The 144,179-nt window shown below is 47.6% G+C and overlaps 2 protein-coding genes and 4 pseudogenes across 11 annotated transcripts; 2 read left to right on the top strand and 4 right to left on the bottom strand.

Moving 5' to 3' along the window:
* Positions 1-26,502: 26,502 nt before the first annotated feature.
* LOC101387101 (cationic amino acid transporter 4-like) lies at positions 26,503-29,245 on the top strand. The gene is given in 5 exon segments (XM_014796709.2): positions 26,503-27,486; positions 27,956-28,322; positions 28,325-28,590; positions 28,850-28,958; positions 29,073-29,245. Coding segments are annotated over 5 exon segments (1,896 nt in total). The 5' UTR covers positions 26,503-26,505.
* A 2,627-nt stretch (positions 29,246-31,872) lies between these two features.
* On the bottom strand, positions 31,873-40,716 carry LOC147912389 (P2X purinoceptor 6-like; annotated as a pseudogene).
* Positions 40,717-51,626: 10,910 nt separating this feature from the next.
* LOC106800084 (tubulin alpha-3 chain-like) lies at positions 51,627-55,737 on the bottom strand (annotated as a pseudogene).
* Positions 55,738-63,912: 8,175 nt separating this feature from the next.
* LOC106803861 (Y-box-binding protein 1 pseudogene) lies at positions 63,913-106,372 on the top strand (annotated as a pseudogene).
* Positions 106,218-128,885, bottom strand: SMPD4 (sphingomyelin phosphodiesterase 4). Of its 9 annotated transcripts, none has more exons than XM_087423787.1 (20): positions 128,817-128,885; positions 126,717-126,821; positions 125,160-125,246; positions 124,128-124,270; positions 123,901-123,976; positions 123,210-123,318; positions 123,057-123,109; positions 122,329-122,480; positions 120,200-120,332; positions 117,839-117,910; positions 114,505-114,591; positions 111,525-111,670; positions 110,682-110,772; positions 110,292-110,392; positions 109,510-109,673; positions 108,815-109,020; positions 108,241-108,474; positions 107,835-107,966; positions 107,520-107,648; positions 106,218-107,391 (listed from the first exon to the last, which is right to left on the bottom strand). In XM_087423787.1, the coding sequence occupies exons 1-20, from the start codon at positions 128,868-128,870 to the stop codon at positions 107,062-107,064; spliced, it is 2,604 nt and encodes an 867-aa protein (XP_087279913.1). In that variant the 5' UTR covers positions 128,871-128,885; the 3' UTR covers positions 106,218-107,061. The 9 variants fall into 9 exon arrangements, with proteins under 9 accessions (XP_087279913.1, XP_087279907.1, XP_087279906.1 ...); XM_087423781.1 differs by having other exon boundaries at positions 126,717-126,800; positions 128,796-128,825; XM_087423780.1 differs by lacking the exon at positions 128,817-128,885 and adding an exon at positions 128,356-128,505 and having other exon boundaries at positions 126,717-126,800.
* A 3,467-nt stretch (positions 128,886-132,352) lies between these two features.
* LOC106803860 (tubulin alpha-3 chain-like) lies at positions 132,353-142,162 on the bottom strand (annotated as a pseudogene). The gene is made up of 6 exons (XR_015549845.1): positions 141,713-142,162; positions 141,495-141,606; positions 140,966-141,026; positions 138,934-139,209; positions 137,881-138,029; positions 132,353-137,566 (listed from the first exon to the last, which is right to left on the bottom strand). The product of XR_015549845.1 is annotated as a tubulin alpha-3 chain-like (transcript).
* Between the last annotated feature and the right edge of the window lie 2,017 nt (positions 142,163-144,179).

Below are 144,179 nucleotides of genomic sequence, written 5' to 3'. Positions count from 1 at the left end.
GCTGGCCAGGAGCATAACTCAGCCTCCCTGGGCGCCTATAGGGAGAGCTAACAGGCCACAATAGAAGGACACACGTAGCCCACATAGGGGCCACCCCTGGAACATTGAGAACTGAGGGAAGCACACTGGAAGCCTCCTAAGCCATCACTTACATAAGGTCACCTATCCAAGAGCAGGAGACGTAGCTGACCTACCTAATACGTGGACACAAGCACAGGGAAAGAGGCAAAATGAGGAGGCAAAAGAATACATTCCAAGTAAGGGAACAGGACAAAACCCCAGAAAAGGAACTAAGTGAAACAGAAATGAGCAACCTACCTGACAGAGAGTTCAAACTAAGAGTGTTAAGGATGCTCACTGATCTGGGGAGAAGAATAGATGAACTCAGTGAGAATGTCAACAAAGAAATGGAAGATATAAAAAGAACCAATCAGAAATGAAGAATACAATACTGGAAATGAAAAACTCATTAGAGGGACTCAAAAGCAGAGTAGAGGATACAGAAGAACGGATCAGTGAGCTGGAAGAAAGACTAGAAGAAATTACCCAAGGTGAACAGGTAAAAGAGAAAAGAATTAAAAAGAGTGAGGACAGTCTAAGGGACCTCTGGGACAACATCAAGCGCACTAACATCCGTGTTATAGGTGTCCCGGAAGGAGAAGAGCGAGACAAGGGGGCAGAGAATCTATTTCAAGAAATAATAGATGAAAACTTCCCTAACCTAAGGAAAGAAACAGACATCCAGGTACAGGAGGCACAGAGAGCCCCAAACAAGATAAACCCAAAGAGGCCCACACCAAGACACATCATAATCAAAATGTCCAGAATTAAAGATAAAGAGAGAATCCTAAAAGCCGCAAGAGAATGTCAAGTTACATACAAAGGAAACCCCATAAGGCTATCAGCTGACTTCTCAGCAGAAACCTTACAGGCTAGAAGAGAATGGCACGATATATTTAAAGTGCTAAAAGGAAAAAACTTACAGCCAAGAATACTCTACCCGGCAAGGTTATCGTTCAAAATGGAAGGAGAGATCAAAATTTTCCCAGATAAGCAAAAATTAAAGGAGTTTGTCACCAAGAAACCAGTGTTACAAGAAATGTTAAAGGGAATGATTTAAGGGGAAAAGAGAAGACCACAAATACGAAAAATTATCTATTTCCACGATTAGAACGTAATGGATACAAATGCACAAAAAAGAGGTTAGATATGATATCAAAAACATAAAAGGAGGGAGGAGGGGAGTTAAAGAGTACAGCTTTCAGACAGAGGTCAAACTAAAGTGACCATCAATTCTGTATAGAAGAAGTAAGGAACAGAGAAGGACTACTTAAACACTGAGGAAAAAAAAATAAAAGAGTTAAAAAATGGCAGTAAGTACATACTTATCAATAGCTACTTTAAACGTCAATGGACTAAATGCCCCAATTAAAAGGCATAGGGTGGCTGACTGGATAAAAAAACAAGACCCATATATATGCTGCATACAAGAGACACACTTCAGACCTAAAGACACTCACAAACTGAAAGTGAAGGGATGGAAAAAGATACTCCACGCAAATGGCAATGAAAAGAAAGCTGGGGTAGCAGTACTCATATCAGACAAAATAGACTTTAAAACAAAAACTGTAAAAAGAGACAAAGAAGGGCATTACATAATGATCAAGGAAACAATCCAACAAGAGGATATAACACTTGTAAATATCTACGCACCCAATGTAGGTGCACCTAAATATATAAAGCAATTATTAACAGACATAAAAACAGAAATAGACAGTAACACAATAATAGTAGGGGACTTTAACACTCCACTTACACCAACAGATAGATCATCCAAACAGAAGATCAATAAGGAAACATTGGCCTTAAACGACACCTTAGAACAGATGGACCTAGTAGATATATACAGAGCATTCCATCCAAAAACCGAAGAATACACGTTCTTTTCAAATACACATGGAACATTCTCCAAGATTGATCACATATTAGGCCACAAAACAAGTCTCCATAAATTTAAGAAGATTGAAATAATACCAAGCATCTTTTCTGACCACAACGGTATGAAACTAGAAATCAACTATAGGAAGAAAATCAGAAAAGCCACAAATACATGGAGATTAAACAAAATGCTACTGAACAACGACTGGGTTAACGAAGAAATCAAAGAAGAAATCAAAAAATACCTGGAGACAAATGAAAATGAAAATACGACATGCCAGAATTTATGGGATACAGCAAAAGCGGTTCTAAGAGGGAAGTTTATAGCGATACAGGCCTATCTCAACAAACAAGAAAAATCTCAAATAAACAATCTAAAAATGCACCTAAAGGAACTGGAAAAGAAGGACAAAAAAAACCCAAAATCAGTAGAAGAAGGGAAATAATAAAAATCAGAGCAGAAATAAATGAAATAGAGACCAAAAAAACAATAGAAAAATTAATAAAACCAAGAGCTGGTTCTTTGAAAAGATCAACAAAATAGACAAACCTTTAGCTAGACTCACCAAGAAAAAAAGAGAGAAGGCACAAATAAGTAAAATCAGAAATGAAAGAGGAGAGGTTACAACAGACACCTCAGAAATACAAAAGATTATAAGAGAATACTATGAAAAACTATATGCCAACCAATTCGACAATCTGGAAGAAATGGATAAATTCTTAGAATCATACAACCTTCCAAAACTGGATCAAGAAGAAGTGGAGAATTTGAATAGACCAATCACCAGTAAGGAGATCGAAACAGTAATCAAAAACCTCCCCAAAAATAAAAGTCCAGGACCAGACAGCTTCCCTGGTGAATTCTACCAAACATTCAAAGAAGACTTAATACCTATCCTTCTCAAACTCTTCCAAAAATTGAGGAGGGGGAAGCTCCTAACTCATTCTACAGAAGCTGACATTACCCTGATACCAAAACCAGACAAGGACAACACAAAAAAGAAAATTACAGGCCAATATCACTGATGAACATCGATGCAAAAATCCTCAACAAAATACTAGCAAATCGCATACAACAATCCGTTAAACAGATTATCCACCATGATCAAGTGGGATTTATTCCAGGGATGCAGGGATGGTTTAACATTCGCAAATCAATCAACGTAATACACCACATTAATAAAATGAAGAACAAAAATCACATGATCATCTCAATAGATGCAGAGAAAGCATTTGACAAGATCCAGCATCCATTTATGATAAAAACTCTGAATAAAATGGGTATAGAAGGAAAGTACCTCAACATAATAAAGACCATATATGAGAAACCCACAGCTAATATCATCCTCAATGGTGAAAAACTGAAAGCTATCCCTCTAAGAACAGGAACCAGACAAGGATGCCCACTGTCACCACTCCTATTTAACATAGTATTGGAAGTCCTAGCCAGAGCAATCAGGCAAGAGAAAGAAATAAAAGGGATCCAAATTGGAAAGGAAGAAGTGAAACTGTCACTATTTGCAGATGACATGATTTTATATATAGAAAACCCTAAAGAATCCACCAGAAAACTTTTAGCAGTGATAAACGAATATGGTAAAGTTGCAGGATACAAAATCAACATACAAAAATCAGTCGCATTTCTGTACACTAACAACGAAGTAGCAGAAAGAGAAATTAAGAATACCATCCCATTTACAATTGCAACAAAAAGAATAAAATACCTAGGAATCAATTTAACCAAAGAGGTGAAAGATCTGTACACCGAAAACTATAAAACATTTCTGAAAGAAATTGAAGAAGACACAAAGAAATGGAAAGATATTCCGTGCTCTTGGATTGGAAGAATTAACATAGTTAAGATGTCCATACTTCCTAAAACCATCTATAGATTCAATGCAATCCCTATCAAAGTTCCAACAACATTTTTCACAGAAATAGAACAAAGAATCCTAAAATTCATATGGAACAACAAAAGACCCCGAATAGCTAAAGGAATCCTGAGAAACAGAACAACCCTGGAGGTATCACACTCCCTGATATCAAAATATACTACAAAGCTATAGTAACCAAAACAGCATGGTACTGGCACAAAAACAGACACACAGATCAATGGAATAGAATCGAAAGCCCAGAAATAAACCCACACATCTATGGACAGCTAATCTTTGACAAAGGAGCCAAAAACATACAATGGGGAAAAGAAAGTCTCTTCAACAAATGGTGTTGGGAAAACTGGATAGCCATATGCAAAAAAAAATGAAAGTAGATCCTTACCTTACACCATACACAAAAATTAACTCCAAATGGATTAAAGACTTGAATGTAAGACCTGAAACTGTGAAAGTTCTAGAAGAAAACATAGGCAGTACGCTCTTCGACATCGGTCTTAGCAACATCTTTTCTAACACCACATCTGACCGGGCAAGAGAAACAATAGAAAAAATAAACAAATGGGACTACATCAAACTAAAAAGCTTCTGCACAGCAAAGGAAACCATCAACAAAACGAAAAGACAACCTAACAATTGGGAGAAGATATTTGCAAACCATACATCTGATAAGGGCTTAATCTCCAAAATATATAAAGAACTCATGCATCTCAACAACAAAAACTACCAACCCAATTAAAATGGGCAAAAGACCTGAACAGACATTTCTCCAAAGAAGATATACAGATGGCCAACAGACACATGAAAAGATGTTCAAAATCACTAACTATCAGGGAAATGCAAATCAAAACTACAATGAGATATCACCTCACGCCTGTCAGAATGGCTATAATTAACAAGACAGGAAACAACATGTGTTGGAGAGGATGTGGAGAGAAGGGAACTCTCATACACTGCTGGTGGGAGTGCAAACTGGTGCAGCCACTATGGAAAACAGTATGGAGATTCCTCAAAAATCAAGGATAGAACTACCATATGATCCAGCTATTCCACTGTTGGGTATTTATCCAAAGAACTTGAAAACACCAATTTGCAAAGGTACATGCACCCCTGTGTTCATTGCAGCCTTATTCACAATAGCCAAGACTTGGAAGCAACCTAAGTGCCCATCAAGGGACGAATGGATAAAGAAGCTGTGGTATATATACACAATGGAATACTACTCAGCCATAAGAAACGACGAAATCCAGCCATTTGTGACAACATGGATGGACATTGAGGGTATAATGCAAAGTGAAATAAGTCAGAGGGAGAAGGCCAAATACCGTATGATTTCCTTCATTAAGTAGTAGATAATAACAACAATAAACAAACACATAGGGACAGAGATTGGATTGGTGGTTACCAGAGGGGAAGGGGGGAGGGTGGAGGGTGAAAGGGATAATTCGGTACATGTGTGTGGTGATGGGTTGTAATTAGTATTTTGATGGTGAACATGATGTATTCCATGCAGAAATAGAAGTACAATGATGTACACCTGAAATTTTTTCAATGTTATAAACCAATGTTACTGCAATAAAAAAAAAAATAATAAAATAAAATAAAATAAAATAAAATAAAATAAAATAAAAAAAAAAAGAAATAATAGCTGAAAACTTCCCTAACCTAAGGAAGGAAACAGACATCCAAGTACAGGAATCACAGAGAGCACCAAACAAGATAAACCCAAAGAGGCTCACACCAAGACACTTCATAATTAAAATGTCCAGAATTAAGATAAAGAGAGAATCCTAAAAGCTGCAAGAGAAAGACAAGTTACATACAAAGGAAACACCATAAGGCTATCAGCTGACTTCTCAGCAGAAACCTTACAGGCTAGAAGAGAGTGGCATTATATATTTAAGTGCTAAAAGGAAAAAACCTACAGCCAAGAATACTCTACCCAGCAAGGTTATCATTCAAAATGGAAGGAGAGATAATAAGTTTCTCAGACAAGCAAAAATTAAAGGAGTTTGTCACCAATAAACCAGTTCTACAAGAAATGCTAGAGGGACTTATCTAAGGGGGAAAGAGAAGACCACAAATAGGAAAAGTTATCTACTTACATGATAAGAGGGTAACAGATACAAATGCACAAATAAGAGGTCAGATATGATATCCAAAAAATAAAATGTGGGTGGAGAGAAGTTAAAGAGTAGAGCTTTCAGATAAAGGTCTAACTAAAGAGACTATCAACTTAATATAGATTACTATATATGTAGTTACTGTATATCAACCCCATGGTAATCACAAACCATAAACATATAATAAATACACAAAAAACGAAGAGAAAGGAACCCAAACATAATACTAAAGAAAGCCATCAAACCACAAGGGAAGAGAGCACGTGAAGAAGAAAGGAACAGAGAAGAACTACTAAAACACCAAGGAAAAAAAGTTAAAAAATGGCAGTAAGTACATACTTATCAATAGCTACTTTAAACATCAATGGACTAAATGCTCCAATTTAAAAGCATGGGGTGGCTGATTGGACAAGAAACAAGACCCATATATATACTGCATACAAGAGACACACTTCAGACCTGAAGACACTCACAAGCTGAAAGTGAAGGGATGGAAAAAGATACTCTATGCAAATGGCAATGAAAAGAAAGCTGGGGTAGCAATACTCATATCAGACAAAATAGACTTTAAAACAAAAACTGTAACAAGAGACAAAGAAGGGCACTACATAATGATCAAGGGAACAATCCAACAAGAGGATATAACACTTGTAAATATCTATGCACCCAACTAGATATATAAAGCAATTATTAACAGACATAAAAGGAGAAATAGACAGTAACACAATAATAGTAGGGGACTTTAACACTTCACTTACACCAATGGATAGATCATCCAAATAGAAGATCAATAAGGAAACATTGGCCTTAAATGACACACTAGAACAGATGGACCTAGTAGATATATACAGAATATTCCATCCAAAAACTGCAGAATACACATTCTTTTCAAATGCACATGGAACATTCTCTAGGATTCATCACATATTAGGCCACAAAACATGGTACCCTAAATTTAAGAAGATTGAAATAATACCAAGCATCTTTTCTGACCACAACAGTGTGAACTAGAAATCAAATACAGGAAGAAAATTGGAAAAGCCACATATATGTGGAGATTAAACAAAATGCTACTGAACAACAATTGAGTAAACGAAGAAATCAAAGGAGAAATCAAAAAATACCTGGAGACAAATGAAAATGAAAATACTACATGCCAGAATTTGTGGGATACAGCAAAAGTGGTTCTAAGAGGGAAGTTTATAATAATCCAGGCCTATCTCAACAAATAAGAAAAATCTCAAATAAACAATCTAACAGCACCTAACTTAACTGGAAAAAGAAGAACAAACAAAGCCCCAAACCAGTAGAAGAAAGCAAATAATAAAAATTAGATCAGAAATAAATGAAATAGACACTGAAAAAACAATTGAAAAAATTAATAAAACAAAGAAACTGTTCTTTGAAAAGATAAACAAAATTGACAAACCTTTAGCTAGACTCACTAAGAAAAAAGAGAGAATGCTAAAATAAATAAAATCAGAAATGAAAGAGGAGAAATTACAATGGACACCTCAGAAATACAAACAATTATAAGAGAATACTATGAAAAGCTATATACCAACAAATTGGATAATCTAGAAGAAATGGACAAATTCTTAGAATAATAAAACTTTCCAAAACTGAATCAAGAAGAAATAGAGGATTTGAATAGACCAATCACCAGTAAGGAGATCAAAACAGTCATCAAAAATCTCCCCAAAAATAAATGTCAAGAACCAGACTACTTCCCTGGTGAATTCTACCAAACAATCAAAGAAGACTTAATACCTATCCTTCTCAAACTCTTCCAAAAATTTGAAGAGGAGGGGAAGATTCTTAACTCATTGTACAAAGCCAACATTACCCTGATACCAAAACCAAACAAGTACAACACAAAAAAAGAAAGTTACAGACCAATATCACTGATGAACATCGATGCAAAAATCCCCAACAAAATACTAGCAAACCGCATACAACAATACATTAAAAAGATTATACATCATGATCAGGTGGGATTTATTCCAGGGATGCAGGAATGGCTCAACATCCACAAATCAATCAATGTGATACACCACATTAATAAAATGAATAATAAAAATCACATGATCATCTCAATAGATGCAGAGAAATCATTTGACAAGATACAGCATCCATTTATGATAAAAACTCTGAATAAAATGGGTATAGAAGGAAAGTACCTCAACATAATAGAGGCCATATATGACAAACCCACAGCTAATATCATCCTAAATGGTGAAAACCTGAAAGCTATCCCTCTAAGAACAGGAACCAGACAAGGATGCCCACTTTCACCACTCCTATTTAACATAGTATTGGAAGTCCTAGCCAGAGCAATCAGGCAAGGAAAAGAAATAAAAGGGATCTAAATTCGAAAGGAAGAAGTGAAACTGTCACTATTTGCCGATGACATGATTTTATACATAGAAAACCCTAAAGAATCCACCAAAAAACTTTTAGAATTAATAAATGAATATGTTAAAGTTGCAGGATACAAAATCAACATACAAAAATCAGTTGCATTTCTATACACTAACAACGAAGCAGCAGAAAGAGAGAAATTAAGAATACAATCCCATTTACAATTGCAACCAAAAGAATAAAATACCTAGGAATAAACTTAACCAAAGAGGTGAAAGATCTGTACACTGAAATCTATAAAACATTGTTGAAAGAAATTGAAGAAGACACAAAGAAATGGAAAGATATTCCATGCTCTTGGGTTGGAAGAATTAACATAGTTAAGATGTCCATGCTTCCTAAAGCAATCTACAGATTCAATGCAATCCCTATCAAAGTTCCAACAACATTTTTCACAGAAATAGAACAAAGTATCCTAAAACTTATATGCAACAACAAAAGACCCCAATAGCCAAAGGAATCCTGAGACAAAACGAACAAAGCTGGAGGTATCACGTTCCCTGATTTCAAAATACACTACAAAGCTATAGTAAGCAAAACAGCATGGTACTGGCACAAAAACAGACACAGAGATCAATGGAACAGACTCAAGAGCCCAGAAATAAACCCACACATCTATGGGCAGCTAGTTTTTGACAAAGGAGCCAAGAATATACAATGGAGAAAAGAAAGTCTCTTCAACAAATGGTGTTAGGAAAACTGGACAGCCACATGCAAAAGAATGAGAGTAGACCATTATCTTACACTATACACAAAAATTAACTCAAAATGGGTTAAACACCTGAATGTAAGACCTGAAACCGTGAAACTTCTAGAAGAAAACATAGGAAGTACACTCTTTGACATCGGTGTCAGCAACATATTTTCAAGGACCATGTCAGACCAGGCAAGAGAAACAATAGAAAAAATAAACAAATGAGACTACATCAAACTGAAAAGCTTCTGCACAGAGAAGGAAACCATCAACAAAACGAAAAGACAACCTAAAAATCGGGAGAAGATATTTTCAAACCATATATCTGATATGGGGTTAATCTCCAAAATATATAAAGAACTCATACATCTCAACAACAAAAAAATTAACAACCCAATTAACAAATGGGCAAAAGATCTGAACAGATATTTCTCAAAGAAGATATACAGATGGCCAACAGGCACATGAAAAGATGTTCAGCATCATTAACTATCAGGGAAATGCAAATCAAAACTACAATGAGATATCACCTCACTCCTGTCAGAATGGCTATAATTAACAAGACAGGTAACAACAGGTGTTGGAGAGGATGTGGAGAGAAGGGAACTCTCATACACTGCTGGTGGGAGTGCATACTGGTGCAGCCACTATGGAAAACAGTATGGAGATTCCTCAAAAAATTAAGGATAGAACTCCCATACGATCCAGCTATTCCACTGCTGGGTATTTATCCAAAGAACATGAAAACACCAATGCATAAAGTTACATGTAACCCTGTGTTCATTGCAGCATTATTCACAATAGCCATGACTTGGAAGCAATGTAAGTGCCCATCAAGGGACGAATGGATAAAGAAGATGTGGTATATATACACATTGGAATACTATTCATCCATAAGAAATGATGAAATCCAGCCATTTGTGACAACATGGATGGACATTGAGGGTATTATGCTAAGTGAAATAAGTCAGAGGGAGAAGGTCAAACATCGTATGCTCTCACTCATTAAGTAGAAGATAAAAACAACAACAAACAAACACATAGAGACAGAGACTGGGTTGGTGGTTACCAGATGGGAGGAGGGGAGGGAGGAGGGCGAAAGGGATGACTAGGCACATGTGTGTGGTGATGGATTGTAATTAGTATTTGGGTGGTGAACATGATGTAATCAACGCAGAAATAAAAGTATAATGATGTATGCCTGAAATTTATACAATGCTACATACCAATGTTACTGCAATAAAAAAATTAATTAAAAATTTTGAAAAAAATGGACATGTCCTCAGAGTTATCAGCATTAGATATGATGCAGACAGACATGCAGCTTTTATTTACATTTATTGGTCAAATAAGCTGATGTTATCTCTATTACAAAACTGGTTAGCAAAAATAGTAAATTAAAATGACAGCTAATTTTGCCTAATGTCTCATGAAGTTTTGTAGGCAATCTAAATAGTTATTGGGAGTGAGTAAACTAAATAGATGTGAAAAAAATAAAAGTGTTGGGTGAACTTTTTAACAATAATTATGTGTTATGGCATGTATATATAAGATAACCCAAAATCTCTCTGGTAACTTGAAATTTTGAAGTTTTGCTAGATGAAATTAAATGATTAAAAACTCATTGGTTATCTGGGTCATTTTAAACAAGATAAAATACTGAAACATTATCACTAAATATGTCTAAGTTTATCACTTTTGGCTCCTTATTACAGAGAAACTAAAAGATGTTTGGGTCTATTAGTAAACATGTCTTGTATTTTATTAAAAATTATATTATGAAGTAGCATGTTTCTAGGAATTATGAAAAGTATTTACAATCTTGCCAAGACACAGAATGCTACTGTAAAAGACAGTTCATAATTGCTTGCTTTTTAGTTTTCACTACTAATTGGGTCTGTAAGGGTTAAAAATTTTAATTAACGTATGTAATTAAAGCCACTAAAAATTAATAAGGAAAACGTCTTTGTATTCAAAGAAAGTAAGGTGTATATTTTCAGTAAAGAAGGTATAAATGGAAATATTTTTGTATGTTTTGTTAAGAAAGATAAATTTGTCCTGAAGTACTAGAAGGAAAGAAAGAAGTGATGGGACAAATTCTGAATGTAAAAAAGAAAGTTATAGAAGGGTTGTGGAAGAGGAATGTTGAGGAAAGAATTTTGTGCAGTAACACTTAGGGAAGAAAGCCTATTTAAAAAATTCCTATCAGGCTCTGAATATCAGCTTTGAATTTGGCCAATTTTTGACCATAGAGCTACTTAAAAAAAAAAATCCTTCTAAATATCCTGTTAGTTTTCACACGAGACAAACAGTAAATATTTCTGACAGTATTAAATAACCCCATTCATTCTAATTTTAGTTTCCCCTGGGCTGCTTAAGGGAATAATGTAGCAGTTTACCAGGAAAACGCTCAGAGTCTCAGTCAAATCTGGAAGGGGCCCTCCTATGAGAGTAGATATGAGGGTGTCGGTAAGGCCACTAACTTGATGGACTTCTTTTTATAGTTGTGTGGTCTTTTCTTTTAGGTCCCTCTTATAGCTTTAATTTTTTATAACTTTTGGCAACAAAACTTTCAGTGAAGATATTTTAGAATTTTGAAGACTTTGCTTTTGTTTTTTTAAAGATTTTATTTATTTTTTTCCCCCAAAGCCCCAGTACATAGTTGTATGTCATAGCTGCACATCCTTCTAGTTGCTGTATGTGGAACGCAGCCTCAGCATGGCCAGAGAAGCGGTGTGTCGGTGCGCGCCCAGGATCCGAACCCAGGCCACCAGCAGCGGAGCGCGCGCACTTAACCCATAAACCACGGGGCCGGCCCTGAAGACTTTGCTTTTAAGTGCACCTTTTAAATGATCTTATCGCATTAGAATATTCCCTCTACTGGCCATTGTGATTTTAAATCATCCTTAGTACTTTTGGTTCCACTGACGTAGAAATTTACAAGAGAAGGGACCATAATTCTTAAACATTAAACCAGCTGGAGTCCCCAGGTGAGAAATTTCTGGGGAAACTTTAGAAAATGAAAGTCCCATGTGAAGGAAAAGTGCACAGACAGGAAAGAAAATAGAGAAATCTTTCAATTTAGTGAGAGTACGCACCAACCAAAGAAAAAATCCTGCTGAGGAAATTTCCAGCAGCAAAGGCCACCACATCGGATTCAGACAATCATCTGCTGAGCCTTCACCCTCAATTTCAAAAAAAGGCACTGGCCTCAACCAAATGGAGGGAGGTCAGAACCTGAGAGGACCCACAATTGGAAGAGTCTGTGATCAATGGAAACGGTGAGCCCCAGGTGGCTCATGCAGGTACCATAGCCAGTGTCAGGGGAGGCCAGTCCACATGGGTGAGATCACTTTAGGTCCTGCTTTCTGACACCATGTATGTTAACATAAAAATAAAGAACCAAATTAAGGGACAAAAAGGCATTTATTTGAGGATCAGAGAATTGCAATTCAGGGACCACAGATTCAGGTAGAAACCCAAGAAGTGTCCCACTAGGGAGTAAAAGTCAGGGACTTTTAAAGGCACAGAATGGAGGTTTGCATTACAAAGAGCCTTAATTGGGGTTGGTGGCAGAAAGCTAATCTTGGTTAAAAAGAATTGATAGCTAAACTAGCTGGAGGGAGGTAAAAGTCCATCACTGTGAGGGGCTGCAGGTTTCTTGCAGCGTTACTCAGTTCAAAAGTTCATGTTCTGCCCGATGAGAACGTGCATAAGACCCATTTCCTTCACGGCTTCCCAGCTCCATTTTAAGGCCCCTAGACATAAGTGACTGTTTTGTTTCACATTCACAACCTCAATCAGGTAATGCACAAGTGGCCAGCTTGGGGGAAACACTGGTCTCCTGACTTCTTACTCTGTCCCTCTGTTTACCAGGCTTCATCTTTCGCTGGCACTCAGCCCTTCCTGCCCCTGGAGTTCTTTCTTGGAAACAGTCTGATGCTTTATCTTTTATTTTGATAACAACTTTATTCACATACCATACCATAATACTCACCAGCTGAAAATGTACACTTCAGTGGGTTTAATATATCCACAGAATTGTGAAACCATTACCACTATCTAATTTCAGAATATTTCCATCACCCCAAAAAGAAACTCTGTACCCATTAGCAGTCACTTCCTCTCCCCCCATCCTCTGGCAACCACTAATCTACACTCTGTCTCTATGGATTTGCCTATTCTTGACATTTCATATCAATGAAATCAGACAATATGTGGTCTTTTGCAATTGCCTTCTTTCAATTAGCGTAATGTTCTCAAGATTCATCCATGTTATCTCACCACTTCGTTCCTTCTTATGGACAAATAATATTCCATTGTATGGATATTTCACATTTTATTTCTCCATCATGAGTTGACGAACATTTGGATTGCTTCTGCTTTTGGGCTACTATGAGTAATGCTGCTATGAAAATTCACATACAAGTTTTTGTGTGGGCACATGTTTTCATGTCTTGGTTATATATCTAGGGGCAGAATGGCTGGATCACACAGTGGCTTCACGGTTGACATTTTAAGGAACTTCCCAACAGTTTTCCAAAACAGCTGCACCATCTTACATTCCCACCAGCAGTGTATGAGGGTTCCAATGACTCCACATCATCTTCAACAATTGTTCTTATCTAAGTTTTTGACTGTAGCCATCCTGGGGGGTGCATCGCACTGTGGTTTTGATTTGCATTTACCTAATGACTATGATGTCAAGAATCTTCATTGTGCTTATTGGACATTTGTATATCTTTCTTGGGGAAATTTCTATTCAGATCCTTTGCCCATTTTTAAATTGGGCTATTTATCTTCTTATTGTTGAGAAAGTGTTCTTTATATATTCTGGATACAATCCCTTTATCAGATGTACAATTTGCAAATACTTTCTCCCATTCTTTGGATTATTCTCTTTTCAGTTTCTTGATGGTATCCTTTGAAGCACACAAGTTTTTGATTTTGATGAAGTCCAATTTATCTACATTTTTCTTAGGTTGCTTGAACTTTTGGTATCATATTTAAAGAAACAATAGGGGGAAGGCAAAATAGGTAAAAAGGGTCAAAAATATAGTCATGAATGGAAACTACATTTTCGTGGTATATACAGATATCAAATTATAATGCTGTACACCTGAAGCCTATACAATATTATAAACCAATGTTACCTTGATAAAAATAAAAAATAAAGGAAAGAAAGAAAGAAACCATTGTCTGATCTGAGGTCATGGAGATTTCCTCCTATGTTTTCTTCTAAGAGTTTCTTGGGAATTTTGCTAAACTACTCCATAACATCGCTGCCTCGGCATCCATTTTGTGTGACCAAGTGGCCTGCAGGGGGCTTGAAGTGACACTAGCTCCTCCCGAGAGTGCACTCCCTAGATAACCACCGGCAGAGTCACAAGTAAATGTAAGTTCCTGATATGACTCCAGCAACTGCCCTTGTGAGAAGCATTCTCCCGGCCTCCCAGGGCCTTCCCCGTGTCCACCCCTTAGATAAGATGCCTGCAAAGCTTACCACAACCTCTTTTTGGTGTGAATTGACCAAATAAGACTTAGCCTGGGAACCCCAAAGCACTCTGCTTGTGGACAGCAATAAAGGCATATGCCCCAGGTCCTGCCCTGCTCTCTGCCTGCCCTCTGCCTTAACCTCCTGGTGTGGCCCCTCAAGGTGTGCTGTGGACCTTCTCCAGGACCTGTGAGTAACAAACTTCTCTATTTCAAATCCTGTGTGGTCTGTTGCCCAACCAAGGCTCACCATCCAATACCCCCAGGGCTCAATTTAACAAATGTTAATTTGAAAAGTCACAATCCATATTATAGGCATACCTCATTTTATTGCATTTTGCGGATATTGTGTTTTTTACAAATTGAAGGTGTAGGGGAAGAGGGAAAATTCCCTTCCTCTTCTCTTTCTGGTTCTTATAGCTGGTCAAAGAAACAAAAAATGACATTAGGCAGGTTAACAGGAGAAACTCAATCAAACTTTAATACATGTAACAGGGAATTCACATAAGCATGAAGAATTCCAAAGACAGGTAAAATGAGGTTTATATGTCTTTCCGGACTAAGGAGAGGGAGATAGAGGTCTGAGATTTCAAAGGGGGAGAAGGCAATTTACAGGAAGATGAAAAGAGTTCATACTTGGTAAACAAATGTTTGCATTGTCCCATCTATAGACAATGGGACCCAAAGGAGATCTTTTGATAAAACGGCCCTTGCTAGATGTCTTCCTGCCTACCATACCTAGAATTATCTATGGTAAGAGCTCCTTCCTTGGACAGGCCCTTCTATCTTAAATACTTTTAGGCAATTTGGGGGAAGGTCAAATGTTCTTCCAGAGTCTTCTGAGCCTTGATTGTCTTCTGCTCAAAATAATCTGCATACCAGAGTGGCACATCTTGGGCCAGCCCGCCCTGAACTCCATCAAAGGGTTGTGTCAATCCCATGTCAAGAAAGTCTATAGGCACCATTTTTCCAACAACATTTTCTCACTTTGTGTCACGTTGTAATAATTCTCTCAATATCTCAAATTTTTTCATTATTAATTTGTCATGGTGATCTGTACTCAGTGATCTTTAATGATAATACTGTAATTCTTTGGGGTTGCCAAAAAATGCACCTATGTAAGACTGAAAACTTAATTGATAAATGTTGTGTGTGTTCTGACTGCTCCACTGGCCCACTGTTCCCCCATCTCCCTCCCTCCCCTCAGGCCTCCCTATTCCCTGAAACACAACAATACTGAAATTAGGGCAATTAATAACCCTACAAGGGCCTATAAGTGTTCAAGTGAAAGGAAGATTCACGTGTCTCTCATTTCAAATCAAAAGCTAGAAATGATTAAGCTTAGTGAGGAAGGTATGTCAAAAGCCTAGATAAGCAAAAAGCTAGGCCTCTTACACCAAACAGTTAGCCAAGCTGTGAATGCAAAAGAAAAATTCTGGAAGGAAATTAAAAGTGCCACTCCAGTGAACACACAAATGATAAGAAAGTGAAACAGCTTTATTGCTGTTATGGAGAAAGTTTTAGTAGTCTGGATAGAAGACTAAACCTGCCACAACATTCCCTTAAGCCAAAGCCTAATCCAGAGCAAGGCCCTAACTCTCTTCAATTCTATGAAGGTCTAAGAGAGGTGAGGAAGTTGAAGAAGAAAAGGTTGAAGCTAGCAGAGGGTGGTTCACGAGGTTTAAAGAAAGAAGTTGGCTTCATAACGTAAAAGTGCAAGGTGAAGCAGCAAGTGCTGATGTAGAAGCTGCAGCAAAGTATCCAGAAGATCTAGCTAAGATCATTAGTGAAAGTGGCTACTCTCAACAACAGATTTTTGATATAGATGAAACGGCCTTCTATTGGAAGAAGATGCCATCTAGAACTTTGCTAGCTAGAGAGGAGCAGTCAATGCCTGGCCTCAAAGCTTCAAAGGACAGGTTGACTCTCTTGTTAGGGGCTAATGCAGCTGGTGACTTTAAGTTGAAGCCAATGCTCATTTACCATTCTGAAAATCCTAGGGCCCTTAAGAATTGTGCTAAATCTACTCTGTCTGTGCTCCATATACGGAACAACAAAGCCTGGACGCCAGCACATTTGTTTACAACATGGTTCACTGAATATTTTGCACCCACTTTGAGATCTACTGCCCAGAAAGAAGATTCCTTTCACAATACTGCTGCTCACTGAAAATGTACCTCATCACCCAAGAACTCTGATGGAGATGTACAATGAGATTAATGTTGTTTTCATGCCTGCTAACACAAAATCCATTCTGCAGGATCTGGGCAGTCATTTTGATTATGTATCAAGGAGGAATTTTGAATTTCAAGTCTTATTCTTTAAGAAATTCATTCCAAAACGCTATAGCTGCCATAGATAGTGACTCCTCTGATGGACCTAGGTAAATTAAATTGAAAACCTTGTGGAAAGGATTCACCATTCTAGATGCCATTAAGAACATTCATGATTTATGGGAGGTCAAAATATCAACCTTGACAGGAGTTTGGAAGAAGTTTATTCCAACCCTCACAGATGATTTTGAGGGGTTCAAGACTTCAGTGGGGGAAGTAACTGCAGATGTGGTGGAAATAGCAAGACAACTAGAATTAGAAGTGGAACCTGATTATGTGATTGAATTCTGTAACAAGAGAGAAAGAAGGGCACTGCATAATGAAAAAAGGAACAATACAACAAGAGTATATAACACTTGTAAACATTTATGCACCCAACATAGGAGCACCTAAATATATAGAGCAATTATTAACAGACATAAATGGAGAAATAGACAGTAACACAAAAATAGTAGGGGACTTTAACACTCCACTTACACCAATGGAGATCATCCAAACAGAAGGTCAATAAGGAAATATTGGCCTTAAATGACACATTAGACCAGGTGGACATAGGAGATATATACGGAATATTCCATCCAAAAACTGCAGAATACACATTCTTTTCAAATGCACATGGAACGTTCTCCAGGATTCATCACATATTAGGCCACAAAACAAGCCTCCATAAATTTAAGAAGATTGAAATAATGCCAAGCATCTTTTCTGACCACAACAGTATGAAACTAGAAATCAACTACAGGAAAAAAATCAGAAAAGCCACAAATATGTGGAGATTAAACAAAATGGTACTGAACAACGATTGGGTCAATGAAGAAATCAAAGGAGAAATCAAAAAATACCTGGAGACAAATGAAAATGAAAATACAACATGCAAAAATTTATGGGATACAGCAAAAGCAGTTCTAAGATGGACGTTAATAGCAATACAGACCTACCTCCACAAACAAGAAAAATCTCAAATAAACAATCTAACAGTGCACCTAAAGGAACTGGAAAAAGATCAAACAAAGCCCAAAATCAGTAGAAGGAAGGAAATAATAAAAATTAGAGCAGAAATAAATGAAATAGAGACGAAAACAATAGAATAAAAACAATGAAACTAAGAGCTGGTTCTTTTAAAAGGTAAACAAAATTGACAAAACTTTAGCTAGACTCACTAAGAAAAAAGAGAGGAGGTTCAAATAAATAAAATCAGAAATGAAAGAGGAGAAATTACAATGGACACCTCAGAAATACAAAAGGTTATGAGAATACTATGAAAAGCTATATGCCAACAAAGTGGATAATCTGGAAGAAATAGATAGATTCTTAGAATCATACAACCTTCCAAAACTGAATCAAGAAGAAATAGAGAATTTGAAGAGACCAATCACCAGTAAGGAGATCGAAACCTCCCAAAAATAAAGTCCAGAACCAGACTACTTCCCTGGTGAATTCTACCAAGCATTCAAAGAAGACTTAATACCTATCCTTCTCAAACTCTTCCAAAAAATTGAAGAAGAGTGGAAGCTTCCTAACTCATTCTGCAAAGCCAACATTACCCTGATACCAAAATCAGACAAGTGCAACACAAAAAAAGAAAATAACAGGCCAATAACACTGATGAACATAGAAGCAAAAATCCTCAACAAAATACTAGCAAATCAAATACAACAATATATTAAAAAGATCATACACCATGATCAAATGGGATTTATTCCAGGGATGCAGGGATGGTTCAACATCTGCAAATCAATCAATGTGAAACACCACATTAACAAAATGAAGAATAAAAATCACATGATCATCACTATAGATGTGGAGAAAGCATTTGACAAGATACAACATCAATTTATGATAAAAACTCTGAATAAAATGGGTATAGAAGGAAAGTACCTCAACATAATAAAGGCCATACATAACAAACCCGCAGCTAATATCATTCTCAATGGAGAAAAACTGAAAGCTATCCCTCTAAGAACAGGAACCAGACAAAGATTCCCACTTTCACCACTCTCATTTAACACAGTATTGGAATCCTAGCAAAAGAAATCAGGCAAGAAAAAGAAATAAAAGGGATCCAAATTGGAAAGGAAGAAGTGAAACTGTCACTATTTGCAGATGACATGATTTTACATATAGAAAATCCTAAAGAATCCACCAAAAAACTTTTAGAAACAATAAATGAATACAGTAAAGTTGCAGGATACAAAATCAACATACAAAAATCGGTTGTGTTCCTATACACTAACAACAATCTAGAAGAAAGAGAACTCATGAATACAATCCCATTTACAATCGCAACAAAAAGAATAAAATACTTAAGAATAAACTTAACCAAAACGGTGAAAGATCTGTACACTGCAAACTATAAAACATTGTTGAAAGAAATTGAAGAAGACACAAAGAAATGGAAAGATATTCTGTGCTCTCAGATTGGAAGAATTAACATAGTTCAAATGTCCATACTTCCTAAAGAAATCTACAGATTCAATGCAATCCCTTTCAAATTTCCAACAATATTTTTCACAGAAATAGAACAAAGTATCCTAAAATTTATATGGAACAACAAAAGACTCCAATAGCCAAAGGAATCCTGAGAAAAAAAGAACAAAGCTGAAGGTATCACACTCCCTGATTTCAAAATATACTACAAAGCTATAGTAACCAAAACAGCATGGTACTGGCACAAAAACAGACACACAGATCAATGGAACAGAATTGAGAGCCCAGAAATAAACCCACACATCTATGGACAGCTAATTTTCAACAAGGGAGCCAAGAACATACAATGGAGAAAGGAAAGTCTCTTCAACAAATGGTGTTAGGAAAACTGGACAGCCACACACAAAAGAATGAGAGTAGACCATTATCTTACACTACACACAAAAATTAACTCAAAATGGATTAAAAACTTGAACTTAAGACCTGAAACCATGAAACTTCTAGAAGAAAACGTAGGCAGTACACCTTTCAACATCAGTCTTAGCCGCCTATTTTCAAGTACCAAGTCTGACCAGGCAAGGGAAACATGGAAAAAATAAGCAAATGAGACTACACCAAACTAAAAAGCTTCTGCACAGCAGAGGAAACCATCAACAAAATGAAAATACAACTGAACAATTGGGAGAAAATATTTGCAAACCATATATCTGATATGGGGTTAATCTCCAAAATATGTAAAGAACTCATACATCTCAACAACAAAAAAGCTAACAACCCAATTAAAAGATGGGCAGAAGACCTGAACAGACATTTGTCCAAAGAAAATATACAGATGGCCAACAGGCACATGAAAAGATGTTCAGAATAATTAACTATCAGGGAAATGCAAATCAAAACTACAATGAGATATTACCTCACTCCCGTCAGAATGGCTATAATTAACAAGACAGGAAATAACATGTGTTGGAGAGGATGTGGAGAGAAGGAAACTCGCATACACTGCTGGTGGGAGTGCATACTGGTGCAGCCACTATGGAAAACAGTATGGAGATTCCTTAAAAAATCAAGGACAGAACTACCATATGATCCAGCTATTCCACTGCTGGGTACTTATCCAAAGAACATGAAAACACCAATGCGTAAAGACACATGTACCCTTGTGTTCATTGAGGCATTATTCACAATAGCCAAGACTTGGAAGCAACCTAGGTGCCCACGAAGGGACGAATGGATAAAGAAGATGTGGTATATATGCACAATGGAATACTACACAGCCATAAAAAGCATGAAATCTGGCCATTTGTGACAACATGGATGGACCTTGAGGGTATTATGCTAAGCGAAATAAGTCAGAGGGAGAAAGTCAAATACTGTATGATCTCACTCATAAGTAGAAGATAAAGACAACAACAAACAATCACATAGAGACAGAGATTGGATTGGTGGTTACCAGAGGGGAAAGGGGGAGGGAGGAGGATGAAAGGGGTGAATAAGCACATGAGATGGTGATGGATTGTAATTAGTCTTTGGGTGGTGAGCATAATGCAAACTACACGGAAATTGAAATATAATGATGTACACCTGAAATTTGTATAATGTTATAAACCAATGTTACCACAATAATAGAAAAAGAAAAAGTGTACGGAGTCGCCTCAAAAATAAAAAACCTACAATGTGCTGCAGCAATCCCACTTCTGGTTGTATATTTAAAGGAAATGATATCAGTTATCTCAAAGAGATACTGGCACTCCCAAATTTATTGCAGAATTATTCACAATAGGCAAGATATGGAAAAAACCCTAAGTGTCAGTTGATGGATAAAGAAGATGTGATATATATGCAACAACATGGCTGGACTTTTGGGGCATTATGGTAACTGATAAGTCAGAGTAAGACAAAACTATATGATCTTTCTTATATGTGGTTAAAAAAGCCAACCTCATAGAAACAAAAAGTAAATAGATGATTCATTGCCCCGGGCTATGGTGACAGAAACATGAAGATGTCGGAGAAAGGGTACAAACTTCCAGTTATACGATGCACAAATTCTAGGAATCTAATGTACAGCATGGTGACTGTAGTTAAGAACACTGTATTATATAGATGAAAATTGCTAAGAAAGTTATTTTAAATGTTCTCACTATTAAAAAAAGGTAATTATATGAGGTTCTGGTTGTGTTAACCTTATTGTGGTAATAATTTTGCAATATATACATATATCAAATCATCATGTTGTACACCTTAAAATTATACAATGTTATATGTCAATTATATCTCAATAAAGGTGCAATTTTTTTTAAAGTCTCAAAAAAAAAGATATGACAGAATTGCTGCAATCTTATGATAAAATTTCAATGAATGAGGAGTTACTTCCTATGGATGAGCAAAGAAAGTGGTTTCTTGAGATGGAATCTACTTCTGAAGTAGATTCAGAAGTGAAGACTGTTGAAATGAGAACAAAGGATTTAGAATATTACATACACTTAGTTGATAAAGCAGTGACAGGGTTTGAGAGGACTGGACTGACTCCAATTTTGAAAGAAGTTCTGTAGGTAAAATGCTACCAAACAAGATTGCATGCTACAGAGAAATTGTTCATGAAAGAAAGAGTCAATTGATGCAGCAAACTTCATTGTTGTCTTATTTTAAGAACTTGACACAGCCACCTCAACCTTCAACAACCACCACCCTGATCAGTCAGCAGCCATCAACATCGAAGCAGGATCCTCCATCAGCAAAAAGATTACAATTTGCTGAAGGTTCAGGTGATGGTTAGCATTTTTTAGCAATAAAGTATTTTTTAAATAATTTATGTACACTGTTTTTTTAGATATAATGCTATTGCACACCTAATAGAGTACACTATAGTTTAAACATAACTTTTATATGCACTGGAAAGATATATGCATATCTCCAAGGTATGCCTGTATAGTTTCAGCTCTTAGATTTAGGTCTCTGATTCATTTAGAGTTAATTTTTGTATGTGGTATGAGGCAGGAGTCTGACTTCTTTCATTTGCTTGTGGATATCCAGTTGCTGCAGCACAGTGTGTTGAAAAGACTATTGTTTCCCCCATTGAATTGTTTTGGCACTGTTGTCAAAAATCAACTTGCTATCAAGAGAATGAGAAGACAAGGCACAGATTAGGAGAAAATATTTGTAAAAGACCTATCGGGTAAAGGATCATTGTCCAAAATATACGAAGAATTCTTAAAAATCAACAATAAGAAAACCAACAACCCATTTACAAATGGGCAAATTTCTGAACAGACACCTCACCAAAGAAGATATACCGTTGGCAAATAAGTCTATGAAAAGATGCTCCACGTCATATGCCATTATGGAATTGCAAATTAAAACAACAATGAGATGCCACTACACACCTCTGTGTGTGTAGAATGGCAAAAATCCAGTACACTGACAACACCAAGTGTTGTTCCTGATGCAGAGCAACAGGAACGCTTATTCATTGCTGGTGGGAATGCTATATGGCACAGCCATTTAGGGAGATACTTTGGCAGTTTCTTACCAAACTAAACATACTTTTACCATACGATTCAGCAACCACACTCCTTGGTATTTACCCAAATGAGTTGAAAATTTATGTGCACACAAAAACCTGCACATGGATATTTACAGCAGCTTCATTCATAATTGCCAAAACTTAGAAGCAAGCAAGAAGTCCTTTAGTAGGTGAATGGATAAATAAACTGTGGTCCATCCAGACAGGAAATATTACTCAGCACTAAAAATTAAGGAGCTATCAAGCCATAAGAAGACATAAGACAAACTTAAATGCATATTACTAAGTGAAAAAGGCCAGTTAGAAAAGGCTACATACTGTGTGATTCCAACTATATGACATTCTGAAAAGGAAAACCTGTGGAGACAGTGAAAAGGTCAGGGGTTAGTGGGGGAGGGATGAATAGGTGAAGCAGCGAGGAATTTTAGGGCATACTGTAACACTGTGCACATGTCCTTATACTTTGTCAAAACCCATAGGATGTACAACCCCAAGAGTGAGCCCTAATGTACCTATGGACTTTAGGTGATAATGACGTGTCAATGTAGGTTCATCAATTATAACAAATGTACCAATCTGGTGGGGGATGTTGATAGTGGGGGAGGCTGTGCATGTGGAGCAGCTGGGGGTATATAGGAACTCTTATTTTATTCTTAAAAATAAACAGAAAGTCTATTTTTAAAAAATCAATTGGCCATAAATTTAAAAAAATTAATTCCCCATACTGGTGGACACTCAATTCTATTCCATTGATCTATATGTCTGTCCTTATTTCAGCAATGAACTGTCTTGATTACTGTAGCTTTGTAGTCAGTTTAGAAATCATGTAAGTCCTCCAACATTGTTTCCTGTCAAAATTTTTTGGCTATTCTGGGTCCTCTGCATCTCCACATGAATTTTAGGATCAACTTGATAATTTCTGCAAAATAAGCATCTGGGATTCTGATAGGGATTGCACGCAATCTGAACACCAATTTGTGGGGTATTGCCATCTTTATAATATTAAGTTTTGCAGCCCATGAATGCAGATGTCTTTCCACTTATTTAGGTTTTCTTTTACTTTTTTCAATAATGTGTAGTAGTTTTCAGTGTACAAGTCTTGTATTTCTTTTGTTAAATTTATTCTAAGTAAGTTTATAAATAAATTTATTCTTTTTAATGCTATGAAATCAGAATTGTTTGCTTAATTTTAGTTCTGGATAGTTCATTGCTAGTGTATAGAAATACAACTGACTTTTATATGTTGATCTTATATCCTGCACCTTTGTTGAACTTGGTTATCAGTTCTAATATTTTTTGTGTGGATTCCTTAGGATTTTCTCTATATAAGATCATGTCATCTGAGGCTAGAGATAGTTTTGCTTCCTCCTTTCCAATATGGATTCCTCTTATTTCATGTTCTCATCTAATTGCCATGGCCAGAACCTCCAGTAAAATGTTGAGTACGAGTGGAGAGAGAGGACATCCTGCTGTTGTTCCTGATCAAAGCGAGAGCTTTCAGTCTCTCACCATTGAGTGTAGTAGCCGAGGGTTTGTCATGGATGGTCTTTATCAGTTTGAGGGTGGTCCCTTCTATTCCAGGTTTGTTGACTGTTTTTTTCTGCATCTGTTGAGATGATCATGTGGTTTTTGTCATTCATTCTATTAGTATGGCATATTACTTTGATTGATTTTCAGATGTTAAATCAATCTTTCATTCCTGGGATAAATCCAGCTTGCACCTTTTTACATGTCGCTGGAATCAATTTGCTAGTATTCAGTTAAGCAATTCTGTATCTATATTCATAAAAGATGTTGGCCTGTCGTTTTCTTTTTCTGTGATGTCTTTGTTGGGTTTGGTGTCAGGGTGATCCTGGCTTTGTAGGATGACGTGGGAAGAGTTCTCTCTTCTTCTTCTCATATTTTTTGGCACAGCCATTTTCCTAGAATTTTACAGTTTACTGCATCAACCATGCTTGGCCACGAATATCCATTGGATGTTGGCTCCCATGAAAGGGAGTGTGGTGAGAGCCCCTCTCCGGATAGATAAGAAGTCAGTGCTCTGAAACCCTGCACACCAGCTCTCAGGTAGTCATTGATAAGACCTTGGGGGAGCTCCTGTTACAAAACTGTCCAAGCCTCTTGGTTGGAAATGCATTTTTCTGAATTTCTGAACATTTCAGGACAAGGAATATCTGCTCACTTATGTTTAGGCCACACGAGAGTGAGGTAAGGGAGATGTCACCCCTGCAGGAAGCGGGAGCCCATCTGAGAAGTTCCTCAAGACAATATCAGCCAAATATCAGAAGGCAGCAAGGGGGCTGGCTAAGGCAAAGTGTTCTAAGTGGCACCATCTTGTCTGGGAATCCACCATCTTGTCCCCAGCCCACTGAGCCAGACAGCCTGCAGGTGCCCATAAAGTCCTATTCCACAAACCACATACAAACCCGAAAACATGGAGAAAGTTCTGGGGGAAGATGATGTCTGTTTTGGTTTTGCTCTGCTTGGATGGATTGTCATCATTTTGCTGTAAACAAGTTAACACCTGTCACACCAACCCTTCCACTTTCAAGAATTGGGAAGAGCAGGACAAAGACCCCTCAGCCCAGGAATAAATAAGCCTGAGTGGGGGTTGTGATGGTCATGTGATAAGACATGTGATGTGTCTCCCGTGATGCAGGGACTGGCATGGAGTAGATGCTCAGTCCATGACACCTTTCATGGATATCCACAAGTGGAGAGCCTCTGAAGTGTCCCCCAAGGTCTTTTAGGCTTGACAGGTGCTCCTGGGCTAGGAGGGGCTGTCATTGGTGTCTGAGGGGCCCTAGGGTGTCCCAAGCTGGAAGGCTATAGTCATCCCCAGGAGTCTGCTCACCTCCTTTCAGGACACTCTCTGTAGCTTTCAAGCTCAGAACAGCCAGCATGAGTTCTGCCAATTCACACTCCTCAAAGCCGAGCACTGCGCACTGAGGGGCAGTGATAGGAACAGCAGGGGAGTCACAGCAAGTCCTGGGGGGAGGGACTCAGGCCAGAGAGGAGGCCAAGACTAGGGTACCTGGGGATAAGGATGTGACAAAAGCAGCTCTAGCAGTGGCGAGGCAGTGGTGTGTCCGGGTGCAGGGGCAGGGCACAGGGCCTTGGCAACAGGTTCAGGGCCCAGGGCACCTCCTCTCCTGGTGCGGTAACTGATACATCAACCTGGTGAGACAGGGGATGAGGGAATGAACACCTCTGGCTGAGGCCAGTTGACTGCCTGGGCATAGCCCAAGGACACAGAGTCACTCCTGTTCCTCATCCTGGAGCCCCAGCTCAGCTCCAGGGAAGCCTCCGGTTTCCACCCTGCTCTGGGATCCCAGACCACTGGAGCAATTCCTAGCCGGGCTTCCTGGGGCTGTCCCCTCCCCATTCTCAGGGCCCCTCCCAAACACACCCTCTCTTCCCTGAGAAGCAGGCCGGAGGGCTCCCTGTGCTTCCCTGTGACCTCCTGCCCACCCTGCTGGTGGGCCCTGACCCCTGCCTCATCCCAGCCCTCCAGCTAGCCAGCGGTTCCAGGCTTCAGCCCCCAGGGCAGGGCCAGAACAAGGACTGAAGTCTGGTCAGGACCTGACTAGGCAGCCTGTCACTCCTCTCTGGCCCTCATAGGTGCCGGCAGCTGGCTTGGTGTTCCTTTCAGCTGCCCACCATGGCTCAGGGGCTGCCCAGCACCGCCAGCCTGGTGCGCTTCTGCCAGAAGCTAAACTGGCTGAAGACACTGGAGGAGTCCACCAGGGAGATGTCACTGTGGCACCACCTGACCATGCTGGACCTGACCCTGCTGGGTGTGGGTGGTATGGTGGGCTCGAGCCTCTATGTGCTCATGAGCACCGTGGCCAAGCACACTGCTGGCCCTGCTGTGCTCGTGTCCTCTGGCGTGGCCGGCGTGACCTCACTGCTGGCAGCCCTATGCTATGCAGAGTTCGAGGTGCATATGCCCTGCACTGGCTCTCCCTACCTGTTCACCTACATGTCCATGGGTGAGCTGTGGGCCTTCCTCGTTGGCTGGATGGTGCTCCTCCAGTGTCTCATTAGTGGTGCTGCCGTGGCCCATGCCTGTTGCTGCAACTTAGATGCTGTCTTCAACCACCACATCCACAGCTTCACCGAAGCCCACGTGGGCATCTGGCAGGTGCCCTTCCTGACCCAGTACCCAGACTTCTTGGCTGCCGGCATCATACTTTCGGCTTCCGCATTCATCTCCTGCAGAGTGCACACCTCTTCCTATCTCAACCGCACCTTCTCTGCCATCAGCCTGGTTGTCATCCTCTTCATCATCATCCTGGGGTGTGTCCTGGCCCGCCCACACAACTGGAGCGCTGAGGAGGGTGGCTTTGCGCCCTTCGGCCTCTCCGGCATCATGGCCGGTGCCGCCACCTGCTTCTATGCCTTCATGGTCTTTGGTGCTATTTCTGCGTCCAGCAAAGAGGCCCGGAACCCAAAGCGAGCTGTGCCTATGGCCATCATCATCTCTCTTGGCCTGGTGGCTGGCGCCTACATCCTCGTCTCCACTGTGCTCACCCTCATGGTGCCCTGGCACAGCCTGGAGCCTGACTGGGTGCTCAGTGATGCCTTCTACCAGCGGGGCTATGGCTGGGCAGGCTTCATAGTGGCAGCTGGCGCAATCTGTGATAAGGGGACCTTCCAGACAAGGCGGGAGGGAACAGGGAGGTGGGGCCCTGCCCTAAGCCTCCCAGGGAGCACATCTCCATCTGGGCCTGTGTTTCCAGTTGCATCATGGGCCCAGGAAGGTGCTAATCATTAAACCCTCCACCCAGGCTTGTTGGGAGAGACCTACTCACCGCCCCTCCCAATTGTACATAGAATGTCAGCCCTGGGCACGTGCTTCCAGGTCCTTTCCTGGCAGAGGGACTCAGCCCTCATCAGATTCTCCAGTGGGTCTGTCACCTAAACTGGGATGTCCCATTCCTGGGTGGTGAGGGAGAACAATCCAGCACCCCACATACACTCAGGCTCACTCTGAGAGCCCAGACAAACTCATGCCTGTGTTCCCAAGAAACCACCCATACCCTGGCCCCCAGCCACATCCCCTGATGGGCCTGTGCACCATGTTGACCAGTCTCCCAACCTCTGCCACAGCCATGAACACTCCTCTGCTTAACATCTTCCTCTTCCTGCCATGCATGGTCTGTGCCATGGCCACCGACGGGCTCTTCTTCCAGGTGTTTGCCCACATAAACCCCCGGACGCAGGTGTCCGTAGTGGGCATCCTGATGCTCGGGGTCCTCATGGCTTTCCTGGCACTGCTGCTGGACCTCGAGGCACTGGTCCAGTTCCTGTCCATCGAAACACTGCTGGAATGTACACTTGTGACCATCAGCATTATCATGCTTCGCTTCCCTAAGGTCCCTCCATCCAGTTCCCAGGGCCCAGCCAGCCCTGGTCCTGTGGCCAAGGAAAATGACGATACCTCAGGCCAAAGACAGCTGGTGGGCACAGAGCAGGCACAGAGCCCGGGCAGCTGCGACCAGCCCTGAGGCCCTACCTCGGCTTCCTGGGTGGGTGCCGGCCTGGAGCTGCCGTGGCTTGGGCACTTGGTGTCCTGGTGGCCTCGGCCATCACTCTGGACTGCGTGCTGGTCTTCAGGGACTCGGTCCTGCACCTCCCGCTCTGGGGCTACACCCTGCTGCTCCTGCTCAGCTCCGTCATGTTTCTGCTCAGTCTCCTCATCCTGGGGGCCCACCAGCAACAGTGCCGGCAGGATACCTTCCAGGTACTTCCTCCAGCCAACACCCCTCACTCTCAGCCCAGCCAGCTCCCCTCGCCCCTTCCTCCTCTGCCATGGCAGGGTGCACCAGGGCTCACAGGGCAGGGGAGGCCAGTCCCCCATCCCCCTCTTTCTACATGGCGAGTGGGCCCTTGTCTCCAGAATCTCCAGAGATGGAGAAAGGCTCTCAGGACTCCCAAGAAATCAGGCCCTGGGCCAGCAGAACTTCCCACAGCCCAGCCCAGCCCTGTCCTTGCCCCCTCAGGTTCCCATGGTGCCCCTGACTCCAGCCCTGAGCATCCTCCTCAACATCTTCCTCATGCTGCACCTGAGCCACCTGACCTGGCTGTGCTTCTCCATCTGATTGATGAGTGGTGATTGATGATTGGTGAGTGGGGGCCAGGCTGGGACCCGGGTGGGCTGCAGGAGGAGAGCAAGCAGGGAAGCAGGGCTGGGACCTGCCCCTCAGGCTTGTGCCCCTATTGCAGGACTCATGGTGTATTTTGTCTATGGCATCCGGCACAGCAAGGAGAACCAGCGGGAGCGGCTGGGGTTGACTGCCCCATGCGACAGCCTGGAGGAGACGGTGCAGGCCCTGCAGCCCCCCAGCCAGGCACTGGCCCAGGAGCCCGGACACACGGGGCAACCCGCCAGTCCATGAGGACCGCTGAAGCCTGCCCACCTTCCCCTACATCCTCAGGAGGCTGGAGGAGCTGGCAGTCACTTCTATCCGGGGCAGATTGGGTTTGCAGGACTGCCCATTCCGGGGGTCCTTAGGAACTCACCCCAGGTGCAAAGCTTTGAGTCCTTGAGTATGGGCTGTGGCTGGCACTGGTGTGGTAGATTCTTTGCCCAGCGCCTTCCAGTTTATGACCAACTCCAGCTACCTGGGTAGGTGGAGTAGGGCGGGGTGGGAAGAGGCCCAGAGCCCCAGGGATCCACAATAATAACTGCTCAGCCAGCCTTGTGGCCTGTCACTGTGTGCACTGTGACATTATTTGTGGCACTGAGTCCTCACCTGTCCTTGGGAACAAACAATTTTCCTCAATCCACAGCAAAAATGCTGAGTTTCTGTAAAGAGGTGGTACCAGGACTGGGACAGCTCTGAGTCAGAGACATGATCTTGCCTGGGTCCTGGGGTCTTGCCCTCAGGCAGTGCCCTCAGGCCAGTACAGAGAAGAGCTACACACCAGGCACAGAGGAGTCCCTGACAGGGTGGTGCCAGGCTTCCTCCCAGGCTCCCCACATGTCCCTTCGGGGGAGGATCCAGAGAGCAGAGCCTGGACCCCAAGGAGGCCACCTAGAAAGGGCAGTGGAGTTTCAGGGTTCCCTTGGTCTCCTGGGGCTCCCAGAGAGCAAGGCATGTGCCTGATGCCTGCCCCCGGATGTAGAGCCCAATTGCCTGGGTCCACGCATCTCTCAGGCACAGGCCCACACGGCTCCCCTGGGGGTGCACACCCACGTGCAGACTGAGGCACAGCTGGTTCCAAGCTCAGGGCTGCCCGCAGCTCCCCAGCTGCCTCTCCCCCTGCCCACCCCTCAGGGCTTTGTGATAAAGGCTCGTGACAGGACACATGCATGCAGGTAGGGGCACAAGCGCCAGGGCCTCTCCAGGTACCTTCCAGCCCACCTGGTGGCAGTGGGGCCCCAGTTCATGGGGGTCCCCAGGCCTACCCAGTACCCCCTCTGGTCTCCACAAGGCCATGCTACGTCTACCATAGACGCCTCCCCCTCCCCGTTCCTGCCTGGAAGGACCACACAGGAAGCTGCTGGCTCTGGCAGCTTTACTCCTCGGCTCTCTGCAGCCTTGACCTCAGCTTTCTCTGGGCCCCAAGGACAACCAGGTACCCGTGACCCCGCTCCAATGACCAGGCTCAGGGCCGTGTTCTCTCACCCTGGCCCTTCTGAACCCGCCTCCCACGGACACAGCTGTGGGGATTGAGAGGAGCAGGGAGCCCAAGGCTTTGCTGAAGATCCAGGTGCCAGATGATTCCAGATACTGCCCAGCCTGAGCGCCAGCCCTGGCCCTCCCCAGCCTGCCCCATGTCCCTCCACCAGCAAGCTGCCTGCATGCCCCTAGTCACCAGGGACCCATGAGAAGGCAGCCCCTTTTCTCCCTGGGGGGGTACCCACAAATCCCTACCCCTCCCTGGGACCAAGAGAGGGCTTGGCTCCTGCAGCCCCGTCCCTCCCCTCCTGACCGTGGGCCTGGGGACTCAGGGAAATTCTCCAGCAGGCAGGACTCAGACCCCCGGGAGGATTCCAGAGCCAGAACCAGGCCAGCCTGCTGGGGGCTTCCATGTCCTCTGTTAGGGACATTCTCTCCACCCCCTGGGCTCCACCTGGGGTCTTGGTCAGAGCATGGTCCTCATGCAGTTGCCTCAGGCTGGGGTGGGCAGCGGCCCAGACACGTTCTCAGGTGTGACCTTGGGCAGCGGTGACGTATGTGTCCAGATATACAGCCTTCCCACCCAGGGCTCCCAGGAAGCGCGGTGAGCAGGCTCCAGGACATTGGGCTGGGGGTCACCAAGGAGACAGAAAGAAGGTCCCAAAGGACCCCATGCCCACCAACTCAGCCCCTCTTCCCTCCCCCATCCCAGCCCCCCACAGCCCAAGGGCTGCGACCAGGAAGGGGCTGGTGCTCACGAGCTGAGCAGGTTTGGGTTCAAGAGGTGCCTGTGCCCTTGCCTGGGGTCCTAAGGCATCAAATCGTCTGCCCACCACACTCCTCACTCCATGGATGAGGCCCAGAGCTGGGAGGGGACCTGCCCTAGGAACCCAGCCCCAGAGCAGCTGAGACGACTCCTTTTGTCAGGCTTCTTTCTCCCTTGCCTTGGACTCTGGCTGCACAGACCCCCATGTAGGGCCACTGAGAGGGCAGAGGCTCTACTGTGAGGGGAGTGCTGGCAGGGGGAGGAGGGCTGGGACCCAGGCAGGGCCGGAGTTGACCACAGCCAGTGTGGGGAGAGCGGGTAAGCAGGGAGCTTCTGAGTGCACTGGAGACAGACTGGGAGAGCGTTCTCCAGACCAGACCCAGCAGGAGCCCCACTGGACCAGTGCCCTGTGTTGTGTTCCCCTGCAGGTCCCTATACAAAACTGGCTTCTGTGGTTCCTCCACCCTGCCAAGGCTGGAGTTGCAGGGGGACAGCCTGCCTGGGAGCTGAAGTATAGAATTCTCTCCCCACCCTGTGCCCTGGTCCTGCATGGGCTTCATCTATGACTCCCCCAGGTGGGGCCGCCACCCTTCCCGGTCCTGAACCCCCAACCAGCAGAGAAAGGCTCCAGGCCTCAGGAATGGGCCAGCGAGTGGCTGCCAGGGCCACCCTGGAGATGGTGTCCAGCTCCCAGCAACAGCGGTGGGGCAGGTGCTGGACCCCCTCTAAGGCACCTGGGCAGCTGGGTGTGGGGGTGGGGAAGCAGCTCTGTCTGCTCAGGGTTGGCAGTGCCCTTCGGGGCCTTTGCCTGCAGATGAGGATGGCAGGCCGGGGCTCCAGCCACCATCCTCCAAAGTGTGGCCCAGGGTCCAGGCAGGCCCTCAGCTCCCCTCCTCACACTTGGTCCTCCAGAAGAAATGGGCTTCCCCATCCACGTACAACAGCAGCACGTCAAAGGAGAAGGTGATCTGGGAGAGGCAGGGCAGACTCACGTCCTGGCCCCCAGCCTGCCATCCCGCCGCCTCCCCAGCCCTCACCCCGAGACTCATGTCAGCACAGGGGGCTCAGGTGTGCACTCGGGGGGCACGTGCTTGCCGACAGCCAGAGGGAGCCATGTTGGCCAGACTCACCACACCCAGCCAAGCCAGTCTGGTGCCCAGAGTGAGGGTTGTGGGGATGAGCCCGAACTTGACTGCCTGAGGGAGACCTGGGCTAAGCCTCTCTGGCTGTGGCTGTTGCTCCCTCCCACCGCTCACCCCTGCCTGCCCCCACCTACCCCAGCCTGTCCCCTACCTGCCCAGTGACAGGGATGTCGAAGGATCCCGTAGAGCTTGAGCAGGCTCCGGGCCTCCACTCCTGAGGCCTCCCACCAGTGAGTGGCTGTCCTGGGGCAGGAGAGAGTCTAGTGGCCTGCTCTGCCCACTCCTGGGCTGGGCTGTCCCTTACAGGCCTCAACTTACTCATCGGTTGACTCCATTCTCACCCAGCCGAGTCCTGGGTCTCAGCCCTGTGTCATTGCTGAGGATACAGGGGACAATCAGGCTGGGACCTGCCTCTCAGAAGCTCCCTGCCTGCTGAGCAGTTGTGGACAGAAGGGTCCCAAAACAGACACTGGCAGTGAGGGTGGAGGGGGGGGACAGGCCTGGGACTGTGGGGGTCCAGAGAGGGGCACTCACTCTCCCCTAGGAACCAGGGAAGTCTTCCTGCTGGGAGACCCTCAAGCTGGTTTCCCAGGGGTCGGGAAGGAGTTCTAGGCAAAGATGCAGGGTGGGCGAGAGCACAGGGTGAGGGGAGCAGGGCATGGGTGGGGTCCAGCCCCACATGGTTGCAAAGGGCTGGGGAGGTCAGTGAAGCCAGGCCACGCCCAGCGAGCAGCGTCAGGGGGCTTCACCTCCAGGCCTGATGGCTGTGTGCACGCATGTGTGAGGGTGACGAGGTGACATGAGGTGACAGAAGGATGGGGGGTCTGCTTAGGAGACTCAAAGACAGACAATACATGCACACAAGATCCCTGAGTGCATCCTGGGTCAGAAAATTAAAAGGTTTAGGACTATTATTGGCACATCTGGGGAAATTTAAACATTAGATTTATCTGCCAATGTTAGATTTCCTGAGTGTGACAAGAGGACAGTGGTCACATGGGGAAGGTCCTCATTCTCAGGACAGCATTGAGAGGGGTGAGTGTCCAGATATCTGCCACTTACTTTCCAGTGCTTTCCTGTGAAATCTACCTATATATATCTGGCTCACTCTAGAGAGGGAGGGAGAAAGCAAATGGGGAAAATGGAAAAAAAAAAAAAGAACCCTGGTGAACCCAGAACAAGGCTCTATGGATTTTCACGGGACAAATCTTTGAGGTTTTCTATAGATTCTTGTAATTTTTTAGATAAAACCTTAAGGGAAAAGTAAAAAAGAAAGCCCCCTGTGCGGTAGAGGGCGATGCTGGAGGAAGAGTGGAGTGGAGGAGGGTCTGGGGGTGAGGGCTCCCAGCTGCAGCAGGGGTGTGGGGACAGATGGGGTGGTGAACAAAAGGCTCAGTAGGGAGGCTGGACAGAGGCTGTGCTGGGGGACGTGGAACTGAGAGCACCCCCTCCTGGCCCTGGGGACCCCTCACACACACAGCAGAGCATCCAGAGGGACGGGCCAGGCTGGGGTCTGTCCCGGCCGCCACAGGAGGACAGGTGGAGGGGCACCTGGCTGAGGAGCAGCAGGCGGGCAGTGGGGCTGCACTTGAAGTTGTAGCTCCTCTTCCGCAGCTGGAAGGAGTCGTGGGGCCGCAGTCAGAACCCCTGGCGTCCAGGTCACAATCCCAGCAGATGTGGATGCCCACGGCCCCGCCCTGCACACAGCGCATCACTGCTCCACCAGCACACAGGCAGGGACCCTCTCCCCAGCCCTCCCAGAACTCTGCCCTCAGGGGCCCACCAGCAACACCAGGTCCTCAAAGACCCCTCCAGCCACGGCCACGAGGTCCCTGATCTGAACACAGGGCAGCGGGGCTGAAGCCTGGGTCACAGCAGCAGTGCCTGAAATATGTGGCGTCTCAGGTCTCCAAGGCATTGGACCTGGGAGGGGGTGGGGTGGGGGTGGTCAGGCAGGGGACAAGGAGGATCAGGGGCACCCAGGACCCACCATGCTGACCTGGAGAAGTTGAACTTGCTGAAGGTGACAGTGTTTTGATGAACAGCGTGAGGTTCTCAGCCTGGAGCAGCAGGGGCTTCCTGCAGGTGGGGGAGGTCAGGGCCAGGCTCTGCTGGTCCTGGGACCTGCCCTGGGTGTCGGGGACACTTACACGGGCACAGTGTCGCTCTCCACGGGGCACCAGCCCCGGATCTCACAGGTTCTGTGGGTCCCGTTGAACTCCACACACTGGCCCGTTTTTATGCCTTGAAAACACAAGACAAACTCCAGGCCCTAAAATCTGCACAGGGCCTGGGGAGGGAGTGGGCAGGGGGCTGTTGGCAGAAAGAAGACACAAAGAGGCACCACCGGGCCTGCACGAGGGAGCCACCCAGGGTCCCAGCACAGCCCCCTGAACCCCCTCCCAGTGGAGGCGCTGGAAGACACGCCCACAGTTACCGTGGCTGTGCGTCCCCGTCTCCCCTTCAGGACAGTCCTCGTCAGCCCAGCGGTTCACAGTGGGATGGAGGGTGCTGAGGTGGTGAGAGAGCAGAGTTGTCCAGGCCCAGGAGGTGTCTCCCCTCTGTGACACAGCCCCCCAGTCTGCAGGGACATGCCCCTACCCTGCTTAGCCCCCAGGGTTCCCTGAGTTTGGGGACACATGGGAAAGCTGGAGGGTGCAAATAAAAGGAGGTGGTCAGAGGGGGGAGGGAGAGCAGGCCTGGCCAGATCTGGGTGCAGTGCTGTATCCCAAGAAAGAGCGAGACTCCTTCCCTCCTGAGAGTTCTGTCCCCGGGGTGGGGGCAGAAGTGACTCCTTGAGGCCCAGCTCCTCTGGTCCAATTCGGATTAGGGAAGGACAGATTAGGGAAGGTGAAGGGACTCTAGGAGGGTAAGTTCATGCCAGGGTGGGGGTGCTGGGCGTGGCAGACAAAGGTCAGGACCCTTGTCAGAGGGGCCTGTAGGGAAGTGGGACCCCACACACTGGCCAAGAAACCACAGCTACTCCCTTCCATGCTTGTTCTGCTGTGAAACAGGGACATTAGTGCCTGCACATGGTCACAGAGTTCTGGGCATCAGCCAGGAGGGGATGGTGGTGAGCTTTCTGGGAGTCCCAGACCCAGAGAGGAAGCACTCTCAAGCGTCAGGCACTCACACAGACATGGTTCTGCCAGGCGGAGGGTGGACGCCGCTGTCCAGGGCTGCCTCGTCTCCACCCTGGCTGGGCCACCACCTCCTCGGAACAGACCCCATAGTGAGCACCACAGGGCCCCACCTCTGCCCTCATCCACCTCCCTCCAGCAGCCCGAGGGGCCCATCCCAGTGACAGACGATCGAGCGCCCCTCCCCTGAGCCCATCTGTGGCTCCTGATGCTGCTGGCTCCAGTTCAGCTCCTTAGAGGGGCTCACAGGCCCCTGTGGTCTGGGGCTACCCCCTTCCTGCCCCAGTCCAAATCTAGGCTCCACCCCACTCAGCAGCAGGGAACCCTGGAGGTGCCTCCTCTCACACAGTTGAGGTCTTTGCCCACGCAGCCCCTCTGCCTGGACATCCTCTAGATCCCACTCAGCCTCCCATCCTGCAGGAAACCCTTCCTGAGGCCCCGGGTTGGCTGACGTGCCTCCCTGGGTCTCCCAGCTGCAGCTTCTGCCCCATCGCAGGCCCTGCCCCCCTGGCCAGGCTGTCTGTGCAGGAGCTCCGGGAGGTGGGGAGAGTGGAGTTCTGTAAGCCTGGTCTGGGGGAGGGTCTGCAGGTGTTTGCTGGAGGCTGTGACACTACAAGGAGCACAGAGCATGTGCTGGCAGGGACCAGATGACCAGACCCTGAGAGGAGCTGGCAGGAACTCTGCTATTCTCAGGAAGCTGGGGTGTCAGGTCTGATGAATTACCCAGCCCCAGCAGCTTCGAGGGAAGGGCTGGAAGACCAGACTCGGGCAAAGAGGAATCACGTGGACTCCAGAGACCACAGAACCGTGGCCCCAGCACAATTTCAGGACAGTCTACAAACCGAACATCAACTAGACGTCTCCGAGCACTCAGAAAGGGAGGACATGGCGTGTGTTTCCGAACGTTAGCACATCCTTTGTGCACCTGCCTCACCTCGTTTGTGGACGGGGCCAACCAGGGACATGTGCCCCCCAGCAACTGGGGTGGGACCAACGACCAGGACTCAGGGGACAGGGGGCCACACAGTGACCCTGCAACCCTGCCAGTGATTCCATGTTGGACTCAATTAAAGAGACGTCACCATGGAGGGAGGCTTCCGGGGCTATGTCCTGGGTCCCAACTGTTCAGACAAAATCCAGAATCGGGGAAGTGTACACGTGAAAGTGGTTAAGATGATAAATTTTATGTTACATATATTTTATGGCAATAAAAATATTGGAAACAAATTCACAGCTGAGGAGACAGCAAGTGTGCTCTGGGACAGACGCTGGATCCCTGGGACGTCCCCAGGTGAGAGGAAAAGCTGAGATTTTGGGGAGAGTCTGCATTTCTGCATGAATGGGCAAGAAGAGGCCAGGGCACTCTGGCTTGACCACAGTTGTAGTGAAAAATACCCAGAGAACATGAGTGACCCTGAGCTCAGCATAAGAAGGAGTGTGCTGTGTTTGCCCACAAAAACAGAAGCTGCCCCGCGACACATTAACAGAGGCTGGGCATAGAGAAGGGGAGGTGATCATCCAGCTTGGCTCTTGCTATTAGAGCCCACCTAAGCATTACACGCAGATCTGGGGGTTACACTCATCACCTGGAGAGTGCCCAGAGGAGGGACCAGGATGGGGAGGGGCTTGGACACCTCACAGAGAATAATAGTGGAAGGCTCTGGAAGCAGACTGTTCAGAGGTGCGGAGCCTCACCCACAGGCTGGAGGCCTTGGGTCAGTGACTCAACCTGGCTGGGCCTCAGTCCTCTCATCTTAAATGGGGACTGCAGTACTTCCTGCCAGGCGGGATGTTTGTGAGACTGAATGAAATGATTCACGAAAAGGTTTTAGCTCAGTGCCTGGGACACAGCAGCACATACTGAGCCCTCAGTCACCTGGGAAGGAGAAGGGGGGACACGGCTGTTGACCCAGGGCTGGTGGAGGAACAGGGACTCACTGGGAGGCTCCCAGGCAGCCTTACCTCTGGGCATCTGCCCTGAACTTGTTCTGGTGTCACAAGGAAATTGGTCACCAAGAAGAACATGTTCTCTCCCTGGAAGGCAAGGATCAGGGTGGGCCCCTGCTTGGCTCCCTCAGTGGGAGAGGCCAGAAGCTGGCAGCCGGGTCTGTGAGGAAAGGGGTCCCGGCCCATCGAGTTATCAACCCTGTGCCCTAGGAAAATGCCTCCAGTGAGGCAAGTTGAGGCAGAGGTGGGAGGCTGGCTGGGTTTCTGGCCATTTCTGAGACCCTGTCTGCCTCTTTGAGGCAAGTTTTCTTTTCATATTCACGCTCATTCACTCAACCAGAATTTTCCAAGAGCCTCCTGTTTCTAAACACTGAAGATCCAAAACATTATTGGGCCGGGCTCCCACCTAAGCTTGTGGGGAGTGGACCCCTCATTGCACACATGGCCGAGGATGAGGGGAGCAGGTGGTGAGCTCTGCCTGCGACAAAGGCAGGGTGGCTGTGCGGAAGGGTGGCTGGCACCTTCTCTGCTGCCGGTGAAAGCTCTGCACATTTCAGGGGAGGCACACCCAGGAAGGGGAGGGGAGGGCTGGGCAGAGGGCAGCTGGGGGTGGCAGTGGCCAGGATCTGCAGGGACTTGGTGGCCACCATCATGGAAAGGGAGCCTTCCCAGGGTGGAAAGCAAGGGCTGGCAGGCTCTGATGGTGTCACCTGTGACGGCTCAGCCTGGTTGCTGCATGGAGTGCACCTGGGGGCCCACAAGCAGACCACAGGCACAGCGGGGGCAGCAGGGAAACCCGTCAAGAGAAGGAATGGACAGGAGGAGGGGCAGGGAGGTTGGGAGCCAGGTCCAGCTTTGGCCCTGGTAGACGGCATGGCCCTCAGTGGATGGAAAGAGGCCACACTGGGAGAGGGAGAGGGGTTCTCCTTGGACGTGGTGGTTGCGCATCAGGAGGCAGCTTTGGTCGGGCAGGTGGTCACCGGGGCTACAACTGGGGTGTCAGCAGAGCAAGGTGGAAACTGGGGCTATAGAGGATCTAGGTGGAGGGAGAAGGGGCCAGAAATGCAGGATGGGAAGGGCAGAGCAGCAGCCAGACCACAGTGCCTAGGTCAGGGAGGAGAGCACTCAGGAGCTCCAGGCCCTGGTCCCGAGGCCCCTCCACCCCGCCCTCTAGATCAAGCCTTGAGTTCCCAGACCCCCCACTCTTCCGGATGCAGCCTTTGTGAATGCAATACCTCTGGCCTGGCTTCCTGACCCCTTGTCCACCTGGAAACCTCTTACACATCCCCAAGAGCCCTTTCCAGGGCCACTCCTCTGTCAGGCCCTTCCTGAGCCCAGCCCTGAGACAGCGCCAGCATCCCCTCTGGCATCACAGGCCCCTCTTGCACTCACTCACTGCAAGTGTAGAGTCAGAGGAGTCAGCGCCTGGCAGCAGCACCAAGGCATCCACCTGTGGTAGCTTCACGAAGTCAGCCACGTCCCACAGCCGGTTCCCCAGCTCTCTGATGTGGGTCACAGAAACCCCTTTGAATTTGGTGATGACGGAAAACTGGGGTCCGGGTCCTGCTCCTGGTAGCGTTTTTTCTCGAGGAGGGCCCACTGTGGTAGGAGGTGATGGGCAGTGTGGTGTGTCCCTGGCACTCGGTGAGCAGTGGCAGAGCTGGGCCCCACCCACTCAGCCCCTACACCCTGTAGGCTCCCAGCACAGCGTTCAGGGTTCCTGCCTCTTCTCCAGCCTCATTTCCACCCCAAACACCCTGCACAGCCCAGAAGTTCCGGCCACGCATCGGAGAGACAATGCTCTCAGACCCAGATGCCCAAAACCACCTCCTTCCCCAGCCTTCACCCTCCCCTGCCCCGGCCAGACTCAGCTCCCCCCTTAAAGGCTTCCCTGACCCAGCCACAACTGTGGTCTTTCTCAGGGGCCCCAGGGCTCCAGCTCTCACAGGTGTCAGGGACTACCTCCTGCCCCTCCCGGGGCCTCCTGGGCAGAGTGAGACCCATCCTGCTCTGGGCCCAGAGCCCAACACAGGGCTGGGGACAAGGTCCAGGAAAGGAGGCAGGTGGGCACACAGGAGGACACGAGCACGCGGCTTGCTCTTGTACCTGCTGCCTCTAGACAGACGGAGATCCTTCCTTCTGCCCCCACCCTGTTCCAACCTGCCCCCTCCACTACCACCAGCCCAGCCCCTGAGGAGTCACACCCCCACCCTCAGCCCAGCAGGAACAGTCACGGTCCCTCCAGCCAATCTGCCCAGGAGCCACTCTCTTACCCCCTCACCGAGACGATGACCCAGAGCTGCAGCAGCCTCTGCGGGGCGCCCACCCCCTAGTTCCTGGTCACCACCTACTTCTCAGTTTTAATCCAGAAGCCCCCAGCCTGTCACAGCCCCTGGGGAGCCCACGCCCTCAGCTCCTGCTGGCTGCCGGGGAGCAGGGTCAGCAGAGCAGCTGCAGCCCCAGCTGCACAGGAGGAAAAGCAGGGGCCCAGGCCAGGCCAGGCCAGCAGCTGGTAAAGGGACACTCCCACTGGGGGCAGGACCCAGCCCCACCCCCGCCCTGGGCTCAGTGCCTACCCCCAGCTGCCCTGGGCCTCCCTTCCTCTCCAGACTCCCTCTGCCTGGCCCTGGGGCTCAGAGAGGAGCAGCCCCTCTCCCCTGCCCTCTGGCCCCATTTCCTTGGGGAGTGAGGGGATGACGGGTGTTATAGGTACTTTGAGAGGGGGTCATAGGGGCAGCAGTGGCCCAGAGGAGGGGCCAAGGAAAGCTTCAGGAAGAAGGGACCTCTGAGCTGACACCTGCAGATTCTGAAGTTCAGCAAGCACAGCTGGGGAGGAATGTTCCTGGAGGAAGAAGCTGCATATGCGACACTGGAGCCTGAGAGAGAATTGGGACCCACAGAGTGGGAGCGGGACTCTGGCTTCGGAGAAGAGGGTGGCTGGCTCTGCAAGGTTCCCAGTCCCTCCTGTGCGATGCCCGGCAGAGCTCCCCCACCCCCCGAGCACAGGGACTAAGGCCCAGCTCTGGAGTCAGGCACTGTCCCCAGTCTACCCAAGAGGGTGATGCTGGACCCACACCAGATGGCAGGGGAATAAACACCAGCGAGGCGCCCAGCCCTGCGCCTGGCCCGTGGCACGTGCCCTTCTGCGCCCTGACCAGGAGCAGGCTCCAGGTCAACGCAGGCCAGTGGTGGTTTCCGCAGCACCGACTGCACGGGGTTGCCAGGGCGACTGCCGCTGGAGGAGCACATCTCTACTGGCTGCTGGGGGCGCCTGTTCACTGTACGCCACATTCGATTGTTCCATGCAGCCAGCGGGCCACCCACAATCTCAGGCAGCGCTCTAGGTGTCCACTGGCTCAGTCCCAGCCTCAGTGCCTGTGACTGTGAAATGGGTATGACCATGAGGGGTCCCTGGGAGAGGTCTGGGGAGAATGAAGAGCGGGAGGAGGAGACGGTGGCCACTAGAGGGGTCCCGGAGGCCGAGGAGGGTTCGGATACGGATTCAGATGCAGTCCTGAAGACAGAAGGTGCCCCGGGCAGGGTGGGTTCAGGCCTGTCTCCTCACCTTGGGAGCTTCTAGGCAGGGATGGAGGGGGCAGGCTGCAGCCGAGGGGACAAGAGACCCCTGTCCCACAGAGAGCACATCCCTCCGTGGGACACCTTCAGGGCAGCCAGCGGCATCAGTTGTTCCACCATTAACAATACGCTTCCAGAATGATGTTAAAATGCACAAACCTAGCCAAACTGTCTAAGAAGGGGTGTCCCACCCTTTCCTGAAATGGCATCAGGGCTGGGTTTTCGCAACCAACAGGAGAAACTAAGCTAATGGATATAGAACTTAGAATTATTGCAGTGTTTTCCCCTATAAAATGGTTATAAAACATATGTGTTCTGTGATCCCACAGAAAAGACACAGCACACACTTCGCTGTCAGACAGGCAGGGTCCTAAGCCTGGCTCTGCCGGGATCAGCTACTACTCGCTGTGTGACTTTGGGGAAAGGATTTGCTTTCTCCGAGCCTCATTGTCCCACCTGTATATGGGGCAGGAGTCCCTACTAGCGCAAGAACACATGACTCTAGAGGGAAACAGGCTGGGTAGTGACAGGGCAGGGGAGGAGGCAGGTGGCTCTGCCTGGGAAGGGGGCCACATGGACCCCTGTCTCTATCAGGCACCCATGGGCTTGGAGAACTGGTCAAGGACACCGTCCACCTGAGGTCTTGCCGGGCCCACAGCCTCATGCCTGCCTCCTGCTTCCTGCACCAGGAAAGCACCCCAGAGCTGAGCCTGTGGCGTCGTGGCCTGCAGCCCCAGGTACCCCTGGAGGGACCCAAGGCCAGGTGTGGAGGGGGGCTCTGGGAGGCAGCAGCCATGGGAGTGGCCCTCCCTGAGCCTACCCCACACATTCCCCAGTCTTGCTCTGTGCCAGGTATGTCCCATACCCCACATCTGGGTGACAGATGGGATCCAGGCTCTGATGGAGATCAGTGTAAGGGCTGGGGAGCCTTCAGGGGGCCCCTAACGCACTGGGGGGTCAGGGAAGGCCCCAGGAGGTCTGGTGGAGCCTAGAAGAAGAAGCCAGTGTCCCCTGGGCCTGTGGGAAGGAGGGTCCTTCCAGTTGGAGGGCATCGAGTGGGCTGAGCCCTGGGAACAGGAGCCAGGGCAGAGACCAGCTATGTATGGGGCCTTCAGCCCTGGGAAGGACCAGGCCTCTCAGGCCCCTCTCTGTCCCAGGGGCCCAGGCTCTGGCTTCTGCATTGACCCTCAATCCCTATGTCAAGTGGTTGGACCTTCAGAACTGGGATCTGTGGGGCTGGAGCAGAGGCCCTGGCAGTTGCCCTGAGCAAAAGCAGCAGCATCTGTGGGAGTTGCCAAGCCTGGGACAGGTGGGCAGACTGGAGTCTTCCCTTTCCTGAGGGCTGTGGGGCCCCCACAGCCAGGCCTTCTCCCCCTGGACCTGCTGGTGTTGCTAGGGGACCCAAAGCTGGACACCACTCCCTTCCTGACCTGCCCCACCCCATACCGCCTCCTCTGCCGGGCCGCACCCCCTGCAGATGGTGGCCTCTCAATGCCTGAATGCGAGGGGGAGAGTCCTTTGACACAGAGAGACAAGGGCTGGCAGTGGGAGAGGAGGGAAGGCAGGGGGGAGTTTGGTGGGGCTGGATCCAAATGCCACCTCTGCCACAGAAGATCAGGGTGACCCTGGGCAAGCAGCTCAACCTCGCTGAGCTTCAGTTTCCAATCTATGAAACAGACCCAACAATACCACTTAGCCCTCAGGGTTGTGATGAGCATTAGATGCTCAGCAGAGAGTCTGGACCATGTAAGTGCTCCGTGCATGGCCTCTTGGGCTGTCATTACCAGTCCCCAGAGATGTGGCCGTGAGGGCTTCTGTGGGGGTTATATTGCTGCCAGGCACGAGTCATCAACGGGGTGGCTACAGCTCCATCACAGCATCCTCTACAGCACCACAAAGGAGGTGATTTTACTCTTTGATAAAGAAGCCCGTAGACCCATGGGGTAGGGGTGGTGTATCCAGCCGATGGGTTGCAGAGTCGCCATGCAACCCCAGGACAGTCCGCCTGCACAGCACCTTCCACTGCCTCAGGCCTGGGGGATGGAGGAGAATGGAGGAGGGTGGTGCCTTACTTTGGAGCCCACTGACTGGGTAGTGGTGCTGGCCCCCAGATGTGCAGCTGTTGGAAAACCAGCTGGGGGCGGTGGGCACCCAGGTTGTGTGTGCCGTCCTCACAGTGAACCCAGCCACGCAGAAGGTACAGCTAGCAGGGAACGGCCTGGAGGACGAGGCGGCCCAGTACCTTGCTGAACTCCTGCTGGCCCACACGTGCCTGAAATTCCTAGACCTGAGTTATAACCAACTGAGTGAACAAGCAGGGGTCATCCAGCCTGGGCCACCACGGGGCCTATCTTCCTGGGTCAGGGGTGGGTGAAGGTTGGCAGGACCACTCTGAGCATCCATGCTCTGGTGTCTGCTCCCCATATCACACTTCAGGTTCCCCTTTACCACTCCTTCCACACAGAACTCTTACTCCATTCCCTGGATATTTAGTTGCCCGCTGCTGCCTGTGCTGAGCACTGACTTAGCCACTAGGGACCCAGGGTGAACAAAACAGCGGCCCTGGCCTCAGGGAACACATATTAACAAGGTCATTTTCCATAATTATTGGTGCAACAAAAGAAACAAATAGAACGTGTCTCTAGAGAAGAATGGGAATCCCTGCTTAGATGGTGGCCAGGGTGGCCTCTGTGAGGAGGTGACATTGAAGCTGAAATGTGCAGGGTGGGGAGGGATCAGCCATGGCAAGACCAGAGGGAGTACATTTCAAGCAGAGGAACAGAGAGACTGCTGGGAAGATGGCAGTGTAGGAAGACTCTAAACTCCCCGCCTCCTATAGACACAATAAACCTACAACTATCTTTGGAACAATTACCCCTGAGAGAAAACTGCAAACTGGATAAATGAACCCCCGCAACAAGGGACAGTGCTGACTGAGGTGGAAGAGGCAGAAATTCCTTCCTGGAGAGGATAAAGCTACCTTCCAGCCATGCCGCTTCATGACTTGGAGCAATGTTAAGGTACAAAGCATTGCCTGAAGGAGTGGGGGATCTGAGTGGGGAAGCTTTGCCACTATAAGCAGCTTTTGGACTCAGCACAACCAAGACAAGTGTCATAGTATCTCGCTTTGCTGGCTATTAACAACACATAATACCCCCAGAAAAGCCATCGAAGATAAGGGAAAGAAAAGCCTGCTTTTAAAGGGCCCATGCACAATTCCACCTGTTTTGGAAAGCAACCTAAAATCACCAGAAAGGTACACAGTCCTTTGGTGAAAAGAGACTCACTTGATAGGCTCTAGGTGAATCTCAGTGAGATGCAAGACCTCCTCAGGCTGGGACCACTGCCCCAGGGACTGAGAAATTGGTGGCAGCCATTATTGTGACCTAGTACAGTTGTGCTGACACAGATACTGGCAGATGCCATTGGAGTTCTCCCCCTGGCCTATTAGTCCAGGGGTCTGCCCCACCCACTAGAGCACTGATTTAATCCAGCTCAGCTAGGGCAGGCAGCCCATCCCTAGGGACTGGCCCCACCCAACAGCAAGCCCTCAGGCAACTTGTGGGTCCACATAGCCGGGGTGTATGGGGCCTCTACACTGGGGCGAGTGGGTCCACTTCAGTGGGTCAGGGCATGCAGACAGGACAGGATTGCATTCACGGGGTGTGTGGGCCTGTGGGCAGTGGGGCTTGTCAGCTGTAGCAGACTTATGCTTCTCAGACAGCCACATACGGGATCGACCCCACCTTCCAACACCTGAAACAATTGTCTGCTGCCATGCCTGGGGCCAGCCCCACTCAGCTGCACTACTGAGAGCTGACATCCTTGCAGGCTGCATGCCTACAGCAATTGTGAGCCCCTGAGCCTAGCAACCAGCCACACTGAGGGCCTACTCACTTGACACAAAAACTTCAGCAGGAATGTGCTATTAGACCTTGCAGCCAACTGTGCTGGGGGTCCCCACACCCAATAAAGTGACTGAAGGAACCATAGCTGCTGCACACAGCTGAGCATTACAACCAGCCAGCCATGGCGACAGCCTAGCCTCCCCATGCACCTGCAGCAAGAGCAACCCTACCACAACAGAAGGACACATGTAGCCCACACAGGGGACACTCTTGGAACTGGTGATGAAAGAGACGCACACTGCTGGTCCTCATACAGCATCTCTTAAGGCCACCTCTCCAAGATAGGGAGACATAACTGATCTACATAATACATAGATATAAGCACAGAGAAAAGGGCAAAACAAGGAATATGTTCCAAATAAGAGAACAGGACAAATCCTCAGGAAAAGAACTAAATGAAACAGAGATAAACAACCTACTTGAAAAAGAGTTCAAACTAATAGTCACATGGATGCACACTGATCTTGGGAGAAAAATGGATGAATTCAGTGAGAACTTCAACAAAGAATTGGAAAATATAAAAAAGAACCAATTGGAAATGAAGAATACAATACTGGAAATGAAAAATTCACTAGAGGAACTCAATAGCAAAGTAGATGACAAAGAAGAATGGATCAGCAAGCTAGATGAAAGACAAGAGGAAATCACCAAAGCTGAATAGATAAGAGAAAAAGTAATTTAAAAGAATGAGGACAGTCTAAGGGACCTCTAGGACAACATAAAGTGCATTAACATCCGTGTCACTGGTGTCTCAGAAGGGGAAGTGAGACAAAGGGACAGAGAATCTACTCAAAGGAATAGTAGCTGAAAAATTACCTAACCTAAGGAAGGAAACAGACATCAAGATACAGGAAGCACAGAGAGCACCAAACAAGATAAACCCAAAGAGGCCCACACCAAGACACATCATAATTAAAATGTCAAGAATTAAAGATAAAAAGAGAATCCTAAAAGCTGCAAAAGAAAGGCAACAAGATACATACAAAAGAAACCCCATAAGGCTATCAGCTGACTTCTCAAGCAGAAAACTTACTGGCTAGAAGGGAGTGGCATGATACACTTAAAGTTCTGAAAGGAGAAAACCTACAGCCGCGAATACTCTACCCCGCAAGGTTATCGTTCAGAATGGAAGGAGAGATAAAGAGTTTTCCAGACAAGCAAAAACTAAAGGGGTTTATCACCAATAAACCACCCGTACAAGAAATGCTAAAAGGAGTTATTTAAGTGGAAAAGAAAAGACCACAAATAGGAATTTAAAAATTACCAAAAATAAATAAATAAATAAAATCAGTAGTAAAGGCAAAGATACAGTAAAAGTAGCAGATCAACCACCTATGAAGCTAATATGAAGGTCAAAAGACAAAAGTACTAAAATTATCTATTTCTCTGATAAGAGGGTAACAGATACACATGCATAAAAAAGAGATTAAATATGATATCAAAAACATAAAATGTGGGAGGAGGGAAGTAAAAGAGCAGAGCTTTTAGCAAGAGGTCAAACTTAAGAGACCATCAACTTACTATATATTGCTATATATGTAGGTTATTATATATGAACCTCATGGTAATCACAAACCAGAAACCTATAATAAATACACAAAAAATTAAGAGAAAGGAACTCAAACATAATACTAAAGAAAGCCATCAAATCACAAGGTAAGAGAGCAAGAAAAGATGAAAGGAACAGAAAAGAACTACTAAAATACCCAGAAAAAAAAGTAACAAAATGGCAATAAGTACATACTTATCAACAGCTACTTTAAATGTCAATGGACTAAATGCTCTAATCAAAAGACATAGGGTGGCTGATTCGATAAAAAAACAAGACCCATATACATGCTGCATACAAAAGACACACTTCAGACCTAAAGACACTCACAAACAGAAAGTGAAGGTATGGAAAAAGATATTCCATGCAAATGGCAATGAAAAGAAAGCTGGGGTAGCAATACTTATATCAGACAAAATAGACTTTAAAACCAAACTGTAACATGCAACAAAGAAGGGCACTAGATAATGATAAAGGGAACAATCCAACAAGAGGATATAACACTTGTAAATATCTGTGCACCCAACATAGGAACAGCTAAATGTATAAAGCAATTATTAACAGACATAGAAGGAGAAATAGACAGTAACACAATAATAGTAGGGGACTCTAACACCTCACTTACACCAATGGATAGATCATCCAAACAGCAGATCAACAAGGAAATATTGGCCTTAAATGATACATTAGACCAGATGGACTTAGGAGATATATACAGAACATTCCATCCAAACACTGCAGAATACACATTCTTTTCAAATGCACATGAAACATTCTCCAGAATAGATCATGTATTAGGCCACAAAACAAGCCTCAATAAATTTAAGAAGATTGAGATAATACCAAGCATCTTTTCTGACCACAATGGTATGAAACTAGAAATCAACTATAGGAAGAAAATTGGAAAAGCCACAAATATGTGAAGATTAAACAAAATGCTACTGAACAATGATTGGGTCAATGAAGAAATCAAAGGAAAAATAAAAAAAAATCTGGAGACAAATGAAAATGAAAATACCACATGCCAAAATTTATGGGATACAGCAAAAGCGGTTCTAAGAGGGAAGATTATAGCAAGACAGGCCTGCCTCAACACACAAGAAAAATCCCAAATAAACAATCTAACAATCCACCCAAAGGAACCATAAAAAGAACAAACAAAGCCCAAAATCAGTACAAGGAAGGAAATAATAAAAACTAGAGCAGAAATAAATGAAATACAGACTAAAAAAAAAAAAAAAAAAGAAAAAAATCAATGAAACTAAGAGCTGGTTCTCTGAAAAGATAAACAAATTTACAAATCTTTAACTAGATTTACCAAGAAAAAAGAGAGAAGACTCAAATTAAAAATATCAGAAATGATGGGCCGGCCCCGTGGCTTGGTGGTTAAGCGAGCGCGCTCCACTGCTGGCGACCCGGGTTCGGATCCCGGGCTCACACTGACGCGCTGCTTCTCCGGCCATGCTGAGGCCGCGTCCCACATACAGCAACTAGAAGGATGTGCAGCTATGACACACAACTATCTACTGGGGCTTTGGGGGGAAAAAATAAATAAATAAAAATCTTTAAAAAAAAAATGGTTTAAAAAAAAAATATCAGAAATGAAAGAGGAGAAATTACAATGGACACCTCAGAAATACAAAAGATTATAAGAGAATACTAAGAAAAGCTATACACCAACAAATTGGACAATTGAGAAGAAATAGAAAAATTCTTAGAGTCATACAACCTTCCAAAACTAAATCAAGAAGAAATAGAGAATTTGAATAGACCAATCACCAGTAAGGAGATCAAAACAGTAATCAGAAACCTCCCCCAAAATAAAAGTCCAGTACCAGACTACTTCCTTGGTAAGTTCTACCAAACATTCAAAGAATTATTCTCAAATGCTTCCAAAAAACTGAGAGGAGGGGAAGCTTCCTAATTCATTCTACGAGGCCAACATTAAACTGATACCAAAACCAGACAAGGACAACATAGAAAAAGACAATTACAAGCCAATATCACTGATGAATTTTGATGCAAAAATCCTTAAGCAGACAAACAGTGAACATGCAGGCCTATTTTGCAGACTGACAGACACCAGTGTGACCGGGCTATTGGGCCAGGGGAGAATGGCCAGGCTGTGGGGTGGAGAGGCAACAGGGGGCTCCTGTCTCACAAAGTGGCAGATGGCAGGCTGTCTTCCCAGCACATCCATAAGCTCCAACATTCTCACCATCACAGCCCTACACTGGAACCCACTGGGCCCCTGGGCTGCTCTGTGCCTTGGGGTCACCACCCTTGAGAGGCCCCCAAGTGGGCATGGGGCCTTATCACTGTTTCTCTGGGGCATGCCATATGGCAGCCCCCCAGGCTCTGAGGGTCATTCACATCCACACCCTCTCTCCACTGTGCTTCCAGGGGTTCGGCTCCACTGCTCACCACCATCCAAGACACAAGACTCTAACCTGGTCTCTGCTCCTCCACACTGTGTCCATGCTCTTTCCACCTTGAGCATTTGTACCAAAGGAAATGGGGGCTGACGGTTCTCTCTGCGTCTGTCTTTTGTGAGTCACTGGTAGGCTGCGTTGGCCCACCTTCACCCCACCACACGCTCCTGTCTGCTCCCCCTTGGCTCTGGGTAACCTCTTATTACATCTTTGTCACAACAGGTGTATGCAAGCCCTTGAGTGTGAAGCCCAGGGAGGTGAGGCTGGGAAAACGGAGCGCTCAGAGTTCAAGTGTGGCACCACCGTAACCCTCCCCACGCACGAGCAGCAAAGACCCCCCCAGTGCTCTGAGGAAGAACTTTCAAGAAATTCTCCTAAGAAGGGCCGTCCCATCCCTGCAGGAATCCCGGGGAGAATTCAGTTGTCAGTATTAGCATGAACGTGAGTCTGATGTCTTTCTGGAGGAGCCAGGGTCTGCAGAGTCTCTAATGCAGATGGCTCTGTTCGCTCAAGGTGACAAATGGTGACACAGAAGTGACCTAACAGGCCCCTAAGAAACTTCTTTGTGTCTTTTCTCCAAGAATTCGCAATTTCCTGTGGGAGGCTATTTGACCAAGAACCAGGATGGAGTCTGGGGGTCAAGCAGGGCACACCTGCCCTGGTCAGAGCCTGCAGGGTGGACCCTGCTAGGGCGGAGCAGAGGAGAACCCTGGCTGGGGCAGGCCCAATGGGGAGGGGCTGTGACCCAGTGGGCGAGCCTGTTCCCGGGGATGGTTTGTCCCCGTGGGGTCCTCTTGGTCTCGCTGATGCTGTCACCCCCCTGAGCCCAGGGTAGCTACTCCTTTAATCGAGCTCTGGCCCAGGTGTGGCTGCAGAGCTTCCTGGCTGTCTTCACAAAGAGAATAAAGAAAGCAAAGGACACATCAAGGAGTAGCTGAACCTGTAGGCTCCATATGTGGAGTCTCCGTCTGTGTGTGACTCCCGTGGTCAGGGCGAGGCTCGAGCAGACAAGCCTCAGCAGAGCCCAGTCACGGGCCCGGGAGTGACCCTGGGAGCAGGAGGCTTGACCACGGAATGTGTGCAGGATCCTGAGGGAGGGCGGGAAACGTGTGAGAAAGAGCGTTCCAGATCCACATTCAAAAGCCTGACTTCCGTACTTGATGACTGACGTGCTTCCTGATTGGTTCAGATGTGGGCGATCCGGAGAGGAGGAGAGGGGGAGAGGGCCTGGGGGCTGAGACCAGCGGCCCTGCAGGGAGCCATCCTGTCTGCTGGTGGTCAGGGCCGACCGCGTATGCTCTCCAGGGCGGGAGTCACCAGGGTGAGCTCCCCTTCCCCTAAATTGACCACGAGAACGTCCCCCATTGCTCCTGGCATTGCCTCTGTCCTGGGAGGGCCTCCTACACTCTGCCGAGGGCTCCTCTTGGATGTGCTGTCTCCAGGCGGTGCTCAGCCTCAGGACTCAGGGTTGCCACAGGGTCCCCGGCTGAAAGGACCGTGACAGAAATGTCCTCGACGTAAATATTGCTCAGAGCACACAAACACAGTAGGTGCGCGGCGACTGTGGGGCTTGCCCAGGTTCCTGACGGCGGTGTTCTGTCTGCTCAGGGAGAAACAAAGGCAGCAGTGCTCGAGGTGGAGGCCCGGCACTGGCAGAACGCGGCGGCCGGGAAGGACCCAGCCAGAGGATGCCCCGCCAGCCCAGTGCCACCAGGCTGCCCAAGGGGGGTGGACCGGGGAAGAGCCCCCTGGGCGCAGCACCTGAGACGGGCGGAGACTTCTCACGCCACCCAGCTGTGGGCTCCCCAGCCCCCAGCAGAGGCTCTGTGTGGCTTCTCCAGTTGCTGATAAACCTTTTTGAAAAACTGAGGGTCATTCAAGACGTTTTCTATCACATATTGAATATATCAAGGCACAAAGATTTAGAACTACTTCTGTGTGCTGATCCTGTTTATGCTACAGCTGAACTAACCAAGTGACTTAAACCAGTGACTTCACCCTCCTGGACCTCAGGTTCGGCTCTGAGAGAAAATATCCGTATTACTAGGTCTTTAATAAACAGACATCAACACGTTGCGCTTCAAGTGAAAGGTACGTCACTTTTACTGAGACCACAGACAGTGGGGACAAAGATGAATTGTGTCGTGACCTAGAGCTTCTAACCTTCTGTGGGTCACAAATGCTGTGGAGAATCCAAAAAACTCTTTCCCCCAAAAACTGTCCTGACCTGACACATCTGACCCACAGTTTCAGGGATTTTGTGGACCCCCCCCTTCCATGGACCTCAGATTTTGAAACTCCAGTTCTAAGCTTTTATACTTTAGTCCACATGTCCCATCAATGGAGAAGCGTGAAAAATGGCAAATTCCATTGAGAAAGCTAACAGTTTTCCTAGAATTTAGTAAATCTTCATGCTTTGAAACCTTGGGTGGGAAATACTGACCGTCTCGCCCCGGGTCACGTCACGTGAGCAGTGGCTCCTCACTGATGTAGCTGGTGCTCCACCCGCTCCAGCAGCGCAGCACTGTGCGGCCCGGACCAGCCCCCCACGCGGCCCGTCAGGTTGGGGGTCCCCCCACTACTGGGGGTGGATGAGTGTGTCCCCACTGAGCACCACGACAGACAGAGGTTTAACACAGAAACTTTAATAGGTGAGCACACCTGTGACGTTATAGTGGGGAGGATACCCAGGGCTGGCCGCCAGCCACACGCGCCCACTCAGTACTCTTCCCCTTCTTCGGCCTCTGCTTCCACGGAATCCACGCCCACCTCCTCGTAATCCTTCTCCAGAGCCGCCAGGTCCTCGCGGGCCTCAGAGAACTCTCCCTCCTCCATGCCTTCCCCCACGTACCAGTGCACAAAGGCTCGCTTTGCGTACATGAGGTCGAACTTATGGTCCAGGCGGGCCCAGGGCTCGGCGATGGCGGTGGTGTTGCTCAGTATGCACATGGTCCACTGCACCATGGCCAGGTCTCCCCCGGTGACGACGGTGGGGGCTGGTAGTTGATGCCTACCTGCCAGAGAAGGGGAAGAAAGCACTCTGTGAAGCTTCCAGCAAACCCGGAAATGGTGGCTGCTTTCATGGAAACAGAAGACACACAGGTCCCCTCTGGAGACCCAGGAGAAGGCTCAGAGCCTTCTGAGCCCTTCTTGGTGCCAGGCAGGGAGCCAGGAGAGCAGGGTGCTGGTTTCCAGACAAGGAAAATAGGGAAAGAGGAGCCTCAGAATTGGCCACCCTGGCTAGGTCCTGAGCTGCCTCAAGGTCTGTGTCCCAGCAACTGTGACATGTGATAGGTGCCCAGGTGACAGGACAGTCTTCCTTCTGAAAAGAGACACTGCTTTGGATTCTTTGTACGTTATTTTCTGCACAGGCTTCAACAAGATGGGGATTAATTTCTGTGGCTGAAACCTTTTCCACCCAGACAGATTCAGAGTACACAACTGTGGTTGTATCACGAGCGATGGTCATACCCCGTTTTCCCACCAAACAAGCCAGCCTGTGCAGAGCAGGGTGACAGGCACACCGTCAGAGGTCCTGGGACTGCTGCCACCACTGCACCAGGAGGTGGTCTGTGTGTGTGCTAAGTAGGAGGAAAGGGGTGACGTTCTAGAGCTGGGACCAAAGAGGAGGCATTCCAAGTTTCAGATCCAAGGGACAATGTGACCAGAGGTTTTGGCAGCAGCACGCAGGGTCAGCAAACGTTGTCTGTAAAGGGCGAGACACTACACATTCTAGGCTGGGTGGGCCACGTGGTCTGTTACAGCTCCTCAGTTCTGTCTTTGCAGCAAAAGCAGCCACAACAATACGCCAATGAGCAGGTGCGGCTGTGTTCACACACAACTTATTTACAGAACCAGGCGGCTGGTCCACCCACCATGCTGACCCCTGAGCTGGAGGAGGAGGACCAGAGGAGGAAGGCCTAGGTCAGAACCACCGCAGCAGGCCCAGCAGAAGCAGTGAGGGTCTGAGCTAGCAGAGGAGGTCTGAAAAGGCTCAGGGAAGCACAGTCCTGAGGGAAAGAATCCACAGGGTTCGGTGACCGATGATTGGACAAAGCTGGAGAGTGACAGCAAGGTTTCATCTTGTATCCAGTAGAAGGTGGGGACAAACTGTGGTCCGAGGCAAACTCAGGCCAGAATTTCTGGGCTTACCAAGAGAAAATAAAGATGTTGCCATTTTCTTCACAAAAAGATTCATGGTAGTTTTTCTTTAAATCAAACACCACACAGGACATTTAAATTGGATGTAGTTTCTACATACTTATGGAATGAAGTTAAGATTTAGTGACAGCAATCAGTTTACAGTAATTCCTCAATTTCAAATGTCCATAGGAATTACCAAAATGCCCTGAAAATGTCTACATTTCTCAGTCCAACCTACATTTCCCACACTAATTCTAACACCCAAAAAAGGGAACAAAAATTCTTCAAAAAATTTTCTATTCTGTTATAAAAAAAATTACACTAACCACAGATCTATAGTGTGATGACTCAGGAAGAAAGTTCAAAAGATGCCACTGAATAAATGATCACTCTGGTTCCCTAATTTATGACCAAGAGCCAAGCTGCCAGGGAACAGGGGAATTCTCTGCAAAGGGCAGCATTCTATTGCAGGGTCTGCTGCTTGCTAACAGGTAGACCCTCTCCACATCACCCAGACCTACCTCAAATCCAGTCGGGCACCAATTCACAAACTGGATGGTGCGCTTGGTCTTAATGGTGGCCATGGCCATGTTGACGTCTTTCAGGACCACATCCCCCCTGTACAACATGCAGGAGGCCATGTACTTGCCATGGCAAGGGTCACACTTAACCATCTGGTTGGCTGGCTTGAAACACACATCGGTGATCTCGGCCACAGACAGCTGCTCGTGGTAGGCTTTCCCAACTGAGATAACTGGGACATAGATGGCCAAGGGGAAGAGGATGCAGGTTATGGGACCAGGTTAGTCTGGAATTCCATCAAGGTCACATTCAGTGCCCCATCGAATCACAGTGAGGCCATGATGGAGGCCATGATCTGCCCCATCAGATGACTGAGGTTGGTGTACATGGGCTGCTCGAGATCCAGGTTGCACTGACATATGTCATAGATGGCTTCGTTGTCCACCATGAAGGCACAGTCAGAATGTCCCAGGGTCGTGTGAGTGGTCAGGATGGAGTCGTAGGGCCCACCACGGCCGTGGAAACCTAGCGGGCTGGATAAAGGCAAATTTGAGCTTGGACTTCTTGCCATAGTCCACCGAGAGGCACTCCATGAGCAGATATGGAAACCCACAGCCAGTGTCACCCCTGAGGCTATGGAAGATGAGGAAGCCCTGCAGACCCGTGCACAGATCTGTCTGAGACAAAGCACAGAATGCGAGCCAACACCTGCAGAAGCCACACCGCCCACCTCCAACCAGCCACGGTCACTTCTCTTCCTCTGCAAGATCATACAACTCACATCCTCCCCAGTGAACATGCATTACACTTAGAGGCAGAGGAGAGAAGACATTAAAGACGTATGGATGCACTGCAGCCACACTGGAGAGTCATCAGACTGTGCACTCATGGGCCTCGGTTTTGCCAAAATGTCCTCCTGGTCACAATCCAAGGCCTACCCTCCCGTCTAGGACAATGTCCACAGGAAGCCTTCTCAGCGCTCTTCTTACCAGTTTGCGGATCCGGTCCAGGACCAGGTCAACGATCTCCTTGCCGATGGTGTAGTGGCCTCTGGCGTAATTATTGGCTGCATCTTCCTTCCCGGTGATCAGCTGCTCCGGGTGGAAGAGCTGCCTGTAGGTCCCTGTGCGCACTTCATCTACAGAGGACACAGGGGCTGCGAGTCTTTATGGCCTATTGTTAACTCACCCGGGTGGACAGATTCGGGACTGTTCCATTCTCCCAAGTACATGCTGTTCCTTGTAGGTCAACAGCATCAGTGTCTCCTAGGAAAGTCTCCGTGTAATACACAGACCACAGCTGCAACCTATGCCTCTAGGAGAGTAAAGTCAACTCATGTACAAATGCCAGTGTGACTGGTTTCCAAAGAAGGGAACAGAGTTCTCTCATCTGCACGCAGGCAATTCTACATGTGCATGTTTCTTTCATACCTGTAGCTACAGCCAAGGGTATAATTAAAACTCCCTTACATACTAGACAGTTCACAGCATGACTTTTGCTGGGCATCAGGGTACTCTATGTGGCCTGGGTCTCATAGACTTTAGGGTGACATTCTGTCATCCCCTGGGTGGCCACTGAAAGGTGCTCTCTTTGCAGCTCTCCTTGGAAACTACCTCAGACTCCTAATCTGGAGGAACCCAACGAATATTCTATACTTACCTTTCTATGTATAAGATGCAGGTCAGGACTCGTGCACCAGCCTGAGAGAGTGCACAGCATTAAGGAGGGACCCGGGCACCCTGCAGACAGGGTCTACACAACCACCTGACTGGGGCTGAGGTGGCCACGAGTGAATCTATCCCCAGCCCATCTTCCTGCTGGCCAACCTTACAGTAGATTTTTTTTAAATTAAGAGCCTGAGTCCCACAGACATTTCAAGCACTAACCTTCTAGTTTCTCACCTAATATGGCCACGGGTATACACGTATACATCCATCCTTTATGCAGAGGGATCAAAGGAGCTTTAGCCAAGCTCTCCCACCATCCCAGGACAGGTGCCCTGAGTGCCCAAGTACCTACCGACCATGGTGGGCTCCAGGTCCAAAAACACTTCTCCGGGCACTTGCTTGCGAGCCCCAGTCTCGCTGAAGAACGTGTTGAATGAGTCATCCCTACCACGGATGGTTTTGTCACTTGGCATCTGACCTTCGGGCTGAATTCCATGTTCAAGGCAGTACAACTGCCGATCTGGACCGCCGCCTGCCCCTCGTGTATAGAGATGTACTCATGCTGGGACCCAGAACATAAGAGACCCCTCATCTTTAAGGCAATTGTCACTCTATGACATGCTAATGAGACCTGATATCATAAATTAATATTTGTAAAATATTTTGGTGTCTGAAGGTTTTCTCAGACATTCCATCCCATGACCTGCCAATGATCATTTCATATCTGAACACCTGCCCATCCAACACAGATAGAGACATGTTGAACTATGAATAGGAGTACAGCCATTATAAACTCGTCTTCCAAGCAATCAGTAAGTAATGTTAAAAATTAACATAAAACAAGCAGTCAAGAAATTTTCCTTCCACCTAATGATCGATTTACCACCCTGCTTTAAGCAATTCCTTAGAAAATCAGACAAAATATATGAAATAACAGTTTTTGGTCACTGAAAAACAGGCAGCAAAGACAGCAATTTCTCAGAGCAGAGAAACAAAGTCAGCCATATTCCTGCCCCAGAAGACTGCTGGGGGGTTCCAGGCTGCAGCAGAGGGAGGAGGAACCCAAAGCCCAGGATTTCCCCAAGTGGAGAAGAGAGAATTTGGGGTTTAGGGAGGCCACGGCAGCTAGAAACCACAGTGCTGATACCAGAGGGGAGAGAGCTGCATGGAAAGAGCTCTGTGGAGACCAGCGGGGAGTCCCATGGAGCCCACAGCTGAGTGCTGCTCCTGAGCTCATTGTGTGTGAGGGGCTCCTGAGCTCACAGCCACCATGGTAGAAATATCTCTCCCTCACAAAGCACTGAATGGAGTCCTCAGAAGTGGGGCCAAATGAGGCCTACACTAAAGGCTGTTCTGAACCCACCTAACTAAGTCAAAAAGCAAGCCTCAAAGGATCCAGCTGTTTCCAGGTATATTAATAGCATCCCAGAAAAAAGCTTACAAATAGTTAAAGGGCTACCAATAAAATCTAGCACCCAATAATGTAAAATTCATAATGTCTGGTATCCAACCTAAACTTACCAGGTATACAAAAAAAAATTTCCAGAAAGTATGACATGTGAAGAGAAAAAGCAGACACAGGGCGCAGTGATGTCAGCATAACGGCAGAGTGAGCTCTTCCCTTAGACTCTCTCTGCTAAGATACAACAAAAAGGAAATTCATAAACCTACAGAGGACATTCACACAGCACAAAAGATGTCTGAGAGACCCATGTAGCCATACATCTGAAGGTGGAGGTGCTGGAACCCCTGGGAGGAAGTGGAAGGATGTAAGGGGATCTCCTCTCCTTCCTTGGCAGCGACCCTCAGTGCAGGACTGCATGCGCCTCTGAGAAAAGAGGGGGAAAGGGCAGCTCTCCATGGGAACGCCTTTGCTCTTCATGTTCCCTCAAAGCCCATGGGAAAGTTCCACACAGAGGAGGCTAAGCTATTGCAGAGGTGTCTTCATCAAGCCAGTACCCAAGGAGAGCAGAGAGTGAGGATACAACAAGAAGACCCCTGGATCGTGCATGTGAAAGAGAGCACCCCTCCCCCCACCTGGCACTCCAGCTCAGCTAGTTGGTCAGAGATCCTGTGCATATGTTAAAAAAGCAGCAGCTGCAAGCAAGCGAGCAAGCAATCACAGATGAGCCCTGTCAGTGTAGAGTCCAAAGGACAGGCACAGATACCAGGGATTGTGGTGGGCTCAGAATCCACAGCTCCTGACCGCACCCCTAGTGGCAGGAGGTGGAATCTGTGACCAAATACTATCACTATGTGAAGGCACAAATCCACACCAAAAAATAGTATGAAGAAATATATTAATACTCCAGACAAGAAGGAATATGACAAGCACCCAGAAATCAATCCTGAATGCACAAAAATTTACGATCTAAATGACAGAAAATTCAAAATAGCTATCGTAAAAAATCTCAGCAAGTTACAAGAAAATACAGACAGACAGTTCAATGAAATCAGGAACAAAATTAATGAACAGAAGGAATTCTTCACAAAAGAGATTGAAACTATAAAGGAAAAACAATCAGAAATGGAGATGAAAAACACAATGGATGAGATAAAGAAAAATATGGAGTCCCTGAATAACAGAGCTGGTATTATTGAGGACAGAATTAGCAATCTGGAGGACAGAAATATAGAAATGCTTCAGATGGCGGAGGAAAGAGAACTAAGATTAAAAAGAAATGAAGAAATTCTCTGAGAAATATCTGACTTAATTAGCAAATGCAACATACGAATTATACGTATTCCAGAGGAAGAATTGAGCAGAAAGCTTGTTCAAAGAAATAATAGCTGAGAACTTCTCAAACCTGAGGCAGGAGCTGGAAATACAAGTAAAAGAACAGAACTCCTAATCATATCAATGTAAAAAGACCTTCTCCAAGGCATATAGTAGTAAAACTGGCAAAAGTCAATGACAAAGAAAAAATATTAAGGGCAGTAAGGCAGAAGAAAATAACTTACAAAGGAACCCGTATCAGGCTTTCAGCAGATTTCTCAGCAGAAACGTTACGGGCTAGGAGAGAGCGGAATGATATATTCAAACTCCTGAAAGACAAAAACTTTCAACCAAGAACACTCTATCCAGTGAAAATATCCTTCAGATATGATGGAGAAATAAAAACTCTCCCAGATAAACCACCTGAGGGAGTTCATTGCCACAAGACCCCCCTACAAGAAATGATCAAGAAGGCCCTCATACCTGAAAAAACAAAAAAGGGTTTACAAAATCTTAATCAAGGAGATAAATGGGCAGACAAAATCAGAAAATTGCAGCTCTCTATTGGAACAGGTTACCAAATACTTAATTATAACATTAAAGGTAAAGGGAAGGAAAACATCAAAAATAAATATAATATCATTTTAACTACAAACTCACAACACAAGATGGTATAAGTTGTGACAACAATAACTTACAAGGGGAGGAGGAAAGGAATGGAATCAGCTTAGACTAAGGAAATAAGAGGGTATCAGAAAATGCACTATCTCATCTACGAGATTTTTTATACAAACCTCACGGTAACCACTAAACAAATAATCAGACCAGAGACACAAAAGATAAAGAGAAAACTGAGAAAACCATCATAGAGAATTACCAACCTCAATTGGTAGTTCTAAATACATGGGACAAGAAACAAGTGAAATACAGAACAACCAGAAAACGAGTGATAAAATGGCAGCATTAAGCCCTCATATATCAATAACCACTTTAAATGTAAATAGATTGAATTCTCCAATCAAAAGACACAGAGTGGCAGGGTGGAAAAAAAAGACCCAACAATATGTTGCCTCCAGGAAACACATCTCAGCCCTAAAGACAAACACAGCCTCAGAGGGAAAGGATGGAAGAAATACCCCAAGCTAATGGCAAACAAAAGAAAGCAAGTGTTGCCATACTTATATCAGACAAAGTAGACTTCAAGATAAAACAGGCAATGAGAGTCAAAGGGGGCAGTATTTAATGAAAAAAGGGACACTCAACCAAGAAGACATAACACACAAATATATATGCACCAAACATAGGAGCACCAAGGTACATAAAGCAACTATTAACAAACCTAAAAGGAGATATTAACAACAACACAAAAATAGTAGGAGACCTTAACACCACACTTACATCAATGGATAGCTTATCCAGACAGAAAGTCAACAAGGAAATAGTGGAATTAAATGAAAAACTAGACCAGATGAACTAATAGATATACACAGAACACCCATCCAAAAACAGCAGATTACACATTCTTCTCAAGTGCACATGAAACATTCTCAAGGATAGACCATATGTTGGGAAACAAGGCAAGCCTCAATAAATTTATTAAGATTTAAATCATATCAAGCATCTTTGCCAACCATAATGCTATGAAACTAGAAATCAACTACAAGTAAAAAGCTGAGAAAGTGACAAATATGTGAAGACTAAACAAAATGCTACTGAAAAACCAAAGGATCATTGAAGAAATTAAAAGAGAAATCAAAAAATATCTAGAGACAGATGAAAATGAAAATATACCATACCAACTCACATCGGATGCAGCAAAAGGAGTCCTAAGAGAGAAATTCATAGCAATACAGGCACACCTTAACAAACAAGAAAAATCTCAAATAAGCAATCTTAAACTACATCTAACAGAAAAAGAAGAACAAACAAATACCAAAGTCAGCAGAAGGAGGAAAATAATAAAAATTAGAGCAGAAATAAATGAAATGGAAACCAAAAAAAAACAGTATAAAGGATCAATGAAACAAAGAGCCCTTTCTTTGAGAAGACAAACAAAATTGACAAACCTTTAGCCAGACTCACTAAGAAAAAAAGAAAGAAGGCTCAAATAAATAAAATTAGAAATGAAAGAGGAGAAATTACAATGGATACCACAGAAATACAGATGATTATAAGAGAACACTATGAAAAACTATATGCCAACAAATTGGACAATCTAGAAGAAATCGATAAATTCTTAGACTCATACAACCTCCCAAAACTCAATCAGGAAGAAATAGAGAATCTGAATAGACCAATCGTAAGGAAAGATTTTGAAACAGTAATCAAAAACCTCCCAAAAAATAAAAGTCCAGGACCAGATGGCTTCTCTGGAGAATTCAACCAAACATTCAAAAAAGACTTAATATCTATCCTTCTCAAATTATTCCAAAAAGTTTAAGAAGATGGAATACTTCCTAACACATTTTATAAGGCCAACATCACCCTGATCCCAAAGCCAGAAAAGGACAACATAAAGAAGGAAAATTACAGGCCAATATTGCTGATGAACACAGATGCAAAAATCCTCGACAAAATATTGGCAAACCGAATACAGCAACACATTAAAAGGATTATTCACCATGATCAAGTGGGATTTACACCAGGGATGCAGGTATGGTTCAACATCCACAAATGTGATACACCACATTAACAAAATGAGGAATAAAAACCACAGGATCATCTCAATAGATGCAGAGAAAGCATTTGACAAGATCCAGCATTCATTTATGATAAAAACTCTCAATAAAAAGGGTATAGAAGGAAAGTACCTCAACATAATAAAGGCCATATATGACAAACCCACAGCCAACATCATACTCAACAGGGAAAAACTGAAAGCCATCCCTCTGAGGACAGGAACAAGACAAGGGTGTCCACTCTCACCACTCTTATTCAACATAGTACTGGAAGTTTTGGCCCAAGCAATTAGGCAAGAAAAAGAAATAAAAGGAATCCAAATAGGCAACAAAGAAGTGAAACTCTCACTGTTTGCAGACAACATGATTTTATATATAGAAAACCCTAAAGAATCCATCAGAAAACTATTAGAAATAATCAACAACCACAGCAAAGTTGCCCGGTACAAAATCAACTTACAAAAATCAGTTGCATTTCTATACTCTAATAATGAACTAACAGAAAGAGAACTCAAGAATACAATCCCATTTATAGTCACAATAAAAAGAATAAAATATCTAGGAATAAATTGAACCAAGGAGGTGAAAGACTTATCCAATGAAAACTATAAGACATTATTGAAAGAAATTGATGATGACATTAAGAAATGGAAAGATATTCCATGCACACGCATTGGAAGAATAAATATAGTTAAAATGTCCATACTACCTAAGGCAATCTACACATTCAATGCAATCCCAATCAGAATTCCAATGACATTCTTCATGGAAATATAACAAAGAATCATAACATTCATATGGGGCAACAAAAGACCCTGAATAGCTAAAGCAACCATGAGAAAAAAGAACAAAGCTGGAGGCATCACAATACCTGACTTCAAAATATACTACAAAGCTATAGTAATCAAAACAGCATGGTACTGGCACAAAAACAGAAACACACATCAATGCAACAGAAGTAAAAGCCCAGAAATAAAACCACACATTTACGGACAGCTAATCTTTGACAAAGGAGCTAAGAACAAACAATGGAGAAAGGAAAGTCTCTTCAATAAATGGTGCTGGGAAAACTGGACAGCCACACGCAAAAGAATGAAAGTAGACCATTATCTTTTCCTATAGACAAAATTAACTCAAAATGAATCAAAGACTTGAAGGTAAGAGCTGAAACTATAAAACTCCTATAGGAAAATGTAGGCAGTACACTTTTGACATCGGTCTTAGAAGGATCTTTTCAAATACTATATCTACCCAGGCAAGGGAAACAAAAGAAAAAATAAACAAGTGGGACTTCATCAGACTAAAGAGCTTCTGCAAGACAAAGGAAACCAGGAATAAAATGAAAAGACAGCCCACCAACTGGTAGAAAATATTTGCAAATCACATATCCGAAAAGGGGTTAATCTCCAAAATATATAAAGAACTCACACAACGCAACAACAACAAAAAACCTGATCAAAAAATAGGCAGAGGATATGAACAGACATTTTTCCAAAGAAGGCGTACAGATGGCCAAGAGGCACATGAAAAGATTTTCAACATCACTAATCATCAGGGAAATACAAATCAAAACGACACTAAGATATCACCTTACACCCATTAGAATGGCTATAGTCACTAAGACAAAAAAATAACAAACATTGGAGAGGATGTGGAGAAAAGGGAACCCTCATACACTGCTGGTGGGAATGCAAACTGGTGCAGCCACTACGGAAAATAGCATGGTGATTTCTCAAAAAATTAAAAATAGAAATACCATATGACCCAGCTATCCCACTACTGGGTATTTATCCAAAGAACTTGAAATCAACAATTCAAAACGACTTATGCACCCCTATGTTCATTGCAGCATTATTCACAATAGCCAAGAAGTGGAAGCAATCCAAGCGTCCATGGACTGATGATTGGAATACTACTCAGCCATAAAAAAGAGAAAATCGTCACCTTCGCAACAACATGGATGGACTCTGAGGGTATTATGTTAAGCAAAATAAGGCAGACAAAGATAAACACCATATGATTTCACTCATATGTGGAAGATTAACACAAGGACAAAGAGAACAGATTACTGGTTACCAGAGCAGAAGGTAGTTGGGGGGTGGGCACAAAGGGTAAAGGGGTACTGACAAATATATGGTGACTAACAAATAATAATGTAAAACTGAAATTTCACAATGTTATAAACTATTATAACCTCAATAAAAATTTTTTTAAAAAAGACCCAGAGATGGCATAGATGGTAGAATTAGTAGACAAGGACATTAAAATAACTATTATATATCCATATACCCAGGAAGGTAGAGTAAAAATTAGCATGATAAGGGGAGACATATTTGATATTAAAAAGACCTAAATCAAACTGCTAATGACAAAAAAAGATAATGTCTGAAATGAAAAACACTAACTAGATGGCATTAATGGCAGATTCTATACTACAGAAGAACAGATTTGAGGATGATAAAAAAAATTATGGAAATAGATAGTGATGCTGATTATACAACATGTGAATGTACTTAATGCTACTGAATTATATACTTAAAAATGGTTAAAATGGTAAAGTTTGTGTCGTGTGTATTTTACCATAAAAGAAGGTGATACTCAGCAATAAAAGGAACCACGTTGACACATGCAACATGGATGAATCTCAAAATAATCATAGTGAGAGAAAGAACCCAAACCACAACAAACAATGAACCTAGTTATCCCATTTATAGAAAATTCTAGAAAATACAGGAAAGTAGATTGGTCAGGAGGGGAGAAGGGGTGCAGCAGGGAGGGCTCACAAAGGGGCATGAAGGAACTTTGGGGGTGATGGATATGCTCATTATCTTGATTGGGATGATGACTTCATGGGTTATCAATACATTAATAAATGTTAAACCTTGTCTAATTATACACTTTAAATGAGTACTTTATTTTTAAATCAATTTTTTATGTCAATTATTTTTATGTGAATTATGCCTCAATAAAAATGTTTTTAAAAAAGGCAAAATAAAGATTTTTTCAGACATTCAAAAGCTGAGAGAATCAATCATTGGCAGGTCACTACTACAAGAGATGTGAAAGGAATCCCTCAAGGCAGCAGGAGAACAGCACTAGACGGACAACTGGGACCACACACAGGAATGACGATCACCTCAGCTGCTCAACGTGGGCAAACAGCAAACACTTGCACCACATTTAAAAATATAATTGAATGTTAAAGCAAAAAGAATGATTTATTGTGGGGTTCATAACTCAGATGAAAGTAAAATATGACCAACAACATCACCAAGGCCAAGAAGGGGAAACGGAAGGGGACCATTGTGAGGCGGCACAGCGTCACTGAAGGTGGACTGGCACGAACAGAAGATGTAGGCGGTCATCCTCACAGCAACCACGAAAAACAAAGTGAAGTGGAAGAGCCAAGAAGCTAATACAGGGATCGAGTGGAATCATACCAATAATTAGCCCAAAAGAAGATATAAAAAAGGGGGAAACAGGAACAAACAAATGGGATAAATAGAAAATGAACAGCAACCTGGTGGATTTAAACCCAACCACGCCAATAGTCACATTAACATGCTTACAAATTAAATGTAATTACCTAATAAAAGGCAGACTGTCAGATGGAACAAAAACCAAGACATCACTCTAGGCTAACTACAAGAAGCCCAGAGACAGGATAAAAAGTAAAGATGGAGGAATATACAGCATGCTAAGGCTACACCAAAGGAAAGCAAGAGTGGTTATAGGAACAGTGCGGTTTTCATTTTCTGGTATTTGTTTTCTGCTGACAGCAGCACTTTATGAGTCCGGACAGTGGCCTTGGTCTGGGAGACTGGCTGGGATGGCTGGGATGGCTGGGATGGATGGACCGGCCCCATCAGGCATCCTCCAAGAAGGTTTAGAGGAAACTCCACTCTGGATGAGGCCAGGCAGCAGGGGTGGGACGGGCGCCAGGGCACACGGAGGGGGGCAGCGACCACTTTGCTACAGCACTTGGGGACCAGGTGGTGAGCCTGGGGCCTCCCACTCCACCACTCATCTCTTGCTTCTCCAAGAGTGCCACAGTGGGTTTGAGCCCATGGCTGGGGGGTGGACTAGCAGGAACTCAGTTCTGGCGTTCTCTGCCGCCCAGCAGGGTGCTGGTCAGGGGTGGAGAGAAGGCCCCACCAGACAGCACCTCCCCACAGGGAGCAGAGCACTTGTGTGGGGTCCAGGCAGGGGAGAGCACAGGCCAGGACCAACAGTGTTGCTTTCAAAGCAAAGAATTTTACCAGGGAAAGAGGGTCATTTCATAATAATAAAGGGGGTAATTCATCAGGAAGGCAGAACAGTCCTTAATGGTTATGTATCATTAGAGCCATAGCTTCTAGACACAGAGCTTCAAAATATACAAAGAAAAACTGGCAGAACTGAAAGGAGAAATAGGTGATCCACAATCAAAGTTTCTACACTCTTGATAACTGAGTGACAGAAATCAGTAAGGACACAGAGGACCTGGCCAGCACTGTCAACCACACTGACCTGAGTGACACCATAGAACACTCCCCCAATGCAGCAGAATACACGTTCTTCTCACGTGCACAGGGGACATCTGCCAAAAGAGACCACATTCTCCACCAACCTAAGACAAGTCTCAACAAATCTCACATAAGCCAAATAAGAGTTTGATCAGTGGTGGGAGGGAAGAGCGGGCCCCCGAGAGCCCTGAGAACCTTGCTGTCACCTCCAGCTCCAGGCTCCGTCACTGCACCCTTGAGTGGTGAGCCGGCCCAGTCACCATCACCACACCCTGAGCCAGGACCTTCAGCTGTCCCCGCCCCCAGTGCCGCTGACACAAAGCCCAGCACCATGGACAGGGCGCAGGCACAAGAGGGTAAGCATAACAAGTTTGGGGAACAGTAAAATGGTTCCATGTAAGAAATAGATATGGTTTCATCAACAGAAAGGACAGCAAGGAAGATGTACACAGACCACCACAAAGAGGAAGAACCGCAGCGAGGACCTTTGCAGTGCAGGAGAGAGGAGACTGTGCAGTCTGACACTGTGGAAGGAGAAAGGGTGCAGAGGGAGCAAGTGTGACAGGCCCTGGGGGAGCTGCAGTATATGCAGCAGAACGGGACCCTCATAGACGCTGTCCACGTCACAGGGGGTCCTTCATACAACCACCGGCAGAATTAGCAGAATAGTGACAGTGGGGAAGAATGAGGGATCAAGAGTGCTCCCGAAGGCTAGGCCCCACAGTGCCGGCCCGAACACACACAGGCCACAGTCCCCACCTTATTACATGCGGAGACCCTATGGGTGACAACCACAGTGTTCCAATCCTCCTGTGCAGGGAGCAGTGATGGAGGGGACTGACAACCAGCGTGCAGGAGAACAAGGGAGACCAGTGAGACAGAAGCTGTATCAGGGTGTAGACCACAATTCCACAGGGGTCCTCCTCGCCAAAGACAGCATAGAGAGGACAGCCATGAAGATCAGGAAAGTCAAGGAGATGAGACTTAACATAAGCAGCCACCTCAACATCAGCACCACCATACCTTCAACGACCAACACAGATGCCAAGAAAACCCTAAACCGTACAATGGCAAAGAGACAAGAGCAGCTGATCCACCAGCTGAGAACTCCTCCCCTCCCGAGGTTGAGCCGGGTGGGATGAGGAGACGCAGGCTCACCATCCCTCCATCATCTGCTTTAGTCATCCAACAAGAAGAAACGCACATGAAATTCCAGCAAGGACAAATGAATAGAAGATCGGAACTGAAGACCCTAAGTGCTTGCTTTTTTCCTCTTGACCAGATAATGAACTATCTGCATTATCTATGCAGCATGGGACTTTTATCATTTTATCTAAAGATGTCTCTTGTTGGTAATGACAAACATGTTTTGTTTTGTTTTGTTAAGCCCAGTTTTTCTCAATACACCTTTAAAGGTTTTTAAATTGTTTCATATCTGGTCAAGTTAAGTTTTTAAGAATCTCAGTTCTAATTTGTGATAAAAGTTTACAACTTGATATTTTTTAAAAAACTCAACAAACTGCAAGCACCTGTTAATAAAGGTCTTTAAAAAATTCAAACAGTACAAATATGTTTTCAGAATGTTGGAACTAAATTAGAAACCAGTAACACACAGATATCTGAAAAATCCCCAAATATCTGAAACTAATAACAAGGGAGATTAGAAAATACTTTGACTGGAAAGAAAATGAAAACATGACATACCAAAATTTGTGAGATGCAGCTTAAACAGTGCCTAGAGGTAAACATACAAAACAGTCATATCAGAAAAAGTTACAAAGGTCTAAAATCAATGATCTACAAAGCTCTTTCAGAAAATGGAAGAGAAATGAATGCTTCCCAACTCACTCTATGAGGCCGGCATCACCCTGGTACCAAAACCAATGACAATATAAGGAACCTACAGACCACTATCCCTCATGCACACAGACAGAGAAAATCACTCAAAAGTTTCTACATCAATGACCTAAGCTTTCACCTTAAGAAGCTAGAAAAAGAGTCAATATCGAAATTATGCAGGAGAAGGGAAATAATAAAGAGCAGAAATAAACTAAACAGAAAACAGAAAGAGATTAAAAAAGAGAGAGAAAAATCAGTGAAACCAAAACCTGGTTCTTTGAGCTGAACATTCACATTGATAAACCCCTAGCCTAATTGATTCAGAGAAAGAAAAGACACGCATTACCGACATCACGAATGAAAAACTGGATGTCACTACTGATACTAAGATACTGAAAGGGTAAAAGAATATTATGAATGACTCTGCACCAATAAATTCCACAACACAGATGAAACAGACAAATTCCTTCACCTACTACTGGAGCTCACTCAAGGAGAGAGAACCAGAATAAAAATGAACTAGGCAGTCAAAATGGCCACATCAGGACCCAGATAATTTTAAGGATGGGTGTTATTTTCCCATCATATAATTAAGATCACATTACAGTTCAGAAATCGCAAACTACTTCAAGTGGTTTCCAATTTCCTAGCCCAGCATTGCAATCTCCTAGCTCATGAGAGTGATGATCTGGAAGCCTAGAAATTCTGCTTCTGGCCTCGTCCTTAATAAGTGAAAGACAGCAGGCTAATTCACAGATGATAGGCTAATTCAGATTCCAACCAAACTCCAATACTGAGCCAGAAAAAAAATTACCCCTGGACAGGGACAAATTCTCCAGAAGGTACTCAACTTTGTGATAAGGCTCTGGGATGCATGAAGTAGGACTTTAATCAAAATTTCTGCAGCTGGAAAGGATTAAATTCCTTTTGAGAAACAAACCCTTCTAACACAAGGGGAAAATATCTGGAATGGCCAAAATTGTCTCAGAGAAGATCAGTGTAAGTTTTTTTAGGTTAAATTCACATCAACTCCTCACCACCTCCCCCTCACCTGAAGTTTCTCAATTTAGTTGGTTCAACTAAGTACCATGAACTCTTAAAATCATATTTAGGGAGTGACGTCAGCATCATGGCAGAGTGAGCTTCCCCCACTGAACTCTCCCCTTCTAAGAGACAACAAAAAGGACATTCATATTCCAACAGAAGCTATTCATACAATGCAGGGGATGTCTAAGGCACCCAGGCAGCTGTACACCGAAGGACTGAGGTGCTGGAATCTCCAGAGGAAGTGGAAGGAGGTAAGAGGAGCTCCCTTCCTTCCACAAGGACTGCCACCGAGAGACTGAGACCATTCGGCTTTCAGAGGAGGGGGAGGGGCAGCTCACTGTATGAAAAACGGCGCTCTCCAAGACCCCTCACAGCCAGAGAGGATCCCGCTATGGAGGGAGCACAATTGTTGCAAGGGTAGTTTCAACAAGCTAGCCCCTCGAGCAGAGAGCAAGAGCAAGGGAAGAATGGAAAAGAATCCCCTTGTGCTCCAGGCAGAAGGAAGGGGAAAGTAGCCATTTTGAAATATGCCCACAGAATTCTGTTCTTCTTTACAAGGCCTGCTCTCAGTAGAAACTAAGAGCCAAAAGAGCTAAACTGATTGGGATTTCACCAGAGCCTAACTGACCTGGAGGAAGAGAAGTATCCAATTTCAGCCCCATTTAGCCCCTCCCTCTCTCCACACCACACCCCCATATCAGTAAGGCTCCTGTATAAAAGCAGGGGATACAAGTGAAAGAACTGCTCATGTCAGACCTTATTTAAGAAGTCTCTAGGAAAACCCAAAGACAACAGAGAAGACAAAACTGAGGGCTCCAGAGGACATCTTTGCCTCTGACACCTATGACTATAGCAAACAATAAACATGGACTAAACCCTAGCTAGATAAGCATAAAACTTCACACTGAAGGCCTTTTGCCTCATTTTCTTCTATCCAGTGCATCATGTCCAACTTTCAACAAAGAATTACAAGGCATACTAAAAGACAAAATCATAATTTGAAGAAACAGAGCAAGCATCAGAGCCAGACTCAGATATGGCAGAGATATTGGAATTTAAAATGACTATGATTAATAAGTTAGGGGCTCTAATGGAAAAAGTGGACAACATGCAAGAACAGAAGGGTAAGGTAAGCAGAGACATGGAAACTAAGAATGAAAAGAAAATGTGAGAAATAAAAAACACTGTAATAGGAGTGAAAAATGCCTTTGATGGGCTCATCAGTAGATTGGACATGGCCAAGGAAAGATTTAGTGAGCTTGAAGATATGTCAATAGAAAGTTCCAAAACTGAAATGCGAAGAGAAAAATGAATGAAAAAGACAGGACAGAATATCCAAGAATGCTGACTGTTACAAAAGGTATAACATGTGCATAATGGGAATACCAGAAGGAGAAGAAAGAGAAAGGAATAGAAAAAACATTAAAGCAATAATGACTGATAATTTCATAAAATTAAAAAAAGACAACAAATCACCAATCCAGGAAGCTCAGGGAACACAAGGCAGGATAAACACCAAAAAAAAAAAAAAAAAAAAAATCTACTCCTAAGCATATCATATTCAAACTTCAGAAAATTAGAGACAAAGAGAAAATCTTGAAAGAAACCAGAAGGGAAAAAAACCCCTTACCTATAGAGGAACAAAGATAGAATTACATTGGACATCTCCTCAGAAACCATGCATGCAATGAGAGTGGAGAAAAATATTTAGTGTTGAAAGAAAAAAGCCACCAACCTAGAGTATTGTATCCAGCTAAGTTTTCCTTCAAAAGTGAGGGAGAAATAATAAAGACTTTCTTAAACAAACAAAAACTGAGGGACTCTGTCACCAGTAGACCTGCAAGAAATGTTAAAATAAATTCTTCAGAAAGAAGAAAAATGGTATAGGTCAGAAATTAAGCTCTACATAAAGAAAGGAAGAGTGTTAGAGAAGGAATAAATGAAGATAAAATAAAATCTTTTCTTTTTCTTAATTTAAAAAATAACAGTTTGTTCAAAATAATAATAGCAACAATGCATTTGGTAATTATAGCTTATTGATAAGTGAAATGAATGACAGCTATTATAAGGGAGGGGGAATTGGGAATATTCTGTTATAAGGCACTTGCACTACCATGAAGTGGTATCATCTTATTTGAAAGAGGATTTGGATTCATTGTAAATATATATGGCAAACTCAAGGGCAACCACTAAAAATAAAAAGGAAAAAAAGGTATAATTGATGTGCTAAGAAAGGAGATAAATGCTTGCTTAAAACCAGAGAAGGAGGGAAAACAGTGGAAGACAAAAAAGAAACAAAGGACCATGAATAGAAAACAGTCACAAATATGGTAGATATTAATACAACTATACAACAATCACATTAAATGTCAATGCCCTAAATTACTTTCAATGATATGTTTTTGCTATTTCTTGATTTATCAAAATGAACCACTTTCACTGGCTTTCTGTTCTGATAGATGAGGATTTAACTCACTCCTATCACCAACCTCACCTTCTAATACACTCCTATTATTATTATTCTTATCTCCTCTATTATTTATTTTTGTAATCTTACACCTTCATTTTTGGTTTCATCGACTATTGACTCCTTACTTTGTAGAGTGAAGATTTAAAGTAATGATATTAGTTCCTCTGTCTTTCCTTTTCAACTCTTCTCCATCCTAAGTCACAACTTCTAACATTTGTTTTTTTCTTTTCATCATTAAGGTTGATAATTTTATACTATTCTGTGACAAAAACGAAATATGTTGTACTTTCTCTCTCTCTTTTTTTAAATAATTTTATTTATTTATTTTTTTCCCTCAAAGCCCCAGTAGATAGTTGTATGTCATAGCTGCACATCCTTCTAGTTGCTGTATGTGGGACACGGCCTCAGCATGGCCGGAGAAGCGGTGCGTCAGTGTGCGCCCAGGATACAAACCCGGGCCGCCAGCAGTGGAGTGCGTGCACTTAACTGCTAAGCCACGGGGCCGGCCTTGTTGTACTTTCTCTACATGTTGATTCTGAAAGTTTAAAGTCAGTAAACATTTCATATTTTTGTTTTCTTCGAGTTTCCAGTTGCCTTGTCAGGACTTGTATTATCTGTTCTCATCGCCTGAAGTGACTTCTCAAGGGTAATGTCAGAACTCTCAAATCTCCATTTTCCTGGCCATCTCCCTCTTACAGCTCTCTGCATTGCTACTCCAATGTGGACTGACTGCTCTCCAGATACAGTAGCCATTTGGGGTCTTCTTTCCTTGCTTTCCTGGATAGAAATCTACTCTTTTCTGGATCCCTTATGTTTTTCCTTTCTTGTACTACACTGTGATGTTTCTGGAGCACATCCTCAATTAAATTCTCAAGAAAGCGTGTGTGAGCAAGTCAATATTCTGAGCTCTTGTGTGTCTAAAAATGTGTAGTCTGCTCTCAATCTCCTCTGGTTTTTGGAAGTCTGGATTGAAAATACTTTCCTCAGAATTATCTGTCTGTCTATCTATCTATCTATCTATTTAAATTGTGAAATTTTGTTGTACATTATTGTTTATCAGTCACCATATAAGTGCATCCCTCCACCCCTTGTGCCCACTCCCCACCCCCCTAGCCCCTGGTAACCACCAAACAGTTCTATCTGTGCGTGTGTTGGTTTATCTTTCACATATGAGTGAAATCATGCACTGTTTGTCTTTCTCTTTCTGGCTTATTTCACTTAACATAATACCCTCTACTTCCATCCATGTTGTTGTAAATGGGATGATTTTGTCTTTCTTTATGGCTGAGTAGTATTCCATGGTATATATATACCACCTCTTCTTTATCTATTCATCAGTCGAGGGACACTTGGGTTGCTTCCATGTCTTTGCTATAGTGAATAATGCTGCGATGAGCATGGGGGTGCATAAGCCTCTTTGGATTGTTCATTTCAGGTTCGTTGGGTAGATACCCAGTAGTGGGATAGCTGGATCATAAGGTATTTCTGTTTTTAATTTTTTGACGAATCTCCATACTGTTTTCCATAGAGATTGCACCAATTTGCATTCCCACCAGCAGTGGATTGGGGTTCCCATTTCTCCACAGCCTCTCCAGCATTTGTTGCTTTTTGTCTTGGTGATTATAGCCATTCTAATGGGTGTAAGGTGATATCTTAGTGTGGTTTTGATTTGCATTTCCCTGATGACTAGTGATGCTGAGCATCTTTTCATGTGCCTATTGGCCATCTATATATCTCCTTTGGAGAAGTGTCTGTTCATTTCCTCTGCCCATTTTTTGATTGGGTTGTTTGTTTTTTTGTTATTCAGTTGTGTGAGTTCTTTATATATTATGGAGATTAATCCCTTGTCAGATATACGGTTTGCAAATATTTTTTCCCAGCTCGTGGTTTCCCTATTCGTTTTGATCCTGGTTTCATTTGCCTTGTAGAAGCTCTTTAATCTGATGAAGTCCCACTTGTTTATTTTTTCTTTTGTTTCTTTTGTCTGAGTAGACATGGAATTCAAGAAGATCCCTTTATGGCTGATGATGAATAGTGTACTACCTATATTTTCCTCCAGGAGTTTTATAGTTTCAGGTCTCACCTTCCGGTCTTTGATCCATTTTGAGTTAATTTTTGTGTATGGTGAACGAAGATGGTCTACTTTCATTCTTTTGCAAGTGGCTGTCCAGTTTTCCCAGCACCATTTATTGATTAGACTTTCCTTTCTCCACTGTATGTCCTTAGCCCCTTTGTCAAAGTTTAGCTGCCCATGGATATGAGGTTTTATTTCTAGACTTTTAATTCTGTTCCATTGATCTGTGTGTCTGTTTTTGTACCAGTACCATGCTGTTTTAATTACTATCGCTTTGTAGTATGTTTTATTTATTCATTTATTTATTTATTTATTTACTTACTTACTTATTTATTTATTTATTTATTTATTTATTTTTTCCCCCAAAGCCCCAGTAGATAGTTGTATGTCATAGTTGCACATCCTTCTAGTTTCTGTATGTGGGACTCAGCCTCAGCATGGCCGGAGAAGCGGTGTGTCGGTGCAATCCCAGGATCCGAACCCGGGTCGCCAGCAGCGGAGCGCACGCACCTAACCGCTAAGCCACGGTGCCGGCCCTGTAGTATGTTTTGAAGTCAGGGATTGTGATGCCTCCAGCCTTGTTCCTCTTTTTCAGGATTGCTTTAGCTATACGGGGTCTTTTGTAGCCCCATATGGATGATAGTATTCTTTGTTCTATTTCTGTGAAGAATGTCCTTGGGATTCTGATTGGGATTGCATTGAATCTGTAGATTGCTTTAGGTAGTATGGACATTTTAACTATGTTTATTCTTCCAATCCAAGTGCATGGAATATTTTTCCATTTCTTTATGTCATCATTGATTTAGCTCAATAATGTCCTATAGTTTTCATTGTATAGGTCTTTCACTTCCTTGGTTAAATTTACTCCTAGATATTTTATTCTTTTTGTTGCCATTGTAAGTGGGATTGTCTTCTTGAATTCTCTTTCTGTTAGTTCGTCGTTGGTATATAGAAATGCAACTGATTTCTGTAAGTTGATTTTGTATCCTGCCACTTGGCTGTAGTTGCTGATTATTTCTAATAGTTTTCCAATGGTTTCTTTAGCGTTTTCTATATATAAGATCATGTCATCCACAAACAGCAAGAGTTTCACTTCTTCGTTGCCTACTTAGATTCCTTTTATTCCTTTTTCTTGCCTAATTGCTCGGGCCAGAACCCCCAGTACTGTGTTGAATAAGAGTGACAAGAGTGGGCACCCTTGTCTTGTCCCTGTTTTCAGAGGGATGGCTTTCAGTTTTTCCCCATTGAGTATGATGCTGGCTGTGGGTTTGTCATATATGGCCTTTATTATGTTAAGGTACTTCCCTTCTTTACCCATTTTGTTGAGAGTTTTTATCATAAATGGATGTTGGATCTTGTCAAAAGCCTTCTCTGCATCTATTGAGATGATCATATGATTTTCATTCCTCGTTTTGTTAATGTGGTGTATCACACTGATTGATTTGCAGATGTTGAACCATCCCTGTGTCACTGGTATAAATCCCACTTTATCATGGGGTATGATCTTTCTAATGTGTTGCTGTATTCAGTTTGCCAATATTTTGTTGAGGATTTTTGCATCTATGTTCATCAGGGATATTGGCCTGTAGTTTTCCTTCTTAGTGTTGTCTTTTCCTGGCTTTGGTATCAGGGTGATGTTGGCCTCATAGAATGTGTTGGGAAGTGTTCCATCTTCCTCTATTTTTTGAAATAGTTTGAGAAGGATAGGTATTAAGTCTTCTTTGAATGTTTGGTAAAATTCTCCAGAGAAGCCATCTGGTCCTGGACTTTTATTTTTGGGGAGGTTTTTGATTACTCTTTCAATCTCTTTACTTGTGATTGGTCTATTCAGGTTCTCTATTTCTTCTTGATTCAGTTTTGGGAGGTTGTATGAGTCTAGGAATTTATCCATTTCTTCTAGATTGTCTAATTTGTTGGCATATAGTTTTTCATAGTATTCTCTTATAATCTGTTGTATTTCTGTGGTATCTGTTGTAATTTCTCCTTTTTCATTTCTAATTTTAATTATTTGAGCCTTCTTTCTTTTTCTCTTGGTGAGTCTGGCTAAGGGTTTGTCAATTTTGTTTATCTTCTCAAAGAACCAGCTCTTTGTTTCGTTGATCCTTTCTACCGTTTTTTTAATTTCAATTTCATTTATTTCTGCTCTGATTTTTATTATTTCCCTCCTTATGCTGACTTTATGCTCTGTTTGTTCTTCTTTTTCTAATTCTGTTAGGCGTAGTTTGAAGTTGCTTATTTGGGCTTTTTCTTGTTGGATAAGGTGGGCCTATATTGCTATGAGTTTCCCTCTCAGGACTGCTTTTGCTGCATCCCATATGAGTTGGTACAGTGTATTTTCATTTTCATTTGTCTCCAGATATGCTTTGATTTCTCCTTTAATTTCATCAATGATCCATTGGTGGTTTAGTAGCATATTGTTGAGTCTCCACAGCTTTGTCACTTTCCTGGTATTTTTCCTTGTAGCTGATTTCTAACTTCATGGCATTATGGTCTGAAAAGATGCTTGTTATGATTTAAATCTTCTTTAATTTATATAAACATGCCTTCTTTCCCAACATATGGTCTATTCTTGAGAATGTTCCATGTGCACTTGAGAAGAATGTGTAATCTCCTGTGTTTGGATGGAGTGCTCTGTATATGTCTGTTAAGTGCATCTCATCTAGTTTTTCATTTAGGTCCATTATTTCTTTATTTATTTTCTGTCTGGATGATCTGTCCATTGATGAGAGTGGGGTGTTAAGATCCCCTACTATTATTGTGTTGTTGTTAATATCTCCTTTTAGGTTTGTTAATAGTTGCTTTATGTACCTTGGTGCTCCTGTATTGGGTGCATATATATTTAAAAGTGATTTATCTTCTTGATGGAGTGTCCTTTTTATCATTATATAATGCCTCTTTTTGTCTCTCATTACCTGTTTTATCTTGAAGTCAACTTTGTCTGATATAAGTATGGCAAAACCTGCTTTCTATTGTTTGCCATTAGCTTGGAGTATTGTCTTCCATCCTTTCTCTCTGAGCCTGTGTTTGTCTTTAGAGCTGAGATGTGTTTCCTGGAGGCAGCATATTGTTGGGTCTTGTTTTTTAATCCATCCCACCACTCTGTGTCTTTTGATTGGAGGGTTCATTCCATTTACATTTAGGATAATTATTGATATAAGGGGGCTTGTTGTTGTTATTTTATTGCTCTTTTTCCGGTTCTTTTGTGTTTCTTTTCTTTCTCGTCCCATGTGTTTTGGACTACAAATTTAGTTTGGTAGTTCTGCATGGGGGTTCTCTTAGTTGTCTCTTTCTTTATCGTGTGTGATTCTGTTCTGATTATTTGGTTAGTGGTTACCATGTTGTTTGTATAAAAAATCTCATGGATGTGATAGTCCATTTTTTGATGGCCTCTTATTCCCTTAGACTAAGTCGATTCAATCCCTTTCCTCTTCCCCTTCTATGTTATTGTTGACACATCTTATTCCTTCTTGTGTTGTGAGTTCGTGTCTAACACAATGAGGTTACATTTATGCTTGGTGCTTACCTTCCCTTGATCTTTGGTTTTATAATTAAGTGTTTGCTAATCTATTTTGATAGAGGACTGCAATTTTTCTGGTTTTGTCAACCTATTTTCCTCCTTGTTCAAAACTTTGAATCCCCTTTCTCTTTTTTTCCTCAGGGATGAGGGCTTTCTTGAGCACTTCTTGTAGTGGGGTCTTGTGACAATGAACTCCCCTATCTTTTGTTTCTCTGGGATAGTTATTATTTCTCCGTCATATCTGAAGGATATTTTTGCTGGATAGAGTATTCTTGGCTGAATGTTTTTGTCCTTTAGAATTTTGAACATATCGTTTCACTCTCTCCTAGTCTGTAAAGTTTCTGTGAAGAAATTGGCTGTAAACCTGATAGGAAATCCTTTGTATGTTATTTTTTTTTTTTTGTCTAGCTGCCCTTAATATTTTTTCTTTGTCATTGACTTTTGCCAGCTTTACTACTGTATGCCTTGGAGAGGGTCTTTTTGTGTTGATATATTTACGAGATCTATTTATTTCATTCACTGGTATTTCCAGCTGCTTGCCCAGGTTTGGGAAGTTCTCAGATTTTATTTCTTTGAACAAGTTCTCTGTTCCTTATGTGTGTGGTGATGGGTTGTAATTAGTATTTTGGTGGTGAACATGATGTAATCTACGCAGAAATAGAAGTACAATGATGTACACCTGAAATTTTTACAATGTTATAAACCAAAGTTACTGCAATAAACAAAAAATTTAAAAAAAAATTTAAATGTATATCAACCTTCAAAACTAAAACTTACTTATAAAATAGAATAGATTGATTTTTTGACTTTCAAATCTTAGTGTAACAACCACTGAATTGTATAAAAACAAAGTTTCTCTATTGAGACACAATAAAACTTTAAATTGTAAAAAAAAAAAAAAAGTTCTCTGTTCCTTTTTCCCTCTCTTCTCCCTCTGGAATACCTATAATCCTTATGTTGGATTTCCTAATTGAGTCGAATATTTCTTGGAGAGTTTCTTCATTTCTTTTTAGTCTTAGTTTTCTTTCCTCCTCCATCTGTAGCGCTTCTCCATTGCTGTCCTCAATATTGCTAATTCTAGGGCTGGCCCCATGGCTTAGTGGTTAAGTGCACACGCTCCGCTGCTGGCTTCCCGGGTTTGGATCCCGGGCGTGTACCGACTCACTGCTTCTCTGGCTATGCTGAGGCCACGTCCCACATACAGCAACTAGAAGGACGTGCAGCTATGACATACAACTATCTACTGGGGCTTTGGGGGAAAAAATAAATAAATAAATAAAATTATTAAAAAAAAATTGCTAATTCTTTCCTCCGTATTTTCAGCTCTGGTGCGTAAGGCTTCCAGATTTGTCTTTGTCTCCTCTATTGTGTTTTTCATCTCTAAGATTTCTGATTGTCTTTTTTTTTATAGTTTCAATCTCTTTTGTGAAGAATCTCCTGATTTCATTGAATTGTCTGTCTGTGTTTTCTTGTATTTTATTAAGCTTTTTTATGATGGTTATTTTGAATTCTCTGTCGTTAAGGTTATACATTTCTGTGCTTTCCTGGTTGACTTCTGGGTGCTTGTCATTTTCCTTTTCATCTGGAGATTTAATATATTTCTGCATGGTGCCTGTCAGTGTTGGTTTACCTTTCCTCATAGTGAATACATATGGTTGCAGTTTCCTCTTGCTGCCGCTGAGTGGGGGTCAAGGGATGTGTATTCTGGCCCACCTCAATCTGTGGACACTCTTGTCGGCACCTGGCTGAATTGCAGGGTCGTTGAGTGGAGGCTGCTGGGGGCGAAGCATGAAAACAGCTTGAGCTGGAGCACAGCTAGGCCAAAGCAGGTGGGGCTCGGGTGTGGGTGGGTTGAAGCAGCTGCAGCTGCAGTGCTGCTGGGCCAGAGAAGCTGGAACTGGAGTGCGCTGGGCCAGAGAAGCTGGAACTGGAGTGCGCTGGGCCAGAGAAGCTGGAACTGGAGTGCGCTGGGCCAGAGAAGCTGGAACTGGAGTGCGCTGGGCCAGAGAAGCTGGAACTGGAGTGCGCTGGGCCAGAGAAGCTGGAACTGGAGTGCGCTGGGCCAGAGAAGCTGGAACTGGAGTGCAGCTGGGCCAAAGTTGCTGGCGCCAAGTCAGCTGGAGCCTGAGCACAGGCAAAGCTGAAGCAGCTGGAGCCGGGGAGCCAGGGGGCGGTGAAGCTGAAGGAGCTGGGGTGGGGCACGTTCCAGCTGAAAGAGCTGGGGCTGTAGCCAGGTGGAGCCAGGGAAGCTGGGGCCGTGGCTTGGTCCAGCTGGAGCAGCTGGGGCTGTGGCGTGGTGGGGACTAACCTGCCACTGCCTCTGGTGTAGGGGTGTAGGCTTGCCCCACTGCTGGTTGGGCTGGGCGCCTGGGGGCTGCTGCCTCTGGGGACCAGCCTGTGCTGAAACGCTGCTGAGCTGAAGCACTAGCCAGGCGGGCCGGGTTGGGGAGGGGCACTTACTTTCGCCTCCCTGATCTCAGAGGTTTCTCACCTTGCTGTGGCTCTCTGCTCTCCTGAGGGGCTAGCTTGTTGAAACTACCCTCACAGCAGTTCTGTTCCCTCCATAGGGGGATCCCCTCGGGTTGTGAGGGGTCTTGGAGAGAGCCATTTTTCATGCAGTGAGCCGCCCCTCCCCCTCCTCTGAGAGCCGCATGGTCTCAGTCTCTGGGTCACAGTCCTTGGGGAAGGAAAGCAGCTCCTCTTACCTCCTTCCACTTACTTTGGAGATTCCGGCACCTCAGTTCTCAGGTGTACAGCTGCCTGGATGCCTCAGACGTCCCCTGTGTTGTGTGAATAGCGTCTGTTGGAATACGAATGTCCTTTTTGTTGTGTCTTAGAGGGGGAGAGTTCAGTGGGGGAAGCTCACTCTGCCATGATGCTGACGTCACTCCTCTCCTCAGAATTTGAAGACTGTTCAGTATGTTTTAGCAGCCACTGGTGTGCTCCAGCCTGATGCCAGTCAGATGCTTGTTGCTTTGTAAGTGAGTTGGTGTTTCTTCTCTGGAAGGTAGATCTGAGTGTGTCCTTGGGTTCTGAGGTTTCAAAGTGACGTGCTGACCTTCATGTCTTTTTTGTTCATTGTGCTAGCACTCCTTGGGATCATTCAATCTGGAGATTTAAGTATTTCAGCTCTGGGAAATCATTTCCCATCATCTCTGAAAATTTCTTCCATTCTAATAGGAATCCCTGTCAGTCAAACATTGTGCCTCCTGGACTGAGCACGATATCTCTTCTTCTGTTTACATTTTTCATCTCTTTGTACTTTTTTTTTCTTTCTGGGATATTTACTCAACTTTTTCTTCCAACTTTCCTACTTAAAATCATATTTTCTTAACTTTCAAAATCTCGTTTTTGGCTTCTGACTGCACTCTTACTCAGCACCACATTGACAGTTTGTTATGATCTGTAAGCTTCACCAATCTTGTTGGTGATATTAGAGATTGATGTTTTCAGCATTAGCCAGATTCCCTCTAGGGTCAATTTCTTTGCTTGTTTACCACAATGTCTCTTTCTCATGTTGAAGACATTCCTCAGATGCCTGGTGATTCCTGGGTGTTTGTTCACTTGTAAGGATAAGTTAATGAGTAGGTGGCTGGGAGCCAAAGCTAGGCTACTCAAAACTTATTGTACTTACTCACACTTATCTGGAAATGGTGCCTGCTCTGAAAAACCTGAAGCTGTGGCAAGGAAACCGGCTGTCTTTCAGTAGAATCTTCCGTGTCTTGACAGAAACATGGGCATGATCCCAAGTGCTAACCCTGACATCACCATGACAGCTGCCCCCACCAGCCCTCAGCACCAAGCCCCAGGGGGCTCTGTGGCATGAGTTCTTTTCCCAGACTTCACAAAATCCCCCATGCTCTTTCTCCCACTTCCATGGAGACCACATCGGACCTCGACATTAGTGAGAAATAAACCTTTATTGTGCTAAGCCACTGAAATTGGGGGTTGTTTGTTACCACAACATGGGCTAATTTCTCCTGACTGGTAAACTGCCCAATTCCTCTACAGCAAAGCTTACTCATTGAAAAGCTCCTCCAATAAACTTTGTAGTGCCTCACTTTTAAGTCAGAATGCATAACCAAGATTCTTTAGCTATTTGAGCAACGTGTTCATATGAAAAAAAGAGTCTGAAATAACAAACAGAAACACAGAGGATACAAGGAATAGATGAAAACATTTGTTTTACAACTGTAATTAAATGTAATTAATATCTTCAAAGATAAGAGAAGATATTATACCCATAAAATGTAAAGAAGGTTCTATAGAAAAGTAACAATGAAAGAATAAGAAAGAGCTTTTGGAAATTACTAATATAGCAGAAACTAAGACAAATGAATAAATACAGAAATGTTCATAGTAGCTTTTTTTGTAACAGCCCCAAACCAGAAACTACCAAAATGTCCTTTTGAGTGAATGGTTAAACCCACTGTAGTATTTCTATGCCGAGGAACACTACTCAGCAGTAAAAAAGAATGGATGGACTATTAATCCACACAACAGCTTGACAGTCCTCGAGGAGATTATGCTGAGTGGAAAAAAGACAATCTTAGGAGGATGCATACTGAATGATTACATTTATATAACATTCATGAAATAATTATAGAAATGGACAACAGATTGGTGGTTTCCAGGGGTTAAGGATAGGGAAGGAGGGACAGTTGTGTCTATGAAGTGGAAACATGAGGGACTTTTGAGTGGTGGTAGTTGTGTATCTTGATTGTGGAGGTTATGCAAGGCAACCCAAGTGATAAAATTGAACAGAGCTACACACACACACACACACACACACACACACATGAGTGCATGTATAACTGGTGAGATCTGAATAAGCACTATGGATTGTACCAATGTTGATTCTTGGTTGTGCTATTGTATAGTTGTGTGGGATGTTAATAGCAGGGAAGGCTGGGGGAAGGGTGCATGAGACCTCTCAGTACACTTCTTTGCAACCTTCTGTGAATCTATAATTATGTCACAATGAAAAGATTTTTAAAAGACAAAATAAGTAAATAGATAAATAGAAGTGTTGGATAATAAAGCCAAGGAAATATCCCAGAAGGAACAAAAAAGATGGGGGCAGGGGTAGGAAGAGATGGGGAGGGAAGAGATCAGAAAATTTGAGGATCAAACCTGGAGGTCCATGACACTCTTAGGAGTGCCAGAGAGAACAGGGTAAACAAAGAAGAAATTTTTAAAAACAGCAACAAAAAATTTAATTCCACAAGAATTTGAGGACATGTATTTTTGTAAATGAAAGGGCTCCCTGAGTACCCTTTACAATGAATGCCAAAAGTCCTGACCGAAGCACAGCAGAATGACCTTTCAGCACCCTGGGGGGCTAAGAGAAGATTTGTGCTGGATTGCCTATTGTCAACTTGGTATGATCCCCACTTCTTCGTGAGAGTGGGAACCTTGTTTTCCAAAATACCCTTTGCGTGGCGGTGGGGATGGAGGTTGTGCATAGGCTCAGTAACATGGGCTTCTGCTCACTGAATACGATCTGGTGGTGGCCCCTGCAGGTTGCTCAACCTGCTGACAGCAGAGGCCAACATTGAACCCACGATGTGGCACTGTTGTTTAGGGGAACCAACTGGCCACTTGGTGGCAGTTTGAATACACTAGACCATTTCCATCTTGTCAAGAGAAATGGATTGTTCTCCCTGGATATGGATTTCCCATCCCTGCCTATAATGTTTCTGCCAAAATGATCATCCCTGGACTTATAGAATGCCTTTTTTATGAACAAGGTATTCTTCCTAGCATTGCTTCTGACAAGGACCTCATTTTACAGCAAATGAAGCATCGGCCATGGGCTCGTGAAAGCATGATGTTGTCGATACCTCTATTTGGAATTCACTGGTCTATGTTCCCCATCATCCCAAAGCTTGGCCTGATAGAATGGTGGAATGGGCTTTGGAAGATTCGGTTATCGTGCCAGCCGGGTGAAATTGCTTTGTGGAGCTGCTGTAATGTCCTGTGAGACACAGGATGTGCTCTGAACCAGTGACTAATTTAGAGTGAAGTTTCTCCATGGCAAAGATATGCAAAGATTTCAGGAATCAAGGGGTAGAAATGGGAGTAGCTTCTCTCACTGTTACATCTAATAATCTACTAGCAAAGTCTCGGCTTCCCATCCGAGTTCTGTTCTGTTTGGGTTCTGTTGTTTTGGAGGTCTTGGTTCCCAGAGCTGGGAAAGGACACAATGGTTCCAGTGAACAGGAAGCTGAGACTGCCACGTGGTGGCTTTGTCAGACAAATAAGAGCATTACTGTACTGGATGGGGCAACTGGTCTTGATTATCAAGTACCCCATTTTCTGTGGTAAAATTTACAGGAAACTATAGCAACCCAGAACAGGCAGGACTGTTTATGGCACAGAAACTTCAAGAAAAAAGATTTAGGTCACCCTACCAGATTCCCCTACAACCACTCCCCTACCCCCACACAAAAAAAAATATGACTGGTTGAGGTGCTTGCTGGGGACAATAGAACCGCTGGTAGAAGGGAATTATAAATACCATTTATGGCCTTGTGACCAGTCACAGAAACAAGCACTGTAGCGGTTAAAGATATTTTCTCTCTTGCTTTGAGATGGACATCTGTATATATTAACTAATATTTTTATTTTTCTCTCTCCCATTCCCATGCCACCTAATAGTATTAATGTATAAATCGTGGTTATTTTTATATTTCAGTATTTGGTTATAGGATAGCAAGAGGGGATTGTGAATCAGAAGATAAAGGGGCATTTATTTGGAGATGGATAAAGTGGAACTTTGGGTTTCTTCTTTTGGGTTTGGTTGTATGAAGGAGCATTGAATCATATAATGTGGGTGCACAGTGTTTGAACACCTTTACTTGGAAGTTCAATGTTGAAAAGGAGGCATTTGGATGCTGAGCTGGGTTGTCTGTTGTTAACCCAGCACCATCACCTCATTTAAGCTGAGAACTATGTTTTCCAGAATTCCCTTTCCTGTATGGTTTTGGGTTAGAGAATGCCCATGAGAGGAAGTTGGATGAGATTTGGTGGATGGAAGTTAATCAGTCACAAGTGTGTGGGTAAACAAGAGATTCACAGTGGCTTCCTGGAGCGCTACCCTCTTCATCACTGAATTCTGAGATGAGTGCTGGAAGCTTCTCAGAGATTCTTGAGAATCTCAGTAAGCTTTTGAGACCTACCCACCTCGGTGCTTCAGGTTGAGATCTTTAGCATGAACTCTGATTTTTGGAGACAGCTCCCATCACCTCTTCTCCTTCAGGTCTTCCAAACACTCATGGAAGTCCCTAATTCTCTATTAAATTCCTTTTATACACAGAATATATAAATTTACTTCTTTTGTCCTGGCAATACCCTGACTAATGCAAGATTCTAAAAGCTTCCAGAGAGAAAAGAACAGCTTGCACACAGAGAATGAGAAAACAGCATGGCGTTGAACATATCAACAGCCACACTGGAAGCTAGAAGAAAATGGAGCACAGCCTTCCTGATTCTGAGGGAAATTGCTCTCCAGATCAAAATTCTCTATCTAGCTAAATGATTAACCAATAGTGTGGGTAAAATAAAGACATTTTCAGACATGCCAAGTTTCAAAATTTTACTTTTTGTCCACTTTTCTCAGGATGCTACTGAAGGATATGCAACATTAAAATTAGGAAATGAGGGCAAAAAACAAGAAACAGATATAGAATCTGGGAAACAAGGAAGCTGATGAGAGACGACGAGAATTAATAGGATGGTGGTGGACGGAAATCCCAGCGCGGCAGCCATGCAACAGGCCTGAAGACCAGGTAGGCTGATTGGGAGGGAGGATCGAAAGGGGGAAAGAAATGGAACCAGTAGACGACCCAGTGAGAGGAGCCTTCAGCCCTGTCGGAGAGCTTGGGAAGAATCGGTAACAGGACATAGAAAATGAAGCAAATGAGCAGGTGGGCCAATTACTCACTCCTGGAAGAACAAAATGTTGTACCAGAAGGGAAACATAATTGTGCTACACTGTATAGCCCATGAGTGAACAGTGTTTCCAAAGTCATAATAAGATCAACATTAAATATCAACGTAATCAGAAATCGTTCCCAACTGCACTAGGAGAAGGGAGAAGGGTTCGTGTGTGGGGCGAGGCGGGTGGGTGTTTTGTATGAGGGCTGATTTCTTATGTTCGGTCAAAAGAAGTCATATGTAATATTTAAAATAATCAGCGAAGAAGTAGAAATTAAAGAATATTGTTTAGAAATATGGAGATAAATATCAGAAGAAACAGATAAAAGAATTGAAAGGATCACCTCTAGGAAGCCAGAGGGAGTTGAGAGAGTAAGAATAGGGCAGGACACTGCTAGTTTCCCCACAATCCTGAGAGCACTATTTGACTTTTTAAATTAGATATATTTATTGTTCTGATAAAAAATAAAAAAAATCAGAGAAAAGTGTAAGAAAAATCAACATCCTAATAGAAAAACATATGCAAGAACATTCATAGACAATTCACAGAACACAAAGGACAAATTGACATGAAAAAAATGCTTACTTGCACTTAAAAATCAGAGAAATGAAAATACACACCACAATAATATTTTCCCATTGGAGTATTAAAAAAGCCCCTACTTCTCTACACATTGTTTTCCCTGTTCAGTAAATTGGAAATGTAATAACACTTGCCTTGATGAGTTCCTGTCAGGGATGCAATGAGATAATACACAAGAACTCTAAACTCTTCTACGATACAAAGGAATGACAGATGAGAAAACTGCCTCCATGTTGCAACCCTGAGATATGGCTAAAAAGATGGTGACAGATTTCCCATTTGACATTCTTTTATGTAAATAAGTAGATAATTCCAATTATAAAATATCCCCTCATGAGATTCAGTATGATTGTAACTGGAAGGACATTTTCACGTTTCCTGCTCTGGCCCTTTACAGAAACATTTGCTCTTCCTTCATCTCCCAATCACACTGGTGGAAAGGCGATTGGGAGGAATGAATGTGTAACACACACGGCAGACTCTTCATCAGATGTTGAAAGGCACTGGGTCTTGTTCAGGGCGACCATCCATCCCAGTTTCTCTGAAACGGTCCCCGTTTATGCTTGGTTTCTAGGAGTCATGATGAATAGCACCTTCTTTTATTCTCAGAGTGTTCTCATTTGGATGATAAATTATCTGGTTACCCGAATCATAGTCTCCTAGGATGCAGACATTGATTTATGCTAAAAATACAAGACAAAATGCTTTAGGTACCATGTGGGAAGAGGGTAAATTTGTTCTATTAATACATATGTATTTTAAGAGATTGAATTATATTCTTGATGACACAAAAGACTAACGTGTGTGTGGCTAATGCAGGTAGAAAGAGGCTTTTTTGTCTGTCTCAAAAGATGATTTGGATCTGCTCAAGCAGCTACACACGGTCTCCATTGTGAGCCTGTGTTCTCGGCGTATTGACATAGAGTCAACAGTTTTATCCTGGAAAATAGTAAAGTCAAATGTTGCAAAGAAACCCTGTCCGTACAAAAGCATCAGCATAGCTCCTGTGGAATTTGTTATTTTTAGCAGAACTTTTTCTATTTGGTGCCATCCGATTTCCTGCAGAGCATGCCACTTTCCATAATTGGTCTTCAGAGTGGTGATCTGGAAGATCCACAGCATTGTAAACATTTTCTACATCATTAAGGGAAACTTAAACTATGTTTATTATGGCATCTGCCTCTCCCATCAATCAACGTCTCTTGGAATGGCTGAAGAAAAGAGAGTGAACTTTCCTAAACTGTCAGTGCACTGGAAAGTGAGAGAGTGCCGTCAGGACGCTAGAAACTGTGAGAAAGTCCTGAAAGCGGGAAAGCAGACAGGGCCGCCTTTACAGAGAAATGAGTCTGGAGGGAACCTTATCCAAGGTGGGTGCAGGAGAGAACTCCTGTAAAAGTGGAGGGTGCATCCCGGGGGATAAAGGAGCCAGGAGAGGCTCAGGGGCCATCACTGGGTGACTCGTCAGGACATGCTCATCTAGTGGCTTGGCCAGTTTCTGACTGGGCCGAGCAGCAGACGACAGTGACATCTGCTCTCAGGATGAAACAGACACCGGGCTCTGGGGCTGGAGAGGCCGGAAGTGCCCTGGTAGCTGGTGAACCCCTGCTGTAAACTACCAACACAACCTTTCTAACATTGTTAGAACCTGCCCTCTCCCCCATAGTCTCTGTCAGCAAACCGCATCCACCAATGAATGAGGGGCTTCAGGCACACAGAGACAGAGAGTCAGCTTGCATTTGAGGAAACTCACCATGAAAGCAGAAATGCAGTAAAAAGCACTAACACCTGAAGAAACAGAGTTAATAGAGCAATCAGAAAGAGACGCAAGAATAAATATAGTAATATCCTCAAAAGTATTCAAAAGGCTGTTTGTGTTCATGAGAAAGACATAAAAATTTCTGGAAATTAGAAGCAGGTGTCCCCCCTCCACCACGGCCGCCTCCTGCTGCTGCTGCTCTGGCTGCCTGGGTGCTCCTTGGGGCACATCGTCTGCTGCTTGTAATGGAGCAGCTGAGATGCTGGTGCCCACGCAGGTCACAGAAGGCCCCAGGAAGGAGTGGACGGGCAGAGTGGCCTCCTCAAAGTGACGTCAGATCACATTTACCCCCTCGTATAAAACTGTTAAGGACTTGCTGACACTCTGAGGACGGACACCAAACTGTCACCATGGGCTTTAAGGGTCTGCGTGAGCCAGCTCCTCTCTGCCCCTCGCCTCGCTCCAGGCTCCTCTCACCCTCTCCACCCCATCCTCTCCCCGCACTCCCTCCTGGGCCTCCTTGTGCTGCATCTTCTACCTGAAACACATTCCCCCGTCTCTCAGAGAAGTGAGCCTTGCTCTGCCTTCAGACCTCAGAGCAGTCAGTCTTCTGGAAAAACAGGCTCCCTGACCTCCGTGGTGGGGTCAGGTCTTCCTATTATTGCTCCAGTGGACCTATTTTGGGAGCGTTTATCAAAGTTTCACGTTCACGTTGATCTTTCTGAATCTAAACTCCTGGCGGTCAGACGTCGGGTCTGTTTTTGTTCCTCTTTATATCCCAGAACTCACTGGGGGACCCAGGCATTTGGTGAATGAAGTAAGAATAACCCTCCCAGATTCCTGTCCAAGGAAGTTCTCAGAATATGTCCTCAGAGGTAAAACAGCCCAGGATTTGACACATTTCATAATTTAAAAAAATAGCTTTAGTGAAATAGAATTCACATACCACAAAATTCATCCATTTAAAGTGAATTCAGGGGCCAGCCCGGTGGCGCAAGTGGTTAAGTGCGCACGCTCCTCTGCGGCGGCCCAGGGTTTGCCGGTTCGGATCCCGGGCGTGCACTGATGCACCGCTTGTCAAGCCATGCTGTGGCGGTGTCCCATATAAAGTGGAGGAAGATGGGCACAGATGTTAGCCCAGGGCCAGTCTTCCTCAGCAAAAAGAGGAGGATTGGCAAATGTTAGCTCAGGGCCGATCTTCCTCACAAAAATAAATAAATAAATAAAGAATTCTAGGCATCTACTTACACAGGGAAAAAAAAGAATTAATTAAAAAAAATTTTTTAAAAAAAGTGAATTCAGTGTTAAATTTTTAGTATATTCACAGAGTTGTGCAAACATCATGACAATCTAATATTAGAACATTTTTGTCCCCTCCAAAAGAAACCCTGTACCCATTAACAGCCACTCCCTATTCGCTCTCCTTGCCCCAGTCTTAAGCAACCACTAATCTTCCTGTGTCCATAGATTTGCCTATTCTGGACATGTCATATAAATAGAATCTCAAAATATGTGGTCTTTTGTGCCCCACCCTCACAGGCAGTGGCCCCCAGGTGCCCAGGCCCGACCAGCAGCAGGGCGAGCCTGTGCCCCCACACCAGAGGCAGCAGCAGCTAATGCCCGACCTCGCCACAGCCCCAGCTGCTCCAGCTAGACCAAGCCACGGCCCCAGCTTCCCTGGCTCCACCGTGCCATGGCCCCAGCTCCTTCAGCTGGACCGTGCCCCACCTCCAACTCCTTTGGGTTGACCCCCCCCCGGGTCCAGCAGCTTTGGCTTGGCCTGTGCGCAGGCTCCAGCTGACTTGGTGCCAGCAACTTTGGCCCAGTGCCTCCAGTTCCAGCTTCTTTGGCCCAGCAGCACTTCAGCTACAGCTGCTTCAACCCACCTGCACCCGAGCCCCAGCTGCTTCGGCCTAGCTGTGCTCCAGCTCCAGCTGTGCCCAAGCTTCCCCCCCAGCAGCCTCCACTCAGCCATGCCTCAGATCAGCCAGGGGCTGGCGAGAGTGCCTGTGGATTGAGGAGGGCCAGAATACACAGCACTTGACCCCCACCCAGCAGCAGCAAGAGGAACCTGCGAACAGATATTTTCACTATGAGGAAAAGTAAGTCAACACCGACAGGCAATATGCAAAAATATATTAAATCTCCAGACCAAAAGGAAAATGACAAGCACCCAGAAGTCAACCTGGAAAGCACAGAAATCTATAACCTTACTGACAGGGAATTCAAAACATCCATCATAAAAAAGCTTAATGAAATACAAGAAAACACAGACAGACAATTCAATGAAATCAGGAGTTTCTTCACAAAAGACATTGAAACTATAAAAAAAAAAAACCAATCAGAAATCTTAGAAATGAAAAACACAATAGAGGAGATAAAGACAAATCTGGAAACCTTAAGCATCAGAGCTGACAATATGGAGGAAAGAATTAGCAATATTGAGGACAGCAATGCAGAAATACTTCAGATGGAGGAAGAAAGAGAACTAAGACTAAAAAGAAATAAAGAAACTCTCTGAGAAATATCTGACTCAATTAGGAAATCCAAATTAAGGATTATAGGTATTCCAGAGGGAGAAGAGAAGGAAAAGGGAGCAGAAAACTTGTTCAAAGAAATAATATCTGGGGCCGGCCTGGTTGTGCAAGCAGTTAAGTGCGTGTGCTCCGCTGTGGCAGCCCGGGGTTCACTGGTTCAGATCCTGGGCACAAACCAATGCGCTGCTTGGTAAGCCATGCTGTGGCGGCATCCCATATAAAGTGGAGGAAGATGGGCACGGATGTTAGCTCAGGGCCAGTCTTCCTCAGCCAAAAATAAAAAATAAAAAAAGAGGAGGATTGGCAGATGTTAGCACAGGACTGATCTCCTCACAAAAAAAAAAAAAAAAAGAAAGAATATCTGAGAACTTCCCAAACCTGGGCAAGGAGCTGGAAATACCAGTGAATGAAATAACTAGATATCCTAAATATATCAACACGAAAAGACCCTCTCCAAGGCATATAGTAGTAAAGCTGGCAAAAGTCAACGACATAGAAAAGATATTAAGGGCAGTTAGTTAGACAACAAAAACAAAAACAAACAAAAACATACAAAGGATTTCCTATCAGGCTTTCAGCTGCTTTCTCGACAGAAACTTTACAGGCTAGGAGAGAGTGGAACGATATATTCAAAATTCTGAAGGACAAAAACTTTCAGCCAAGAATACTCTATCCAGCAAAAATATCCTTCAGATGTGATGGAGAAATAATAACTATCTCAGATAAACAAAAGCTAAGGGAGTTCATTGCCACAAGACCCCACCACAAGAAGTGCTCAAGAAAACCCTCATGCCTGAGGAAAAAAGAGAAAGGGGATTCAAGCTTTTGAACAAGGAGGAAAATAGGTTGACAAAACCAGAAAAATTGCAGTCCTCTATCAAAACAGATTAGCAAACACTTAAATATAATACCAAAGATCAAGGGAAGGTAAGCACCAAGCATAAATATAACCTCATCATGTTAAACACAAACTCACAACACAAGAAGGAATAAGATGTGACAGCAATAACATAGAAGGGGAAGAGGAAAGAGATTGAATCGACTTAGTCTAAGGGAATAAGAGGCCATCAAAAAATGGACTCTCACATCCATGAGATTTTTTATACAAACCTCATGGTAACTACTAACCAAATAATCAGAACAGAATCACACACGATAAAGAAAGAGAAAACTAAGAGAAACCCCATACAGAACTACCAAACTAAATTGGCAGTCCAAAACATACGGGACGAGAAACAAAAGACATGCAAAAGAACCATAAAAAGAGTGATAAAATAACAACAACAAGCCCCCTTATATCAATAATTACCCTAAATGTAAATGGAATGAATTTTCCAAACAAAAGACACAGAGTGGTGGGATGGATTAAAAAACAAGACCCAACAATATGTTGCCTCCAGGAAACACATCTCAGCTCTAAAGACAACACAGGCTCAGAGTGAAATGATAGAAGACAATACTCCAAGCTAATGACAAACAAAAGAAAGCAGATGTTGCCATACTTATATCACACAAAGTTGACTTCAAGATAAGACGGGTAATGAGAGACAAACAGGGGCGATATAGAATGACAAAAGGGATACTACACCAAGAAGACATATCACTTTAAAATATATATAAGCACCCAATACAGGAGCACCAAGGTACGTAAAGCAACTATTAACAAACCTAAAAGGAGCTATTAACAACAACACAATAATAGTAGGGGATCTTAACAGCCCACTCTCATCAATGGACAGATCATCCAGACAGAAAATAAATAAAGAAATAATGGACCTAAATGAAAAACTAGATGAGATGCACTTAACAGACATATACAGAGTACTCCACCCAAACACAGCGATTACACATTCTTCTCAAGTGCGCATGGAACATTCTCAAGAATAGACCATATGTTGGGAAAGAAGGCATGTTTATATAAATTAAAGAAGATTGAAATCTTAACAAGCACCTTTTCAGACCATAATGCCATGAAGTTAGAAATCAACTACAAGGAAAAAACTGGGAAAGTGACAAAGCTGTGGAGACTCAACAACGTGCTACTTAACAACCAATGGATCATTGATGAAATTAAAGGAGAAATCAAAGACTATCCGGAGACAAATGAAAATGAAAATACACCGTACCAACTCATATGGGATGCAGCAAAAGCAGTCCTGAGAGGGAAACTCATAGCAATATAGGCCCACCTTATCCAACAAGAAAAAGCCCAAATAAGCAACTTCAAACTACGCCTAACAGAATTAGAAAAAGAAGAACAAAGTGTAAAGTCAGCAGAAGGAGAGAAACAATAAAAATCAGAGCAGAAATAAATGAAATTGAAATTAAAAACACGGTAGAAAGGATCAATGAAACAAAGAGCTGGTTCTTTGAGAAGACAAACAAAATTGACAAACCCTTAGCCAGACTCCCCGAGAAAAAAAGAGAGAAGGCTCAAATAAATAAAATTAGAAAAGAAAAAGGAGAGATTACAACAGATACCACAGAAATACAACTGATTATAAGAGAATACTATGAAAACTATATGCCAACAAATTAGACAATCTAGAAGAAATGGATAAATTCCTAGACTCATACAACCTCCCAAAACTGAATCAAGAAGAAATAGAGACCCTGAATAGACCAATCACAAGTAAAGAGATTGAAACAGCAGTCAAAAACCTCCCCGGGCCGGCTCCGTGGCTTAGCGGTTAAGTGCACACGCTCTGCTGCTGGCGGCCCGGGGTTCCGATCCTGGGTGCGCACCGACGCACCGCTTCTCCGACCATGCTGAGGCCACATCCCACATACAGCAACTAGAAGGACGTGCAACTATGACATACAAATATCTACTGGGGCTTTGGGGGGAAAAAAATAAATAAATAAAAATCTTAAAAAAAAACAAAAACAAAACTTCCCCCAAAATAAAAGTCCAGGACCAGATGGCTTCTCTGGAGAATTTTACCAAACATTCAAAGAAGACTTAATACCTAATCTTCTCAACTATTTTAAAAAATAGAGGAAGATGGAATACTTCCCAACACATTCTATGTTGCCAACATCACTCTGATACCAAAGCCAGGCAAAGACAATACTAAGAAGGAAAACTACAGGCCAATATCCCTGATGAACATAGATGCAAAAATCCTCAACAAAATATTGGCAAACTGAATACAGCAACACATTAGAAAGATCATACCCCATGATAAAGTAGGATTTATACCAGGGACACAGGGATGGTTCAACATCTGCAAGTCAATCAATGTAATACACCACATTAACAAAACAAGGAATAAAGACCATATGATCATCTCAATAGATGCAGAGAAGGCTTTTGACAAGATCCAACATCCATTTATGATAAAAACTCTCAACAAAATGGGTATAGAAGGGAAGTACCTTAACATAATTAAGGCCATATATAACAAACCCACAGCCAGCATCATACTCAATGGGGAAAAACTGAAAGCCATCCCTCTGAAAACAGGGACAAGACAAGGGTGCCCACTCTTGTCACTCTTATTCAACACAGTACTGGGGGTTCTGGCCCGAGCAATTAGGCAAGAAAAAGGAATAAAAGGAATCCAAATAGGCAACGAAGAAGTGAAACTCTCGTTGTTTGCAGATGATATATGATCTTATATATAGAAAATGCTAGAGAATCCATTGGAAAACTATTAGAAATAATCAACAACTACAGCCAAGTGGCAGGGTACAAAATCAACTTACAGAAGTCAGTTGCACTTCTAATACCAACAACGAACTAACAGAAAGAGAACTCAAGAAGACAATCCCACTTACAATGGCAACAAAAAGAATAAAATATCTAGGAGTAAATTTAACCAAGGAAGTGAAAGACCTATACAATGAAAACTATAAGACATTATTGAGCAAAATCAATGATGACAAAAAGAAATGGAAAAATATTCCATGCACTTGGATTGGAAGAATAAACATAGTTAAAATGTCCATACTGGGCCGGCCCTGTGGCTTAGCGGTTAAGTGCATGCGCTCCACTACTGGCTGCCCGGGTTCCGATCCCAGGCGTGCACCAAGGCACCGCTTCTCCGGCCATGCTGAGGCCGTGTCCCACATACAGCAACTAGAAGGATGTGCAACTATGATGTACAACTATCTACTGGGGCTTTGGTGGGGGGAAAAGGAGGAGGATCGGCAATAGATGTTAGCTCAGAGCCGGTCTTCCTCTGCAAAAAGAGGAGGATTAGCATGGATGTTAGCTCAGGGCTGATCTTCCTCACACACAAAAAAAATGTCCATACTACCTAAACAATCTACAGATTCAATGCAATCCCAATCAGAATCCCAAGGACATTCTTCACAGAAATAGAAGAAAGAATACTAACATTCATATGGGGCAACAAAAGACCCCGTATAGCTAAAGCAATCCTGAAAAAGAAGAACAAGGCTGGAGGCATAACAATCCCTGACTTCAAAACATACTACAAAGCAATAGTAATTAGAACAGCATGGTATTGGTACAAAAACAGACACACAGATCAATGGAACAGAATTGAAAGTCCAGAAATAAAACCTCATATCTATGGGAAGGTAATCTTTGACAAAGGGGCTAAGGACATACAGTGGAGAAAGGAAAGTCTCTTCAATAAATGGTGCTTGGAAAACTGGACAGCCACATGCAAAAGAATGAAAGTAGACCACCTTTTTTCACCATACACAAAAATTAACTCAAAATGGATCAAAGACCTGAAGGTGAGACCTGAAACTATAAAACTCCTGGAGGAAAATATAGGTAGTACACTACTTGCCATCAGCCATAAAGGGATCTTTTTGAATTCCATGTCTACGCAGACAAGGGAAACAAAAGAAAAAATAAACAAGTGGGACTTCATCAGATTAAAGAGCTTCTACAAGGCAAATGAAGCCAGGATCAAAATGAATAGGGAACCCACCAGCTGGGAAAAAATATTTGCAAACCATATATCTGACAAGGGATTAATCTCTATAATATATAAAGAACTCACACAACTGAATAACAAAAAAACAAACAACCCAATCAAAAAATGGGCAGAGGAAATGAACAGACACTTCTCCAAAGAAGATATACAGATGTGGGCCTGCCCCGTGGTGTAGCGGTTAAGTGCACACGCTCCACTGCTGGCGGCCCGGGTTTGGATCCCGGGCACGCACAGAGGCACCGCTTGTCAGGCCATGCTGTGGTGGCGTCCCATATAAAGTGGAGGAAGGTAGGCACAGATGTTAGCCCAGGGCCACTCTTCCTCAGCAAAAAAAGGAGGAATGGCATGGATGTTAGCTCAGGGCTTCTCTTCCTCACACACACACACAAAAAGTGAATTTCAAAACAATCTGAGTAAAGGGAAAAGAAAAAAGAATTAACATATTAAAAAAATAAAAATAAAAAAATATAAAAGAAGATATACAGATGGCCAATAGGCACATGAAAAGATGCTCAACATCACTAATCATCAGGGAAATGCAAATCAAAACCACACTAAGATATCACCTTACACCCATTAGAATGGCTATAATCACCAAGACAAAAAGCAACAAATGCTGGAGAGGCTGTGGAGAAATGGGAACCCCAATCCACCGCTGGTGGGAATGCAAACTGGTGCAGCCTCTATGGAAAACAGTATGGAGATTCCTCAAGAAATTAAAAATAAAAATACCTTATGATCCAGCTATCCCACTACTGGGTATCTACCCAACGAACCTGAAATCAACAATCCAAAGAGGCTTATGCACCCCTATGTGCATCGCAGCATTATTCACTATAGCCAAGACATAGAAGCAACCCAAGTGTCCCTTGATTGATGAATGGATAAAGAAGATGTGGTATATATACCACGGAATACTACTCAGCCATAAAAAAAGACAAAATCATCCCATTTGCAACAACATGGATGGACCTGGAGAGTATTATGTTAAGTGAAATAAGCCAGAAAGAGAAAGACAAACAGTGCATGATTTCACTCATATGTGGAAGATAAACCAACACAGGGACAGATAGAACTGTTTGGTGGTTACCAGGGGCTGGGGGGTGGGGGGTGGGCACAAGGGGTGGAGGGATGCACTTTTATGGTGACTGATAAGCAATAATGTACAAGAAAAATTTCACAATAAAAGAAATGTAAAAAAATGTGGTCTTTTGTGAAAGACTTCTTTCACTTAGCATAATGTCTTCAAGTTTACCCATGTTGTAGCATGTATCAGTACTTCATTCCTTTTTATGGCCAAATAATATTCCATTGTAGGGATATACCACTTTTTATTTATCCATTGATCAGCTGGTGGACATTTGAGTTAATTCCACTGTGGGACTATTACGAATAATGCTGCTATGAACAGTGTGTGCAAGTTTTCGTGTGGACATATGTTTTCAGTTCTCTGGGGTATATACCTAGGAGGAGAATTGCTGGGTCACAACATGTTTAGCTTTTTGAGGAATTGCCAAAAACTGTCACATCATTTCATTTTTTCTTTCTTATTTTTTTATTTTATTGAGGTCATATTGGTTTTTAACATTGTGTAATTTCAGGTGTAAATTATTTTTTATCAGTTTCTATATAGACTGCATTGTGCTCACCACCAATAGTCTAGTTTTTATCCATCACCATACATATGTGCCCCTTTATGTCTTTTGTCCACCGCCCACCCCCTTCTCCTCTGGTAACCACTAATCTGTTCTCTTTATCCATGTGTTAGTTTTTCTTCCACATATGAGTGAAATCATATTTGTCTTTCTCTGTCTGGCTTATTTTGCTTAACAAAATACCCTCAAGGTCCATCCATGTTGTTGCAAATGGGACAATTTTGTCTTTTTTTATGGCTGAGTAGTATTCCATTGTATATATATATACACCACATCTTCTTCATCTATTCATCAGTTGATGGGCACGTGGGTTGCTTCACTTCTTGGCTATTATGAATAATTCTGCAATGAACATAGGTCTCTTTGAATTGTTGATTTCAAGTTCTTTGGATAAATACCCAGTAGTGGGATAGCTGGATCATATGGTATTTCTATTTTTAATTTTTTGAGAAATCTCCATACTGTTTTCCATAGAGGCTGCACCAGTTTGCATTCCCATCAGCAGTATATAAAGGTTCCCTTTTCTCTACATCCTCTCCAACACTTGTCATTTGTTTCTTTCTTTCTTTTTTTTTTTTTTGTGAGGAAGATCAGCCCTGAGCTAACATCCAATGCCAATCCTCCTCTTTTTTGCTGAGGACGATTGGCCCTGGGCTAACATGTGTGCCCATCTTCCTCTACTTTATATGGGACGCCACCACACCATAGCTTTACAAGTGGTGCGTTGGTGCACGCCCAGGATCCAAACCCTCGAACCCCGGGCCACTGAAGTGGAACACACGCACTTAACCACTGTGCCACTGGGCTGGCCCCCACTTGTTATTTCTTATCCTGTTAATTATAGTCATTCTGACGGGTGTGAGGTGATATCTCATTGTAGTTTTTATTTGCATTTCCCTAATAGCTAGTGACATTGAACAGCTTTTCATGTGTCCATCTCTATATCTTCTTTGGAAAAACATCTGTTCATATCCTCTGCCCATTTTTTTTTTGTGAGGAAGATTAGCCCTGAGCTAACATCCGTTGCCAATCCTCCTCTTTTTGCTGAGGAAGATTGGCCCTGGGCTAACATCTGTGCCCATCGTCCTCTACCTTATATGTGGGATGCCTGGGCTTGATAAGCAGTACATAGGTCTGTGCTCAGGATCTGAACCTGTGAAACCCGGGCCGCTGAAGTGGAGCATGCGAACCCCACCACTACTCCACCAGGATAACCCCCCTCTGCCCATTTTTTGATTGGGTTGTTGGTCTTTTTGTTGTTGGGTTGTGTGAGTTCTTTATATATTTTGAAGACTAACCCCTTGTTGGATATATGATTTGTAAATATTTTCTCCCAGTTAGTGGGTTGTCTTTTCATTTTGTTCATGATTTCCTTTACCTTGCAGAGGTTTTTTGTCTGATGTAGTCCCATTTGTTTATTTTTTCTTTTGTTTCCCTTGCCTGAGTAGACATGGTATTCGAAAAGATGCTGCTGAGACCGAGGTCAAAGAGTGTACTGCCTATGTTTTCTTCTAGGAGTTTTATGGTTTCAGGTCTTGACTTCAAGTCTTTAATCCATTTTGAGCTAATTTTTGTGTATGGCAAAAGATAATGGTCTACTTTCATTTTTTTGCATGTGGCTGTCCAGTTTTCCCAGCACCATTTATCGAAGAGACGTTCCTTTCTCCATTGTATGTTCTTGGCTCCTTCGTCAAACATCAGCTGTCGATAGATGTGTGGTTTTATTTCTGGGCTTTTAATTCTGTTTCATTGATCTCTGTGTCTGTTTTTGTGCCAGTAACATGCCGTTTTGATTACTATAGCTTTGTAGTATATTTTGAAGTCAGGGATTGTGATGCCTCCAGCTTTGTTCTTTTTTCTCAAGATTGCTTTAGCTATTCGAGGTCTTTCATTGTTCCATATAAATTTTAGGATTCTTTGTTTTATTTCCATGAAGAATGTCATTGGGATTCTGATTAGGATTGCATTGGATCTGTAGATTGCTTTACGCAGTATGGACATTTTAAATAAGTTTATTCTTCCAATCCATGAGCATGGAATATCTTTCCATTTCGTTATGTCTTCTTTGATTTCTTTCAATAATGTCTTATAGTTTTCAGTGTATAGGTCTTTCACCTCCTTGGTTAAATTTATTCCTAGATATTTTATTATTTTGTGGCAGTTATAAATGGGATTGCACTATTAACTTCTCTTTTTGCTAGTTCATTGTAAGTGTATAGAAACTCAACTGATTTTTATAAGTTGATTTTGTACCCTGCAACTTTGCTGTAGTTGTTGATTATTTCTAATAGCTTTCTGGTGGATTTTTTAGGGTTTCCCCTATATAGAATCATGTTGTCTGAAAACGGTGAGAGTTTTACTTCTTCCTTTCCAATGTGGATACCTTTTACTTCTTTTTCTCACCTAATTTCTCTGGCCAAAACCTCCAGTACTATGTTGAATAGGAGTGGCAAGAATAGGCACCCTTGTCTTGTTCCTGTTCTCAGACGGATGGCTTTCAGTTTTTCATGGTTAAGTATGATGTTGACTGTGGGTTTGTCATATATGGCCTTTATTATGTTGAGGCACTTGCCTTCTATACCCATTTTATTGAGAGTTATCATAAATGAATGTTGGATCTTGTCAAATGCTTTCCCCCATCTATTGAGATGCTTGTGTGATTTTTATTCCTCATTTTGTTAATGTAGTGTACCACATTGATTGATTTGCAGATGGTGAACCATCCCTGCATCTCAGGTATAAATCCCACTTGATTATGGTGTATGATCCTTTTAATGTATTGCCGTATTCGGTTTGCCAATATTTTGTTGAGGATTTTTGCATCTATGTTCATTAGCAATATTGGCCTGTAATTTTCCTTCTTTGTGTTGTCCTTGTCTAGTTTTGGTATCAAGGTCATGTTGGCCTCATAGAATGTGTTAGGAAGTGTTCCATCTTTTTCAATTTTTTGGAATAGTTTGAGAAGGATAGGTATTAAATCTTCTTTGAATATTTGGTAGAATTCTCCAGAGAAGCCATCTGGTCCTGGACATTTTTTTGGGGGAGGGGAGTTTTTGATTACTGTTTCAATCTCTTTAATTGTGATTGGTCTATTCAGATTCTCTATTTCTTCTTGATTCAGTTTTGGGAGGTTGTATAAGTCTAAGGATTTATCCAGTTCTCCTAGAGTGTCCAATTTGTCGGCATATAGTTTTTCATAGTATTCTCTTATAATCTTTTGTACTTGTAATTTCTCCTCTTTCATCTCTAATTTTATTTATTTGAGCCTTCTCTCTTTTTTAGTTAGTGAGTCTGGCTAAGGGTTTGTCAATTTTGTTTGTCTTCTCAAAGAACCAGCTCTTAGTTTCATTGATCTTTTCTATTGTTTTTTGTTTTTTTTTGCTGTCTATTTCACTTATTTCTTGTCAAATTTTTATTATTTCCCTTCTTCTACTGACTTTGCGCTTTGTTTGTTCTTCTTTTTCTAGTTCTGTTATGTGTAGTTTAAGATTACTTATTTGAGATTTTTCTTCTTTGCTGAGGTAGGCCTGTATTGCTATAAATTTCCCTCTTAGGACCACTTTTGTTGCATCTTATAAGAGTTGATATGTTGTGTTTTCATTTTCATTTGTCTCCACGTATTTTCTGACTTCTCCTTTGATTTCTTCAGTGATCCATTGGTTGTTCATTAACATGTTGTTTAGTCTCCACATCTTTGTGACTTTCCTAGCCTTTTTCTTGTAGTTGATTTCTAGTTTCATAGCATTGTATTTGGAAAAGATGCCTGATATGATTTCAATCTTCTTAAATTTATTGAGGCTTGCCTTGTTTCCCAACATATGGTCTATCTTTGAGAATGTTCCACGTGCACTTGAGAAGAATGTGTATTCTGTTGTTTTTGGATGGAGTGTTGTATATACATCTACTACATCTATCTGGTCTGGTATACCGTTTAAGGCCACTGTTTCCTTGTTGACTTTCTGTCTGGATGATCTATTCATTGGTGTAAGTGGGGTGTTGAGGTCACCTACTATTATTGCGTTGCTGTCAATTTCTTCCTTTCAGGTCTGTTAATAGCTGCTTTATATACTTTGGTGTTCCTGTGTTAGGTACATATATATTCACAAGTGTTATGTCCTCTTGGTGGAATGTCCCTTTTATCATTATATACTGCCCCTCTCCATCTCTCAGTGCCTTTTTTATCTTGAAGTCTGCTTTGTCTGATATAAGTATGGCACCACCTGCTTTCTTTTGCTTGCTATTTGCTTGGAGTATCATCTTCCATTCCTTCACTCTCAGCCTATGTTTGTCTTTAGAGCTGTGTTTCCTGGAGGCAGCATATTGTTGGGTCTTGGTTTTTAATCCATCCAGCCACTCTGTGCCTTTTGATTGGAGAATTCAATCCATTTACATTTAGAGTGATTATTGATATATGAGGGCTTAGTAGTGCCATTTTATCACTTGTCTTCTGGTTGTTCTATATTTCAATCATTTATTTTCCCTTGTACTTCTGACTGCCATTTCAGATTGGTGGTTTTCTGTGATGGGTTTGTCAGTTATTTTATTTTATTTATTTATTTATTTATTTATTTATTTATTTATTTAGGAAGATCAACCCTGCGCTAACATCCATGCTAATCCTCCTCTTTTTGCTGAGGAAGACTGGCTCTGAGCTAACTTCTATTGCCAATCCTCCTCCTTTTTGTTTTCTCCCCAAAGCCCCAGTAGATAGTTGTATGTCATAGTTGCACATCCTTCTAGTTGCTGTATGTGGGATGCGGCCTCAGCATGGCCGGAGAAGTGGTGCGTCGGTGCGTGCCCGGGATCTGAACCTGGGCCGCCAGCAGCAGAGTGCGCGCACTTAACCGCTAAGCCACGGGGCCGGCTCCAGTTTTTTATTTATGATTTGTGCCTCTGCTCTGAGTTTTTGTTTAGTGGTTACCATGAGGTTTGTATAAAAGATCTCATAGATGAGATAGTCCATTTTCTGAAAGCCTCTTTTCTCCATTAGCCTAAGCAGCTTCCATCCCTTTCTGAGTTACTGTTGTCACAAAATGTTCATTTCTCTGTTGTGAGATTGTGACTAAATTGAAGTGTTTATAGTTATTTTTGATGCTTTCACTCCCTTTGTCTTTTAGGCTATAATTGTTTACTGACCTATTATGATATAGAGCTACAATTTTCTGACTTTATTTATCTCCTTGCTCAAGGTTTTATAAACCTCTGCTTTTTAGTTTCAGAAGGGAGGGCTCCTTTCAACGTTTCTTGTAGGGCAGGCCTAGTGGCAATGAACTCCCTCAGCTTTTGTTTATCTGGGAAAGCTTTTATTTCTCCATCATATCTGAAGGATAGTTTCACTGGATACAGAGTATTTCTGGCTGAAAGTTTTTGTCTTTCAGCATTTTGAATATATCGTTCCACTCTCTCCTAGCCTATAAGGTTTCTGCTGAGAAATCTGCTCAAAGCCTGATAGGGTTCCTTTGTAGGTTATTTTCTTCTGCCTTGCTGCCTTTAATGTTTTTTGTCATTGACTTTTGCCAGTTTTAATAGTATATGCCTTGGAGAAGGTCATTTTGCATTGATGTAATTAGGAGTTCTATTGGCTTCAAGTACTTGTAAGTCCAGTTCCTTCCCCAGGTTTGGGAAATTCTTAGCTATTATTCCTTTGAACAAGCTCTCTGCTCCTTTCTCCCTCTCTTCTCCTTCTGGAATACCTATAATCCTTATTTTGCTCTTCCTAATTGAGTCAGGTATTTCTCAAAGAATTTCCTTTTTAAAAAATCTTAGTTCTCTCTCCTCCACTTGAAGCATTTCTATATTTCTATCCTCTAAATCACAAATTCTGTCCTCCATAACTTCAGCTCTATTTTTTTAATGGATTCTAGATTATTTTTTATCGCACTGTGTTCTTCATATTTAGAATCTATCTGGCTTTTTTTAAAGAGTTTCAATCTCTTTGGTGAAGTATTCCTGCTCTTTATTAATTTTATTCCTGGGCTCATTGAACTGTCTTTCTGAGTTTTCCTGTAACTTGTTGAGTTTGCTTATGATAATGACTTTGAATTCTCTTTCATTTAGATTGTAAATTTCTATGAGTTCAGGATTGGTTTCTGCAGATTTATCCTTTTCCTTCTGCTTTGAAGTGTTAATGTAGTTTTCACAGTGTTTGATGACGTGATCCTTTGCCAGCACATTTGTGGAAGTATCAGGCTGCAGATTCCACCTGCCTCCGCTGGGGTGCAGGCAAGAGCTGTGTTTTCTTATCCTGCCCTGTCTGCTGGAAGTTGTGTGAGTAGGGCTACTCTGCATTCACCTGGGCTGGCTGTAGCTGCTCTGCAGGTTGTGCTTACATGCATTGGGCCTCTGTGCTGGGTGGGCGGGTTGGGCACTGTGGGAGGGCCTCTGCATTTGGCAGGGGACCAGCTGAGCTGCTGTGCGTTAGGTGGGAGGGGCGCCTATGTGGGGGCTGAGCCACCACTTGGTGGGTCCCGTGGGCTGCTGTGCTTCATGGGTGGGGGCGCCTTCTGAGCTGGCGGGGCGCCTTCTTGCCTGTGCTGTGCTAAGTCTAGGGGACACCCATGTGGGGGCTGAACTGTCACTCTGATCCCTTGGGCTGCTGTACTCCACAGGTGGGGGTGACTTCTTTTTTTTTTTTTTTGTGAGGAAGATCAGCCCTGAGCTAACATCTGATGCCAATCCTCCTTTTTTTCTTTTTTTTTCTTTTTCCAGCCCCGGGCTAACATCCATGCCCATCTTCCTCCACTTTATATGTGATGCCGCCACAGTATGGCTTGACAAGTGGTACGTCGGTGCACGCCTGGGATTCGAATCTGTGAACCCTGGGCCGCTGAAGTGGAGCGTGCGCACTTAACTGTTGTGCCACTGCGCCGGCCCTGGGGGTGACTGCTGAGCAGGTGGGGTGCCTTCTCGCCTGTGCTCTGCTAGGAGGAGGGGCACCCACCCAGTGGTTGAGCCACCACCACTCTGTGTAGAGCTTTCCTATGGGTGCTTACACAGGCTGCGCTGCAATTCTGAAACAGCTCGTGCAGGCCAGGCTGTCCCCACCTCCTCTTAGTCACAGGTGGCTGCTGTGTGAGGACCTGCTAACTGGCTCGCTGCAGCCAGCAAGGGCGATTGGTGCACTTACTTAGTTCTACTGCCTCCTGGGGATCCAGTTCACCCACTTTCAGGTGTATAGCTGTGTGGATCTCTCAGAAGTCCTGTTATGCTGTGCAGGGAATCCTCTGCTGGTTAATGAATGTCCATTTAGTTATAACCTAAAGGGGAGAGACTGAGGGAACAATTCACTTCACCACAATGCAGATGTCATTCTGTCACATCATTTTACATTTCCACCAGCAATGTGTGAGGGTTCCAATTTCTCCACGTCACCAACTCGTTATTTTGTGTCTTTTTGATTATGGCCATCCCAGTGATTGTGAAACAATATCTTATTGTGGTTTTGATATCCATTTCCCTAATGACTAGAGATGCCAAGTATTGTTTCATGTGTTTATTGGCCATTTGTATACCTTTTTGGAGAAATGTCTATTCAAATCCTTTGCCCGTTTTTAATTTTGGTTATTTACCTTTTTATTATTGAATTGTAAGTATTCCTTGTATATTCTAGATACAAGTGCCTTCTCAAATACATGAGTTGCAAATATTTTCTCCCATTCTGTAGGTTGTCTTTTCACTTTCTTGACAGTATCATTTGCAGTGCAAAAATTTTTAATTTTGATGAAACTGATTTACCTATTTTTTCTTTTGTCACTTGTACTTGTTTTTTTTTTTTTTGTGAGGAAGAGCTGCCCTGAGCTAACATCCGTGCTAATCCTCCTCTTTTTGCTGAGGAAGACCGGCTCTGAGCTAACATCTATTGCCAATCCTCCTCCTTTTTTTCCTTCCCCAAAGCCCCAGTGGATAGTTGTATGTCATAGTTGCACATCCTTCTAGTTGCTGTATGTGGGATGCGGCCTCAGCATGGCCAGAGAAGCGGTGCGTCAGTGCACGCCCGAAATCCGAACCTGGGCCGCCAGTAGCCGAGCGCACGCACTTAACCACTAAGCCACCGGGCCGGCCCTGTCACTTGTATTTTTGATGTCATATCTAAAGAGCCATTGACTGATGCAAGATTATGAAGACTGTCTCCTATGTTTTCTCCTAACAGTTTATAGGTTTCGCTCTCACACGATCTGAATGATTGGACAGGTCCCTTCCAAGGCAGTGACCTTGTTTTTCCCCAGCGATTTTTGTTCAACATTAGACTGAAAAGCCCTGTCCCTGTCCCAATCCTTGTCTGTGCATGTATAACTTAATTTATCCAAGAAGTTCATATTTTGGTTCCTGGGAGGTTACGAGCTGGATGTGTATATAACAGGTAGAATAAGTATTTGTCACAATGTATTTATTGGGCAGCTACCATGCTGCTGGAGCTAGAAAGATGAGTAAAATACCCTGCTCTTCCTCAAGGAGCAAATACACCAGTTGGAGATTCAGTCACGATATTTATTTTTCCGCATCTTGAAGGAAAGCAGTGGTAAAGAAGTACCTCTCTTTTATTTGTGGAGTGTGGGGTAAGTACAGAGGAGGGCACTAAATCCAACCCGGGAGGAAGGGTAGGTGGGTGAGAGGTGGAGGGAGGGTGAGGAGGTCCTGACTGGATGGGAGGAAGTCAGCTGGCTGAGGAGGCAGGGGGACTGAGCAGACCTTCGGAGACCTGGCCTGAGGACCAGGGGACTGTGCATCTGGCTGTGTGTGGTGAAAACAGCACCCCTTTCGCCTGGAAAGGGGAGCACGGGAAATCAGTGCCCAGCTGCTGGGGGCCAACCGAGGCAGAGAGCTGGCTTCACCCACCTTCCTGGGTTGCCTGGAACACAGATCTTAACGGGGAAGATTTCAGAGGCACAGACTCAGAGCTTTCCAGGTGATGTTCTGTAGAACACAGCATGCTCGAGATATTACCAGATGCCACTAGATAAACGCTGAGGAACAGCATAGCCCGAGAGGCTGGTAAGTTGCCGGGGCGAAGGCTCAGAACCATGGAGCTGTGGCTACTGTGCCCAGTACTGCCAAAAGGCCTTGGACCATGTGGTCTGAGAGGTGTCTGGATTTTGCCCTTTAGCAGCAGTAGGGATGGTGACCAGATGGCACAGAGTCGAGGTGTGAGTGGGAGTGGAAGTGGTAGCAGAGGGCACAAATCACTCTTGAGGCTCCTGGGAGAGGGGAAGAGAATGGCATGGCAAGGATTCCCATCCGCAGCCTCTCCCCTTGGATGTCCGTTTCCTCAATGTGTCCCCTTGTCCCCCCAACTGCTGTGACTCCAGGACTCGTCCCAAAGTCCACGCCCAGCCACCTGAGCATCCTTCCGATTGTACTTCTGCCTCTGCTCTTGGCCCCCATTCCTTGCTCAACTCTGCAAGAGAGCCCTTTGCAAACAACTCAGGATCATTGTCAAGCTAAGATCCCCACTGCCCTCACCTGGAAGCAGCTGGTGCCCCAGCTGCCCACTCTGCTCCTGCCTCCCTGGGCACCAGCCTCTCCGGGCAGTGGGCTGTCCTTCCTATGTGCTGTCTGCTCTCCTCCAGATACCACATCCCAGGCCCCTGACCACTGGACCGTCCCCTCCTTGACCTTACCATTCTTCTCTGCTCTTTATGACTTCTGGGCTCTGCACCACAAGGTCCCGGGGCAGTGGGTGGTCCTGCCTGTTCCCACTGTGTCCCCAGCACAGCTGAGGTGCACACAGTAGGTGGCTGTTTCACAGTTAATGGATGTGTGGGTGAAGTAGAGCATTTCAATTTTGCTTTTTAGGGTGCTGGAGAGTGTTTTCAGGTGAAGAACAAAGAGCACGAAAGAAATGTGGATGAGAGTGGTGTGTGGGAGATGAGTGAAGCCATGGAGAGAGATGGAGGGTCAATGGGGACACCCCATCCTCATGGGCAGGGGTGGACGTCCACTGGTGGTGTCAAGGGGAAAGAGTACCATTGCTATCTGACTCGAGACCATCATCTCACAAAGTGTGTTCACGTCCCTTCTCTTGACTTAGAGTCTGGTAACAAAACCCTGTCATCTGTACGATGCTCACCTGGGGCTGGTCAGTGCAGCTCAGTGCCCAGGTGCACAGGCATGACCCTTTGAGCTTCTGGAGCCACAGAAAATGCAACACATGTCCTAGGATCGTCAGCTTTTCATATTGAGGCCAACTCTGACCTGCTGAGAAGGCAAAATCCGCTGGCTCAGCCCCAGCTCCAGGACTGTGCTGGCTGAGGCCCACTCTGCCCACCCTCGCCCGGCCACTTCAGTGTTACACCCGCCTTGGTCTGTTGCCACTATAAATGAATGCACTGTCTGTCTGGGTGACGACAGGGTAACCAGTGGTCTCTGCTGTTCCCGAGTGCTCAGTAGGTGACTGCACTGGAGGCTGAGCCCAGGCACCACAAGACTCAGGAGGAAGAACGGGTTTACTCAGATCCGTGCTCGGTTACCAATCTGGTCTGATTTTTGGTCACAGGCCCCAAAATGCTGTTATTGTGAGTTTACATCAAAATACAAAGCCCCACATTTACAGTTTGAAAACTTAAAAACAAAAGCAGGCTTGGTGTAAAATTACACTTGAGACATTGTTCTTTCCAGTATGTCACCTATGTGGTGAAGGGAGGTGTTCCAGACCTCGGGGAACGATTTCTGACAGGGAACATTGTTGTGTAGCGTGAACATTTAGGCATTATCAAAAAGTTCCCATGTCTTTGAGCACTGAATTTTATTGAAGATACAAACAACGCTTGGGACCGTCTTTGGCTGTACACCAGATGCCCAACTGCGGCGGCCCTGCCGCATCCTCTCCACCCACAGGTACGAGAGCCTTGGACGAGGTGGGGGTGCTGGGCGGCCGCTGAGCCAGGGGCTCACTGGCTCGGGGGCTCGAAGGGAGCCAGAGGTGGAGCACTGTCCCCTGAGCACCTGTGCTCCTAGAGGATCTTTTCTCCTCAAAAGGGAATCGTATGGCCCAGCCTTGGAATCGCTGGGAGAACACCCCTGCTGGAGAATAACCCTGCTTTGCCAAATGTGGCAAAATTTAGCTTTAAATTTAAAATTAGGAATCAGAGAACCATCATCTAATTTTCTCAGCAATCTCTTTTAGGGTCTTTGATTCTTCCTTGGAGCCAGAGGCTGAGCTACCGTCCTGGTGTCACCTGGGGAGAGGAGACTCCCGCCACACACTGCCCACCTCAAGGACAGCATGGGCAGAGGGCCAAAGGCCCTCCCGGGGATGCACTGACTGCTGAGCTTCACACGGCTAAACCTTCAAATGGCTAAAGAAGAGACAGGCCTTGAGAGCCACTGCACGGTGGGGCCTCCAGCTGAGGGGAGAGGTGAGGGCCTGGTGGTCGGGTGACTTGTGACCCTTTGATGCTGTGCCCTTCTCATTTCAGATTCTCTTCCAGATGGTTCCACAGCTGTAGGAAAACATCCTCTAGAAGCTCAAAGGTGACTGGGCTCAGGCTCAGAGGTGGCCTTCCAGGTGCAAGGGAGGGGCTATTTGACCATCCCCACTGACCTGCCCAGGGACATGGCCAGCCCATGGTCAGAGCTGGTGCAGCTTGGCCCGCTCAGTCAGCAGCGTCATGGCCATGGCGTAGAGGAGGTAGCCCAGCACGAGGAGGAGGGTGCAGGGCAGGGGCCCAATGCAGAAGAGAGAGGCCACAAAGAAAGCCAGCAACAGTGACAGCAGCGTCCGGTAGCTGCCTAGGAAGCGCAGGCTGAGCCTGGGGCCTGGGGCACGGCTGGCCGTGTGACCCCCCTGCACAGGGCTCAGCAGGTGCCTGTCCCCCAGCCCGGGCTCCGTGAGGTGGTAGCGACAAAGGCTGCCGAGGAAGTCGGCCCGGGAACACAGGGCTGCCATCTGGCCTGCAAACTGGAGCACAGACAGAGGCAGGGGGAGTGGGCACAGGCGGGGGCTGCACTCTCCCCTGGGCTCTCCCCAAGGCTGCAGGATGGGAAGGGGACGCGGAGGCGAGGGTCGGCCCTCCCGCCCACACTCACCCTGCAGTTGATGGCGGAGGACAGCCGGAAGAGCAGGCGGACCAGGCCGGCGATCTCGTAGCTCCGTATGGGCTGCAGCTCCCTGTCCCCCTGGTACTCGATGTCAAACCTGCGCAGCCCGTTGATGATCTAGAAGCAGCAGGAGACGCAAGCCCCAGGTGAAACCCAGGCCATGGGCAACCCAGAAAATACACCTCTGCTGACGACTCAGAGAAGATGTCTCTGCTATGGGGGTGATGGGGAGATGAGGACAGGCCGGTGGGACCAACAGCCATGCTGCATGCAAAGCCAGACCCCTCCAGGATGTAGCCTTACCTGGTACCGGCCCAGGGGCGTGAGGATAAGTCCGTCCTCACCCACAATGCAGTCTGGGAGCTGCTTCCTTCCATTCTCGTCCTGAGCTGTCCCCAAGGCAAGCGTGAGCTGGGCGAGCTGGGCCTCGCTGAGCTGTCAGAGAAAGCCCTCTTGTGAGGCAGCAGCCGCTTCTCACCACCTCTTTCAGCTTCAAAGGGGAGGGAGGAGACTGGTGCTCAACCCCCGGGCCTCTAACAATGACAACGAGGGGACCCAGATATGACACTGAAGGTATGGGCCTGCACCTCCCATGAGATGAGCCCGTGTGGTGAGAACCACACCAGGTCCTGGTATGTGGCTGGTTCCAGCCAGGCAGCGGGTGAGGGCCGCCGGAGCAAACCCTGGGAGGGGAGAGCACGGCTCATACTCGGAACATCTGGCACAGGTACTCCAGGGCCTTCTCCAGGTACTCATCCGTCTTGCGGATGCTGTCCTGCCCCATCTCGTCCAGGTCGTTGGCCAGGTAGGAGCTGTTTGTGTCCACGGGGCAGAAGCCCAGCCACGAGAGAAAGGAGTGGCCGGCTGCGCTCTCCCCACACTGGTCAGAGATGGACTTGGCGGTCTGCTTGGCCTGCGTGATGAGCTGAGCCAGGCGCAAGACCTGTGGGGCAGATGGGCAGGTCAGCCAGCACTTGGGGGGCTGCCTCACACCACCCAGCCACCAACAGATCGGTGGAGAGGGCCAGGAGGGGCGGCTTCTGTGTGATGAGGATTTTTCAAGACTAAGATGTGTGTTCTAGGTGTGGAAAATTTCTAACAAACACTGCCTTTACTATCACAATACATCAGATTTCACTGAACAAAAAGGGGAGGAGGTATAGCAGCATCTACTCAACACCCAGCCCTCCTCTTCTCCTTTCCGAGATACGCGGCTCGTCCCAGGCACGCTGTCCCGGAGCCTCGGGACACCCTGTGGCCCAGCAGAGCCCCGACTCACTCACCAGTGTCCGGACCTCGGGCCCGAACATCGGGGTGTACTTGCAGTCCTGGCCCTCCAGGCCGTAGACGTGGCTCTTCACCTTGAATGAGGTGTCAGTGATGGCCGGTGGCCACGACGACAGGAAGCTGCCGGTGAACATGGGAGCTGTGAAGACGCGGTGCTGGCGGTGGGGGATGACGAGCTCAGGCTCCAGGAACAGCTGCTCGCCTGGAAGGCAGGGCCCAACCCTGGCTTCAGCTTCCAAGGGCACAAAACACCCAGCTGCCCCTGACAGGCTTACTGAGCGCCTCTGAAAGTTTCTTTCTGAGTGGGGTGACTGCGTGGCATGGGGCCCCCACCAGTCTCCACAGGAAGGCCAACTCTTGCCAAGAGGAAGCCAGAGAAAGCAAGGCCTAACACAGCCAGCTAAGATGACAGTGTGACAGGGACCAAGATCGCCTCCTGATGCCACCACCAGGATCACCAGGGAGACACAGCTCAGAGCTCTGCTTCCCCTCCCGCCAGACACACCTGCAGCCACCAGCCCAGCACCACCAGGGGAAGGAGGGGAGCAGCCAGGCTCAGACAGTCAACCTGCCACTGTGTGCCAGGGCTCCGCACACCACCCTTTGCTGAGGCCACCCACAAGCCCGTGTGGCACATGCAGGGTCCGTGGGTCCCTCTCTAAGTGCTGCTTGCTGCCGGCTAAGGGCTTACCTTTCTGGATCATTTCAGCCAGGTTGGGCTGGGCAAAGACTTTGGCCACTCGGAAGACCATGAGTGCGTTCTTGGGGCTGACCAGGTCAGTGCGGAGTGCGCGGCTCAGGAAGCCCACGAAGAGCTTGGTGTACATTAGCAGGTTCTCCTGCACAAAGGGTGCCCTGGGGACCGGGAAGTGCATCAGGGGCCAGACTTCCTTCTGGAGGCAGGGCTGCACGGGCCCTCGCCCCATTGCGCCCCCACTCTTCCTTGGGTTCCAGACTCTCCCTGGCCACGACCTCATGGAGGCGTCACAGACGGTGGCTGAGGGGGCCTGGGGTGCAGGGGAGGAGGCAGGACAGAGGCAGGTGAGACTAGGCCCCCTGAGGATGAAGGAATCCTCCACAGGATGAGGCCCTTTCCAACAGGATCCAGGCCACCATGGCAGAGTTGCTCGGGCACCAGAAGGGTGCACAGGGGAAGGCGGTCAAGAGGAGGAGGTGCCAGGGGCAGCCAGGGGTTAGCTGTGGGATGCTGGGGAGGCGGTGGGGGTGGCTACCATGCAGAGAGCTGGTGAGCAAGGGTCTAGGGGTGGTTTGGGGGTGAGCGTGAACCATACATCTGGGATGATTACGGCAAGGGGACAGCTTCCAGGGGAATTCCATCCCAGGGCCCAGGTGAGACAAGCCAGGGTCAAGGAGCGGGCGGCCCGTGCTCCCACCCTGAGGGACTTCGGAGAAGACCCTCAAGAGGCCCTCGAAGCAGGTCCCCTCGGGGGAGGAGAGGGCACTGGGGCTCACCATCTCTCCGACACACACCGGGCCTGGCAGTCGCTGCTCTGAGCCTGCTTCTCAGGCGCATATCTCCAGGGCTGCAGGTAGCTCAGCCACATCTCCAGGACCTGGGGAGACATGTGTGCCCTGAGGGCCAGGTGGCTGGCACTCAGGTGGGCTATGGGCTGGGGCTTTGGGCCAAATCCTTACGTGGCATGGAGCCGGCCCCCTGGAGGAGCTCAGGTGAGCAGTGGTGCGTCCCTAGCTACGCGGCTTCGGCTCTGCCACCTGGTTCTAGTCTCTTCCCATGGCCCCCAAGAGGGAACAGCTGATTCCCTCCCATGTCCACCCCACAGGAAGTCCCTCATCAGGGCACACGGAGGGCAAAGGTGAAGGTGTGCCAGGGCCGACACTCACGGCTCTGAACGACGCATCCAAGGGCCAGTGGCCGAAGCAGTGCTGCAGGAAAAGGTAGAGCTTCTGCTGGACAAACCTTGGGACAGCAGCCCTGCAGCAGAGAGGGGAGGGTCACCTGCTGTTTGCAAGGGTCGGCTTGAGCAGGGGTTGTGCCGGGCATCCCCTGGAACTAAGGCCTCCTATTTTAGCCCCATTCTTCAGAGGGAAAAACCAAGGTTCAGAGAGGTTAGGGAACGTCCCAAGGACACACAGCACACGTGCCTGATCCAGCATGGCTCCTGTGCGCACCTCAGCGTGGCCTGCCCCATGCAAGTCGCCCACTCTGCCAGCGCCAGTGGCCCTGGGAGTCAGGCCACCACTCCAGCCTTCTCCTGACAGGGGGAGGAGGAGGGAGAAGCGTGGAGCGCGGTCTTCAGTGACCACTGAGCTACCTGCTGTGGAGGCGCTTCCAGCCCGCTGGCTTTCCTGGGTGCTCGGGGACACTGTCAACCAGAGCTCCCCCTTCTGCTCAGGGCTGGGGAGGAAGGACAAGACGGAGCAGCAAGACGGGCCTCTGCCCAGCCAGCCTGGCTATTCCCACTGAAGAGGGCAGGCCTGGAGGGAAAGGCCACCGCAGCCGGAGAAGCAGCCGGGCGGCCCCTACCCCCTCTGGAGCCAAGACTCTGGGGGCCTGAGGGGAGGTGGTGGAAGACAGACCCAGGAGGGGTCAAGGTGACTTCCCGCCTGCCCCACCCTGCAGAGCCTCACACATCCCGGGGAGGGGTCACTGTGGGCAACACATATGTGTAGGACAAGGAAGTGGCAGGCTGGGGACAGAGGCCCTGCATACAGCCCGGTACCCACCGTTTGAATTCCTCCAGGGGGCTGGCGGCGTGGGAGTGAGCAGAGGGAGAGAGCTGCTCGGCCTTCAGGCTGTGAGAGAAGGCGTGCAGGCGCTTCAGCAGCAGGCGCACCACCAGCACGTGCTCCTCGGTGGGCGTGAACGACTCCTAAGGTCGAGGAGGGAGTGGCGTCAGGACCCAGGTGGGTCTGGGGGAGGGCTCCTGGTGCCCACAGTGCTCAGCCCCCAGGTCTGACCCTGCTCAGCCTGGGCCCCTCTCTCTGCTTCCCTGACAGGAGGGGGGCCGGGCTGGCAGCGGGCCCGCCACCAGGGTGCCACCCGCGCCTGCACCAGGCAGACGTGCCACACCCCACTGGGTGTAACTGCTGGGTCTGATGGAGACCTGCTCAAAGTGGCGAAGCGCTTGGCCCAGCGCCTGCTGTGCCCCCTGGGCCGGCTTCCTAAGACAGACACATCTGGCAGGTGCTTCCCTGAGTGTTGCAGACCCCTTTCCTGTACCCATTGTGGGTGACTCGGGTCACTGGTGCCCATCTGGGTCCTCAGGGTCCCCACCTCCTGGCCAGCTGGAGGAGGAAGAGTAGGGGCCAGGGCACGCCAGCATCCCACTGTGATCTGGACTCGGGGTCTCCTGCCCACCTCCCAGGCATGTGCAGACAGCTCACTGGGGCCCACGGCTTCCCTTTCGGGTGAACCACTCCCCAGTTCCTTCTCCCCCGCAACCCCCACCCTTCCACCTGTCCCTCTCCTGGACCCAGCATGTTAGGGGCTCAGCCCAGGACAGCCCTTCCTCCCTTGCTAATGGACCTGTGGTCAGTACCACCCCCAAAACAAGCGAACCCTCAATCTTGTGAGCCAAACTTTCAATTCAGAGTCCATGAAGGATCTCTAAGAGGAAAGCCTGTGTGCTGGCTGTTCAGCGACGGAGAGCTGGGGGGGGTGGGGGAGCGGCAGGGCACCTGAGGAAGTGGTAGATGGCATTGCTCCCAGCTCTGGGGCATCCACACCGACACGCTCCTCTCCCCCTCACCCCAGGCCCCTGGGGCCTCCACAAACTTGACGGAGGAGCTTTTGGTGGCCACATCCAAATCCCAAGCAGTGCTGAGGCTGGCACAAGCCACTCTTCCTGGCACATCCAGGGCACAGCAGGACTCTCACAGGCCCTGAGCAGAGGAGGCCCCCCAATGGGTGCTAAGCCCCTGCCCTGGCTCCGCCACTGCCCATGGCCCCATCCACTCAGCTCTGTCATGGAAATGCCTCCACAGGCCCAGGCAACACACCCCACAGGTAGCTATATCTGGGACGGAACTCTGGAGGTAGTTTTCTTCTGCTTATCTATATTTTTAAGTCTTTGTGCAATGAATTTGCATCATTTTGAGGAAAAAAGTATGAGATATTTCAATAAAAATAATATTAAAAGGGTATTGAAGACTGTAGGGCACCACTGCCAGGCTGTGACTCCCCATCGGGAGCCTTCCCCTCTCTCACTCCTGGCCCCTCGCCCTGACCCTGGCCACCACCCCTTCGTGTCAGGGGAGGTGAGAGCACCAACTTGGAAACAAGGACCCCCTGCCCCATCTACCCTCACCCTTCTGTGGCATTGCTAGAGAGCCAGACTCCCCCCACATGGCCCCAGCAACCACCCTGGAACCCTCTCGGGCTATCTTATCTCTAGGTTTGTCAAGTCAAATCTCTTTTCTTCCAGCTCCCTGCCCTCCTGAGCCAAATCCCCACGGGAGTCTCTGGCCACAGCTGCACGCGGCCTCCTCCCCCTTTTAAGGACCCTTTCCCAAAAGCCGCAGCGTTTCTCTCTAGGCCTGGCTCTCGGGAGCTCTGCATGCCCCTCCTGGGGCTCTCAGCTCTCCTGCCGTGGAGGTGGAGGCAGCCAGATGCTTCTCCAGGGACCCTGCTCTTAGCCAAGTGAGACCCTCCCCAACAGAGGCCAGAGCGACACCCACTTCTGTGCCCAGCCCGCCCACACCGGCCCTTCTGGACCATTCCCTTCCCTCCTCACGGCAGCTGCTGCTTCTGAGCAGGAAGCCCACTGTGTGCCGTGCTCAGCATCCCATCCCAGCAAACGTGATTTCTCATCTTGTTCTCAAGGTCAATGCTGTGTGCTCCCACCCAGGGTGAAGGGACAGGCCCCCAGCCACGGACACGATATCAGATGCCTGATTCCGTGGTTCCTGCCCAGACTTCCTGGCACTCATCTCACGAATCAAGGAACTACAAGGTTGTTGGCCTGAAACACCCCACAGCTCTGAACTCCACTCCACTGACCTCGAGTTTGTCCACACACTGGTCATTTCTGCCCAAGCAGACCATAGTCCCCATGAGATCACTGCCGGCTCCCGTCCACCTCTGGAGGACTCCACAAGAGGCCAGGTTCACAGGAGAAGGCCGGGCCCCGGATTGCCCAGGGAAAGACAGCCTCTCCGGGCTGGGGGCCGAGCCCCGTGTTCTCCCCACTGCTCTGCCTCACGCACGGGCTCGGGTTGGCAGAACTGTACCCCCTAAAAGTCCCAGGGCCTCCACACCTTCGGTCAGTTCCTGAGTACCAGGCCTGCACTGCGGGTGAGTCAGGCCACTGCAAAGGCCGCACCACTTCACTCCCTCGAACTAGGACCAAGCACAGAGCCCTCCAACACTCGAGAACTTGCGACACCTCAGCTGACTTATTGGCTTATAGCTTGGCCAGGTAGATTCAGTGACCCCCCAGCCAGGTGGGGTCATATGCCTCGCTCCCTGCCACATCCTGCACATCCCAAACCCAGGCTAGTCTGCAAAGCTGGGGGCTGGGCCAGGCTGAAGGCTGCCCCTACGTCTCCCACCTCACACGCGTGGGCCTCATTCTGCCTGGAACTGGTCTCTGAATCACCCCCAGCCGGCCCCCTGTCAGACCCTAGCTTTACCGCTGCCCTGATGTTAGCTCTGTGGCTTACACCACGGGCAGGTGTGAAGGGAACAAAACAGAGCGGCCAGTACTTGGTAGGCGTGGAGGGCCTGGAGGCTGGGTTGGGCAGGGCTGCGGAGGGCGCTGGAGACACTGAGTCGGTAGTGCAGAACCTCCAGCTGAGAGACAACAAAACAGAGGCCAAGAGAAGGGGGGGCAGAAGAGGGGCGGGGGGACAGGAGAAGGGAAGGGGAGAGTGGGGAGAGAGAGAAAAAAGTGAGAACGGGCCCAGAATTAAGGAGAGAAAACAAAAAACAAAAACAAAAGCGGTCAGTGACAATCCAACAACCACAGTGCAGCAGCCTCAGGCCTGGAGACACCCCCTCAGCGGCCCAGACGGAGCCCCGCCCTCCTGGTGGGCCAAGCCCAGCCAGGCCAAAGGTGGGGACGCTCCTCCACCTGCCAGGCAGAGGGATGAGGGACAGACAGACCCTCAAGGTCACCTGGGCAGCCCCTCAATGTCGCTGGGGCCTGAAGACCTCTCCAGCTCCCTGAGGTCAGCCAGACCCACTCTCCTTCCAGAGGGTCCCGCCCTCCCCCAACCCTGATCGCAGTGCACGCAGTGCATGCACGCTGCAGCCCGCCAGGAGCCCAGGGGCCTCGCTGGGACATGCTGCTGGCCACCAAGGCCCGGAACGCCCTGAGGCTCAAAGAAACTTTTGAGGAGCCAGTTCCAGACGGAGGCCTCTCTGCCCAGGAAAGAAAAATATGTAATTTATTGGACTTTCCTGGATTGTCCCAATGAGAAATTTACCAAATCGGTACATGATGTGATCAATTCCTGGGTCTAAGATCCAATCAGTGTCCCATCCTGAACCGTTCTCTCTGCCTGGGGCCTGGTTCCCAAAGGCAGCACAGGCTCACCCGATGTCCTCCACACACCACATTCCAGAAATGGTTGAAGCGGCCCACTCATCGGTTCTAACTCTGGGAAGACCAGCCTCTACCTCACCAGGGCCCCCACCCTCCAGATACACACAGCCTGCCATCAGTCCCAATGTCAGAAGCCCCCGAGAACCTGGCCGGGGCCACACACACCCAGAGGCAGCTGGAACCCTGAGGCTGGGACAGCCCGGGACAGTGGGGACACCAGCTGAGCGGCTATGCTGTCTGGCTCCACCCCAGGGCCCTCAGGCCTCCTCCCTGCAGCGTCCAGGCCTGCTGAAGCAGCCCCTTCAGCCAAGTGCAGCCCAGAGCCGGCCCGGCACACATCCTGCCTGTGAGGGCCATGCCTCCCGCCCGAGCAGCGTGCCCCACCAGGCTTCACACAGGACAGGTCAGAGCACGTATGCCAGACTCTGAGGAGACAGGCACAGCCAGAGACACACAGAGCAGGCCAGGAAGGAGCACAGCAACGAGGTGTCGGCCCTTCCCAGCCTTCCTCCAGCCAGACCCGGGCTCAGCTGCAGCTCTCAGTGAGGGATCAGGGAGCACACGGTTCCCCCGTGGGGTCCCTGCCCCTGCCTGCGGGAACACAATGCAGGCCCCACAGTGGCCTGCAGGGCTGTGGCCGTCCTTACTGCCCATGGGCCCCTCCAGAAGCCCCATTCAGGAAGCGGGGTGGAGTGGGGGCCTGGGCCTCTAGGGAGCGAGTATACACTGGATCCAGCCATGGACCCTCTGTGGGACCTCCAGGAGCTGCACTTCCTGCATCCCTAATCCAGGAACAGGGACCCAGGGCTACACTGGGACTGGCAAGGATCCCACACGGCGCAGTGCAGGTCTGAATAAACAGCAAGGGGCCTCGGATGAAACCGACCTCTGAGGCCGCCTTTCCCAGATTCCCACATGCCCTGTTTTCTCAGGTTTTGTTTTTCTGCCTCAATAGGAAGCAAAGGGCAGAACCTCTCTGGGCACCTGGTGGGGCCTTCACAGATACGCCCCACTTCCAGTCATTCTGAGCAGCTCTCACCCGCCCCTTGTTCTGGCCAAGAGGAAGCAAAGGTGGTGGAAAACGGGAAGGACCCCGCCCTGGCAGGCACAGCCTCCTGCACCTTCCCCATGCAGACTCAGAATCCTCCCAGGAGACAGCCCAGAAGGCCTTTCTGGCTGGCAGATCTACTGCCAAAAATTAAAGTGGGTGTGGTTCCACTGGCTCAGAAGAGAGAAAGAGCAGACAGGAAGCGAATGCAGCAAAGTGGCCTCTGCAAGCCACATGCATAGGGGCTAAGCAAGGCTCCCAGGAGCCCAGGGGAGAAGCCTCTACCCCCCAACTACCTGTGCACCGGCCAGGTACATGCAGCAAGTCTGCTTGGAAGCAGGAAGGCAGGGCAGGGGCTCTGTGATGTGAGAGGTCCAGGATGGAGTCCCCCTCACTCTCCCCTCCTCCTGTGTGATGCCAAGGACAGAGATTTGGGGTGCTCTGCACTTTAAGAGAGCAGTGGTGGGGGCTGCACCCCAAGCGTCCACACAGCAGAGCACTGGGGCCGCAGAACTGGTGGCCAAGACTCTGCAGCAGGAGGAGAACCAGCGCTTCTCCCAAGAATCACAGAGGACAAACTGCAGGCTGCCCTTTTCAATTTTAACCCAGAGATCCTTAATTCTTAAGGGAGCCCTCGAGAACTGTATCTGGCAATGACAAAAGCCAAGTCTGAGGAACAAACTAGTGCACAGAAGCCTTGGACTGCAGAGTTATAGGCCAACGCTGCTTGCAGCAGGGCCCAGGTGTGCGGGATTGAACCGCTTCATGGAGAGGGAATCTAAGCGCCCATCCCGCCACTTACTAAGTGGACACAACCGTGCGACCCTGAGGAGTCCAGCAGGCAGCAGGGACAGCGACCCCAGGAGGGTGCCGGGGACTCAGCTGCCTCCACGCCTCTGCACATAAGTGTGCTGCCCAGCGAGGGAAGGGGGAAAAGGTGAGGAGGAGACAGGCCAGGCCGCGTGCAGGAAGGTGTCAGACCCCACCCACCACAAACACAGCTGCGCGCCGATGCTCTGGAGGAAGTGGAGGGCAGCGTGGGCCCCAGGGTGGACGGAGGCTGCCGAGTGCCACCTCAGCGGGAAAGCAGGAGGCACTGAGATGGTAGAGGGGACAGATCCGGACGTGACTCCCAGAGGCATCTCAGCTCCCCCACCTCCAGAGCACGAGCACCACAGCCTCATCCGTTCCCGCTGCCAGGGACGGGGCTCTGGGAGTAGCACGGTGGGGACCTCAGAGAGGACAGTCCTTTAGCCCTCAGGGCGCACACCCAGCACAGAACAAAAGCCACCTGCTGTTCAGCAACTGACTGAGGGGTGAAGGTGGGTTTCTGGTTCCCCTTATCCAGCCCTTGTAAACCAGCTGTGATCGAGGACAGGAAGCGGCAGGTTCACCAGGCACCAGGGCTGGAGCAGGAGATGGGGAGACAGACTGTGGCAACATACCTTGGCGTGAGGGGACTGCATTTTTTGGTACATCTCCAAGGAATAATGATGAAGCCACATTTCAACAAAAACCTGCAAAAGAGCATCAGCTGCTCAAATGATTTTCCACAAGGGCGTCAACACCATTCATGGGGAAAAGGACAGTCTTTTCAACAAACGCTGCCAGAAAACAGGATCCCCACATGCAAAGGAATGAAGCGGGCCCCTTACCTCACACTATGTACAAACAATGACTCAAAGTAGAGCAAAGACTTAAAAGTAAGAGCTGAAACTATAAAACTCCTAGAAGAAAGCACGGGGAGAAAGCTTCATGACATTGAATTTGGCAATGACTTCTTAAATATGACTCCAAAAGCAAAGGCAACAAAGGAAAAAAAATAGACAAATTGGACTTCAAGAAAATTAAAAACTTTTGTGCATCAAAAGACACTATTGACAGAGTAAAAAAGCAACCCATGGAATGGGGGGAAATATTTGCAAATTATGTATCTGATAAGCAATTAATATCCAGAATATATATAGAAATCCTAAAACTCAGCAACCAAAAAAGAAACAACAACCCAACTCAAAAATGGGCAAAGGATTTGAATAGACATTTCTCCAAAAAAGACAAACAAGTAGCCAATAAAGACATGAAAAGATGCTTAACACCACTAATCATTAGGGCGATGCTAACCAAAATCACAATGAGATACCACCTCACATCCATTAGGACAGCTATAATCAAAAAAACAGAAAATAACCAGCACTGGTGAGGATGTGGAGAAATTGGAACCCTTGTGCATTGATAGAAGAAATGTAAAATGTTGCAACTACTGTGGAAGACAGTATGGTGGTTCCTCAAAAAATTAAACGGAATACTGGACAGTCCAGCAATTCCACTTCTGGGTACATACCTCCCAGAAATTGAAAGTAGGGTCTCGAAGTGATATTTGCATATCTACGTTCATAGGAGCATTATTTTCAATAGCCAAGACGTGTAAGCGACCCAAATGTTCATCAACAGATGGATAAACAAAATGTGATATATCCACACAATGGAATATTATTCTGAGACATGCTACAATGTGGACGAACCTTGAAAACACTATGCTAAGTGAAATAAGTCAGTCATAAAAAGACAAATACTGTGTGATTCCACTTATCTAGGCACCTAGAGTAGTCAAATTCACAGAAAGAGAAAGTAGACTGGTGGTTGCCAGGGGCTGGGGGAAAGGGGAATTGAGGAACTGTTTTTTAATGGGTACAGAGTTTCAGCTTTACAAGATTAAAAAGTTTTGGAGATCCATTGCAACAATGCAAATACACTTAACACTACTGAACTGCACAATTAAAATGGTTAGGACGGTAAATTTTATGTTCTGTGTATTTTACCACAATTCCAAAAAAACTTTTTTAATTAAAAAAAAAAAAAAAGCATCAACGTTTCAGTCCAGGAAACAACTCTCTGGTTCTGCCCTGCAAGCCCAGGTCTTGGTCACCTGCCCTCCCCACGGGCTGGCAGAGCCCAGAGCCCACATTAGCTGTGAGCCAGGGGAAGCACCGGAGCCCCCTTCTGTGAACAGGGTGATGATTCCAGCTGTTCGACCTTCTGGTGCTGCTACAACAGTAACAAGGAAGCCTCAAAAAGCACAGCAACCCACACGCCATGGGTCATGTACAAGGTAGGAGGGACCGAATCCCATCTTATCCACATTCCAGGTGTCGATAAGCAATGCTCTTGGTTATCAACTCAGCCCCAGAGTCCAGGCTCAGAACCGGCCAAATTCCTCTGAGCCGTGCTGGGAAGAGACAGATAGGCCTGGGAGGCGGCCAGCGGTGCGCTGCGGGAGGGAGCCAGCCCAAGCCTGAGGCAGAGTCTGGAGCCCGCACGTGGCAGACAAGAGGCCCTGCCATCTCCTGTTTGGATCCTCTGACACGGAAGGGCAGGGGCGGCTGCCTGACGACCAACGGGAAGGCTTCGAGGGCCCTCTCTGCTCAGCATCATAAGAATGCTGCTGGGGCAGGGTTTACACCTACACAAGGATCACAGGAACCATCTCCATCGACATGGGAGTGGGTCAGAGAGGCAGGGAGAGCATTTACATGGATCCACTGGAAACTAAAAGACTGGGCAGCAATTACATCACCATGAGAAAAAGAAAACTCTGTGGACAGGGAATCCTGGGATGAAAAACACGGCCAATGACATATAAGTTAGACCAGTGGGTAAATTTCTTGTCTGTTTTCTAAACGTCACAGCAGGAAAATACTAACAATTTAGAACCATCCCCAGGATGACGGGTAGTCTTTAGGCCTCTGCCCCATGGGGTGGAAGGTGGCTGAGCTGTTTATTTGGAAATGGAAGCAGAGAAGACTCACCTGGAGCAGAGTTTCTGACCTCCAGATCTCGTGGGAGGCAGGATCTGCATTCACAGATGTCTGATGAGAGATGTGTCGCTTCAGAAGGCTGGTGTGGTGGAGGCCGTAGGAAGCGAAAGGCATGGCTGGTGTCCTGAGGGAGACAAAGAAACAGGCCTTAGGTAGGGGCTCCTGCTGGCATAACCAGGGGCAATCTGGACATCAAAATCAACTACAGCGGTTAACGATTACAGCCTGTTGAATCACACAATGACCCCCAAGTCTGTGTTGATATATATAAATAAATAAAAGAAAAGTCTTCCTTACCACAGAGTGCCCACTAATAAATGCAAGAGTGATGAAATCAGAAAATCATCACTTGGCAACCAGCCTATTAATAACTGATCTGGCCGAGGATCATCAAGGGATGCAAACACTAGCGATAACTGCATAGCCTCAGTATATTTTCCCACTAAATCCCCCTTGTTAATTAATTTACGTACAAAGTACTTATTTAACTTTACAGCAGGAAAACCTGGACAATACCCCTTAGCCCAGTGATCAAGCTAATGTCCCCAGTGATGGGGTACAGACACCCTGGGCCACGGCTGCAGTGCTCCTCCCAACAACATCCAAGCTGGGCCTAATCCCGAGGAAACACCTGAGAACACACACCCAGGCTGCATGCTTTACAGGCATCAAGGTCAGGAAAGACTGAGGGGCCATTCCAGACTGATGGGCACTAGAGAGACAAGTGCACACAGCAAGTGACCCTGCACTGGGTCCCAGCCAGGCAGCGGACATTAGTGGGGTAGCTGGTGAAACCTGAGTGGGGTCTGAGGATTAGATGGTGGCCTGGTGGCAATACTAACCCCCTGACTTGGATAGAAGTGCTGTGGTTATGAAGCAGACTGCACTCGCTTTTAGGAAATACACTCTGAAATGTCAAGAGGTTATGGGGCATCATGTCTGTAACTTACTCCAATGGCCCAGAAAGAAACCTACGCAGATAAACAGAGAGAGGACAAAACAGTTCAGAAATCTAGGTGAAGGTCTCTAAAAGTTCTTTATGTTGTGTGTAGCAGCTTTTCTGTAAGTCTGAAATTATGTGTTAAAACAAGCAAACAAAATTGGGCCCAGAAAACCACTTGGCAGCTTAAGTCTGCCTTGGAGAGGGCGTGAACCTGCCCCCCCCCAAGTCCCCCTTCTCGGCTGCAGCATCATCAACGTCTGGGCAGCCTCTCCCCACTTCTGTGCCCCACCCCCCACTCTCCTCCTTTCAATTCCTTTTCCTCGGGGACATCTGTCCACACGGGAATTTGGGGTGATGGCATGGCACGTGCCAGCAGAGGTGGGGTGGGCAGCACCTGCAGGAAAGACCCTGCCTGCAGCCTCCCAGGGAGGCGGTGGGTCAGCGAGGTTGAGGAGGGGTCAGAGGAGCACAGGCGGCGGCTGCCGGGGCAGGAGGGTCTCTTGGGGAGAGTTGGCCCAGAGGTCCCACGTTTAGGGTGCATTAAGGCCCCAGTTCACCCTCGGGCCGAGGCTGGCTGCACAGCCCCCTCCTGCATAGTGCAGCCGCAGCCCAGCCTGCTTGGACTGGCACAGAAGGCTCTTCACCCCAGGACCTCTGGTTCAGGCCAAGACCTGGTGCTGGAGGCCAGAGAGATGCCAACTATTCTCATTTGTCCACGGGTCGACCTTCCACGGCCTGCCCACAAGTCCTTTCTCTCCAGAACCATCGGCCTAGAACCATCAATCAGCTCTCAGCTTCGTGTCCCCCGCCACCCTGCTCACTGCCTCCGTGTGGGGCTTGGGTGCCGCGAGTGGTGAGGGCTGCTCCAGGTAGAACACAGCCCATTCCCACACCAGAGCCAGGCCTCGTCAATGCGACCACAGGACCCAATGGTGCGGGGATGGCTCCTGAAAACCAAAACACAGAGGCCTCCCTCACCCCGTCCTCCAGTCTGTGCTAAGGCAGCTTAGGTTGGGGAATCTCAGGCATAAGAAAAACTGGGGAGCCCTGGAAAAAGAGGGGCACCACTGTTCCCATAAGCAATACCCACCGACTAGGCCACTGCCTCATGGAAGGGCCAGGCCTTACTGGCTAACAGCAGGCACAGGCCACCTCAGGCACCAGCCAAGAGTCTTACCTGGGAGCTGGTGAGGGGCTGGGCACCCCCGGACTGGAGGAGAGTTGGGGGAGCACGCTGCCTTCCGTGGGCAGGAACCATGATAGGTACCTGTCCACCAGCATGAAATAGGCACAGTCTGAAGTACGAATGTGCAGGGCCCCAGGGAGTGGCTGGAAAATGAAACTGACGTTAGCATGTGGCTCTAGGTGTCGCCCTAGGCCGCTGACCCCAGCAACTGCAGGCTTGACTCATAACACAGTGAAGCCCTGGGACGTGGACTGCGTCCCCGAGGCTGGTCCACAAGCAGACAGGGCAATGTCAGAAAAGCACCCACCACAGAGGGCCTGACTAGACCCCTCAGTCCTGCTGGCATGTGAACCCCTGGGCACCTCCACCCTGCCCCCATGCCCAGCAATCACCTTCTGTGGGAAGCCTCCCTGACGGCCACTTGGGGTGCCCAGCTCACCCCACACTGCCTGTTAAGTCAGCCCAGCAGTCTGTGGTCCTCACTAAATGAGGATGGCCTGAAGGGCAAAGGCTGCAGCAGGAAGGAAAAAAGGACCCGGAGAACGGAGGTGGGAAGGGAAAAGGAGAAATGGAAGACAAGGAAAGGTCGACCGCTGGCTCTCGGGCAAATCCAAGCTCCCCCTCCTCTGGGTGACAACAAGAGCCCTGGGTCACGGCCCCCCACCCTTCACGGGGGGCTTTGGTAAAGCAAACTGTGCTCAGAGGCATCCTTTCTGTACCTTTTGAGTGATGAGGCTCAACGCAAAGAAGAACAGGTAATACTCAAACGGATCTGATGGCAGCGTCACGGGCCAACGGCAGGGTTGTTGGGCCACCCCCCAGCGCTGCGCTGACCACCACAGCCTCCCACCCTTGGGGTCGACAAAGGATACTGAGAGCCAGGTTCAGGCCAAGGCCCCCTGTGTGGGGGAACTGGACCTTGTTGTGGTACAGAGGGCTGTCCGGGAGCACGCGCTCCTGGATGGACGCCTTCACAGGGCCCTGCGGGGAGAGGGAGGTGGGCTCGTGGGCAGGTTTCGGCACGGTGCCCCACATGCAGTGCAGCCCTTTGGGAAGGCCATTGAGGAGACCAGCACATGGACCCCACCCATGGGACCAGTGCTGTCTCTGTGTAGCGATTGAGCAAAGGAGCCTTCACTTAGAACCCCTCATATCACACTCATAAAGATCCGCAAACAGCAAGGGCAGCAGCTGTGCACACTTCTGACCTAGCTAGGCACTTGATAAATCCCATCTCCTTTGCATTTCATACCCACCGAGCAAGTCACCCCTTAATTTGCCACTGCCAGCCTGGAGACTCAGAAAAACAAAGCAACCAGTCACACGGCCCCGCTGTCACCAGGCAGCATGGCGCCTTCCCCACTGGCAGAGTTTGGAACGAACTCTAAAGAAAAAGCACCACTGAAGTTCCAACACGTGGTGCCTCCTGAGCCCTGAACAGACGCTGTAGCATTCTCCCGCCTACCGTCACAGCCCCTCTGTGCCCCCGCCCACCCACCACTACTGCAGCCGCTCTGTGGGGCTCTGCCCCAAGAATGGCTCTCACCACCACAGCTTACTTACAGGCAGGTAGGAGACAGGAAAGTCAAACTTATAGTCTTCAGCTTGAAGTTTATAAACCAACTTCATCATCGGGCCCCTGAACATGAAATTAAACCAACAAACACAGGGCAAATGAACTACAAACTATCTTGCTTTGATTGTTTTTTAACTTTGAGCAATACAGTGATTTAAAAATGGCATCACCACGAGAAAACATCCAGCCCCTCTCGGGTGACAAACCTACCTACCCAGGGTCTAGAAATTCCATCGCAATGCTGTACTCTACAGGGCTCACACGTCCCTGTAAGCAGCGGAGGTTCCAGCCGATGAGGACGCCATCCAAGCTGCCGAAAATGCTCTCTACCAGCCATGGGAAGATGGCGTGCAGCTCCTGAAACAGCGTGCCGAGGAGCTTCGGGCAGGCCCGCCGAGGACCAGAGCCCAGTGCCGGGCTGTGTGCCGTGTGGGCCTCCCTGGTGCAGCTCCAGTCCTGCACCATGTGCTGCCCCCCTCCCTCGTGGGCCCTGCACTCTGAGGATGTCACTCCCTGGTTCAGAGACCCATGGGACCAGCCCGGCACCCACAGGAACCTGATGCAGCAGTGCCAACAGGAGGAGCAGCTCTGGATTCTTTCGCTGTGGTTACATGGCACAGCGAGCAGAACTGCTCACACGTCGGCCAGTTAACTAAGTCAGTCTACGATTACAAGGCTTTTAAAAATGTCAGAAACTTCTGATCTGAAGAGAGTTTTATTAAAAAGGGCGGCAACATTCTTTCTCAGAGTGAGCCCCTGAAACCATGACTTACTGCCATTTGGTCGTAACTCCTTGTCCAGACTGGCTTCCCGGACTTACACTTACTATCTGACAATTCCGGGTGTGATGTAAATACATATTTTCAGTATTTACATCAGGGTTTCTCAGCCTTGGCACTGTTGACATTTTGAGCTGGACACTTCTTTGCTGTGGGGGCTGTCCTGTGCATTGTGGGATGGTTACCAGCATGCCTAGCTTCTACCCACTCGATGCTAGTGGCACCATAGCCATGTGACAACTAAAAATGTCTCCAGACATTGCCAAGTATCCCTGGTGGGATAGAAGCATCCATGGTCGAGAAGCCCTAATCTACATGTTCACATGTTTAAATGTGTCTATGAACATGACAGTCACACTACTAGGTCAGGCTTCTGTGTAGGGCAGTGCTCAGACATGGGAATCAGTAATAATGTTTTTCAAGGAGCGTATTCGACATGCCCCAGAGAGACACTAGCAGAGATGTACCTTTGCGGGAAAATCCTCAATGACTTTAACCAAGTCTTGGCAGCGCTGTGCAAAGGGCTTATTTGTAGAGTCAGCTTTCAGGCTAGCCTAGAGGACAGAACAAATTGAAAAAATCACGAGCATATTCGCATTGCAGCTTTTGCTGATATTCTGGCTCGATTTGTAAAAGAAATTCAAGTGCTAGGCAGGAGTTAGACACAGAGCATTAGCCTGATTCTCCAACACCTCATCCACCAGGTCATGTGTGTGTCAGTGGCCTAAAGGATGCTACCAGAAAAGAGGTGAGGTCCTATGCTCTCTAGATGAGCGATGCTCAGGCTTGCTTCCCAGCACCCTCCCTCAGGCAGTCCCAGTTACCTGAGAGAACTGCACATTAGCAGAACAAAACTGACTTCCACCCAATCCACAAGCAGGTGGTCAGCTGCAGGGTCAACCCCGCAGCCAGGAGAGGACCCCTATGGAGTAGGGCACCCCTCACAGACCACAGAGTACTTACCCAGTGTGCACACGTCAATTGGAGATTTCCCACAGGACTGACCACCTGTGATTTACCCCACTGTGATCACCAGTGAGAATGCCCAACAAAATGAGGGTGTCATTTGTTGTCACTTAAGCCCTCTTAACCACAATGTCCTTTACTCAGTAGATAATGAACTTACTGAATTCATCACCTTAAGAAACAAGGCAGGCTAAAAACCACAGATGGCGTCAGCCAAATGCCGATGTGAATCATGAAGGTGATGGAGAGAAAACACTCAGGACAAGAACTAAGGGAATGTATCCAAGGCCATGGGGTGCGCGGAAAGCACGTATGTATCCTGACTCCATGAAGTAAAGAAGCCTCTGTACAAATGGACAAAGATCAGGAGGAAATGCCAGAATTTTAACCAAGAGGGCTTTCCCAAGGCTATCTCAGGCCTTGTCCACCTCCAAACAGGGGTAGAGTCCACGGGGCTCAGTCAGAGGCGGAGACCTGGGCTGTTTAGGCCATGGGGCAGATGTGCTGGCTCTAGAGGGTGCACTGAGGAAGAATGTCCTTCCAAATAAATGTTACAAAAAGTATCTTCTGAGAGCTGAAATTAGAAACTTTCATCACTGATATTTGCCTCACACATAACTTCTCAGGATCACGTTTACTACTTAATGTACAGTTCTGGTGGCCCCCAACACAGCAGTGTCCCTCCATTTTTCACTGATGACAGTAATGATTATTAGAACACCTCACTTTTGTGTAAGGAATTACAAGACACAAAAATTTAGATGTACATCTTTTTCACTTGCTCTTCCTCATACCCTGGGAACTAGGAAAATGGCATTTGAATCAACTCGTATTACAGATGAGAAACCCAGGGCTCAGCGGTTGAGTCAACCCAGGGTCCTGCACCAAGAGGAGGCAGAGTCAAGCCTAAGGATTCTAACCCCGAGTCCTTGTTACTTCCATCACATGCCCCCAAAAACAACCACTGGAGAGTTCCTGAAGCCCGTGGAAAGCACCCTCCAGGGTCTCAGCTACAGAACCATCATCACGCTGACACTCACTCATGCAGCTGGACTCACCAGTAGGAAGCTGGGCTGCTGCAGGTGAGGGAACGCCATGGCAGCCTCCCGTGGAGAGTTGGAAATGGCCGGTTCAGGTGAGCACTGTGGAAAAGCAAAGAGGACCTCTCGCCACCCGCCACACCACAGAATACTGCCTCGCTTCACAGTGCCCAGGAGAACACGTGTACAACTCAGCACACACTGCTCCGCCAGGCCCACGTTTCACAGAAGTGCTCTTCTGCAGTCCACAGTGGCCAGCCTCTGAGCCAGGTCGTGGCAGGGAACACTTGGTAACGCTTGGTATCGCTTGTACAGCACTCGCTATGAGCCAGGCCTGGTTCTAAGGCTCTCCACATACTTCTCATTTAGTCCCCGGTGGTAGGCAGAATTCTAAGGATACCCCTCCAAGATTCCCGCGCCTGGTTATTCACTCATACACTCATCTAGGCAGTGCCCTGAAGGGATTCTGCAGACACAAGTCAAGTCTCAAGTCGGTGGACCATACGATACAGAGCAGTCCTGCCTGACAGCCAGTAAGGAAAGGGGATTAGTTCTACAACCCCAAGGATCTGGATTCTGTCAACAACCTGAATAAGCTTGGAAGCACATTCTTCCCGAGAGCCTCCAGACAAGAGCAAAGGCGGCCAACACCTCGACTTTAGCCTTGTGAGACCCTAAGCAGAGAACCCAGCCAAGCCTGCGCTTCTGACTAGACAATTGCGAGATAATACATGGAGGTAGCTTTACGCTGCCAAGTTTGCTAAGCAAGAATAGAAAGTCCATCCTCACCACAAGCCTGCACGGTCAGCACAGATGAGGAAATGGAGGCCGGGAGAAGGTAAGTCACTTGCCCTCACCCAGCTGGTAAAGGGCAGAGCCAAGACTCAAACACACAGACCTCCTCAGGACTCTCTCACGGAGACAGGTGGACACGTCTCCTCTGTCTTAGCTGCGCTGAGAATGAAGGAGGGGTGAGCAGCTCCCCCAAGGGAGCCCTGGAGGGAGCCGTCAGAAAATCAGGACCAGCTCCCAGATTCCTCCCTCCGCACCCCGGTCAGACACGGAAAAGCCCCCGACTCGGAGTGGGCAGAGAGGAAGCACGGCGAGTCAGGGGCTACCGACGGCTTTCCTGCACAGCTCTGCCCACCGCCCGCCGGGAGGGCGCCGGGGTGGCAGCTGGCGGTGGACGCGGCTGGGAGAGGCCGGGGCGCGGAGGCCGTGCAGGCGACTGCGAGGCGGAGAGGAGACGCGCGTCTCCGCCACTCGGCAGTCTGGACACCCCCCGGGCCTTCTCAACGCTTAACCAGCGATCACCTCAGCTTTAAGGAGGACTTCGGTCCACGCCGAAGTCCGGAGCCCGGCGGTCACGAGGACACCGCGCTCCTCCAGAACGACCAAGGCGGCGCCACCTCCAGACCCGCGGGCAAAGGGCGGAGCCTCGGAGAAGAGGGGCGCGCACCTCCTCGCTCAGAGCAGCCGCAGGGCAGCGGCTGCAGGAAGGAGCCCAGAGGCCCAGAGGCGCCCAAAGGGGGGCTCTCCCTCCCCGCCCCGCGGTCCGACCCGCCCGGCCAGGCCCGCCCTCCGCTCCCCGCTGCGCGGCCCCGAGCGCCCTTCCTCCCGCCGCCTCCACACCCGCGCCCTCGCGAGCGGCTCCCACCTCGTCGGGGGTTCTTCCGAGAGCGGCAGCCTCAGTCCACGCCGCTCGTGCCAAGGCCTCCCTCCGGCTGCTCCGGAGCCGAGCAGCCCCCACTGGGGCTCACAAGCGGCCTGCGAAGGGAGCCTCGGGGCCCCGTCCTACGGATGAGGAAACAGAGGCTCGGAGAACTCGAGCCCCACGGGGAGGAGGGCTCGGCCGGGACCCACACCGCTGGGTGACCCGAGGCTCAGCTTTCACCCCGAGCTCCCTTCCGCCGGCCCGTTCACGAGCGTTAACCGAGCACACGAGGCGGGCGTGAGAGGCGGCAGGAGGGCGCGGCCGGCCCCGGGCTCCCCGCCGGCCCAGCCCGGGGCTCGCGGAGGAACCGAGACGGCTTCGGCTGAGGTTCGGGGAGGCCGCCAGGATGCGGGGCGGTCCCGCGCGCGGCTCCCGCCACTCACCTATGGGGTCCACGGCGTCGCTCGCCTCACGGACGGAGGCCACCATTCGAGTACCGTGCGCCGAAATGTCGTCATCAAGCTGCGCGAGGAGTCACGCCCCTTGGCCTGGCGGGAAACGCGCTGCAACCATTGCGAGCGTGGGGTTACTTCGAAAGGCGCGTGCGCAGAACGAAGGCCAGCCGGGTTTATGGCTGCCACCTCTGGCTGCGCGTGCGCAGGGGCAACAGCTTCGCCCCTTAGGCCTGAGCTCACGCACTGTATCCACGGCAAGGACTGCGCGTGCGCGTAATGAGAGGCCATTTATCAGGGCCCGCGGGGCGTGCCCGGTAGTGGGGAACCGGTGCAGAACGATTACGCAGAGTGTGTTGACTGCCCTTCCTCCGACAGGCATTTATTGAGCGCCCACTGTATGCCAGGCACTGCGCTGGGTGCTGCTTACGTAAGCGACCGATGCAGCCTAGTAGGGAAGCCCTGATCGCCGAGGAGCGGGTCTCTGGGGTCGGCCACGTTTTCCCCCACATTTAACACACCGCCCGGCACGTACGTGTCTGCGGACAGAATGGCCGAGGGGAGACGGAGCTGTACAAGCTGGCCCAGGCGGCGGGTGGCGCCATCGACCCCGACGTGTTCAAGTGAACGGGCGAGGGGGCGCTGCGCTCGGCCGACCCCCGACACTCCTGGTCCCCAGCCCCGCCCTTGTGGGACCCCCTTGAGGCCCAGCGTAGAGTCGGGGTCTTGAGGGAGGCGGCCACGCCTGGCCCGGGCGAGGAGGGCTCCCTGCGCACCGTGTCTGCTCTCTCCAGGATCCTGGTGGACCTGCTGAAGCTGAACGTGGCGCCCCTCGCCAGTTGTTGAAGTCCATGTGTGCCGGGCAGAGGCTGGCGAGCGAGCCCCAGGCCCCTGCGGCCGTGTCTCTGCCCACATCGAGCGTGCCTGAGACAAGTCAGAGTCGGGCCCGGTACTCCCTGCCCCTGGGGCCCGGGCGGCCAGGTGGCAGGGGGCGGGGAGGTGGGCAGCGCTTGACAAAGCGCGGGCTCAGCCGTCAGTGGCCAGGCCTATCTGTTGGTCTTCTCCCAGGACCCGCTGGGTCATCCAAGGGCTCCGCCTTGGGCTCCAGTCCCCAGCTTCGGCTTTGCTGCCGCCCTTGAGAAAGCACGTCCAGATCGGATGGGCTCAGAGGGGGTGCCCCAGGGAGCCCTGAGTAGGCTGGGCCTCATCCCGGACTTCCGCTGCCCCAGCCTCTTCTCACCTCGGGGCTCCTGCCTTCATTCTACAAACGCGGGAACAAGATTGCTTTGGTTCCTGTTCTCACGGTTTGTACAGCCTCCAGGGACGTGCTCAGAGAGCTGGGCAGGCAGAGGCCTTCCTGCCACCCCCTCGCCTGTACCCCACCCAGACCCAAGTCCTGCTCAGGAGTCTGGCCAGCTGAGCTTCCCTCCTCGGGTTGTGGGACGGGAGTCAGCGTGGCAGCCCCTGGCTGCCCTAGATGCTCAGGGTGCAGAGGCCTAAGTGGCAGAGCGCTGGGCTCAGGTGTGAGGGCCCTCCTCACTCTCGAGGGTCATCACTGGGGGATGAAGAGGTGCTGGTGACCAGGTGTCACGGTGGAGCGCCAACTGCATCCTCCCTGTGTGTCACTTCTGCTCCCAGTGGCTATCAGAAACACTTGACATGCAGCCGAACCTCCTGGGCTGGCTCCTGGGCCAGAAGCACCAGGGCTCTCACAGACACCCCGAGACAGGGCTGACGTTTGGGTAGGGGCCAGGCTGGGCCCCCGTGGGTGGGAGTGTCAGGGCCCTGGGTACCCGCATCCCCTGCCCTGTGAGGCCCCCGGCACTTGAGCGCAGGCCTCCTCACTGATCCACGCTCTGTCTGCTCTCTCTGTGTCTCTCTCTGACCTCCAGAGGCCTCCTTTCTCTCTGCCAAGAACTATAGCCCCCTGCAAGGCCCTCCTTTTCCTGGGCCCCTCGGCCTGCGGCCTCTCTGGTTCTACTCCAGGGCCCAGCTGCCATGCACTTGCCTCTCTCTCCTGGGCCCCCCGGTTCTCTTGCTGCGTAATCTCTCCTTTTACAGGTTGTTTATTGGTTCATCTCTGGGAGTTGGTGTGCTTTCTTGTTTCCATGGAAACTGCCACGGCCCTCAGAAAGCCAGAACACCTTCGAGCTGCAAGGGCAGGACCCTGTGCACCATCCCTGCCACACAGCTTAGAGACCGAGGACAGGATTTCACAGCTCACTTTATTAGACACAAACCGCAGTACTTGTAGAACAGGACCAACACCCCCTCCCTTCAGAGGCTAACTCTGCTGGGTAAGACTTGTGCTCTGTAGAGGTGCCCCCACCCCAGAAGAGGACAACAGACTGAGGGGCAGGGAAGGGGCAGCGTGGTGCGCTGTGGAGAGCAAAGCCCTGGGTGTGAGAGACACCTTGGCCTCTTAGATGCTGTCAGCCATCTGGATGGGCAGCCTGGAGGAGACTGTGACTCCTCTTTTCTGCCTGATTCCTGAGCAGGCGGTACCTGCCCGGCATTGCCAGGGTTGTGTGAGGGAGGGCCTGAGATCCCACAGGTGCTCTGGCTTCACCCTCCTTCACGCCCCTCCCCATATTGCCCACCTGGAAGTTCCAGGTGCCACCTGGAGCTGGGGCCAGGGAGGAGTGGGGAAGGGCCGAGGGGCAGGTCAGGGGAGGGGTGGGTGGACTAGAGACTGGCCTGAGGAATCGATGGGCCAGTTTCCAGAGGGAGGGAGAAACCAGGAACAGAGTCCTCCCACTCGAGGGGGTGTTGGGTCCCACTCACTCAGGACTCTGGGTGTCAGGCCAGCTCCAGTGCTGAGGGCCCAGTGGGACTGCAAGAGGGACATGCTCTTGGTCCAGGGAGGGAGAGGGCTAGATAAAGCGACAGTAACAGGGACGGGGGGAGGCTGGTGCAGCTGGCCTTGCTGGAGCAGTAAGGGTTCAACAGGCGGGGGGACCAGCTGCAGTCTCCTTGCCCTGCAGCCCTGCAGGTGGGGTGCTGGGGAGGAGCTGAGAGAGGAAGGGCAGGTGGGAGGCAGATGCGGAGCCTGGATCCAGGCCATTGGTGGGAGCTGGGCCTGAGCTGGGGGTGCTCACCTAGCAGGGAGAGGGAGAGAGCAGGGAGTCAAGAGGTGTGCCGTGGGAATGGCTCTGGGAGCACTGGCATAGAGGGGGTGGGAGGATCCGAGGGGGCTCTGAGGGAGGTGGGGAGGAAGCTCCAAGTCCAGGGACAGGAGTGGAGCGCTGGGCTCCACAGGGTCGTTCTCTCCTCAAGTGCTCAGGCCTTGGGTCCTGCTGGGCTGGGCGGCCGCCAGCCAGGAGACCAGGACATGGAGGCCCTGGGGAGATGCCTGGTGGGGTAGAGGGCAGCCTGGGAGGGGTTTGATGGGGAGGAATGGGAGGGGAGCGGGCAGATGAGGGACCATGCCAGGAATGCGCTGAGGCTGAGAGGCAGAGGCCACCAGATGAGAGGTCTCTGAGGCCACATGTCACAGCATCTGTCACACAGACCTTCCAGCCACCTCATTAACGGCAGGATCTGGGGTGGAGAAAATAAAGAGTTGTCAGAGTGACCCCACTGTGGGGCCCGTGGTGGCCCATGAGGACGACGGGGGTCTGGGGCTGTGGGCACTCACTGGCCTTAGGTTTCCCACAGAATCGGGGTGTGCAGTTGCTCCAGGCCATAGGCTGGACCCCTCTCAGGGGCTTGACTCTGTCTGGGTTCCTGACCCCTGGCCATCGAGGTGGCCTGTGGGGACTGTCACCAACAAGCTCACTCATTTCTGTCTTTCCCGGCAGAAAAGGGGAAACAGAAGACCCTGAAAGCATAGGGGGGTAATGCTTGTCATGGTGAGGATGGGGGGGTCACTGAGGAGAAGTTAAATGCAGTGGAGTGCTCTCTGTTGAAGTTTAGGGAAACTGGACATTTAAAAAAGACATCTCTCAGGACGTGTGAGATGAACTTGGTGAGCAGAAGCCGTGAGCCTCACGGGGAGCTGCGCCCTCCAGTGAGGGAGCCACAGGCCCCGGGGCTGGTGCGGGTGAGACGCGCTGGGAGTGTAGGTGCAGAGCGCACGACCGGACACCGGAGGATCAGCACAGAGGGAACCCCCCACCTCACGAATAACTTTCATATTGACTCCATGCTGAAATGATCATATATTGGACATTTGGGGTTAATTAAAACAGATTATTTAAATTAATTTCCTGTTTTCTTTTCACTTTTTAATGTGGCTACTAGGTAATTGAAAACACACATGTGGCTCGCATCATATTGCTATTGACAGTGCTGCTCCAGAACATTCACAATCATGGCTGTGTGTGTGCGTGCAGGGTGGGGTCACTGGGCACGTCCACGTGGGAGAACACCTTCCCAAGAAGTGGAGACTCAGTTCACGGTTAAAAGTGCATGTGTGCATGTCGGTCTCTGTTGTGTCTGTAACGTGTTCTGGAAGCACTGATTAAGCCCCTACTTTGAGCCCGGCCAGAGAGGGCAGCAGTGCTGGCTGGTGGGTGCAAACCTTCTGATGGGCTCTCCAGCCAGGTCATGTACTGCCCTGGCCGCCTACTCGCCCTGGCCACAACCCTGCCCGCCTGCCTTGAAGATCTCGGGGTGGCCCACTGTGCTGCCTCGCCTGGCTGCAGTGGCTCCCGCAGTGGGGCTGTCATCTTTTCTTTCCTCTCCTCATTTCTCAACCCTCTGTACCTGTCCTCCCCGCCCCCATTCTTTTCCTTCCTCACACAACATGGCATTCACTGTACACTCATGGCCAGTCACTAATATTTGCCTCCATGGCCCCACTCGCCAATTTTGCCACGAGGGGGTGCTCCCACCACAAAGGAGAAAGACCACTTTTGGGGACTGGCAAGAAGGGATGGGAGCAACAGCTCCACTGGGCTTTTTGTAGATCCTCCTTGTCAAGCAGCTCTGCTGGAACAGCTTGCAGGGGATGGTGAGTGGGGATCACAGGGGCCACACTAAAGAGAAACGGCAGAGTGGGTCCCACTGGGTCTGGCTGGCTCCTCAGCTTCAGGGGCTCCCCGAGTCCCAGGTGCTGACAGGCTGGTGCGCTTTAGGATTTTGTTTCATTAAAGGGTCACAGAACACTGAGTGGCTACAAGCTAGTTTTAGTGATGGGAGGAGCACTGACTTCGAAGACAATAAGCCAGAGTGTTTCTAACATTCAGTGATCACTGTCTGTCTTTGATGCCTAAGAGGGGCCCTCAGGAACCGGGCCTGAGAGCAGGTCCCCACTGCGCCCCACCCCAGCCTGCAGTCACCCTTGGCTCAGCCCCACCCTCCATTCCCTCTGACCCTACTAACCCCTCCATGAGGGAGCTGGGGCAGGTGTGAGCAGCTCCAAAAACTCCCTTGCTGGGTCCCCCAGGGAGGGCGTGGCTGAGCCGGGCTTAACAAAGCAGGTCTTTCCATTGCCAGGCCCTGCAGACCAGTCTCCACCTCCCCATCTCCATGCGGAAAATGAAGAGGCCTGAATGGGTCTCCCCGCTAATCCCGGGAGCACGTGATTCCTGAAGGACTCCAAGAATCACCCAGAGCGGGATGATGGCCTGCTTTCACTGTTGGATGGTTTCTGGGTGCCTGTTGTGACTCAGTTACATTGGTTTTTTATTTCTGGGGTTTATTGGCTTTGTCAGATTTAAAGATGAACATTATTTGCTCTTTTCTTCTTTCCTCTCATCCTTGAGTTTCCAGAAGGGCCAGGTTATTATACTGAGGGGGAGAGGAAGCTCATGTGTGTGGCAGGCTGAAGAAAAGCTGGCTTCACAGTCAGGCCCACATCTGAGAGCCGCCACTTGCTGGGGGTGAGCTGTGCCTGAGCTCTTCTCCCCAGTCCTTCAGGAAACGCCCCTCATGGAGAGTCCATGGGGCCCTAACCTCCCAGGGTTAGGCCAGAGGCTACAGAAGACCTAACTCTGCACCACCTTGCCTGGGGCGGGGCTGTGGCCTCAGGGGCACTGGCGTGTTGGGAGACACTGCAGGGTGGTGGGGCCCATGCTATCATAGGACATGGGATCCTTGCAGTGGGGACCAGAATAGTGGCATTTGTACCAAAGGAAATGGGGGGTGACGGTTCTCTCTGTGTCTGTCTTTGTGAGTCACTGGTAGGCTGCGTTGGCCCAGCTTCACCCCACCACACGCTCCTGTCTGCTCACCCTCGGCTCTGGATAACCTGTTATTACATCTTTGTCTCATCAAGTGTACGTGAGCCCTTGAGTGTGAAACCCAGGGAGGCGAGGCTGGGAAAACCCGAGCCCTCAGAGTTCCAAGCATGGCACCACTGTAACCCTCCCCATCAACCGGGCGGCAAAGACCCTCTGCTTTTTGAGGGAGAAGTTTCCAGAAATTCTCTTAAGAAGGGCCACCCCATCCCTGCAGGAATCCTGGGGAGAATTCAGTTGCCAGTATTAGCATGAAAAGTGAGCCTGATGTCCTTCTGGAGGAGCCAGGGTCTGCAAAGTCTCAAATGCAGACGTCTATGCTTGCTCAAGGTGACAAATGGTGACAAAGACGTGACCTAACAGGCTCCTAAGAACCTTCCTTGTGTCTTTTCTCCAAGAACTCACAATTCCACGTTGCAGGCTATTTGACCAAGAACCAAGATGGAGGCTGGGGGTCAAGCAGGGCACACGTACCCTGGTCAGAGGCTGCAGGGCAGACCCTGCTAGGCCAGAGCAGAGAGCCCTGGCTGGAGCAGGGCCAATGGGGGGGCACTGTGACCCAGCAGGCAAGCCTGTTCCCTGGCATGTTTTGTCCCCGTGGGGTCCTCTTGGTCTCGTTGATGCTGTCACGCCCCCCTGAGCCCTGGGCAGCTACTCCTTCAATCGAGCTCTGGCCCAGGTGTGGCTGCAGAGCTTCCTGGCTGTCTTCACAAAGAGAATAAAGAAAGCAAAGGACACATCAAGGAGTAGCTGAACCCGTGGGCTCCATATGTGGAGCCTCCGTCTGAGTGTGACTCCCATGGTTAGGGCGAGGCTCGAGCGGTTAAGCCTCAGCAGAGCCCAGTCACGGGCCCAGGAGTGACCCTGGGAGCAGGAGGCTCGACCACAGAATGTGTGCGGGATCCTGAGGGAGGGTGGGAAACGTGTGAGAAAGAGCTCTCCAGATGCAGATCCAAAAGCCTGACTTCCGTACTTGATGACTGACGCGCTTCCTGATCCGTTCAGATGTGGGCGATCCGGAGAGGAGGAGAGGGGAGAGGGCCTGGGGGCTGAGACCAGCGGCCCTGTAGGGAGCCCTCCTGTGCTGCTGGCAGTTAGGGCCGACCGCATATACTTTCCAGGGCGGGAGTCACCAGGCTGAGCTCCCCTTCCCTTATATTGCTCTTCAGAACGTCCCCCATCGCTCCTGGCATTGCCTCCGTCCTAGGAGGGCCTCCTGCACTCTGCCAAGGACTCCTCTTGGATGTGCTGTCTCCAGGTGGTGCTCACCCTCAGGTTGCCATAGGGTCTCCAGCTGAAAGGACTGTGACAGAAATGTCCTCAACATAAATGTTGCTCAGAGAACACAAACACAGTAGGTGCACTGTGACCGTGGGGCTTGCCCGGGTTCCTGACGGCGGTGTTCTGTCTGCTCAGGGAGAAACAAAGGCAGCAGTGCTCGCAGTGGAGGCCGGGCACTGGCAGAACGCGGCAGCTGGGCAGGATCCAGCCAGAGGATGCCCCGCCAGCCCAGTGCCACCAGGCTGCCCAATGGGGGTGGACCAAGGGAAAAGCCCCCCTGGGAGCAGCACCTGAGACAGGTGGAGACTTCTCATGCCGCCTGGCTGTGGGCTCCCCACCCCCCAGCAAAGGCTCTGTGTGGCTTCCTCCAGTTGATAATAGACCTTTTTGAAAAACTGAGGGTCATTCAAGACGTTTTCTATCACATATTGAATACATCAAGGCACAAAGACTTAGAACTAGTTCTCTGTGCTGGTCCTGGTTATGCTACAGCTGAACTAACCAAAAAGTGACTTAAACCAAGCTGAAGGGAACAGGGGAATTCTCTGCAAAGGGCCATGTTCTATTGCAGGGTCTGCTGCTTGCTAAGAGGTAGACCCCCTCCACATCACCCAGTCCTACCTTAAATCCAGTCAGGCACCAATCCACAAAGTGGATGGTGCGCTTGGTCTTAATGGTGGCGATGGCTGCGTTAACGTCTTTCAGGACCAAGCACCCGCTGTACAACATGCAGCAGGCCATGTACTTGCCATGGCGAGGGTCACATGACCATCTGGTTGGCCGGCTTGAAGCAGGCATTGGCGATTTCAGCCACGGACAGCCGCTCATGGTAGGCCTTCTCGGCTGAGATGACTGGGGCGTAGGTGGCCAGGGGGAAGTGGATGCGGGGGTACGGGACCAGGTTGGTCTGGAATTCCATCAAGTCCACATTCAGGGCCCCATCGAATTGCAGGCAGGCCGTGATGGAGGACATGACTTGCCTGATCAGATGACTGAGGTTGGTGTACGTGGGCCGCTCGATATCCAGGTTGCACCGACATATGTCATAGGTGGCTTTGTTGTCCACCACCAAGGCACAGTTAGAATGTTCCAGGGTTGTGTTGGTGGTCAGGATGGAGTTGTGGGGCTCCACTATGGCCACGGAAACCTAGGGGGCTGGGTAAATGGCAAATTCGAGCTTGGACTCCTTGCCATAGTCCACTGAGAGGCACACCATGAGCAGAGATGCAAACCCAGCGCCAGGGCCACCCCAAAGCTGTGGAAGATGAGGAAGCCCTGCAGCCCCGTGCACAGATGCGCCTGAGAGAAAGCAGAGAACGTGAGCCAACACCTGCAGAAGCCACACCGCCCACCTCCAACCACCCACGGTCACTTCTCTTCCTCTGCAGGATCATACGACTCACATCCTCCCCAGTGAACATGCATTACACCTAGAGGCAGAGCAGAGCAGACGTTAAAGATGTATGGGTGCACCGCAGCCGCACTGGAGAGTCAGACTGTGGACTCGTGATTCTGGCCTTGGTTTTGCCAAAATGTCCTCCTGGTTGCAATCCAAGGCCTACCCTCCCGTCCAGGACAACGTCCACAGGAAGCCTTCTCGGCGCTCTTCTTACCAGTTTGCGGATGCGGTCCAGGACCAGGTCAACGATCTCCTTGCCGATGGTGTAGTGGCCTCTGGCGTAATTACTGGCTGCGTCTTCCTTCCCGGTGATCAGCTGCTCCGGGTGGAAGAGCTGCCTGTAGGTCCCTGTGCGCACTTCATCTACAGAGGACACAGGGGCCGCGAGACTTTAAGGCCTATTGTTAACTCACCAGGGTGGACAGATTCAGGACTGTTCCATTCTCCCAAGTACATGCTGTTCCTTGTAGGTCAACAGCATCAGTGTCTCCTAGGAAAGTCTCCGTGTAATACACAGACCACAACTGCAACCTATGGCTCTAGGAAAGTAAACTCAACTCACGGTACAAATGCCAGTGTGGCTGGTTCCCAAAGAAGGGAACAGAGTTCTCACACCCGCACAGAGGCAATTCTACACGTGCATGTTTTTTCATACCCGTAGCTACAGCCAAGGGTGTAATTTAAAACTCCCTTACATACTAGACAGTTCACAGCATGACTTCTGCTGGGCAGTCCCATCAGGGCACTCTATGTGGCCCGGGTCTCACAGACTTCAGGGTGACATTCTGTCATCTCCTAGGTGGCCACTGAAAGGTGCTCTCTTTGCAGCTCTCCTTGGAAACTACCTCAGACTCCTAATCTGGAGGAACCCAACGAATGTTCTGTACTTACCTTTCTATGTCTAAGATGCAGGTCAAGACTCGTGCACCAGCCTGAGGGAGTGCACAGCATTAAGAAGGGACCAGTGCCTGGGCACCCTGCAGACAGGGTCTACACAACCACCTGACCAGGGCTGAGGTGGCCACGAGTGAATCTGTCCCCAGCCCATCTTCCTGCTGGCCAACCTTACAGTAGGTTTTTCTAAATTAGGAGCCCTAGTCCCACAGACATTTCAAGCACTAACCTTCCAGTTTCTCACCTAACGTGGCCAAGGGTATACACTTGTACGTCTGTCCTTTCTGCAGAGGAGTCAAAGGAGCACACGTGGGGCTTTAGCAAGGCTCTCCCACCCTCCCAGGACAGCTGCCCTGAGTGCCCGAGTACCTACCCACCACGGTGGGCTCCAGGTCCCACAAACACTGCTCTGGGCACATGCTTGCCAGCCCCAGTCTCGCTGAAGAAAGTGTTGAATGAGTCATCCCCACCACCGCTGGTTTTGTCACTTGGCATCTGACCATCGGGCTGAATTCCATGTTCAAGGCAGTACAGTTCCCAGCAGGCATTGCTGATCTGGACCCTGGCCCACCCCACGTGGATAGAGATGCACTCACGCCGGGAACCAGAACATAAAGGTGAGACCAGCGTCTTCAAGGCAATTGTCACTCTATGACATGCAGAACATGTATGTGTGCTTCAGAGTGTCTCTGACTTTCTCAAACCTTATTTCCCACAAGGTTTATGTGACCATTTTATGTGAAAACAGACATGCCCTAAACCACCCTAGCTAGTACGTGCCAGAGTTAGCCCAGAACCTAAGTGTTTGCTACTGTACAAAACTTGGGTTATTTTAAAACATGGAAGCCGAGTAATGTGAACAGTAAACTCCACATTATGGCTAGTCACATAATTCTCTGAAGAATACGGCAGTTTTTGATTGTGTCCTGACCAAAGAATAAGGTAAAAGTGATAGAGTCAGGGAAGGAAAAGTGGACTAGGACACAGGTCACCATGGCCCAAGCGCCGGTGGTCACTGTGTGTGTGTGTGTCTCCCAGCTGCCCTCTGGATCTACCCTCTGTTGTTCTCCATCCAGATCCAGGCTCCCAGAGGCTGACCACGGGGACTGCATCAAAGGGCTTCCTTGTCCCCTGGCTTCTGCTTGCTCTAGCCAGTGGCAGGCAGCAGCAAGACACCGGGAGGTTAAAAGAAAGTGTGGTCAGGGCTCCCTCCTGGGCTCTCTCCCTGCCAGACCACCAGCGGTTGCTGGAGGCTGCTTATCAAGGCCACAGCTTTCAGCAGCCAGCGCTCCTCATAAAGCTACCCTGTCAACTTCTAGTGACCACTCCCTCACGTCCCCACTTCAAGCCTAGGAGGTGATGGCTCCCAGACACCCCGAATGCTGGGACACTGTGCTGCCCTTCGGTGGTTTCCTGAAATTCGGCCCATTCCTTTATAAACGGTACCTTTTAAAGATTCTCCCCAAAGTACCTATTCTGAATGTACCATCTCTTTCCTGCCGGGAACCTAACTGTACAGACATGAACCTCTTGTTCAGTTGTAGACACATCATCCTTACAAATACAGAGAGGAAACCAAATGAAACTTGAGGTGTTCCCTCCACCCTAAATTCTTAAATGCACAATCCCAAGAACTTGAAGTTCTGTTGTTTACTATACAATCAACAAACTCAGAGTCATCAGGGCATCAAAGATGGACATGACGCAGCAGTCCCCCCATATCACCCCAGAAGGAGGCATTCAGTTCCAGAAAGAACTTCTCCAGTGACAAGGAACTGCATCCTCCAGAGGAAAATTCCTCAACACTCTGGGAAGTGCTCTGGAATCCACCCAACCACACTTTTCAAATCCATATTATCATTGTGCCTTCCTTAAGTCCAGACACCCTGTATTTCACAGAGTGTCTCTCCCAGGAGGCCTGATGTGGCATTCCACTCCTCAGCCCCAGTGTGGTCAGAGTCAGCTCTATGACCTGGGGAAGCCCCCCAACTTCTTCATTTACAGAATGGGGGCTGGGGAGCTAAGTGGTCTGCAAGGCCACTTCTATCTGATTAACTAACGAATGACATAATCAAAGCAGTCAGGAAAATCACTCCTAGCTTTCAACAGAAAGCCTTAATTACAAATTCATCGCCAACCTCAGCTGGATCATTAAAATCTACATTTCTTTAGTCAGCTGTATCTCCTCTCTCAAAAAATTAATCAAAACTTCCTGTGATCTTTTCAAACTCCAGACCAACTCCTCTCTCGATATTCTTGGAAGATGACCTTGTTACCTTCCTACCCAGAAGATTCACCTTCCTGCCCCAAATGTGCAAACAGACCCTTCCGCTCTCCCCTTCCTTTACTCTACAATGAAGCCGTGTTCTCCTGTGAATGAGCCCTTGCTCCTACTGATCCCCTACCCAGCAAGGTCCTCAGAGGAATCAGGGTGGAGTTCCCAGGCCGCCAGGGGTCCACAGCCCTCTGCAGGGCACAGGGAGACAGAAGCATTTCACAGTAGGACTAGGAGGTTACGAGTCCCTCCACTGTGTTGACATTCGCCCTGATGGTGCACAATCAAAGGTGGACACAACGGCTGGCGCCTGAGCCGGAATCACGGCAGTGGCACCAGACTGTACCAGTGGTCACTGGGTTCCTCACACTTAGACGCGCTCAGAGTAAAAAGAAGAAAAAGTAAAGCCAGATTCACTTAAGGTGTCCCTGATGCAGCAGAGACGCTGATTAACTGTACTAAATCTCTCCCTGGAGAACGGCCACAAAACGGAAAGTAGGGACGCGGCACCTGTGCACAGGCCGAAACGCAGCGGCTCGGGAAGAGCCCGGGGCATTTGTTTGAGTCGCCAGCTGAACTAGCTGCTTTTCCACGGAACGCTGTTTTCACTCGCAAGGACTGACAACCCGGCTGCTCAGACTTCGGGGTCTGTTATTTACGGTAACGTGCTGCTTGCAAGTCAGTCTTTGTAAAGCGGCTCATCTTAATCTCTAACGTGAGCAGCCCCGGCAGACACGACCCCACGAACACGGGCTCTGGGTCCTCGAGAACCTGCAGTCGCGGAGGGAGGTCCGGAGACCGCCCCCAGCCTTCGGGACCCCAACACCGTCTGCGCTCCCGGGGCCCGAGTCCAGGCCGAGCAACGACCCGCCGCCACCCCGGCTCCTGACGACACGATGTCCGGGGGCCGCCGCACCCGCACCCCCTTCACCGGACGCTCCCACGCCGGGTCCCCACCGCCCGGGGCCCGCACCCCAGAGGACGAGCCCGTTCCGGGCCCCCGGGCCTCGCGGCGCCCCCGGCCGCCGGCGCTCCGCTCGCCCCACAGGCCGGGCTGCCCGCGCCCTCTCCCCGCGGCCCCCGGGCCTGCCCCCGCCGCCTCACGTGGCGGCTTCGTCCGCCCTCCCGCCTGGGCGTCCGCGGGGCGACAGTGCCGGGGCCTCACCATGCTGAGCTCCCCGCCGCCGCCGCAGCTCCTCGCCCTCAACCGCTCCTCGCCCTCAACCGCCGCCGCCGAGCGCGCTCCCCAGAGGAGCCCGCCGCTGCCCCGCGGCCATTGGGCCGGAGCGCCTGGGGGCGGGCCGACGCCGGGAATCCCGCTCTCCATTTTCTCTTGCTCCAGTCGCCCAGTGTGGCGCTCTCTGAGTGGATGCGGGTTTGGCGGGAAGGTTTGGCTCGCAGGAGAAAGAGGGAGGGTCGGGCGTTCGGTGTTGTCCTCCGACCTTAGGTTGCGGCGGCCACAGCGCCCCCTGGGTGGGGCACAGGACCCTACCGTGCACATAAGCCCCCTTGCGTCCTTGTCCTGCCGTCCCATTGGCGGGCGCCCCAGGCCCGCTGGCCTCCCGGGTCCATATTCGGGTCTTTGCAGACATGCCTGCTCGTCATCAACCCAAAGTCTGCGCCCTCTTTCTTGTCTGCCCCGTTCCTGGTGCAGAAAAGCTTTTCCATCCAGCGCCCAGGAGCCGGGCGGGATTTGATTACTTCTTTAATGAGGTGTGGGATTCCAGGGACAAGGAGGGTGGTACACCACAGCCCTCCCACCCCGAAGAGTTGGGTTGGGGCACAGTGTCCCTTTTGGAGGACTTTGGAACAAGCACCTGATTCCTCCATTCTGTAAAGATGGACTGAACTTTCTTTAGGATCCACTTCTGGGAAAAGCAGGGGAGGAGGAATCCAGGCGTTCCCCAGCTCAGCGCCGGAACGCAGCACCCGGTTCTGGAGACTCCTTAGTGGAAGTTCAGGCAGACCCTTAACTTGTCCTCCTTAGAGGAGAGTGGACACCCGACCCCTGCAATGGGACACTGTATCGGGTCTGCCCTGAGAAACACGGCTTTGGCACTAGGAAGGAGGGATATTGAGAGAGGTCAGCAGAGAGCCAGGGAAACCAGGAGAAAACCTCCCTGCCGCATCTCCCCAGGAGAGTGAGTCCTGTCTCAGTCAGCTAGGGCTGCCAGAACAAAATACCACAGACTGAGTGGCTTAACCAACAGAATTTTATTTTCTCTGTGGACAGAGACAACAAAATGGAGTAACATATGTCAAGGCTTCTAAAATGGGGCTGGGAGGCCATTAAGGAAATGAGGCCAACGCGCGCACACCACGTCTCTACCCAGACAGAATGTAACTTTTGAACTGTGCTTCACTGTTGTCATCTTTCCCTTCTCTCAAGAAATATCCTTACTTCGATAGATAAGAACGTTCTGCCTTAGAGATGGCCTTAGCAACTGATCACATATAGCCAAGAAGTAACAGTTGTTGGAGCACCAATCACAAATTTTGCAAAACAACCTGTGTAGTTTATCTTTTTGCCTTTATAAACCCTTGCCTCCTTTGTCTTTCTTGCAGCACATTTTGGGTTTCTGCCTGAATCTGTGTCTCCCAAATTGCAATTCTAATTGCCCAAATAAATATCTGCTATTTGAATTGTAGTGAATTTTTCCTCAGTCAACATTTCCTGGCATAGTCGGCAGGATTCAGAGCAGCTGACCACAGACCCTGGTGCTGCCATGGACACCTGGAAGGTACCTCCGTTTCCACCAGAGAGCCTTGGAGTTCCAGTGGTAAGTTTTCCTGGATCCAAAGCTTCTATTTTCAGTTGGGTTTCTGACCAGATTTGGGGTGACTAGCTGGTTCTGCCCTCACTCCTCTGGAGGGGAGGATTCCATCCTCACCTTAACTAGGTGGACAATTTGGGTTTAAGGACATTTCTTGGTGAGTGTTATTGTAGCGCTAGTAGTTTTTCATTTTATTCAAGTGGCCACATTCTCTCACAATTTGAAATTCAGCTGTTCTTCAGTGCAGACCTCTTAGTTTCTCCTCTTATGCAAATGAGACTCCTCTGACTCCAAAGAGCAGAGACATTGCTCCCTCTGACCCTCTTTGGGTTGTTTCTAGGTGACTAGAAACCTAGTGGAAGTGTCAGGACTCTGTCCCTGACCTACAGCAGTTTCACAGGGCCTCCCAACAGAAGGACATACCCCATTCTTGGGTCACAAGGACCTTCATAAGCTCATCCGGAAGGTACTCATAAAGGATTGGTTTTCCTAGGACCTTGAGCAACCTGACAGCACTCGGTGCTCGAGAATCTCCGAGACACATAAAAGAGAGAGACCAACAGCCCATTG

Source organism: Ceratotherium simum, chromosome 35 (assembly GCF_057802395.1).
Source record: "Ceratotherium simum simum isolate JZ-2026a chromosome 35, ASM5780239v1, whole genome shotgun sequence".
Taxonomy (NCBI): domain Eukaryota; kingdom Metazoa; phylum Chordata; class Mammalia; order Perissodactyla; family Rhinocerotidae; genus Ceratotherium; species Ceratotherium simum.
Note: the sequence above shows the minus strand (reverse complement) of the source record. Positions and strands in the feature narration are given on the sequence as shown.

Bases quoted from the DNA above. Each gene is read 5' to 3' on its own strand.
- SMPD4 (XM_087423787.1), bottom strand. From the start codon at position 128,870: ATGACGACATTTCGGCGCACGGTACTCGAATGGTGGCCTCCGTCCGTG. The intron at 123,977-124,127 runs GTAGGTAGGTTT...TTTCATGTTCAG, and splicing joins ATGGAATTTCTAGACCCTGG to GGGCCCGATGATGAAGTTGG. The intron at 107,967-108,240 runs GTATGAGCCGTG...TTTCTCTGACAG, and splicing joins ACCTGTGCCAGATGTTCCGA to CTCAGCGAGGCCCAGCTCGC.